This window comes from Pristiophorus japonicus, chromosome 1 (assembly GCF_044704955.1).
Source record: "Pristiophorus japonicus isolate sPriJap1 chromosome 1, sPriJap1.hap1, whole genome shotgun sequence".
Taxonomy (NCBI): Eukaryota; Metazoa; Chordata; class Chondrichthyes; family Pristiophoridae; genus Pristiophorus; species Pristiophorus japonicus.
Genome location: NC_091977.1, coordinates 125,394,074 through 125,538,252, shown reverse-complemented (window position 1 = coordinate 125,538,252; position 144,179 = coordinate 125,394,074). Strand labels below are relative to the sequence as shown.

At 47.5% G+C, this 144,179-nt stretch overlaps 1 protein-coding gene across 1 annotated transcript; it reads left to right on the top strand.

Annotated features, from left to right (window-relative positions):
- Nucleotides 1-40,007: 40,007 nt before the first annotated feature.
- On the top strand, nucleotides 40,008-130,511 carry cyp1d1 (cytochrome P450, family 1, subfamily D, polypeptide 1). Its single transcript, XM_070870135.1, has 7 exons — nucleotides 40,008-40,059; nucleotides 45,217-46,080; nucleotides 50,258-50,375; nucleotides 88,753-88,842; nucleotides 94,581-94,704; nucleotides 125,496-125,582; nucleotides 130,229-130,511. The coding sequence occupies exons 2-7, from the start codon at nucleotides 45,250-45,252 to the stop codon at nucleotides 130,509-130,511; spliced, it is 1,533 nt and encodes a 510-aa protein (XP_070726236.1). The 5' UTR covers nucleotides 40,008-40,059; nucleotides 45,217-45,249.
- The last annotated feature ends 13,668 nt before the right edge of the window (nucleotides 130,512-144,179 follow it).

Below are 144,179 nucleotides of genomic sequence, written 5' to 3'. Positions count from 1 at the left end.
CCACCAGCTTCTTCTGTATCTTGGCGACAAACGCAGGGGGAGGGGTCAAAGTGACCAGCCGGTACCACAACATTGCGGCCACCAGCTGGTTTATGACTAGCGCTCGACCCCTGTAGGACAGCACTCGGAGCAGTCCTGTCCAGCGCCCTAGGTGAGCGGCGACCTTGGCCTCCAGCTCCTGCCAGTTCGCCAGCCAGGCTCCCTCGTCGGGGCTAAGGTAGACTCCCAGATAGAGGAGATGGGTCGTGCTCCAGGCAAAAGGCCTGAGCTCCTCCGGCAGGGAGTCCACCCGCCACTGACCCACCAGGAGTCCGGAACATTTCTCCCAGTTGATCCTGGCAGAGGACGCGGCCGAGTAAATCTCCTGGCATTCACGCATCCTCCGCAGGTCAGCGGGAACCTCTACCGCGAGGAGCACGTCATCGGCGTAAGCCGAGAGGACGACCTCCACGCCCGGCCCTTGCAGAGCCAGTCCCGTCAACCTCATCCGCAAGAGGCGCAGGAAAGGCTCCACGCAAACGGCGTATAACTGGCCGGACATGGGGCATCCCTGGCGCACCCCTCTCCTAAATCGAAGAGGCGCCGTCAAGGACCCGTTAACCTTAATCAGACACTCCGCGGCGGCGTACAAAAGTCGGATCCGGGCGACGAAATGCGTCCCGAACCCGAAAGCGCACAGAGTTCCGAGCAGATAGTCGTGATCCACCCTGTCGAACGCCTTCTCTTGGTCGAGGGATAGGAAGGCGACCGACAGACCAGCCTCCTGGGAACAATGGATGAGGTCCCGGACCAGATGGATGTTATCGTGGATTGTCCGGGCCGGGACCGTGTAGGACTGGTCGGGGTGGATCATGTGGTTCAGCATGGCACCAAGGCGAGCAGACATCGCCCTGGCGAAGATTTTGTAGTCCGTGCTGAGGAGGGAGACCGGGCGCCAGTTCTTAAGGAGGCAGAGATCGCCCTTCTTAGGTAGCAGGACGATGACTGCCCTGCGCCAAGAGAGGGGCATCTCCCCGGTCGCCAGACTTTCCCCCAGGACCCGCGCGTAGTCGCTCCTCAGGACGTCCCAGAACGCCCTGTGGAACTCCACGGTCAGCCAGTCCAGTCCCGGGGATTTTCCCCTCGAGAGCCGGGCGAGGGCACCGGTCAGCTCCGCCAGGCTTAGCGGAGCTTCCAGATTTTCGGCGCCCTCCGGGCTGACCGTCGGCAGGTCCTCCCACAAAACTCTACACGCTTCCTCGCTGGACGGATCCGGAGAGAACAGAGCCCCGTAATATTCACGGGCCCTGTTGTTGACGCCCTCCGGATCCGAGACGAGAGAGCCGTCGTCGGCCAGCAGCGTCAAGAGCTGCTTACGGACACTCTGCCTTTTTTCCAGCGAGTAGAAGAAGGGGGAGCCGCGGTCCAGAATCCGCAGGAACCGGATCCGCGACCTCACGAACGCGCCTCGGGACCCGACGAGCTGCAGGTCCTTCAGCGCGGCCTTCTTCGCTTCGTACACCGTTCGCAGGGCCGGGTCCTGGACGACTTGACCGAGACGGGATTCCAGGTCGAGCACCTCTTTTTCTAGGCGCCCGACTCTGGCCGCCCGCCTCTTGGTCGACCCCCTCGCGTACTCTTGACAGAAGACGCGGACGTGAGCCTTGCCCACGTCCCACCATAGCCTCAAGGAGGGGAAGCCGCCCTGCTTCCTTCTCCAGTCGGACCAGAATCGACGGAACGAGTCCTGGAACCGCACGTCCTCTAGCAGCCGGTTGTTAAACTGCCAGTACGCGGACCCCGTCCTTGCGCGGAACGAAGGGAGCTCCTCCCACACCAGGTGGTGGTCCGAACACGGCACCGGCCGCATGGAGGCCGCCGGGACGCAGGAAACGTACGCCCGAGACACGTAAAGGCGGTCGACTCTGGACCATCCTACTCCAGGCCTCACCCAAGTAAAGGCGCTGGAGTCGGGGTGGAGATTTCGCCAGACGTCCACCAAGTCGAAGGACCCGACCAGGTCCCTCAACTTCTCCATCGCCGTCATGCACTGCGGGGCACCGGAGCGGTCCCTCGCCTCGAGGGTGCAGTTAAAATCCCCCCCGAGGACAATGCAGTCGCCGACGTCGACGGAGCCAAGAAGAGCGGACACCTCTTCAAAGAAGCGCGTTTGCTGCGGGCCGGGCTGAGGGGCGTACACGCTCACGAGGTGGAGCGGCACGTCCCCCAGGCGAACCGTTACGTGCAGCAAGCGGCCTGGCACTGGCTCCTCGACCCCCAAGATCTCCGGCTGAAAATGCGGGCCCAGCAAGATGGCCACCCCACTAGAAATGGCGGTGAGGTGGCTCATGCGGACCTCTCCTTGCCATTCCAGGAGCCACGTGGCTTCGTCTCCCGGAACGGTGTGGGTTTCTTGCAGGAAGCACACCGCATATTTCCCCTCCCGCAGGAGCGAAAAATTGTCAAATCTACGGCGTGCCCCTCTGCCGCCGTTGATGTTGAGGCTGGCTATGGTTATCTTCATGGCAAAAGCATAGTGCAACCTCTACCTTAACCTATTGTGGGGGAGGGAGCGGAGTCTTTTGTTGAACTCCGCTCCCTCCGCAGCCCAGCGAGGAGTCCCTCGAGCTCGCGCAGCTCAAGGTGTTGCTCCTTTGTCAAGGGCCCGCCCGCGGCCAAGGTTTTAGCGGCGGCGCGGACGGACCCCTTGATCAGCTCTGGCTCGGACCATTTTTCCAAGGCCAGTCGGGCTTGGTCGCAGCGACCCCGGCTCTGGGCCAAAAAGTCCCGGAGTTCCTTTGCAGGAATGAGGAGGGCCTCAGCGGCGGCCGCGAGCAGATCCACCGCCTCCCTGGCGGTGGTCTCTAGTTCTTCTCCCGCGTCCCCCACCGAGTCCCCGTCCTCCTCCGGGAGGTGGCCGCCAGCAGCCAGCCCATCGACCGCACAAGGTACGGCAAATGACCCGACCGCTCCAACCGGCCCTGGCTCTGCCCCGATCCCACCCCCAGGATCGTCGGCAGAGGAGTCCCCACTGGGCTCTTTTAAAAATGGTGCTGGGTCGGGAAACGACAGCGGAAGGGGTTCCCCCTCCGCCCCAGGAACCGGGGAACAAGGAGAGACCCGGCCATAGGAAATCCCCAGGCTCCCCAAGTGCTCCAGCTCCAAAGTAAGGGGCGAGGGTGGGTGTTCCTCCCCCTCCCCGCTGCCACCCCCCGGCCCAGCATGTACAGTTTCATTAAAATTGTTAATTTGTGTTTCTGCCGGGTCGAGCGACTCCCGGGGGAAGTTGGGTATTGGCTGGGCGGGCTCAGGTTCGGCCTTTTCGGCCCCGCCCGCCTCAGTCCCTGGGACGCCCGGCCCGGTGGCAATGCTTTCCTCCACGATCCCCACGCCCCCCACGACAGGCAGATCTTCCACGCCATCCCCGGGAGGCAGAGGCTGGGCAGCCTCAACTGTCTCACCCTCCCCGGGGACAGACTCCTCCCGCCTACGGCGCTGCTTGGGGGCGCTGGTGGGGGACGCGGGACACACGGCGGGCACCGACTCCTCCACGGAGGGATGTTGTTCCCTCTCCGCCTCAACGGAGCGGCGCCTCCTTTTGTTGCTGGGGGTGCGCTGAGGCAGGGAGACCTCCATGTCTGCCGAGGCCTCCCGCTCCGCCCCCAGCTTTTCCTTTTCTTACCCGCGCCCGGGCCCCTCTGCGGTGTTGTTCAAGGGCTCGGGCACGGGCTCAGGGCACCCCGCGCTCGCCGGTGGCTGGGTTGGGCCGAGCGCGGTGGTCAAACATTCTGGCACACCGAGGGGACCCGCCTCCAGATGTTTCGCATTGTTCCGCGCCTTCTTTCCGGTCGGACGCTCTCCCTCCCCCCCGCCGGAGGCCCTGAAAACAAAGGCCTCTGACGATGCCCGCGCACCTACGGCTCCCGGCACGCAGACGCAACTAGGGGGAGGGGTGGCGGCGGCGCCAGCCTTGGCCGCCTTCGGTGGTTTGGCGGCCTTGGAGGCGGGGCAGTTCTTACGAACATGCCCCACCTCCCTACAGGCATGGCACCGCACGCCGTCCGACGTCCAGAAGACGCGGTAGGCAGTCCCCTCGTACACCACATTAAAGTGCCCTTCCGTCGTGTCCTCCCGCGCCAGCCGGACAAAGAGCTGGCGGCGGAAGGAGAACATGTGGCGCAGGCTGTTCTCCCTGAGGCCGAGCGGTATGGGGTTGATCCCCGACCTTACCTCCCCCAGTTGGTGTAGGTGAGGGAGGAGGAGCTCAGCGGGAACAAAGGGCGGGACGTTTGACACGATGACCCTCTGCGCGGTGGCCTCGAGAGGGTCCACCGGCAGGAATGTCCCGCCCACCGTGAGCCCCTTTTCGATGGCCAGGGACACCGCCCGCTCCGACCCCAGGAAGAACACGGCCTTCTCAGACATCTTGGAGGCTGCGACAATGGCCGAGGGGCCGACTACCCCAGCCATCGCCCGTACGCACTCCTCGATGCTCATTGTGGGGTGAGTGTAGCTCTTGACCCCGTGTTTTTTCGTGATTAGTTGAAAAGGTGGCAGGGCAGCGGGTGTCGCAGGAGGTGCCGTGGATGTGGACACCGCCTGCATATGTCCTCGCTGGCCCCGCCACCGGCGTGGATGGGGTCGCCATCACGGGGTCCCTTTAAGGGCTACACCCACCCCAAAGTCACAGGCCTTAATGGTCATGATTGGCCTCGTATATAGACTGAGCAGAGGAGCTCTTAACGAGGCACACCTCTCCCCTAGTTGGCAATTGGGGAGGGGCCTTGCTCCCTCTGCTCAGTTGTTTTTTTGTTTGGTTTTTTTTTAAATTAGGAGGAAGGGGTCTCAGAGAGAGAGGGGAGAGACACAGAGAGAGAGATAGAGCAAGGGGGGTGCGGGAAAGAGGGAGGCTGCGAGGGCAGGTCTCCCCTCGCAGCTGTGGATGGGTGCAATCCCCAGATGGCAAAACACAAATAGTCTTTGGGGGTGGTCTTCGGGTGAGGGGAGAAGATGTCTTCACCTGGGGCAGCTAGAGCCACCAGGCACACACTCCTAACGAGGTTAAATAGGTGGTAAATTTTCTTGAGCCTGGTAGCTCCAGCTATCCCAGGCTAGGCAATGGTGGGGGGGTGTTCAATTGTGTGTGGGGCCTAGCTGTGGGCAAGACCCCCACACACACTTCCATACACACACACCCCCCGCGATGTTCCGGCCCTCAGTGGTCTTTTTTCCTCCCCCCACCGATATAACAAAGTCTATTGGGGACTGCACCAATACACCCACCTGTAGAATGGTAGAGTCTCCCTCCTTCCACACTGGATTTTGTTGTTGGTCTTTCCCCCTCTCTCCAACTCTTTGTAGAAAAGGTAAAGATGTTAAAAGTTTTCTGCTTCCCTCCTCTCCCTCTGGGTGAAAGTTGGTGGTGAAGCCCCTTCCTTCCTTCTCTTCCTGGGCTGTTCTCAGGGCTCTCCAGGCAAGAGCAAAAGTTGATAGCTGCTCCTCTCTCAGCAGCTCAGCTCCAACTGTGCAGGACACGCGTCCACTGCTCCACGATTGGTCCTTGTGCATGAAACTCTTTTCGAGTCTACCTGCAAAACATAAAACATTTATCCGTGCCACCCGACCTGGATGACACACCAGACATTTACAAGGCCCTTTTTTTTCTTTTTTGTTTTTTTTCTTTCTTTTTTTTTTTTTTTTTTGGGCACTAAAATCAAATTTTTTCCTTTTTCCAGTGCCCCCTATAAAAGGAGAGGGGGACACTAAAAGCACCGGCAATTAAAACAAATTAAACTTTAAAACGTGAAATCAAATTAAAATTTGGTTGCCGGGCGTGATGATGCACTCCAGTCCCTCCAGTGCCCACCTCTCGCGGAAGGCCGCAAGCGTACCGGTGGACACCGCGTGCTCCATCTCCAAGGACACCCTGGACCGGATGTAAGAGCGGAAGAGAGGCAGGCAGTCAGGTTGAACGACCCCCTCGACCGCCCGCTGCCTGGACCGGCTGATGGCACCCTTGGCCGTGCCCAGGAGCAGTCCTACGAGGAGGCCCTCAGACCTACCCGCTCCCCTCTGCACAGGGTGCCCAAAGATCAGGAGAGTGGGACTGAAGTGCAGCCAGAATTTCAGGAGCAGCCCCTTCAAATAATGGAACAGGGGCTGCAACCTCGTGCACTCAATAAAAACATGGAACACGGACTCCTCCAGACCGCAGAAATTGCAGGCGGCCTGGGAGTCCGTGAACCGGCTTAAAAATTTGTTGCACGGCACTGCTCCGTGCACCACCCTCCAGGCCAAGTCCCCGACGAATAGTGGGAGGACCCCTGCGTAGAGCGCCCTCCATCGGGGACCCCCGCCTCCTCCGGACGGCAAGATGGTACGCCATGGCGTGTCCGGACGGCAGGCGAGGATGGCAAAGTTGAGAGTGTGCAGGAGCAGCCCGTACAAGAAACCCCTCCGCGCGGAACTGAAAGGCACGGAGGGGATTTCCCCGAGGTGGCTCAAGTTGTGAGGCGCCGGCCCCCGAGGGAGGTTCCGGGGTTTGGCGCCGATGAGGAATTCCGTCCAGACGGGGGTCAGTTCGGACGGGATCTCCCCACGTGCTTGAGCCTCCTCGATGCACCTAACGGAGTCAGGGCCCAGAGCTGTTTTTAGCAACTCGATGGCATCGGCCGCGTGGCGGACGTTGGCAGAATTTAGGCGCCGCGCCAGCGTGTCTGGCGCTATCCAGCCCGCTCCTCCGCCATCGAGCAGGTCCCTGACCCTGGTCACCTCACCAGCCACAGCCCTCTCTTCCGACCGCCACATAAAACCTCGGTCGTGGAGGAACGGATTCCCGAGCAGCGGCTCCTGCAGGACGGCCGCCACTCCAACCGGCGGAGAGCTGCGCTTGGTGGAGACTTTGTTCCAGACCCTGATGAGTTCCTTGTAAAAGACAGGCAGCTCCCGGAGGGCGGTCCTGACACCCCCCAAGTTCACAAACAGGAGCTGCGTGTCGTAATTGAGGTCGCGCTGCTGGCGGAAGAAATACGTCGCCAGAGCACACCACCTAGGAGGGGGCTCGACGTAAAGGTATCTCTGCAGGGTCTGAAGACGGAAAGTCGCGAGCTGGGCGCTGACGCACACCAACGACTGACCGCCCTCCTCAAGCGGGAGACTCAAGACTGCAGCAGAGACCCAGTGCTTCCTGTTGTTCCAGAAGAAGTCAACCAGCTTCTTCTGTATCTTGGCGACAAACGCAGGGGGAGGGGTCAAAGTGACCAGCCGGTACCACAACATTGCGGCCACCAGCTGGTTTATGACTAGCGCTCGAATCCTTGTGCATGAATCCCAAAAAGTTAGTTTGCAGGTGCAGCAGGTAATCAGGAAAGCGAGTGGAATGTTGGCCTTCATTGCGAGAGGGACGGAATACAAAAGCAGGGAGGTCCTGCTGCAACTTTGTACAGGGTATTGGTGAGGCCGCACCTGGAGTACTGTGTGCAGTTTTGGTCACCGTACTTAAGGAAGGATATACTAGCTTTGAATGGGTACAGAGTCGATTCACTAGGCTGATTCCGGAGATGAGGGGGTTACCTTATGATGATAGGTTGAGTAGACTGGGTCTTTACTCGTTGGAGTTCAGAAGGATGAGGGGTGATCTTATAGAAACATTTAAAATAATGAAAGGGATAGATAAGATAGAGGCAGAGAGGTTGTTTCCACTGGTCGGGGAGACTAGAACTAGGGGGCACAGCTTCAAAATACGGGGGAGCCAATTTAAAACCGAGTTGAGAAGGAATTTCTTCTCCCAGAGGGTTGTGATCTGTGAAATTCTCTGCCCAAGGAAGCAGTTGAGGCTAGCTCATTGAATGTATTCAAGTCACAGATAGATAGATTTTTAACCAATAAGGGAATTAAGGGTTATGGGGAGCGGGCGGGTAAGTGGAGCTGAGTCCACGGCCAGATCAGCCATGATCTTGTTGAATGGCGGAGCAGGCTCGAGGGGCTAGATGGCCTACTCCTGTTCCTAATTCTTATGTTCTTATGTTGTTATGTGAAGGTTACACACATGACAACCACAAGGACTGAGGCACTTCAAGGAGGAAGCCCACCACCAGTTCTCAGGATAACTAGGGATGGGCAAAAAATTCAGCCAGACCAGTATCAGTCAAATCCTGAGAACAATTTTTTTTTAAACTAATTCCGTACAATTTATCTTTTCTCAAATTTCCAACTGTTTGCTGTTTCTCACAAGTCTTTCTCTCTCACAATGTATCATCTTCTTAGCAGAATCTCTTTCTCTCTTATGCCACAGTATTTCTATCAGTTCTTTTCAATTATTAAAATAATTGTAGACTGTCAGAATGTCACCTCAAAGACCTGGGGGCTGAAATTCCCCCATTCCGAAAGGCCCGTTAGGGCCTCTGGGAGGCGCTAATGGGGCGGTAATGAGTTTGCACGCGGCAGCCACGACCCCCGTGGAATTGCCCACTTGTTTTGTGGTGACGCAATGGGTTAGCGCCCCACTCCGGCGTCATTCGCTCTGCTTGTCTGCGCACAGCGATGATGACGCTTCACCGTGCGCATCGCCTCGTCATCGCCCCAAAACCTAAATTTCCCCGTGCCCCTCTACTTACTGCTTGCCACTGCCAACGACAGCTTATGCTGTCGATTTCAAGTCGGGAAGCTGATGGGCGAGCAATATTTAAAGACGCACTGTTTGACAATTTTTCTTGTTGGCCAAACTTTTTTACAGCTTGTAGCGCTTTTGGTTTTTGGATCTGAAACGGCCAATACTGATTGTTGGGCCTTAGTTGACTTAACCTGCCATCGTTCTCCTTGGTTTAGTCAGGTGCATTTGGACAATACAAAATTGTTTGCGACTCACGGACTCTATGTTGGCAGTGGACCGCCTCCTCCTCCCCCTCCTCCTCCTCCGACTTCACCATCAGAGATGGTTCGGAGAAAACAACAGCGCTGTCAATTAGTCATGGGAGGCATCGGGAGAGGGAAAGGAAAATGCTCATAATGGGAGAGTGAGGAGCACTGGGAGAGGCCAGTGGAGAGGCCCATGGACTAAGGATCAGGGAGAGGAACAGGGAGAGTGACAGGGACAGACAGGCATAGGGAAAGGCACAGCGAGAGGCAAAGGGAACAAAAGCAGCAGGCAGAGGCACACCAACAACAGGATGCAGAGGGACAGGAATAGCAGGAGGAACATGAAGAAGTAGTTCAGGATGTGGGCCGATGAAGACGCAGACACAGACCTCAGAGACCTGCCAGGGTCTTTCAACAATAGTTTTCATACATTGGCCCTGAAATTCTGACGTCCCGGGTCCGTACGAAGTTCCTACGGACCCAGGAAGGCATTGGAAAAGCTGGGTTTCAGCACGCAATGCGCATGCGCTGAAAACTAGCTTTTCCGATCTGTCAAGTTTCTAGCTTGACAGATCATCCGCAGATCGGGAGCGAAGACACTTGCAGGGCAAGATTTCTGATATTTATGATTATCTTGCCCTGCAAATGTCCTTTAAAATCTTGCGCCTGGCTCATGACTCCCTTCTACAACGCCACCATTCCTGCCCAGCACTCTTAAAATGACAGTCATGGTGCCACCAGGAGCATCATTGAGCAGACCATTAGAGTGCTGAAGGAATGGTTCCGCTGTCTTGATCGCTCAGGAGGAGTCCTGACCGGGTATCCCTATTCGTTATCGTCTGCTGCATGCTTCACAACCTGGCAATCAAGAGGGCATAGCCATTGCCTGAAGACATAGCCATTGCTCCTCAGGAGGAGGAGCAGGACTAGGAGGAGAGGAAATTGCAGGAGGAGGCACAGCTGCTACGTAGGATGCACCGACACTGTCCCGATCCTGCAAGGGAGACCCGAGACCATCTCATAAGATGTCGTTTCCAATAACGTCCTCGCCACTTCCCACTTCCTTTGTGCCTCCCTATAAACACATCAATGAGCTCTTCCTTCCACACCACATGCCCAAAATTGAAATGATGACAATCAACATTTATGTGGAAAAAAGTGCAACATTAACATAAGATTTATCATTCACCCTTGTGCATTTCCTTATATCCCCTTTTATATAATCCTAATCTACTACTAGGCTGCAGTGTCTCCCCTGTGGCTGCAGCATGGCTGGTGGTAGGCTGCTGTGTTTCCGGGTCAGAGACTACAGGTGGCCTTCTAGGACGCCCTTGACCAGCTCTGGGTCTGGAAGGCCTGGTTGCAGACTGAAGTACCTCAGGTGGTAGTCTGGGCTGGCTGGGTGACAGCCATGGACAGTTACAATGATGGACCGGCAGTGGTGGAATCAAGAATGCTGTCATCCTGAGAGAGGACAGCAGGTTCCAACTCCACTAATCTCTTGCCACTCCCCTGACCCAGCACCTCAGCCTCCACAGCAATCTGATAGAGCAAAGATTGCTGGGCTGCTATGGCACCATGTGATCCCTGGTTGACCGTGATGGACCCAGCGGCGATGGCAACAATCAGGGCTTGAGTCGCATGCAGCTAAGACTGCATGACATCAGCAAGACTTTACGTGGCATCAAGCTGAGACTGCAGGAGAGTAATCCAAGCATCCATGTGAGCAACCACTGACTCAATTGCAGCACTATGATGTTGCGTTGCTTCCATCTGTGCTGCAATGGAAACTGCCACATCGCCCATGACACGCCTCATGAGTTCTGGATCTGCATGGTCTGTCTGGGAATCCACCATCGTCTGCACACTGGCAATGATGGCCTCTATGGTGTGCGCAGAGCGGTCTGCAATGCGGAAGGTGGACTCCTGCTTGCTCCTCACCACTTTTGACAGACTCTTGGGCACCCTTGTCCTTGCTCCTATCATTTCTGAGTGCAAAGCCATCACCCTTTGTTCAAACACCTCCCCAACGAGGTCTTCATCTGAGTCCTGTGGAGCAGAACTCACCCATGGACTTGCCCTCCGGGGAGCTGGATCCCAAGTTTCCCTTTTCCCTTAACCATGCTGCAGCCCGCTCGGCCCCGGTGCATCACCCAGTGCAGATCTCTCTCCTAAGCTAAGCTGTAATAACTGTGTCCTTCTAGTATCTGAGCTGGTGCATGTGAGTGAGAGAAGCATTCAGATGGTGCTTGGATCCTCCTCCTGCTCCCCCATTTCTTCTCCCTGCAGACTGGGTTTGGGGGCTCAGGAGCAGGCTGGTCAGTGGCAGGGGAATTGTCTGAAAAGAGAAATGGCACAAGAGTCGCGTTAAGGTGAGGGAAGGGAGGCAGGCATGCAGGAAGAAAGGTGGTCAGAATATGGAGCGGCTCAATGATAATAGCCTTTTGCTTTAACGGGAAGGTGGGATGAAAGGAAGGATTTCACTGACCAATGCTGGTCCCAGCGTGCTCGGCGGTACCATTGCCATGGGGATGGCCACCTGTGGGCCCATAAGGCGAAGTACTTGCTCCTCCGGCTCTGTGAGCTGGCGCAGCTCGGGCTCCCCCCTTCTGTTTGCTGCTGCTGCAACCTGTTATGTGCCATCTTGGTCTGCACATGAAAGGAAGCTTGGTGAGCAATAGTGCAGTTATGTATGTGTTAGAAATGCATGGGCAGCTTAAGCAGTTGTGATTCTAAGCAAAGCATCAAATGAGGCAATAACTGTGAGTAGACACATCCTGAGTTAAATGACGATTTGCTGAGTCTGCACAGAAGCTGCCTTGTAAGAGTTGTGGGAACAGACAGAGGCTCACAGGTGCAAGGTAAGAGTTGGGGGAACATGTACTCACTTTGACCATGCGAGTGAGGTCGCTGAACTTCTTCCGACACTGTGTGGTGAAGGGTTGCAACATTCGTGGGAGAACCCCTGCAGTGTTTGGACTCATTGGAAAGGAAATTTAATGTGGAACTATCAACCAGAAAGTTTGAAATCCTAAAGTGCATATGGAAGAAACTACGAACTTTAATCGAATTTGGGATTTTACAAGGCAAATTGAGTCTGTGTGGGCAGGGCTAAAGAACTAAAGGATAACTGTCCTGCAAGGAAGCCAGTTTGAGTATTGAAGCTGTCTGGGTATTGAAACTGAAGTAAATTGTCTGGAGAATTATGGATACTCGAAAACCCTTCTCCCCAGGAGACACTAACATAGCAACAATTAACCCAGAGTTAGCTAACCATCATCCTGATCTGGAAAGCCAAAATTAAATAAAGAATCCGGCTGATTTGGTGCGCGAAGTTTAGAACAGCTCCAAAGGTATAACTGGGCCCTGCTTTAACAAAGAGTATGCTACTGCCTCAGAAGACACTGCTAGGGACGCTTAGCAGAAGGTATGCACACAACAGCCGAGCATCATAGAGCATCAAGAAGGGAGAGAGACCACCGCAGCAATTCTTTTAACTAACTTCTCTTGCCTCGATGTTGTGATATATTCACAGAGCACAGCGCACACAGCTCCCTAACATGGCAGGCAGCTCTCTCCGGAAATCTGCCTTGTTCTGTTTATTATTAACCCTGCACTTGCAGTACACAATACGTCCACATCCACAGTGTGGAGCTACAAACATTACAAGCTTACAGACATTACACTTCTCCCTCCTTAATGAAGAAGCCATCATAACAAACATCATACATGACTTTCATGTTTATACAGAACACAGGATATAAACTTTTTTTTCCATATTTACAAATTTAACTTTACCACTTGTTTTCTGTTTCGAAGAGGATACCTTCGCTCTCGAACAGAACCTTCCAAACATGGTCTTGAATCTAAATTCATTTGAGGCTCATCCTGAGGAACGTTTTCCTCCATGGAATTTCCTTGATTTTCATTTGAAGTCACTCTAACTTCAGGCTCTTTGTTTTCCTGACTCGGACTCAGACTTTCATTCTGATTCTCTCCTGGATTTGTTTCCAGTACATTAGATTTAGGATTTGCTACTGGTATATCAAAACTATCTGATGAGTCAGAAATAATTGAATCATTCCCACCTTCAACTCCTTCCATGTCTGTAGGTAAAATATGATCAATATGAACAAACCTAACCTGTCCATTATCAAACATCTTTACCAAATATGTGCGAGGACCACATATCTTCACCACTCTTCCTGGTAACCACTTTAACCATTTATGAGTGCACATGGTATGGAACGTGACTTGTAGTAAACCGATCTAGCGTCCTTCTGTACCCTGACACTCGCCTTGAAGCCTTGGATCAGACTGCCCGTTTCACAGAACACCTTCGGATACTTCTTGATAACCTCATCCGTTGATGAAAATCTCACTTCCACACAGAAAATCTTACTCCAATCCAGCTTCAGTGAGCTCAACCAATTTCTTCCTAGTAAGGCTGGCTTGTCTCATTTCACTATTAGAGGTAAGTTCTGAAATTGATCTTTATATTTCACCGGTATGGTGATACGACCCACCACAGGAATTTTCTCTTCCGAGTAGCCTCGCAACTCTATCGTGGATTTCTCCAGTTGGAAATCACGGAATTTTTCGCAGTATAGTGACTCCAGTACAACACTCACGGATACACCCGTGTCAATATCCATTGGTATCTTGAATCCCGCAACATCTATGTGGATTTTGATGCTTTCCGAATCGCTGCCCATTAACCTCGTGCTCCTGATGATGTGTAATTCTAACATCTCCTCGTCCTGTTGTTGTTCTTCCATGCTATGTAGTCTCTTGGGATTTCTACTCATAGCTTTGAACGCTCAACTCATAGCTTTAAAAGCTAATTTACCCTTCAGTCAGCATGCCTTCGCAAGATGCCCAGTCTTTCTGCAGAAGAAACACTCTGCCTTCACGTATGGAAAACTTTGAGCAGTGTGTTGTCCCAGGCACCTATAGCACAACTTTGACGCTGTTAGAATTTCCAGTTTCTGAGACTTTGGGCCATGCCCATCTTTTACTTTGAACCTGCAGGTGATTTACCTCGGTTGACTGACAACCGTAATCGTTGCTTAATTCTCGGGAATGTTGTTCGGCCATGCCCATCGACCTCGCTGTCTGACAAGCAATCTCAAAAGTCAAGTCATTCATCGTCAATAACTTTCTTCTGATCACATCATTTTTCACCCCACAAACAAAACAATCCTGTAATGGTCGGTTTTGAAAGTTTCCAAAATTACAGTGCATCGATAGCTTTTTTAACGCTACGATGTAATCACTGATACTTTCATCAGCCTTTTAATTCCGAATTCTGAAACGATAGCTTTCAGCAATTTCTAACAGTTTGGGGTTATAGTGCTGCTCCAACTTCATTAAAATCTCTTTAAGCGTTGTGTCCCTTGGCTCGTCAGGCACAAGCAGATTTACAAGGGTTTCGTATAATGTTGGACCTGCCTCCGATAAGAAGATCGATTTCTTACGTTCCAACACAGCCCGGTTCTGGACTGCATTGTCTGGAACTTCGATTATGTTATTTGCAATGAAATACAATTCTAGCCGATCCACATATACTTTAAAACATTCCTGGTTGTGTCTATATTCACCCAAATGTCCCAATACACCTGCCATTTTAATCTCTAGCTGTTCCCACCATGTGCTGTATTTTACCTCGGATTTTGTAGCTTTTTTTTCCAAAGACAGAAACTTCCAAAGTCTCTCTGTCGGCTGGCTGAATCCTTCACCAACAAAAATTAAGCTTTAAATCATCCGAAAAACCTCATCTTCTGTCGCCAAATGTGATATATTCACAGAGCACAGCACACACAGCTTCCTAACATGGCAGGCAGCTCTGTCGGAAGTTTCCGGAAATCTGCTGGTTCTGTTTATTATTAACCCTGCACTTGCAGTACACAATACGTCCACGTCCACAGTGTGGAGCTACAAACATTACAAGCTTACAGACATTACAGACGTCCTGCTATTGAAAAGGAGGAAGAGCATCACCATCGCGGCAGCAACCGATCACCGCCAACGTGATACCACCAAAACCACCGCGATCGACCAACTTCGAAACAAAACTCCACAAGAAAAATACCGAAGAATCAAAAGTTTCCACTCTGCAACCTAGGCCTGACTATGAACAGGTGAAAACATTATCTAAAAAGACATTGAAACCTATTTCTAATGAAAGAAAACGGGTACTTACCCCATAAGTCCAAAACGCGCCCTACCGCATCAGCGGATACCACCCAACTGAAGATTGCGCAGTGAGAAATCTTCTCCGACGTTCGGGGTACGGCAAGCAGAACCTACAAAATCCAGCGAACCCTGAAATCGCGAACCACCGCTAACTACCAGTAAAGGATTGGTAAGTATAGTCCCTGTTTGCCCTGGAGTCTAATCTAATCAGTGTTAGGTATTCGGAGGTGGGAGATGTATTATTCAATGTAACCCCTTTGCATGTGTGATGTACTGTTCTTTATTTGAGTAATTATAAGTTTGACATGGTATTTTCTTGTCTTTAATAAAACAAAAGTTCTTTTGCACCAAACCAGTTGTCTCTTGCATTTTATCACATCCCCCAAATAAATCCAGAGTCTAGAACCCAGGCAGTGGGAGCAATTCGAACCGCTCAGAAGGTCAGAGGTGAACCTGACCCCCACACCACTCCCTACAAAATGGAGACCGCGGCGGACTCTGGTATAAGGGATGTGATGCAGAGAGTGCTGTTTTGGAAGAAAGAATCGAGATGGAAGAGAGGATTTCCTCCTATGTGTATAAGAAAGTGAATGTCACTAAAGAATAGTTGCTTGGTCTATTGCGCGCTGAGCATCTGGGAGACGCTGCAGCCCAGTGGACAACAAGCAAGGATCATAAGGAATCAGTAGAAAAGGCAATTTGGTTGGTCTGGCTACAGCGACAAGTCCAACTCCAAGATAAAACCATCGAGTCACTACAGGCAGAACTATGGGAATATGAAGAGACATCACATGAAAGGGCTATGGCAGGAGAAAGGTTATGGGGAGAACTCCGTAAGCTAAAACATGGAAAGGCGCAGCTAATGGAGAGGTTTAAGAACAGTCAGGACTATTTTCAGTGTCAGGTTACCGAGGTTAGGAATAATGAAAAGATACTGCGGGAGGAAAATACTCGCCTCACCCTTCAAGTAAAAGAGCTGGAGGAGAAATTAAGAGATGTACAGGCAGCTTATAAAGTAACCAGCACTAATGGGTTTGAGTCAGGAGACCACGGTCCCTGCCAGCAACAAATCAAAAGTTTAACCCTTGCTCTGTCCAAGGCAAAAGGCATGGTATGCCTAATAAGCCCGGGTACGCCCCAGGTAAACCTGGAAGAGAAGGAGGAAACTGTTCAACCCCCACCTGTGGCACCGGTGACTATAGCAGTTCGGCAGCAGGAAGGGTGAACGAGTTGCGGGGTGGACAGGGATAATGGATCACTACCTGTGGCGCCAAGGTTCAGCTCGGTTTGGCAGCAAGGAGGGGTGGATGAGCCAGAGCCGGCGCCAATGTGCCCGGTCCGGTAACAGAAGTTTGGCCCGCCCACCGGTGCTGGGGGTCTGGGGCCCCTGGAAAGTCAATTTGTGGTTCCCTACACTACCCAACAGCTCAGGACTATGATAAGCCACCTGGGAAAGCTCACTCCAAAGGGAGACCCCTCGGTTCACTTTATGGAAGTAGAACAGGAAGGGGATATTAACGGGTGCGATGATGCCGAGATAGCAAAGATCCTCCTCTCACTGGACGGCAAGCTGTACCAGTCCCTCTCTGCCGAGAGCAAAAGGGGGCAGAGGACATGTGTCACCATTCAGGAAGACATTCTAGAAGCCATGGGCTGTAATGACGGGAGTCCCTTCTCCAGAGTAGAGAAAACAGTGCAGCTTACAGGGGAAACCCCACTGGCTTTCGCAGACAGACTGTGGCCTGTGTACCAGGGTGCCTGTGGAGGGGACCTTAACCGGAATCACCTAAGCCGGGACGAGAGAGCCCACTGGCTCCGAAGCCTGGTGGCAAAGAGTTCACCACGAATAAGAGCAAAGGCTGAGGCCTGGTTTGACCCGGGAGTGGTCAGGCAACTGACCCTAGCCTACCGGAACGGCAGGGGGATGGAAGAGCACCCACTCAAGGGGAGGGTCCATGAAATCAGACCTAGTCAGGATAAGAGGGAATGGCGCCACGAGGGGGGCAATACCTCCGATACAAAATGTGCCTGCTTCGGGTGCGGAAAGAGTGGGCACTGGAGAAAGGATTGTAGAAATCTGTCATGTATCTTACATTATTATATATAACTGAATCCTAACATGCTATACATGACTGCAATAAAATATGACCTGTAACCACCAGCATACCTTACCACCAGGGGTGTACTTGCAAGAGACAGGTATATAAGGACAGGTCTCAGGCAAGTGCAGCATTCCAGAGCTATGAAATAAAGGTGCAGGTCCAGAGTGACCTTGACTTCACTACATGCCTCGTGTGAATCTGTACTGAGGGAACAGGACTTTACAGTGGCGACGAGTTACGGGATTACAGAATCCACAGAACGGCAAACAAAGGATCAGATGAAAAGTACAATGCAGGAGACAATTGGGAGGACTTTATAGAAAGGGTCCTGCAAAGCTTTGTAACCAAAGACTGGTTAGACGACGATAAGGCAGACAAGAGAAGAGCCCATCTCTTGACCAGCTGTGGCTCGAAAACATCCGCTTTAATGAAGGATCTGTTGGCACCCAAGAAAGCAGCAAGCAAGTCTTTTGAAGAATTGAGCACACTGGTAAGAGACCACCTGAAGCCAGCGAGCAGCCTACACATGGCCAGACACAGGTTCTACAACTACAGACACAGTGTGGGCCAGAGTATACCAGACTTCGTGGCGGAACTTCGGAGGTTGGCTAGTTTGTGAGTTCTCCGATGAACCGAGGAGAAAAATGCTGAGAGACTTTTTCATTGAAGGAATAGGCCACTAAGGCATATTCCGAAAGCTCATAGAGACCAAGAACCTGACCTTAGAGGCAGCAGCACTGGTTGCACAGACATTCTTGGTAGGGGAAGAAGAAACGAGGTTGATTTACAATGCAGGTACGACAACTAATGAAATATCGGAAGAAGAAGTTCACAGCACTAAACAAGCTGCTACCCCCACACACAGACAAAACTGGGAGAACAGGCTCTCGACAGCAGGCAGAAGCCATCAAGGGCCACAGGAACGGCCGTTCACACCTCATCAACCCACAATGCGAGCAATCAACTACAAACGGAGAGAAGCTCAAAAGAGATCAGCCAGACGCAGCTCATTCTTTGGGAACACTTTGAACAATGGAACAGGTCTGTGCTGGAGGTGTGGGGTGGGCACTCGTCAAGGGGATGTCGATTTCAGCAGGCTGTTTGCAGAAATTGTGAATATACAGGGCATTTGGCCCGCATGTGCAAAAAAACGGGAGCTCGGCTGGTATATGAATCGGATGGGTCGGAAAGCGAACCAGAAGATGGTGGGGACACTACCCGGGACACTGATGTACAGCGGGTCAACATGATCAATGGCCGCTGCTCCTACAACAGGATGCCTCCTGTAATGATGAGGGTCCTACTCAACGGGATATCTGTCAACATGGAGCTGGATACGGGAGCGAGTCAGTCTCTCATGGGTGCTCAACAATTTGAACAACTGTGGCCGCATAAAAGAGACAGACCAAAACTCACAAGGGTCGACACCAAACTAAGGACCTATACCAAAGAAATTGTACCAGTCCTCGGCAGCGCCATGCTCTCTGTCACACACAAAGGGACAGTGAACCGACTTCTCCTGTAGATTGTCCCTGGAGACCCCCCAGCACTGTTGGGGAGAAGCTGGCTGGCAAAACTAAACTGGAAATGGGATGATGTCCATGCCATGTCATTAGAGGAATGGACCTCCTGCTCAACAGTTATAAAGCGATTTGAACATCTCTTTCAGTCAGGTGTGGGCACTTTCAAAGGGGTCAAAGTCAAAATATACATCACACAGGATGCTAGACCGGTCCATCACAAGGCCAGAGCTGTACTCTATGTGATGAGGGAAAAGATTGAACATGAACTAGACAGGCTTCTGCGGGAAGGCATTATATCACCTGTGGAATTTAGCGACTGGGCAAGTCTCATCGTCCCAGTCATGAAGCCTGATGGATCCGTACGAATCTGTGGGGACTACAAATCCACCATAAACAGAGTCTCCCTACAGGACCAGTACCCGCTGCCCAGAGTGGAGGACTTATTTACCACATTGGCTGGAGGTAAACTTTTCTCAAAATTAGACCTCACATCTGCGTATATGACGCAAGCATTGACCGAGGAATCCAAGCTACTCACCACCATCAACACACATCGAGGCCTTTTCATGTACAATCGATGCCCATTCGGCATCAGGTCGCAGCTGCCATATTCCAGCACAACATGGAGCGTCTGCTCAAGTCCATCCCGGGGACGATTGTATTTCAAGACGACATACTTATCACGGGCAGGGACACCGACTCCCATCTCCGTAATTTGGAGGAAGTACTAAAGCGGTTGGATCGGGTAGGCCTACGAGTCAAGAAATCCAAGTGTCTGTTTCTCGCACCCGAGGTTGAATTTTTGGGCAGAAGGATTGCCGCTGATGGAATCCGTCCAGCAGAGTCCAAAACAGAAGCAATTCGCCTGGCACCCAGGCCCCGGAATGTCTCAGAACTGCGCGCCTTTCTCGGGCTACTCAATTAATTTGGGAACTTTATGCAGAACTTAAACACGCTGCTGGAGCCTCTCCACATGCTACTCAGGAAGGGGTGTGATTGGTTTTGGGGGGACGCCCAGGAACGCGCCTTCAACAAGGCACGAAACGTTCTGTGTTCCAACAGTGTTTTGACTTTCTTTGATCCAGGTAAAAAGCTAGTTCTCACATGCGATGCGTCAGCGTACGGGGTCGGGTGCGTTTTGCAACATGTCAATAGTGCGGGCAAATTACAAACCATAGCTTATGCCTCCAGGTCACTTTCGCGAGCGGAGCGCGGGTACGGAATGGTAGAGAAGGAGACGCTCGCATGTGTGTACGGTGTCAAAAAGATGCACCAATACCTTTTCGGGGCCAAGTACGCGTTAGAAACCGACCATAAGCCCCTCACGTCCCTCCTATCCGAGAGCAAGACAATAAACGCCAACGCCTCGGTGGGAATTCAACAGTGGGCACTCATGCTGGCATCCTATGACTATACCATAACAGACAGACCAGGCACAGACAACTGTGCCGACGCGCTCAGCAGGTTACCCCTGGCGACCACGGAAGGGTCTGACGAACAGGACTGTGAGATAGTCATGGCAATCAATGCCTTTGAGTCCACAGGTTCGCCCATGACGGCTCGTCAAATCAGAGCCTGGACGGCCAGCGACCCCACGTTATCCTTAGTAAAAAGATGTGTCCTAACCGGTGACTGGGCAGAGGCTCGCGATGCCTGCCCCGAGGAATTAAAACCCTTTCACAGGCGCATGCATGAGCTATCACTACAAGTAGACTGCCTGATGTGGGGCAGCCGAGTAGTCATGCCTCTGCGAGGCAGAGAGGCATTTGTCCGGGAACTCCACCGCAAGCACCCAGGGATCGTTCTCATGAAGGCCATAGCCAGATCCCACGTCTGCTGGCCTGGTTTTGACGCGGACTTGGAGTTCTGTGTCCGAAGGTGCACCATTTGTGCCCAACTCAGCAATGCCCCCAGGGAGGCTCCCCTGAGCCCCTGGCCCTGGCCTACCAAACCGTGGTCGCGGGTGCACGTAGACTATGCGGGCCCATTCATGGGCAAAATGTTCCTTGTAGTTGTAGATGCATTTTCAAAGTGGATCGAATGCACCATTTTAAACTCGAGCACAACCTCCACCACTGTGGAGAGCCTCGCAACCATGTTTGCAACGCACGGAATCCCTGACATATTGGTCAATGACAATGGTCCGTGCTTCACCAGCGCAGAATTCCAAGACTTTATAATTGACCACGGCATAAATCACGTCAAGATGGCACCGTTCAAGCCGGCCTCCAACGGCCAAGCGGAGAGAGCAGTGCAAATCATTAAACAAACTATGCTTAAAATCCAAGGTCCCATGCTGCAGGGTCGCCTGTCGCGACTGCTGCTGGCATACAGATCTCGTCCGCACTCATTGACTGAGATCCCCCCCGCGCAACTGTTGATGAAAAGGACTTCAAAAACAAGGCTCTCATTAATCCTCCCAGACATACACAAAATCGTTGAGGCAAAGCGCCGTAAGCTGACTGAGTACCATGACAGAAATTCGAGGGGAGATAGAATGAGATAGGGGACAAAGTGTTTGTACTAAACTATGACAGGGGTCCCAAATGGCTTGCAGGGATAGTAACGGGCAAGGAAGGAAACAGGCTACTGGTAGAAACATAGAAACATAGAAACATAGAAACATAGAAAATAGGTGCAGGAGTAGGCCATTCGGCCCTTCTAGCCTGCACCGCCATTCAATGAGTTCATGGCTGAACATTCAACTTCAGTACCCCATTCCTGCTTTCTCGCCATACCCCTTGATCCCCCTAGCAGTAAGGACCTCATCTAACTCCTTTTTGAATATATTTAGTGAATTGGCCTCAACAACTTTCTGTGGTAGAGAATTCCACAGGTTCACCACTCTCTGGGTGAAGAAGTTCCTCCGCATCTCGGTCCTAAATGGCTTACCCCTTATCCTTAGACTGTGACCTCTGGTTCTGGACTTCCCCAACATTGGGAACATTCTTCCTGCATCTAACCTGTCTAACCCCGTCAGAATTTTATATGTTTCTATGAGGTCCCCTCTCATTCTTCTGAACTCCAGTGAATACAAGCCCAGTTGATCCAGTCTTTCTTGATAGGTCAGTCCCGCCATCCCGGGAATCAGTCTGGTGAACCTTCGCTGCACTCCCTCAATAGCAAGAATGTCCTTCCTCAGGTTAGGAGACCAAAACTGTACACAATACTCCAGGTGTGGCCTCACCAATGCCCTGTACAACTGTAGCAACACCTCCCTGCCCCTGTACTCAAATCCCCTTGCTATGAAGGCCAACATGCCATTTGCTTTCTTAACCGCCTGCTGCACCTGCATGCCAACCTTCAATGACTGATGTACCATGACACCCAGGTCTCTTTGCACCTCCCCTTTTCCTAATCTGTCACCATTCAGATAATAGTCTGTCTCTCTGTTTTTACCACCAAAGTGGATAACCTCACATTTATCCACATTATACTTCATCTGCCATGCATTTGCCCACTCACCTAACCTATCCAAGTCGCTCTGCAGCCTCACAGCATCCTCCTCGCAGCTCACACTGCCACCCAACTTAGTGTCATCCGCAAATTTGGAGACACTACATTTAATCCCCTCATCTAAATCATTAATGTACAGTGTAAACAGCTGGGGCCCCAGCACAGAACCTTGCGGTACCCCACTAGTCACTGCCTGCCATTCTGACAAGTACCCATTTACTCCTACTCTTTGCTTCCTGTCTGACAACCAGTTCTCAATCCATGTCAGTACACTACCCCCAATCCCATGTGCTCTAACTTTGCACATCAATCTCTTGTGTGGGACCTTGTCGAACGCCTTCTGAAAGTCCAAATATACCACATCAACTGGTTCTCCCTTATCCACTCTACTGGAAACATCCTCAAAAATTCCAGAAGATTTGTCAAGCATGATTTCCCTTTCACAAATCCATGCTGACTTGGACCTATCATGTCACCTCTTTCCAAATGCACTGCTATGACATCCTTAATAATTGATTCCATCATTTTACCCACTACCGATGTCAGGCTGACCGGTCTATAATTCCCCGTTTTCTCTCTCCCTCCTTTTTTAAAAAGTGGGGTTACATTGGCTACCCTCCACTCCATAGGAACTGATCCAGAGTCAATGGAATGTTGGAAAATGACTGTCAACGCATCCACTATTTCCAAGGCCACCTCCTTAAGTACTCTGGGATGCAGACCATCAGGCCCTGGGGATTTATCGGCCTTCAATCCCATCAATTTCCCCAACACAATTTCCCGGCTAATAAGGATTTCCCTCAGTTCCTCCTCCTTACTAGACCCCCCGACCCCTTTTATAACCGGAAGGTTGTTCGTGTCCTCCTTCGTGAATACCGAACCAAAGTACTTGTTCAATTGGTCCGCCATTTCCTTGTTCCCCGTTATGACTTCCCCTGATTCTGACTGCAGGGGACCTACATTTGTCTTTACTAACCTTTTTCTCTTTACATATCTATAGAAACTTTTGCAATCCGTCTTAATGTTCCCTGCAAGCTTCTTCTCATACTCCATTTTCCCTGCCCTAATCAAACCCTTTGTCCTCCTCTGCTGAGTTCTAAATTTCTCCCAGTCCCCAGGTTCGCTGCTATTTCTGGCCAATTTGTATGCCACTTCCTTGGCTTTAATACTATCCCTGATTTCCCTTGATAGCCACGGTTGAGCCACCTTCCCTTTTTTATTTCTATGCCAGACAGGAATGTACAATTGTTGTAGTTCATCCATGCGGTCTCTAAATGTCTGCCATTGCCCATCCACAGTCAACCCCTTAAGTATCATTCGCCAATCCATCTCAGCCAATTCACGCCTCATACCTTCAAAGTTAGCCTTCTTTAAGTTCTGGACCATGGTCTCTGAATTAACTGTTTCATTCTCCATCCTAATGCAGAATTCCACCATATTATGGTCACTCTTCCCCAAGGGGCCTCGCACAACGAGATTGCTAATTAATCCTTTCTCATTACATAACACCCAGTCTAAGATGGCCTCCCCCCTAGTTGGTTCCTCGACATATTGGTCTAAAAAACCATCCCTTATGCACTCCAGAAAATCCTCCTCCACCGTATTGCTTCCAGTTTGGTTAGCCCAATCTATGTGCATATTAAAGTCACCCATTATAACTGCTGCACCTTTATTGCACGCACCCCTAATTTCCTGTTTGATGCCCTCCCCAACATCACTACTACTGTTTGGAGGTCTGTGCACAACTCCCACTAACGTTTTTTGCCCTTTGGTGTTCTGCAGCTCTACCCATATAGATTCCACATCATCCAAGCTAATGTCCTTCCTAACTATTGCCTTAATCTCCTCCTTAACCAGCAATGCTACCCCACCTCCTTTTCCTTTTATTCTATCCTTCCTGAATGTTGAATACCCTTGGATGTTGAGTTCCCAGCCCTGCTCATCCTGGAGCCACGTCTCCGTAATCCCAATCACATCATATTTGTTAACATCTATTTGCACAGTTAATTCATCCACCTTATTGCGGATACTCCTTGCATTAAGACACAAAGCCTTTAGGCTTGTTTTTTTAACACCCTCTGTCCTTTTAGAATTTTGCTGTACAATGGCCCTTTTTGTTCTTTGCCTTGGGTTTCTCCGCCCTCCACTTTTCCTCATCTCCTTTCTGTCTTTTGTTTTTGCCTCCTTTTTGTTTCCCTCTATCTCCCTGCATTGGTTCCCATCCCCCTGCCATATTAGTTTAACTCCTCCCCAACAGCACTAGCAAACACTCCCCCGAGGACATTGGTTCCGATTCTGCCCAGGTGCAGACCGTCCGGATTGTACTGGTCCCACCTCCCCCAGAACCGGTTCCAATGCCCCAGGAATTTGAATCCCTCCCTGCTGCACCATTGCTCAAGCCACGTATTCATCTGAGCTATCCTGCGATTCCTACTCTGACTAGCACGTGGCACTGGTAGCAATCCCGAGATTACTACTTTTGAGGTCCTACTTTTTAATTTAGCTCCTAGCTCCTTAAATTCATTTCGTAGGAACTCATCCCTTTTTTTACCTATGTCATTGGTACCAACGTGCACCACGACAACTGGCTGTTCTCCCTCCCTTTTTAGAATGTCCTCCACCCGCTCCGAGACATCCTTGACCCTTGCACCAGGGAGGCAACATACCATCCTGGAGTCTCGGTTGCGGCCGCAGAAACGCCTATCTATTCCCCTTACAATTGAATCCCCTATCACTATCGCTCTTCCTCTCTTTTTCCTGCCCTCCTGTGCAACAGAGCCAGCCACGGTGCCATGAACTTGGCTGCTGCTGCCCTCCCCTGATGAGTCATCCCCCTCAACAGTACTCAAAGCGGTGTATCTGTTTTGCAGGGGGATGACCACAGGGGACCCCTGCACTACCTTCCTTGCACTACTCTTCCTGCTGGTCTTCCATTCCCTCGCTGGCTGTGGACCCTTCTCCTGCAGTAAGACCAACTCGCTACACGTGATACTCACGTCATTCTCAGCATAGTACAAATGGACAATGGCAAAACCTGCCGGAGGCATGTAGACCAAGTCAAAAGCAGATTTACCAACAACACTGCAGAACTAGAGGCAGACTACAATGTGCAACTCGCACCACACCTGGTGGACAGACAGAGGAAACAACCTGAGGAACGGGCAATCCCAACAGACAGCCCAGGCGAGTCAACAACAATCACACCAATCGAAACAGACAGCCCAGACGAGATACCAGCAACCACACCCAAAGAAAAACAGACACCAAGGCAAACAACTGAACCACAACTCGGACGCTCCACATGAGAGTGTAGAACACCGGAGAGACTGAACCTATAAAGACAATAAGACCTTGGGGGAGGGTGATGTCATGTATCTTACATTTTTATATATAACTGTAGCCTAACATGCTATACATTACTGTAATAAGATATGACCTGTAACCACCAGCATACCTTACCACCAGGGGTGCACTTGCAAGAGACAGGTATATAAGGACAGGTCTCAGGCAAATGCAGCATTCCAGAGCTGTGAAATAAAGGTGCAGGTCCAGAGTGACCTTGACTTCACTACATGCCTCGTGTGAATCTGTACTGAGGGGACATGACTTTACAGTGGAACGGCAGGGGGATGGAAGAGCACCCACCCAAGGGGAGGGTCCACGAAATCAGACCTAGTCAGGATAAGAGGGAATGGCGCCACGAGGGGGCAACCCCTCTGATACAAAACGTACCTGCTTCGGGTGCGGAAAGAGTGGGCACTGGAGAAAGGATTGTAGAAATCCATGGAAAGGTAGCGCAGGGAAGAATTCTCCAGCCCCTACCCAAACGACCGAGACCGAGAAGTCAATCCCTCCCCACACGTTCGACACATTCATGACTGCGTTCCGAACAATGCTAGATGGCCCTGGGAGGGTAGCCGCCGCCACCGATACCTAAATCCCATCTGTCCCATCCCAGTCAAAACAATGACTAGAACAGGCGCAGCCTGTTCACCTGTGTTTCCTCGAGTACGATGCATGGGGGAGACCGACTGTTCGGATGGAAGTGGAAAAGGTAAAGGGAACTTATCTGCTGGATACCAGTGCATCAAGCACCCTCGTCTATGCAGCTAACCCTGACGCCTCACCTCTGTCCTACAGCTTGGTGAGTTTCAAAGGTGGCGAGCAGGCTGGCTCATTCTCCGTTCCGCTCTCTATTCATTTGGGAACATTGAAACATTGAAAATAGGTGCAGGAGTAGGCCATTCGACCCTTTGAGCCTGCACCACCATTCAATGAGTTCATGGCTGAACATGCAACTTCAGTACCCCATTCCTGCTTTCTCGCCATACCCCTTGATCCCCCTAGTAGTAAGGACTACATCTAACTCCTTTTTGAATATATTTAGTGAACTGGCCTCAACAACTTTCTATGTTAGAGAATTTCACAGGTTCACCACTCTCTGGGTGAAGAAGTTTCTCCTCATCTCGGTCCGAAATGGCTTACCCCTTATCCTTAGACTGTGACCCCTGGTTCTGGACTTCCCCAACATTGGGAACATTCTTCCTGCATCTAACCTGTCTCAACCCATCAGAATTTTAAACGTTTCTATGAGATCCCCTCTCATTCTTCTGAACTCCAGTGAATACAAGCCCAGCTGATCCAGTCTTTCTTGATATGTCAGTCCCACCATCCCGGGAATCAGTCTGGTGAACCTTCGCTGCACTCCCTCAATAGCAAGAATGTCCTTCCTCAAGTTAGGAGACTAAAACTGTACACAGTACTCCAGGTGTGGCCTCATCAAGGCCCTGTACAACTGTAGTAACACCTCCCTGCCCCTATACTCAAATCCCCTCGCTATGAAGGCCAAAATGCCATTTGCTTTCTTAACCGCCTGCTGTCCCTGCATGCCAACCTTCAATGACTGATGTACCATGACACCCAGGTCTCGTTGCACCTCCCCTTTTCCTAATCTGTCACCATTCAGATAATAGTCTGTCTCTCTGCTTTTACCACCAAAAGTGGATAACTTCACATTTATCCACATTATACTTCATCTGCCATGCATTTGCCCACTCACCTAACCTATCCAAGTCACTCTGCAGCCTAATAGCATCCTCCTCGCAGCTCACACTGCCACCCAACTTAGTGCCATCCGCAAATTTGGAAATACTACATTTAATCCCCTTGTCTAAATCATTAATGTACAATGTAAACAGCTGGGGCACCAGCACAGAACCTTGCGGTACCCCACTAGTCACTGCCTGCCATTCTGAAAAGTACCCATTTACTCCTACTCTTTGCTTCCTGTCTGACAACCAGTTCTCAATCCACGTCAGTACACTACCCCCAATCCCATGTGCATTAACTTTGCACATTAATCTCTTGTGTGGGACCTTGTCGAAAGCCTTCTGAAAGTCCAAATATACCACATTAACTGGTTCTCCCTTGTCCACTCTACTGGAAACATCCTCAAAAAATTCCAGAAGATTTGTCAAGCAAGATTTCCCTTTCACAAATCTATGCTGACTTGGACCTATCATGTCACCTCTTTCCAAATGCGCTGATATGACATCCTTAATAATTGATTCCATCATTTTACCCACAACTGATGTCAGGCTGACCGGTCTATAATTCCCTGTTTTCTCTCTCCCTCCTTTTTTAAAAAGTGGGGTTACATTGGCTACTCTCCATTCTATAGGAACTGATCCAGAGTCTATGTAATGTTGGAAAATGACTGTCAATGCATCCGCTATTTCCAAGGCCACCTCCTTAAGTACTCTGGGATGCAGTCCACCAGGCCCTGGGGATTTATCGGCCTTCAATCCCATCAATTTCCCCAACACAATTTCCCGACTAATAAGGATTTCCCTCAGTTCCTCCTTCTTACTAGACCCTCTGACCCCTTTTATATCCGAAAGGTTGTTTGTGTCCTCCTTAGTGAATACCGAACCAAAGTACTTGTTCAATTGGTCTGCCATTTCTTTGTTCTCCATTATGACTTCCCCTGATTCTGACTGCAGGGGACCTACGTTTGTCTTTACTAACCTTTTTCTCTTTACATATCTATAGAAACTTTTGCAGTCCGTCTTAATGTTCCCTGCAAGCTTCCTCTCATACTCTATTTTCCCTGCCCTAATCAAACCCTTTGTCCTCCTCTGCTGAATTCTAAATTTCTCCCAGTCCCTGGGTTCATTGCTATTTCTGACCAATTTGTATGCCACTTTCTTGGCTTTAATACTATCCCTGGTTTCCTTGATAGCCACGGTTGAGCCACCTTTCCTTTTTTTATTTTTACGCCAGACAGGGATGTACAATTGTTGTAGTTTATCCATGTGGTCTCTAAATGTCTGCCATTGCCCATCCACAGTCAACCCCTTCAGTATCATTCGCCAATCTATCCTAGCCAATTAACGCCTCATACCTTCAAAGTTACCCTTCTTTAAGTTCTGGACCATGGTCTCTGAATTAACTATTTCATTCTCCATCGTAATGTAGAATTCCACCATATTATGGTCACTCTTACCCAAGGGGCCTCGCACAACAAGATTGCTAATTAATCCTCTCTCATTACACAACACCCAGTCTAAGATGGCCTCCCCCCGAGTTGGTTCCTCGACATATTGGTCTAGAAAACCATTCTTTATGCACTCCAGGAAATCCTCCTCCACCGTATTGCTTCCAGTTTGGTTAGCCCAATCTATATGCATATTAAAGTCACCCATGATAACTGCTGCACCTTTATTGCATGCACCCCTAATTTCCTGTTTGATGCCCTCCCCAACATTACTATTACTGTTTGGAGGTCTGTACACAACTCCCACTAACATTTGTTGCCCTTTGGTGTTCTTCAGCTCGACCCATATAGGCCCCACGTTTCGCCATGATTTGCTCCTGATTTTTAGGAGCAACTGGTGTAGAACGGAGTATCTTAGAAATCGGAATTCTCGCCATTTAGTTTGCTCCAGTTATTGTCAGTTAGAACAGTTTCACTTTGGAACAGAATTTTTTTTTCAAAAGGGGGCGTGTCCGGCCACTTACGCCGGGGGGGAAAGTGAGGGGGGAAGGAGAGGGGGAAAAGGAGAGGGAGGGAAAAGGAGAGGGGGGGAAAAGGAGAGGGGGGGAAAAGGAGAGGGGGGGAAAAGGAGAGGGGGGGGAAAGGAGAGGGGGGGGAAAGGAGAGGGGGGGGAAAGGAGAGGGGGGGGAAAGGAGAGGGGGGGAAAAGGAGAGGGGGGGAAAAGGAGAGGGGGGGAAAAGGAGAGGGGGGGAAAAGGAGAGGGGGGGAAAAGGAGAGGGGGGGAAAAGGAGAGGGGGGGAAAAGGAGAGGGGGAAAAGGAGAGGGGGGAAAAGGAGAGGGGGGGAAAAGGAGAGGGGGGGAAAAGGAGAGGGGGGGAAAAGGAGAGGGGGGGGAAAGGAGAGGGGGGGAAAAGGAGAGGGGGGGAAAAGGAGAGGGGGGGAAAAGGAGAGGGGGGGAAAAGGAGAGGGGGGAAAGGAGAGGGGGGAAAGTAGAGGGGGGGAAAGTAGAGGGGGGGGAAAGGAGACGGGGGGGAAAGGAGACGGGGGGGAAAGGAGACGGGGGGGAAAGGAGACGGGGGAAAGGAGAGGGGGGGAAAGGAGATGCGTGGGGGAGGAGATGGGGGGAGTGGAAGGAAATGGGGGGGGGAGGAGAAGGGGGAGGGAAGCTGAATGGGCCGGGCCCGTCCCCAGCACCAGATTTACAGGTAGGGGACGTTGGGTCGGGTCGGGATCGCGAGTCGGGTCGGGGGGGGTGGTGGGAGGGAGGTCGGGGGGAGGGAGGGAGAGGGGGGTCAGGTTGGGGGGAGGGAGGTCAGGTCGGGTCCAGTCGGGGGGGGGGGGGGGAAGCGGGAGTCAGGTCGGTGTCAGTGTCGGGTCCGGTCCGGAGGCGGGGGGCGGGGCGGGGGGGTGGGTAGCGGGAGTCGGGTCGGTGTCGGGTCCGGTCCGGAGGCGGGGGTCGGGCGGGGGTTGGAAGCGGGAGTTGGGTCGGGTCCAGTCCGGTCCGGGGGCGAGGAAGCGGGAGTCGGATCGGTGTCGGGTCCGGTCCAGGGGCAGGGGGGGGCCGGGGGGGGGGAAAGCGGGAGTTGGGTCGGTGTCGTGTCGGGTCCGGTCCGGAGGCAGGGGGCGGGAAGCGGGAGTCGAGTCGGGTCGGGAGGAAGCAGGAGCTGCCCGTGGGAGGAGCCTTATTCACGCAGCCCCAGTGAGGCCATTGGGCCAGGGCTAGGGGCTGCGTGCTTCAGGCCCCTCCCACACAGTTTCGGGTGCCTGGAGCTACTGCACATGCGCGGCCACTGTAGCGCGCATGTGCAGAGGTCCCGGCACTGTTTTCAGCGCAGGGACCTGGCTCCGCCCCCTACAGCTCGTGCTGCGCTGCGCTGAGCTGCAAACGACCTGCAGGGAGCTGGAGAATCTGGAAGTTTTTTTTAGGCGCACTTTGTGGCGCGAAAAACGGGCGTCCAGGTCGGGACTGCGCCGTTCTAGGCACGGCTCGAAACTTGGGCCCATAGATTCCACATCATCCAAGCTAATGTCCTTCCTAACTATTGCATTAATCTCCTCTTTAACCAGCAATGCTACCCCACCTCCTTTTCCTTTTATTCTATCCTTCCTGAATGTTGAATACCCAAGTGGACATCTGTCCTGATGAAGTGGGAACAGGAAGGGAGAGGGATCCCGGGGGCTTACTTCATTCTAGGCCATGGAATCTTAGTGGATTTAAGAAACCACTGTCTTTGAGGGGCAGTATGTATGGAACAGGAGAGTGAGGTGATGGTTATCCCAGAAAAATGGGAAAAAGGGACGGTGTGCACCATGAAGCAAAAGGAGGGTTACGACCTTGAATCATTAGTCAGTAACACTCCGATGGAGTACCAAGAGTATGTGAGGAAAAACCTTGCAGCCTTTGCCACTCACAAACACTACTGTGAAAGAATAAACGGAGTCGAGATTAGCATAGATGGGGACCCCATGACCCGACCACAGAAACAGTACAACTTTCCCAGGCTTGCAGCTAACATGATCTATCCAGGGACAGCCCACCGGTGTTTCGTAGAAGGGGTATGTGAAATTAACATAGGCTTTCGGGCCAGCTTACACCCCACAGGCCGAGAGATCTATGTGGACGGTTCAAGCACGGTTTCTGCGTGCAAACGACTCACAGGCTGCGGAGTGTATGACCCAAAGGCAGGCATTGCCCTGGTGATTAAACTCCCCAGTACTATGAGTGCCCAGCACGCTGAACCGTCAGCGATGGTGTACGTCGTCACACACCACGAAGAATTCACTACCCCATACACGATTTGATTGGACAGTATGTTTACATGCAATTCGTGTACGGAGTACCTGGCTATCTGGTCCCATCACGGATACACATCTGCAGGCGGAAGACCCCTGGCAATTAAGCCTTTACTGGAAAAGATCATGACAGCAGTGGGGGAGGGAGGAAAGGTCTATATACATAAAGTGAAGACACATTCCACCACTGAACCCCGTAGCAAGGGAAACCAGCAGGCTGACATGTTAGCCAAGCAAGGTGCCCGCACGGGCAAGCTCTCTGAGATCTGTACAACCCAGGCTCCATCACAGCACTCAGGGACAGGATTGGGACGACAGGGAGGGCATTGCCCCTGGACCTAAAAACGGTTCAGACCCAAGACCCCGTCCTCAAAACTGTCCTGAACACGCTAGCAAAAGGGGAAAGGATGGACGGCCTGTACGGCACTGCAACGAATGCCATTAAGGAAGGCATGCTGTTTATGGGGGAGCAATGGGTAGTGTCGCAACAACACCAGAGAGAATTCCTCCAACTGGTCCACGAGAGTCCAGGAGCAGGACACCCCGGACCTGAAACCACCTGGCAACGGGTGGAACAGGCAGGGTGGTTGCCGGGACTCAGGGAAGACGTCCGCGAGTTCTGTGCCAGCTGTCTGGTGTGCACTGCCAACAACCCTGACTCCCAGAAAAGAAAGGTGTCTATGGGACATATCATGAGGGTAGAGGGACTCTGGCAGTCGATCCAGGTCGATTACATCGGGCCCCTACCCACTGCCCAGGGAGGCTACAAGTACTACCAAGTGTTGGTGGACTTGTTCACCAAATGGGTGGAAGCCTTCCCATGCCGAACAGCCACTGCATTAGGAACAGCTAGGATCCTGGTAAGGGAGGTGTTCCCCTGATGTGGACTACCCCAGTACGTGGAGTCCGACCAGGGGAGCCACTTCACCGGGCTGGTGATGCAGGAGACCCTTAAGGTGCTCGGCATCAAAGGGAAATGACATGTCGCTCACAACCCGCAGTCATCCAGGCCTGTGGAGCGTTTAAACCGTACTATAAAGGAAAGGTTACGTAAGGAGATGGGGGACTCACCCAAGAATTGGGTAGAGGTCCTCCTAATCTGAGGAAGGACATTCTTGCTATTGAGGGAGTGCAGCGAAGGTTCACCAGATTGATTCCTGGGATGGCAGGACTGACATATGAGGAGAGACTGGATCAACTGGGCTTGTATCTACTGGAGTTTAGAAGAATGAGAGGGGATCTCATAGAAACATATAAAATTCTGATGGGATTGGACAGGTTAGAGGCAGGAAGAATGTTCCTGTTGCTGGGGAGTTCCAGAACCAGGCGTCACAGTCTAAGAATAAGGGATAAGCCATTTAGGACCGAGATGAGGAGAAACCTCTTCACTCAGAGAGTGGTTAACCTGTGGAATTCTCTACCGCAGAAAGTTGCTGAGGCCAGTTCATTAGATAAATTCAAAAGGGAGTTAGATATGGCCCTTATGGCCAAAGGGATCAAGTTGTATGGAGAGAAAGCAGGAAAGAGGTACTGAGGTTGAATGATCAGCCATGATCTTATTGAATGGCGGTGCAGGCTCGAAGGGCCGAATGGCCTGGTACTGTACCTAATTTCTATGTTTCTATGTCCTCATGGGGATCTGGGCCAGCCAGTCAAAGAGCACGGGATACTCCCCGTACGAGCTCATGACCGGCAGAGCCATGTGAACCTCCACCCATATATTAACCCTGGTACTCACGGAAGGTCAGCTCAGGGAAGCGAGCCGGGACAGCTTTGTCAGGAATCTGTTTGAACACTTTAAACAGATTCACTGGCAGGCCGCTAACAATGTGAAAAAACAGCATCGGATCAACTGAATGCTGCTGGAACCCCGCAAACACCATGAATGGGAGTTGGGGGACCAGGTCATGGTAAGGAACTACGCTGAAGTAGGGGTTTTTGAGACACTGTACATGGGATCGTATCACATTGTCGACAAGGCAAGCCCCATGGTCTATGCCGTGAAAATGCCCCGCCGTATAAAGTGCTTCCACATAAACCAGTGCAAACTTTTCCACCCCGGGATAGCAGCTAAGCGCAAGGGACAGCCAGAAAAAGTGAACTGTACTAAAGGCAGGGATCCCCATCCAGCAGCTCCCGACTGTGGAAATCCCACAGGGGACATGGCAGACCCACAGACTGCACCTCGAGGGGTGGTGGACTGTGTTACTGGCGGGGCTATCCCCCCAATCATTTGCTACTCAGATACACCCCCAGCAGTCAGAGCCTTGAGAAGAACTCTCCGCATGCCACGGCCTAAGGCACCATGGTCACCAGTGCCCCAATTTAAGTAGTTCAACACCGGGAGAGTGAACAGCTGCGAAGGGGTACCTAAGATCAGGGACCAGCCTGCAAGCAGGGATCCCCAGCCGGTAGCCTCAGGTGACGAGGGACCTACGGAAGAGCTAGGGGTGGACCAGCCACCAATTGGGAGTCCTCAGCCCGCAGCCCTCGACCAGGCAGAACCCCCAGGGGACGAAAGGAACTGTGCAGCCACCCCCAAAGGAGCGGTGTGCTGTAGCACTGGAGGGGACGTCATGGCACTCCGGGTCCTGTGGTACAGGCCGACTTACTACCAGCCACGCTGGAAACCCAGAGGCCAGAGAAGAAAGGAGAAAGACAGGAATTAACCTGGCCACCTGGAGACGGGTGGCAGATGTACAGAAATAGCATGATATGATTTAAAATATGTTTAGTTAGAATCTAGTGTAGTGTTTAATAAGAATGTTTAGATGAATATAGAATGTAAGAGTTTCAGCCGACAGCCGGTGACTAAATAGTGAAATATGTACTAGTTATTGGGGAAAGGAAAAGACCCCACCTTGTAGGCAGTAAAAGAAGCACTACAAGAATGATAAGAGTAAAATGGCTATGGGATTGAAGTTAAAAACAGACATCCGTTCCCACGGGAACTGGATAAGACAGCCAGTCGATTAAAGACTTAATTGTGTTCTCCGAGAAGAAATTAGCCCAAATTGGAACTCGATCACCTTTTGTCAAGCCGGAGAGTTTTTCTCAGGGCTGGACAATCTGTTTTATCTGCCCCTACAAGAAGGAGAACAACATGAGAAGGGTCCTGTTCCTGCTCGCCCTGATAAGGATGAGCAGCGGCGGCCAAGGAGACGTGGAAGAATCCCTCATTTATGGATGCTCGGGAGAAAGAGCAGCGATCGTGATTGCAGGGGGCGGAATACCGGATGTGGAAGAGCTCGCCGTTTATGCCTACAAGGGAAGGTGGCCAGGGTGGCTGGGGTCTAACTTCAGCCACTACTCCAGCCAGGAATGGTTTACCTATGGGGAGGCGTCCGTTCCATGCCCCAGGATATGGGTCGTTGCTGCGCAGTCAGTGTTACGGAGGGAAAACGTGTGTGTTTGACTTGTAAAGGAAAGATTCTCCTGGGTAGATGGTGGTGGCTCAGGAAGCTGAGCAAGGACACGGGGGACCAGGAATCTGACTGGGAAAGACTCGGTAATGACATGTACCGTACCATCATGGGGACACGGGGAGGAGTGAAGGTGTGTTGGAACAAGTGGTGGGAGTCTGAACAGGGAATTACATCTGCATGTGGGGGTCAGAGGAGATCTGTCCCGCAGGTATATCAATCGCCTTCGCCAGGCAATGGCAAGATGACGGGGAAGGGGTGGGGTGGGATTCTAGCCTACATGGGTGTGCGGTCCAACACTCCCCACTCCCAATTAATGCCACCGAACTTAGAGCACACATTAAGAAACCCCTGCCCATGATCCCGCCAGTGCGAACAATAACAGAATGGTGTGCTACCACCACCAAGGGACCAGGGAACGGATTAGTATTGGCAATGACCGAAAAGGTGTTATACCAGGGGGTACACTATGCAGTAGCTTCAGTTATTTTAAACCTTACCGAGGTGCACTTACCTGCATGGTGCCCGAAGGAAACAGAGCTGCTATATCAGTCCCTACTTAGAGAAATGTTCAAGAAATTTTACAAGTTAAACCTTGGGAACGTAGACAAAGCAGATCTATACACCCTACACGCTAGGGACACCATGGGCACGGGGCGACCAAGAAGGGGAACCTTGAACGACATTTTTACTGCATATAATACAGGATCCTCTGTGATAAATAGCTTAGATGATATCGAACTGCAAACGCAGATAAATGGTCTAAAGAACCAACTGAGAAAGATCCTGAAAGAGGAAAACACAGTAGTAGGCTCAGAGCTACACGAGGACCAGGCTATGACGGTCCATTTAAAAGAAATTGTGGCTGAGCTGGAAAAACATGCACAGAAAGTGAATGCACTCATACGGGAGGATAGGAATGCTTCCGACCAGGCTGCACAGAACGAGATGTGCGTGCTGTATGGGACATGGTTGTTGGGCGAGAGCCGCAACAACCTGGAGGATTTAAAACAAGGTTTAGTCCCCTCCTGGATCAGTAACAAGCACCTCGCAGCCTCCACCTGTACAGTAATTCATTAAGCCCGTGCCAGCTCCGCCTAGCCTCTGAAGCCTACCCTGTCCCAGTAGATTGCGGGCATTATAATCATACCATCATGGGGATAGTACTAAGGATGCTGGTCATGGGTGGGACAGCCCGACCCGCACCGGTATACAGGGTGGAGAACATTGGAGTCATTCAAGGAGGTGCACACGTTCGTTTCACAGCGATCCCACCCTATGTTATAAAGTGGGAGCACGCTATGATGGGTACTGACCTCTCTGGGTGCCGGAGCCGGAGTGCACATGTAATACTGTGTCCCCAGCACTTGAACAGCTATTCTAAACCACAGTGTGGGTTTAAAGCTGCTGGCGCACAGCCTATTAATTGTACCATGAAGGTAACGGCACAAGACCAGGTCCCTCCACAGGTAACATACACAGGGGGTGGGACATATTGTGTCACCACCAGTGCGCCCCACTACCAACATGGACACTTCTGGTGTCCGGTGAGTGACAGCAGTTTTTGCTTTAAACCTGAGGCATCAGATCAAGTGGCCCAGGAACAGATTGTCCCCATTCCTGAACCCTCCACTATTCACCTCACTGTGAGGGAAAACATTATAAACCTGCAGGATTATGTTACACATTTTGGCTATGAAATTCCCCCTCTACCCGAACATCTTACTGCTCTACTAGAAGCTGTGGTAATCTCACAAAAACATTTCTATACTCTCGAACAGAAAACAATTGAGATAGGGAGAAAGATTCTAGAGATCACAATTCCGCCTTGGTGGGACATTTTCAGAAATATAGAGGTTCCTGCCGGGATCAGAATAGCTTCCCACATTTTGGTTGTCTGTCAACTCGCGATTATTCTTTACTTATGGTGTCTCACTTGCTGAGTGAAACGCCGAGGCCGTCAGGTCAGGCACCAAAGGATGCTGCACGCTCCCTGGCCAAACTTGGGGATTGCGCAGGGAGGGGTGACACCATACTACCATATTTGACTTGTTTTAACTTTTACCTGCTGTAAAAATGCAGAAATCGAGTATTGTAAGAATGTTACTTAAAAATGTGTTTGACTATGTACCTTTATTTTACTGTAAAAGCAGAGTGATGGAGGGGTGTCGGACCCCCTCTATGATGTAACAGAATTGTAATGACTGTATTTGCCTGTAAACTGCATTGCATTTCAAAGGGGGATGCACGTTAAAGTCTTAGATAGGTAAATACAGGGAAGGTTGACTCTCGGGAGATCAGGAATTTTGCTCATCTAGCTTGACACTAAAGTATGTAGAGTGTCATGGGGGGAGTGAAGGGTTGACAAATTCGTGGGAGAACCCCCCAGTGTTTTGACTCATTGGAAAGGAAATTTAATTTGGAACTATCTACCAGAAAGTTTGAAATCCTAAAGTGCACATGGAAGAAACTACGAACTTTAATCGAATTTGGGATTTTACAAGGCAAATTGAGTCTGTGTGGGCAGGGCTAAAGAACTAAAGGATAACTGTCCTGCAAGGAAGCCAGTTTGAGTATTGAAGCTGTCTGGGGTACTGAAACTTAAGTAAATTGTCTGGAGAATTATGGATACTCAAAAACCCTTCTCCCCAGGAGACATTAACATAGCAACAATTAACCCAGAAATAGCTAACCATCATCCTGATCTGGAAAGCCGTTCCAGCACATGCATAATAACAATGGCACATCAGCCGCATGAAAAACCCAAGCACAGACAGACTCTGCAAATACCAAAGCTAATATTTCCATCAAGAAACAGATTTAAAAGATCGACACATCCGAGACAGGTTAACATTTAATGGGCCCGCCAAAATATGACAAAGAAATATCAAGCCCGCCAAGATTAAACAAAGAATCCGGGCTGATTTGGCACGAAGATTAGAACAGCTCCAAAGGTATAACTGGGCCCTGCTTTAACAAAGGGTATTCTACTGCCTCAGAAGACACTGCTAGGGACATAAGAACATAAGAACATAAGAATTAGGAACAGGAGTAGGCCATCTAGCCCCTCGAGCCTGCTCCGCCATTCAACAAGATCATAGCTGATCTGACTCAGCTCCACTTACCTGCCCACTCCCCGTAACCCTTAATTCCCTTATTGGTTAAAAATCTATCTATCTGTGATCTGAATACATTCAATGAGCTAGCCCCAACTGCTTCCTTGGGCAGAGAATTCCACAGATTCACAACACTCTGGGAGAAGAAATTCCTTCTCAACTCGGTTTTAAATTGGCTCCCCCGTATTTTGAGGCTGTGTCCCCTAGTTCTAGTCTCCCTGACCAGTGGAAACAACCTCTCTGCCTCTATCTTGTCTATCCCTTTCATTATTTTAAATGTTTAGCAGAAGGTAGGCACACAGCATCATAGAGCATCATAGAGCATCAAGGGAGAGAGACCAGCGCAGCAGTTCTTTTAACTGACTTCTCTAGCCTCGACGTCCTGCTATTGAAAAGGAAGGAAGAGCATCACCATCGCGGCAGCAACCGACCACAACTAACGTGGTACCACTAAAAACACCACGATCGACCAACTTCGAAACAAAATTCCACAAGAAAGAAACCGAAGAATTGAAAGTTTCCACTCTACAACCTAGCCCTGACTACCAATAGATGAAAACATTATCTAAAAAGACTTTGAAACCTATTTTAACAAAAGAAAACGGGTACTTATCCCATAAGTCCAAAATGTGCTCTACCGCATCAGCGAACACCACCCAACTGAAGATTGCACAGTGAGAAATCTTCTCCGACGTTCAGGGTACGGCAAGCAGAGCCTACAGAATCCAGCGAACCCCGAAATCGCGAACCACCGCTAATAACCAGTAAAGGATTGGTAAGCATATTCCCTGTTTGCCCTGGAGTCTAATCTAATCAGTGTTAGGTATTGGGAGGTGGGAGGTGTATTATTCACTGTAACCCCTTTGAATGTGTGATATACTGTTCTTTATTTAGTAATTATAAGTTTGACATGGTATTTTCTTGTCTTTAATTAAACCAAAGTTCTTTTGCACCAAACCAGTTGTCTCTTGCATTTTATCACATCCCCCAAATAAATCCGGAGTTTAGAACCCAGGGAGTGGGAGTGATTCGAACCTTAGAAGGTCAGAGGTGAACCTGACCCCCACACCACCCCCTACAGTGGATGTGTGGTCAATGATGGTGATGCCTGACACCTCGGCAGCCACCTCTGCCCAGATAGCTTTGAGAAGCTGTGGAGCAGACCTCCCAGATGCAGGGAAAAGGATGCGCCTCCTGTCATCCACTGACCCCACTGGTATCTTCAATTTGGCGTTGGAAAAGTGAGTCGTCCTTGTGTTGCCTTGTCCAGCTGCCATGATGGCCCTTCGTGAACAGCATCTGAACTTTTCAGATGAAGAGAATGAGCAGAACAAACCTGCAAGACATCCCCTTTAAGAAGATCAATGACCAGATCCCTCTTTATGAGTGAATGAAAGTGAGCTGAAATTGGGTCCACATTCCTTGCAGCGGCCCTGCAGCGCCCCGCGGAGGCCATTTGACGCTCCAATACCGCCCCACTCCGATTTCAGAGACAAAGTCCCTAATTTTCCAACTTTTTTCCAGCCATCTCACCAAGCGCCACTTTTTCAGATAATCCTAATTATACGCCCCAAACCAGGCGTGGGGCAATTTCACACCCCCCCCAGATCTCATATATTGCTTATTACAAGAGGACTCTTGCTCCAAATAACAATTGAAGAAAATTAGTGACTTGTAGCAGTAAGCTGGATTGAAGCATCAGCTTTATTGTCCCCTGTGTGATGGACACAGTTTACTTCCTTTAACCATGCTAATATTTTTGATGGTCAATACCTCTGGTATCCAGCATACTCACGTGTGCAGCTAACTAGCGACTGTACACCTCACTCTTTGGCAGTGGGAGGTGTCCATTGACAGTTTTGTTTTATGTCATGTCTTTCAGCCTTGACTTTCCAATGGCTCAGTTCAGTTTATTTCTTCCACTTTATTGAGAGCTTCCAAATTTGGCCAATCACCAGTCATTTGCACGTGAGCGGATTTTGAAATCCAATACTTTGAGAGCTGTGTTGACGTCTGCAATGCACCCGTTGGGGGCACGCCTGACAGTCCGTGCACAAGCGTAGAGCGCAGTGGAAGAGCTGAGGAAGTGAAGCCAGTCCTGTGAGCTGATAGAGCGCTAAGAGTAAGTGGCTGTTTCCGGAAAACTTTTTATATTTTTGTCGGGAAAACGTTGATTGCATGGTTATGGACGCTTACATGTGGCACAGTATAGTTAAGAATTATTTTTCCTTTTCACTTAACTGATTATAAATTCAACTTTAGAGACTTCCTACAGGTTACACATTTGGGTCGAAGTACATTATAACAAAGTTTATTTCAAGTCCAGTGAATTACACTGTTTGGGCTAAGTTTTATTTACCAAAATAAAAGACAGGTAGGTCCTGGGAGGGAGGAGAAAACACACAAAATAGCAAAAAACAAAAAATAAAAAATCACAAAATATTTACAAGATCCTTAACTAAGTAAATGCTGCAAAAAAAATTTAAAATAAAAACGTTAACTTACGTTTTTTGCAAGTCTTCATATGTACCACCGTTTTTGGGGCAGCAACGCAGGCTTTTCTCGGGCTTTTTTTTCACCCAGAATACAGGTGTGCCAAACGGCCAATTTAAAGCGATAGTGCTTTTTTTCGTCTTGCATGTCAGTGGTCTTCAAGTCTTTGGCCAATTTATCTGATACCTTTTTCCACCAAAACGGTGAAATATTGCCAAAAAAACAGACGCAAGGCTGGCCAATTTCTAGCCCTTGGTATTAAACTGTTCCAATTCTGCCTATATTTGCAATGTTCTCAAATAAATTGCGCATTAAATCAACTGTAGTCCTGTGCAGGATTAGGAGGACATTTTGGACAATTTAAAGAGGTGCTGTGAGTGGGGATAGGGATATATAGAAACATAGAAAATAGGTGCAGGTGTAGGCCATTCGGCCCTTCGAGTCTGCACTGCCATTCAATAAGATCATGGCTGATCATTCCTCAGTACCCCTTTCCTGCTTTCTCTCCATACCCCTTGGTCCCCTTAGCCATAAGGCCATATCTAACTCCCTCTTGAATATATCCAATGAACTGGCATCAACAACTCTCTGTAGCAGGGAATTCCATAGGTTAACAACTCTCTGAATGAAGAGGTTTCTCCTCATCTCAGTCCTAAATGGCCTTCCCCTTATCCTAAGACTATGTCCCCTGGTTCTGGACTTCCCCAACATCGAGAACATTCTTCCCGCACCTAACCTGTCCAGTCCTGTCAGAATCTTATATGTTTCTATGAGATCCCCTCTCATCCTTCTAAACTCCAGTGAATAAAGGCCCAGTTGATCCAGTCTTTCCTCATATGACAGTCCAGCCATCCCTGGAATCAGTCTGGTGAACCATCACTGCACTCCATCAATAGCAAGAACGTCCTTCCTCAGATTAGGAGACCAAATCTGAACACACTATTCCAGGTGAGGCCTCACCTAAGGCTCTGAACAACTGCAGTAAGACCTCCCTACTCCTCTACTCAAATTCCCAAGCTATGAAGGCCAACATACCATTTGCTGCCTTCACCGCCTGCTGTACCTGCATGCCCACTTTCAGTGACTGATGAACTGTGACACACAGGTCTCGTTGCACCTCCCCTTTTCCTAATGTGCAGCCATTCAGATAATATTCTGCCTTCGTGTTTTTGCCCCCAAAATGGATAATCTCACACTTATCCACATTATACTACATCTGCCATGCATTTGCCTACTCACCTAACCTGTCCAAGTCACCCTGCAGCCTCTTAGCGTCCTCCTTACAGCTCACACCGTCACTCAGTTTAGTGTCATCCGCAAACTTGGAGATATTACACTCAATTCCTTCATCTAAATCGTTACTGTATATGGTAAAGAGCTGGGATCCCAACACTGAGCCCTGCGGCACTCCACTAGTCACTGCCTGCCATTCTGAAAAAGACCTGTTTATCCCGACTCTCTGCTTCCTGTCTGCCAACCAGTTCTCTATCCACGTCAGTACATTACCCCCAATACCATACGCTTTGATTTTGCACACCAATCACTTGTGTGGGACCTTGTCAAAAACCTTTTGAAAGTCCAAATACACCACATCCACTGGTTCTCCCTTGTCCACTCTGCTAGTTACATACTCAAAAAATTCCAGATTCGTCAAGCATGATTTCCCTTTCATAAATTCATGCTGACTTGGTCTGATCCTGTCACTGATTTCTGAATGCACTGCTATTTCATCCTTAATGATTGATTCCAACATTTTCTCCACTACTTATGTCAGGCTAACCAGCTTATAATTACCTGTTTTCTCGCTCCCTCTTTTTTAAAAAAGTGGTGTTACATTAGCTACCCTCCAGTCCATAGGAACTGATCCAGAGTCGATAGACTGTTGGAAAATGATCACCAATGCATCCAGTATTTCTAGGGCCACTTTCTTAAGTAGTCTGGGATGCAGACTATCAGGCGCTGGGGTTTTATCGGCCTTCAATCCCATTAAATTACCCTAACACAATTTCCCGCCTAATAAGGATATCCTTCAGTTCCTCCTTCTCACTAGACCCTCGGTCCCCTAGTACTTCCGGAAGGTTTTTTGTGTCTTCCTTCGTGAAGACAGAACCAAAGTATTTGTTCAATTGGTCTGCCATTTCTTTGTTCCCCATTATAAATTCACCTGAATCCGACTGCAAGGGACCTACATTTGTCTTCACTAATCTTTTTCTCTTCACATATTTATAGAAGCTTTTGCAGTCAGTTTTTATGTTCCCTGCAAGCTTCCTCTCGTACTCTATTTTCCCCTTCTTAATTAAACTTTAGTCTTCCTCTGTTGAATTCTAAATTTCTCCCAGTCCTCAGGTTTGTTGCTTTTTCTCACCAAATTATATGCCTCTTCTTTGGCTTTAACACTATCCTTAATTTCCCTTGTTAGCCATGGTTGAGCCACCTTCCCCGTTTTATTTTTTACTCCAGACAGGGATGTACAATTGCTGAAGTTCATCCATGTAATCTTTAAATGTTTGCCATTGCTTATCTACTGTCAACTCTTTGTATCCTTTGCCAGTCTATTTAGCCAATTCACGCCTCATACCGTCGAAGTTACCTTTCCTAAGTTCAGGACCCTAGTTTCCGAATTAACTGTGTCACTCTCCATCTTAATAAAGAATTCTTCCATATTATGGTCACTCTTCCCCAAGGGGCCTCGCACAACAAGATTGCTAATTAGTCCCTTCTCATTACACATCACCCAGTCTAGGATGGCCAGCTCTCCAGTTGGTTCCTTGACATATTGGTCTAGAAAACCATCCCTGATACACTCCAGGAAATCCTTCTCCACCGCATTACTACCAGTTTTTTTTGGCCCAATCAATATGTAGATTAAAGTCGCCCATGATAACTGCTGTACTTTTATTGCACACATCCCTTATTTCTTGTTTGATGCTGTCCCCAACCTCACTACTACTGTTTGGTGGTCTGTACACAACTCCCACTAGCGTTTTCTGCCCTTTGGAATTCTGCAGCTCCACCCATACTGATTCCACATCATCCAGGCTAATGTCCCTCCTTACTATTGCATTAATTTCCTCTTTAACCAGCAACGCCTCCTTTTCCTTTCTGCCTATCCTTCCTAAATGTGGAATACCCCTGGATCTTGAGTTCCCAGCCTTGTTCACCCTGGAGCCATGTCTCCGTGATGCCAATCACATCATATCCATTAACTGCTATCTGCGCAGTTAATTCGTCCACCTTATTCTGAATACTCCTAGCATTGAGGCACAGAGCCTTCAGGCTTGTCTTTTTAACACACTTTGCTACTTTAGAATTTTTCTGTAATGTGGCCCTTTTTGTTTTTTGCCTAATTCATGCTAACAATTGGTAAGGGACCCATATCCTCCTCAATTTCCAATTGATTGGGCTAATGCTGGAAAGATCAGTTGCTAATGGAAAAAGGTGATTTATTGGGTGATCTGGTGGCCTCAAGGTTCTATCATGCACTTGTACCCAACCGCAGTATCACAGACCTGAGAAAATCAGTCACCTCCAGTGGCATCTGTGCGGCCTTGATTGCAGCAAAGTTGCTGGCCCCAAAAATGCATGGGCCATGATCCTGGCAGTTATCATGGGGTTACTCCCACTGCTGCTCTCCAGCAATGACACTGCCAGAGCTTGTGGGATCAGTAGAAGGGCACCTCTTTTGAATCAGGGAGGAGGGTGCTGGCACCTGGCACCACAATGAATGCCTGCCTACTTAACTGCCATCGAAGAGGAGTGCCCAAGCCCTTCTCCAGGGATAGCCTGGCCCCTATGTAATGGGGCAGAACCATATTTTATTTTGAAAACTCTTGACCTTTTTCAGAAGTCGAAGCTGCTTCTCTCCTGCAGGCTGTGCATTGCATCTCACTAAGCGTATCAGCCTCCAGTGATATGCCAAGTCTCTCATGGGAGAAATATTAGACAAGATAAATATAGTGAGAGAGGAAGTATTAAGGGGCTTAGCAGCTTTGAAAGTGGATAAATCCCCAGGCCTGGATGAAATGTATCCCAAGCTGTTAAGAGAAGCAAAAGAGGAAATAGTAGAGGCTCTGACTATCATTTTCCAATCCCCTCTGACTACAGGTGCAGTGCCAGAGGACTGCTAATGTTGTATCTTTGTTTAGAAAGGGATAGACCGAGTAACTACAGGCCAGTTAGCCTAACTTCGGTGGTGGGGAAATTATTGAAAAAAATCCTGAGGGGCAGGATAAATCTTCATTTGGAAAGACATGGAATAATCAAGGACAGTCAGCCTGGATTTGTCAAGAAAAAGTCATGTCTGACTAACTTGATTGAATTTGTCTCGTTCAGTTGTGGAGAGTGACCATCAAAGAAGGAAATAACAGGAGAAACTCCAGACTACGAACCTTACCCAGAGGATAAATGGATAAATTACCGCTTAAATACTAGAATATATTAAAACTCGATTGTGCTTAAAATAAAGGACTACTGTTAACCAAGTTTTTGTCACCTCTGAAATCCTTACATCAGTTCAGTGGAGGCTGGTAAGATCAAGGAAGGTGAGAACACACTACCTTCAGTGTGCACTTCTGTAGCTGTGGGCCAATGATTATTATAGTTGCAGCATTTTTGGCATGTTTTCTTGGGTTGTGGCATGTTTGTGGGTTAAAAATGCAATAAATTATTTGGGGGAGCTTTGAGCTGGAAGATCAGCTCATAATTGTCCTCTGTTTCATTATGGCTCTTTGAAAACAGATTTTGTGCTGATCTGAATTTTTATAACATATCCATTTTTATCCTGCAGGTTTGAAAAATTGGACAGATTTTCTCACTGAAAATGGCAGGAAGATTTTTTCAGGAAGAGCTTATGCTTTCACTCTCTGAGGTTACAATTGGTCTTGTTACATTTGCAATTGTTCTTATCATCATCATCATCAAAGGCAGAAGAAACAATATGAATGATGTTGGCTTCCCTCCAGGCCCCAGGTCATGGCCAATTATTGGAAATATGTTGCAGTTGGGAGAATACCCTCACTTAACACTTACTGAAATGCGTGAAAAATATGGAAACGTCTTTTGTATAAAGCTTGGAATGAAACCAGTGGTAGTGGTGAGTGGTATGGAAACAATTAAACAAGCATTGATCAAACAAGGAGAGGCGTTTGCTGGAAGACCAGATCTCTACAGTTTTTCAGTTATAGCCAAAGGGCCAAGTCTGACATTCACTGAGAAATATGGGGAAGGTTGGAAGTTACACAAAAAGATCGCTAAGAGTGCCCTGAGAACTTTTTCACTGACAGAAGCTCAGAACTCAACATACTCGTGTCTCCTTGAAGAACATGTATGTGCTGAGGTTACAGAGTTAATCAAAGTATTGTTGAATCTTGCAGAAAAGGAGGTTGGATTTGATCCAGTTGGACCTATCACCAATGCTGTGGCAAATGTCATCTGTGCTCTTTGTTTTGGCAAGAGGCATGACCATAATGACAAAGAATTTCTTAGTATTGTCCAAGCCAATCATGAGGTTATGAGAGCATTTGCTTCTGGAAATATTGCAGACTTCCTCCCATTTTGCCGTTACCTACCAAATCCAGGTCTTAAGTTCGTTGACCGGTTGAACACATTTATGATTAAATCAATAGAGGAACATTATGCAACATTTGACCAGGTAAAATAAACTCATATTAAACAAAGAACCAGGGTTTATATACCTAAAATTAGAAGTTTGTTAACATTAGTTGGGATCCAATTCTGGATGTACATGGCTCTGATATTCCTTACTTTATGTACACTTTCCAGACACCACTGAGAAGAAAAGGGGATGGACCACTATTGCACCATCCCAATTTTGGGGGCTTTTCAAACGGCTGGATCTAGTTCTGCGACCGCAATAGGCACAGCTTCAGCATTGTAATGTAAATGTTGAGGGAGGGCTACTCCTGGCCCTATTGCCTCATTTTCCTCATTCTTTGCTGAAGAAGCGTCCATTTACAGTGGCGCCACAAGAAGCTGGTGCTGGGCTTTGTAACAAGACCAAAGCATCCAAGGAGGCCCAGCAGCAAAGCAAAGAGGACTGAAAAGAAAGTTTTTACACTGACCCACTGCATCCTTGGTCCTTAGGCTTTCTAATGTTCTGCAACAGCAGCTAGAAGGCCCTAAGGTTGGCAAGACAGGACTGCAGTTACAATCCTGAGTGCTGAACATCCACACTGTTCTGGCAAACCTCCACAATAACTTCAGTTCAAGTCCATCTGAATGGCCAGAAACTAGGATGGGATTTAATTATTGTCCTGATCTTGTGCCCAAGTTTCCTGAATGGCTTTGTTGGGACAGAGCTTCCACATGCCTCTTACCAGGCAATCGATGTAAGGTGTAGGCCTTGATGTGGGGGATTCCAAATGTCGTAGTTCCCACGCCCCAATGTTAGGGACTCGACATATAGTCAGCATTGACTGGCTGGTGGTAATGACCCAAGCCAGATTTGAGACCTGGACTGTCAACGATCAATACATATTTTGATCCGGGGGCTGCAGGGGCATCAAAAAGTTTCTCCTGAAGGTAACTTAACACCCTCTTCCCCTGGGACCTGGCCATCTACACTGGACTTTCACCAGATCTTCAGTTGCAGCCCCAGCCTGCCAATGCCATGCACATCATGTTTAACTAATTTACTAGAATTCTTTGAGGATATAACGAGCATGGTGGATAGAGGTGTACCGATGGATGTGGTGTATTTAGATATCCAAAAGACATTCGATAAGGTGCCACACAAAAGGTTACTGCAGAAGATAGAGGTACGCGGAGTCAGAGGAAATGTATTAGCATGGATAGAGAATTGGCTGGCGAACAGAAAGCAGAGAGTCGGGATAAATGGGTCCTTTTCGGGTTGGAAATCAGTGGTTAGTGGTGTGCCACAGCGATCGGTGCTGGGACCACAACTGTTTACAATATACATAGATGACCTGGAAGAGGGGACAGAGTGTAGTGTAACAAAATTTGCAGATGACACAAAGATTAGTGGGAAAGCGGATTGTGGAGAGGACACAGAGGCTGCAAAGAGATTTGGATAGGTTAAGTGAATGGGCGAAGGTTTGGCAGATGGAATACAATGTTGGAAAGTGTGAGGTCATTCACCTTGGGGGGGGGAAACAGTCAAAGGGAATATTATTTGAATGGGGAGAAATTACAACATGCTGAGATGCAGAGGGACCTGGGGCTCCTTGTGCATGAATCCCAAAAAGTTAGTTTGCAGGTGTAGCAGGTAATCAGGAAGGCGAATGGAATGTTGGCCTTCATTGCGAGAGGGATGGAGTACAAAAGCAGGGAGGTCCTTCTGCAACTGTATAGGGTATTGGTAAGGCCGCACCTGGAGTACTGCGTGCAGTTTGGTCACCTTACTTAAGGAAGGATATATTGGCTTTGGAGGGGGTACAGAGACGATTCACTAGGCTGATTCCGGAGATGAGGGGGTTACCTTATGATGAGAGATTGAGTAGACTGGGTCTTTACTTGTTGGAGTTCAGAAGGATGAGGGGTGATCTTATAGAAACATTTAAAATAATGAAAGGGATAGACAAGATAGAGGCAGGGAGGTTGTTTCCACTGGTAGGGGAGGTTAGAACTAGGGGGCACAGCCTCAAAATACGGGGGAGCCAATTTAAAACCGAGTTGAGAAGGAATTTCTTCTCCCAGAGGGTTGTGAATCTGTGGAATTCTCTGCCCAAGGAAGCAGTTGAGGCTAGCTCATTGAATGTATTCAAGTCACAGATAGATAGATTTTTAACCAATAAGGGAATTAAGTGTTATGGGGAGACGGCGGGTAAGTGGAGCTGAGTCCACGGCCAGATCAGCCATGATCTTATTGAATGGCGGAGCAGGCTCGAGGGGCAATTCTTATGTTCTTATGTTTATCATGGGCCCTCCCCCAATCCTGCAAACTTTGGGATTCGCGGCAAAGGCCATGATCGGCAGATCTTCGCTCTTCTGCCAAGATGCATCTCCTTGTGGCTTTTTGGGGCCTTGATTCTGATTCCCAGCACAATGCCCTGCCAGGAATGTGATGCGCTGGGAGTGTGAGCAAGCCATCCTTGTACCCTGGAACACCAAATTCATAGAATCATATAATTCAGAGATGTGGCGAACTGAACAGGAGGGGTGGGGTTAGGCATGTCCCGGCTGATATCTTTTAATCTTGGCCGTTGATACTTCGAACATAAGAAATGGGAGCAGGAGTCGGCCATACGGTCTCTCGAGCCTGCTCCGCCATTTAATGCGGACATGGCTGATCCGATCATGGACTTCCCTGCCCGCTCCCCATAAACCCTTATTCCCTTATCGGTTAAGAAACTGTTTATCTCTGTCTTAAATATATTCAATGACCCAACTTCCATAGCTCTCTGAGGCAGTGTATTCCATAGATTTACGACTGTCTGAGAGAAGAAATTCCTCTTCATTTCAGTTTTAAATGGGCGGCCCCTTATTCTAAGATTACACCCCTCTAGTTCTAGTCTCCCCTATCAGTGGAAACATCCTCTCTGTATCCACCTTGTCAAGCCCCCTCATAATCTTATACTTTTCGACACGATCACCATTCATTCTTCTGAATTCCAATGAGTAGAGGCCCAACCTACTCAAGCTTTCCTTATGTCAACCCCCTTATCTCCGGAATCAACCTTGTGAATCTTCTCTGAACTGCCTCCAAAGCAAGTATATCCTTTTGTAAATATGGAAACTAAAACTGCATGCAGTATTCCAGGTGTGGCCTCACCAATACCCTGTATAACTGTAGTAAGACTTCCCTGCTTTTATACTACAACCCCTTTGCAATAAAGGCCAAGATTGCATTGGCCTTTCTGATCGCTTGCTGTACCTGCATACTAACCTTTTGTGTTTCATGCATCAGGACCCCCAGGTCCCGCTGTACTGCAGCACTTTGCAATTTTTCTCCATTTAAATAATAACTTGCTCTTCAATTTTTTTGGGCCAAAGTGCATAACCTCACACTTTCCAACATTATACTCCATCTGCCAAATTTTTGCCCACTCACTTAGCCTGTCTGTCCTTTTGCAGGTGAAATATTATTGTTATCTTGGTACTATACCTATGCAAGACATTTAAAAAAAAAATAGCACTAATTATGTAAAGTGTACCATTTTCTAACTTGTAATATAATTTTTGTGCATATTTTGGTAACATTTCAGGGGAAATCTGAATTGCTCAATAAATCTAAATGTTATGAAAGGAAGTTGTCTGTATACCCTGTACTTAAGTTGTTATTGCTACTTACTCAGTCTTTTTATTAAGTATTTTATTTAAAAAAGATCAAACTTCGTTAGAGGTAGCCTAGAAACAGACACTTTGCAAACAACTCAACTGATGTGAGATCATGAAATTCCATCAATAGAAATAGGGTTGTTGGTTGCAATCCCCAATTCATGCTTTTGTAATGTGTTAAAATATGTAACATTCACATTACTAAATATTTCAAAATAATAAATACTGAAGTAACTACATCACTGAGGTTTCTGGAGAATTCGATAGCTGTTAGTCATTTAAAAACTTTTTTTTCACAATGTAAGGTTGAAAATCATTTAATGTGGTGAGAGTGCTACTGAGATATAAGTATTTTTTCAGTCAATGAGCAGATGGAATTATGAAGTTTAACTTGAATATATTAAGAGAATGATAGTACAAACTTACTGAACTTTTTCAGCCAACATGACTGTAATATAGTTCCGCCTTATGGGCTACTGTTCTACCTAGTGGACTACTTTAGGGTCTTAGACCAATTCAGTGCCAATTTGTCATGCAAAATCTACATGTAATCAAATTATTTAATTTTATAGAATTGTGTTCGAGATATCACTGATGTTTTCATTGCGCTCTGTGAAAACAAGCAGCAACAAACAGCTCTATTAACTGATGAACAGATTATTGCCACTGTGAATGACATATTTGGAGCAGGTAAGCTTAACAGACTGTCACATAGATTCCATAAGCTAAATTTGTATGTACTTTTAAAGTAGGTGATATTGCAAAAGTAACTGGAAAATGATAAAGTGCCATAACATCCACAATGGTATATTTACTAAAATATGGAACAGAAAGTTGGGTGGCAGTGTGAGCTGCGAGGAGGATGCTATGAGGCTGCAGAGCGAATTGGATAGGTTAGGTGAGTGGGCAAATGCATGGCAGATGAAGTATAATGTGGATAAATGTGAGGTTATCCACTTTGGTGGTAAAAACAGAGAGACAGACTATTATCTGAATGGTGACAGATTAGGAAAAGGGGAGGTGCAACGAGACCTGGGTGTCATGGTACATCAGTCATTGAAGGTTGGCATGCAGGTACAGCAGGCAGTTAAGAAAGCAAATGGCATGTTGGCCTTCATAGCGAGGGGATTTGAGTACAGGGGCAGGGAGGTGTTGCTACAGTTGTACAGGGCCTTGGTGAGGCCACACCTGGAGTATTGTGTACAGTTTTGTTCTCCTAACCTGAGGAAGGACATTCTTGCTATTGAGGGAGCGCAGCGAAGGCTCACCAGACTGATTCCCAGGATGGCGGGGCTGACCTATCAAGAAAGACTGGATCAACTGGGCTTCTATTCACTGGAGTTCAGAAGAATGAGAGGGGACCTCACAGAAACGTTTAAAATTCTGACGGGGTTAGACAGGTTAGATGCAGGAAGAATGTTCCCAATGTTGGGGAAGTCCAGAACCAGGGGGCACAGTCTAAGGATAAGGGGTAAGCCATTTAGGACCGAGATGAGAAGGAACTTCTTCACCCAGAGAGTGGTGAACCTGTGGAATTCTCTACCACAGAAAGTTGTTGAGGCCAAGTCACTAAATATATTCAAAAAGGAGTTAGATGAAGTCCTTACTACTAGGGGGATCAAGGGGTATGGTGAGAAAGCAGGAATGGGGTACTGAAGTTGCATGTTCAGCCATGAACTCATTGAATGGCGGTGCAGGCTAGAAGGGCCGAATGGCCTACTCCTGCACCTATTTTCTATGTTTCTATGAAATTTCATAAAAGCTGATCACACAGAGCAAAGTTACTTATATTTCTAATAAAACCCTTTCGTCTCTCTCTAACTTCAATGATTTCTTCGAATTTCATGGAGACCATATGCAAAACTAATTTCTTAACCAGTTTCGCCGAAGTTTTATTGAAGGGTCTTTGGAGTTAAAATTCTGCTGAGCACAATTTTAGTGTGTTGGTTACCCACTTGTGTAAAATTCTCATCTGCAGTATCTTAATGATATTTAGCATTTGTTTGTGGAATATTCGATAATCATTTCATTTCAACACTATACTGAAGATCAAATCCAAAGTACTGCAGTCAATGAAATACTTTCATATACATTGACATGTACTAGGAACATAGATCAGGAATTTGGACACACATCAGCATTTATCAGACATCCATTAATTTTATTGAATGAAAAATCTAGTGATGTACACTGACCTTTACGTTCAAATTCCCGATATGTGTGACCACTCGGTCAGTTGTGCAGATTTATAAAATTTATCCTATACTTTACAGTAAATGTTCAAAAATTGTAGATTTATTTATATTCAATATATTTCCATTTTGCAATGAAAGCAAAATCACAGCTATAGGGCTAATCTCAGATAATTGTACTCCCAGCTTTGCCTGTTGAGATTATATATTGGGAATTGGAAGATTAGTGGGTTCCACAGGTTTTCAATCCTTTCAATTTAATGGATGAAAAATCCTGCTGATTTCCATGTTCAAATTCCCAATTTACTCTTCCGGCAGGCAAAGCTCTGTGCTGTGAACGCAAGTTTATAAAATATACCCTATGGTCTGAAGGTTCCGTTTTTTTCAGTGCAATTCGGCCAAACCAGCACACAAGATCAAGGAATTTCAAGGGCAAATTGAGTTGCTGCGATTTTTCACATTGGTTTACAAAAAAAAATCACGCTGAACCCACAATACTGGCTACGTCCCAGATCAAATTAATCACCATGGCAAATTATCGCTAATTGCACCCGTTTGTGGGCCTTCGAGGAGGCTCTTAAAGTTAAGCTTTTTATTTTAGGTGCAAGGACCCGATTGGGCACCTTTCAAAAGCTTTTTTTAAAGATCTTAAATTTGCAAAGAAACTGACTACTGTAAACCAATAAAACTAGTAAATGGTTCTGCATAATTTAAAAAAATGTTATTTTCAGTTTTTAAATTGGGTTATTCATGGGTGGTAGGCTGGACACTTGTTAAGAATGCTTTTTTTTTGTGATAAACCTATTTTCGGCTGTATTAATAAAACTGCACCTGGTTACCATTCTTAAATATATAAGGAATATTTTTTAATGCAAACCCGCCCCCCCAGAATTAATTACTTTCTAAAATGATGCCCGATTCAGCTGGTTCATGAAAATGTTTTACATTCGGTGATATGCAAATGAGTTTGAGCCAAAAAATTCAATTCAGAAAACTAGCACAATTTACACCCGGATTTCCGATTGCATCTAAAACAGAAACTCGACCAAAATATATGTTTATTGCGGAAACTTATTTATTAATTGTAGCAGAAACCATTAAACCTCCAGTCATCTATGTTGATAAAATATCCTGAGGTGTATCTTCGAACATTATTTATTGCTGTCAAAGTTTTATAATAGTACAAATTTCCAGGAAACTGCCGTACATAATAGACACATATTGTACAGAAGCTTGGCCATTTCTAGAACTGATTAACTGAAATATAAGAAAATTCAACAAAGAATCTTTAACCTAACTTTCCTATTCTAAAATATCTGTTCTCTGTTGTGGTGGATATACATGTAAACATGTAAAAGGGTGCAGTGATATTGGCAAACTAGCATTGTTGTGAAGCAGTTCAGTGAAGCTAAAGTGACAATGTAGCTGGGATTCTCCTCCTAATCCTGCCTGAATTGGGAGGGAATGTAGCAGAGAATGACAGAAAATTCAGGTCATAAGATCTGCTGCCACCTCACTACCTCCACCCACTGCCGGGACCAGTGTTGGCTATCCTTTCCTGCTCACTGCATGCAAATGTTGGCGGGGCAGGGCTTAGGACCCCTTCAGATTTCCAACCCATCCACCTTGCCTACCACTGATTCCCAGGGCTACTATGAGGATGAAAGTAGTCGGCTCTGGGAAGTGGCAGTGATGACCCTTTCCCCAATGGAAGAAGAAGGCCTTATTGCAGCTTCCTCTGCCCTCTATTCCAGCCCCCATTTACCTTCTTGCATAGGCCTTGGCAGCCTGACAATGCTGATCTTCCAATCTTTGAGGCTTCTGCAGCTTACCAGCCCAGCTGCAACTTCTGGTGGTGCTGCAGAGGCCCTGTTACAGCATGGCTGGGTTTTTGTGGCCGGGCAATGATGTTACTTTTTGGCAGCAGGAATCCCTTTGGGTGCCTGTCATGCATGAGTAATGAACCTTGACCTAGTTTTCTGAATCGTGTTCCAGTGGTTATAGAGTGGTGGGCAGAAGTGTTACCCTGGTGGAAACCTGCTGCTGGCTTGATAATCTTGGCCTATAACTCTGAAGACCAGTTCCGATTAGACCACCTGTTCTCCCAAAACTTTTAAGATCAAAAGCCTAGAGCATCCATGCATTGTGCTTTCTTGGTTATGCAAATTTGATTTTACGTAATATAGCAGGGCTGGAACCAATTCTGCGCTACCAATCTCGGATAATAGCTATAGGGGCTGAAATTGCGTATCACACCGCGGAATCTCGCCCTGGAAGCGAAATTGGGCTTACCACCCCTGACAGGAAGTGGAGCACAATGTTGTGTGCTCCATTTCCCCTCGGGATGGGATCGGGGGTGTTACCTGGATGAATGTTGAAGTACTACACGGACTCTCGGTGTAGCATTGATGCATTCCAAGGGCCTTCCCCTTTAATTGAAGGGGAGGGACGATGTGAGCCTTTCGATGGGCCTCCACTTGACCACCGGAGATGCGGGGTGCCGTGGCCACAGGCCGGCACCAAAATGGAGTACCGGGCTACACGATCACGGCATGCACCCCGTGAAACCGGAAGAGAAAGGGGCGACAGGTAAGTCGGCAAAAAAAAATGATGCTGCGAACATACTCTAAGTTTCGCCCGCGATTGGTGTGTAGCCCAGTTCGCAACCCACGAGGCTGGCACTGACATAGCCCACGGCAGCCTCACGGGCGCTGCCCAATGTTTGCTGCAGGCCAAAAAGGGGTCACCACACACACCGATGATGTCATCGCCGGAGGCGCAGTGGTCCTGGTCACTATCAACGGGGACGGAGTGCTACTGCTTTCGGGCCTCCTCTAATTCCCGTGCAATTTTGCAGGAGCCAGTTGGGCGCCTCCCTCCCCAGACAAAAACATTTTTGTGCCCCATTCGCACCCCCTCGGAGGCACTAATGTTAGGCGCACAACAGGGGAATTTTGCCCCCATAATATATACCACCACAGTCCTACATATGATGCAATAGAATGATCAACTTTTCTATGGTGTGTCGGAGAATTGTCTTTTGTTTTGCTAGACCTTTAATGGCATTCAGGAAAATACATGTGGATTGGATTTTCCTTTAAGCTAACCACAGCACAATGGCATCTGGAAGTAGTTACCGAAAGATAAGGCAACAACTGTGAAGTGGATCATTAACTTTCTGCTGCTGTTTTCCAAACTTTTGTGCACTTTTGCCCTAGTCCAAATTGTTTTGCTTGAAGTGCTTTGTCTAGTTCTTTTCTAATTTACATAAATAAATATTTTTAGATTTTGAAAGCTTTTTTAATTATTGTTTTCATAGTTATGATGCATAAATGAGAGAAACTATTTTAATCCATAAGAATACTTATCAGTACTTGCTGCTCATGGGCTCAATTTTGCCAAGCCTGTTTTCTGGCATATTGCCAGAGTTGCGCCCGTTTTTCTAAGCCAGAAATGCGGCAGAAATATTTTGCCAAAGTTTCCTCGTTATATAATTCAAATTTGGCGCTGCGCAGCATGTCCAGTTGCCTGGGGGTGGAGCCTGCTGTCTGCGCTGAAAAAACGATGCTGCACCTTCTGCGCACGCACGACAAAAAAAGTGACATGTTTTACATTATTTCAATAGACGCGCATGCGCAGTACAGCTCCGGGTTAGCAATCGGCCATTTTTAAAGAGCCAGTTGTGTGTGTGAGAAGGAGTGCTGTGTGAGAGCATTGGAAAAATCAGATCTGCAGCAATACAAGATGCAATGCGGTGCAAGGACCAAGAATTTCTTACAGGATGAAGTGGAGGCACTAGTTACTGTGATTGAGGCCAGATGGCAGGAGCTGGACACCAGCAGAGGTCACACAAAAGTTCCACCCAAAGAAATCAAGAAACACTGGAACCAAGTTGCAGAAGATTACTGTGCAATGGTGACCACCACAAGATCTGAAGGCCAGTGTAAAAAGAAATGGCAGGATCTTGGTCAAGTAGTTAGTGTAAGTAATATTTTCACTTAATCAATGGAATTGCAATTGTAAATGTGATCAGCTGTATATGTTCCACCCAGCAGAAAGATACCCTCTCTAAAAGGTTGCATTTTAATCTTTGCAGAGGAAGGTGGCACGTAATAAAAGGGAAAGAACTCGAACAAGAGGAGGCCCGGCAAATCTGCAGCCACTGACACCTTTGGAAGAGGGGGGTCGCTGCTTTGGTGGGTCCTTCCTGAAGAAAAGCAACCACCACTGCACAAGATGGGCCCACACTCGGGAGAGGTTAAGTCCTGCAAATTCCACAGTCTGGCTTTGCTAAATGTTAAGTGCTGCGCAGGCTAACCATGCTTCGGTTCCTGGGGATCTCTCCGTCAGCTACGCTTTGGTTGATGCAGTGTGCTCTCATTCATCGTGGTCCTTCAAATCAGCCTGCTGCCTGCGCTGTGTGAGCCTACTCATGCCACCACCCTGCCTCTCCCCTGCTGCTAATCATTTGTCTGTGTTCTGTTATATTTTGCAGAAATTTGAGGTCAACCTTGACTATGCAGAAGAAAATTCAGATGAGGACGAGCCTGAAGAGGAGAACATCTTCCAATCCCACCCTCCAGACCAAGAGCATGGGGGTGAAGTGGAGGGGATGGAGATGGATGAAGCCCCCACTGTTTTACTGACTTTGGAGGAGGTGCAGGTGCCGCTGATTGAGGTGCCAGCCCCTTCCGTGACAAGTGGCTTGAGTGTTGGTGGGACATTCCATGGTTTCCTACCGTTCGAGGCTGCATGTCCCGGAGGTATAGTGCAGTGAGGCACACCCAGGGCCCCACCATCCAAGGCTGCAGGTCCCAGTGGGATGCAGCGAGGCACTCCCAGGGTGAGGAGGGGAAGGAGAGCTCTGCAATGCTCTCCTGAAGTGCAGGATCTAACAGATGTGGTTCGCATGATGGCGATGAGTATGGAGAGTATTGACCTTACGCGATCACCCCTGGACACCATTAATGGGGTGGGTGATGAGATAGCATGACTGTCGGGAGAAGTAACAGCAATCTCATGAGAAATGGGAATGATGTCCGGGACCATGAGGGAGGGAATATCTCCGTTAGCTGAAACTATGTCCGTGACCATGAGGGAGGGAATGTTGCAGGTCGTTGAGACACTGTCAGTGCGCATCAGGGACGGCATGCTGGAGTTAGCTGCTGCAATAAGGCAACACATCCAAACCCCGCGCCCATTGACAGAATCAAATGCCACTACCACTCCTATCCCCACACCAGCCTCCTGAAGAGCCCCAACTGGGCCCTTTGCATTGCCAGCTGGGCCCTCCACATTGCCGTCTGCCATGCCCCCCTCTTTTCCCCCCCCCCCCCCCCCCCACCCCTCAACAAGTGCGCACTACCCGAGATCTTAGAATAAGCTTGGTGCCAACCCCAGAAATGCTGCGCCACTGCCTGCGGGCAGGGGTGGTGGAGTTACCAAGAAAAAGCGCGGCGGGCAGTCTTCAAATAAGGTGGAGGAGCGATGGGTGCAGCCTTTCTTTGCTGTTGTTATTGTTCTTACTGTTGTTACTGCAGGTATAGCAGTTATCATGGGCGACTTTAATCTACATATTGATTGGGCTAACCAAACTGGTAGCAATGCGGTGGAGGATTTCCTGGAGTGTATTAGGGATGGTTTTCTAGACCTATATGTCGAGGAACCAACTAGAGGGCTGGCCATCCTAGACTGGGTGATGTGTAATGATAAAGGGCAAATTAACAATCTTGTTGTGTGAAGCCCCTTGGGGAAGAGTGACCATAATGTGGTAGAATTCTTTATTAAGATGGAGAGTGACACAGTTAATTCAGAGACGAGGGTCCTGAACTTAAGGAAAAGTAACTTCGATCATATGAGACCTGAATTGGCTAGAATAGATTGGCGAGTGATACTTAAAGGGTTGACGGTGGATAGACATTTAACGATCACATGGATGAACTTCAACAATTGTACATCCCTGTCTGGAGTAAAAATAAAATGGGGAAGGTGGCTCAACCATGGCTAACATGGGAAATGAAGGATTGTGTTAAATCCAAGGAAGAGGCATATAAATTGGCCAGAAAAAGCAGCAAACCTGAGGACTGGGAGAATTTTATAATACAGCAGAGGAGGACAAGGGGTTTAATTAGGAGGGGTAAAATAGAGTATGAGAGGCAGCTTGCTGGGAATATAAAAACTGACTGCAAAAGCTTCTATAGATATGTGAAGAGAAAAAGATTAGTGAAAACAAACGTAGGTCCCTTGCAGTCAGATTCAAGTGAATTTATAATGGGGAACAAAGAAATGGCAGACCAATTGAACAAATACTTTGGTTCTGTCTTTACGAAGGAAGACACAAATAACCTTCTGGAAATACTAGGGGACTGAGGGTCTAGTGAGAAGGAGGAACTGAAGGATATCCTTATTAGGTGGGAAATTGTGTTAGGGAAATTGATGGGATTGAAGGCTGATAAATCCCCGGGGCCTGATGGCCTGCATCCCAGAGTACTTAAGGAAGTAGCCCTAGAAATAGTGGATGCATTGGTGATCATCTTCCAACAGTTTATCGACTCTGGATCAGTTCCTATGGAGTGGAGGGTAGGTAATGTAATGCCACTGTTTTTAAAAAAAAAAAGGAGGGAGAGAGAAAATGGGTAATTATAGACCAGGTATCGTGCATCGACTGACATGATGTGATGCATATCGTCACACATGAGCTGCACATTCATGGAGTGGAAGCCTTTTCTATTCCTGTACATCACAAAATCCTTCAAAGGTGCTCGCAAGGTGGGTACAATCAATGCAGCCCTGTACTGTTTGGTTAGCCAGAAATCCTGGAGAAGCCCACAGCCCTGTCGAGCTTTGCTTGGGCGGTCATGAAGAACTTTATGTAGTCATTCCTCTGTGCATATACTGCAGCTGTCACCTGCCGAATGCAGACATGTGTTGCATGTTGAGAGATGGTGCACGCATCCCCAGTTGTAGCTTGAAACGATCCGGAGGCATTGACTGAAAGTGCAGCTGTGACCTTCACTTCAACTGACAACGCAGTCCTCCTGAAGCTTCTAGGTTGCAAGTCTGCTTTCACCAACTCTCAGATCTCAGTTACAACTTCTTTGCGGAAACACAGCCTTCTGACACAGTTTGCATCACTCGGGTGCAGGTACGAACGCCTGTCTACATATACCTGAGGTGGGTAAGGCCTCCTGCCCAGCACCCTACGGGTTCTGATGTTCCTTATGCGATGTCAAATCAATTGTCTCCTATGTAGCGCCATCATGCAGAAGGCTCGCATAAGGCATTGTCAGTATTACCCCATATTTAAATTTTGCCTTTGCAAGAAGCTCAAAACGGCAGGAAGGCAGGCAGGACAGGTTCTCTGTTCTCTTACCCCAATGTCAGTATGGATGGACCACACCCAGGTCTTGTGACTCCTCCCCCTCCCCTCCCCCCACTCCTCCCCTCTCTCCCCTCCCCTCCCCTCCTCCCCCCCCTCCCAGTAGCCTTCCAATCGCCACCCCCACCTCACCCCATCCACGGGCTTGTTTTCCAACACGAGGACGAGGACGAGGACGAGGACGAGGACGAGGACGAGGACGAGGACGCGCACAGCGGCTATGCCGTCCGGGTGTGGCAGGACCGCCGTGTTCCTCGAACCACCAGGCGTACATGGCAAGCCCCTCCACCCTGTTCTATCCTACACGATACGGACCTGTAGTCAGGGCTGTGGCCCTGCTGTTGCAACAACTACCTGGGCCCATTATCCCACATTTCACTGCTACTGTAACATGCAATGCCCATGCCCACTCCCTCTCACCTCTACTGTTGCAGCAGCCCCTGCAGAAATTTAGGGACTATGGGCCCAAATTTGGCCCACCCGTTTTTTCTGCGCATTCAAAACGGCGCCAAAAAGATGTCCCTGGATTCTGGCCACTCTGTTTACTCTCCCCGGGCTTGGCCACAGCGTGGCGATTCTATTGGGGGGCGGAGCTAGAGCCCTGCGGGTGAAAGAGTGCCGGCAGCACTGCGCATGCACATTGGAGTGTTCGCGCATGCGCAGTAGCGAATAACATTGGTAATCGGCCAGTTTCCTGTGCTCTCCCGTCCACACCTATCGCTGGCCGAGTGGCCTCCTGCACCAGCCAGCTGTCCTGCAGCCAGCAGCCTGTGTCTTCTGGGAGCCCAGCCCAGTCTGCCTGTGTCTTCTGGGAGCCCAGCCAAGCCTGCCTGTGTGTTCTTTGAGCCTGTGACCAGTTCCCTGTACTCTCCCGCCCGGTCATCCCAACTGCACCTATTCCCGGCCGAGTGGCCTCTCGCACCGGCCGGCCTGCTGATTTCCAGGCCCGAGTTAGGAAGGTAGGACTTCAGTTTTATTTTTTATTTCTTCTTGATAGCTTTTATGCTTCTTGAATGTTGTTGTGCTTTGTTTAGTGCCTTGTAAGGTCCTCTCCACTTCTCTTCCCGTCCCTATCTCTGGCTACCTGCGCTGATTTCTTAACTCTCTGCAAGGATTTTCTGTGCGGCCACAAGTGGCCACATACGCTAGCCTAAGTTAGTTTGGAGCAACAATTAGCTATCCAAAATGGCTTAAATGGCCAAAACTGGTGTAGGTGGCTGGTAACGCTCCCTTTGAAAAATACTAAACTAAACTAAAAAAATCCTAACTAACTCTCTTACACTGGCACAAATTGAATGTGAAAAATGGGAATTTTTAAGATACTCCAGAAAAATCAAGTTGTTCCAAAAAAAAAACTGAGCAACTCCTGGGCAATTTTGGGCCCATAATTTTTATAATACTTATATTTGTATTATTTTAAAAGCTATGAAACATTTAAGTGTTGCAGGAAATATCTTTCTTCGGAACAGGAGTAGGCCATGCAACCCCTTGGTCCTGTTCTGCATTTCAAATGAGATCATGGCTGATCTGTATCCTAATTCTATTCATCTGCTTTGACTCCATAACCCTTAATACCCTTGCAATGGTTAGCAATTATCTATCAATCTCTGATTTAATTGAGGTAGCATCTACGGTTTTTTTTGTGGGAGGGAGTTCCACAGTTCTACCAATCTTTGAATGAAGAAGTGCTTCTGAACTTCTCTCTTGAATGGCCTGGTGCTGATTTTAATGCTATGTCTCCTTGTCCTATTCTCCCTCACCAGTTTCTCTCTATCTACCCTATCAATTCCTTTCAAAATCCTAAAAAGCTCACTCAAATCATCCTTAACCTATATTTCAGGGTATACAACCTTAGTTTATGTAATTAATCTCTCATAATTTAATCCTTGGTAATATTCTGATGAATCTGCACTGCACTTCTTCCAAGGCCAATATATCCTTTCTACGATGTCATGTCCAAAACTGTGCCCAGATGTTATCTTTGCTCAATCTATGCAGGATTAAATATTGATATAGGATCTAAAAAACAACTAGTTGCAAAATGATTTACTTCTGGTAAAAGCAGTGTTACCCTCCAGGACTGTGAACCATGCTTTTATAAATCATTGTTGTGCAACCCACTATTGGTTTTGGATTAAACGCAAGGCTCTGCAGAAAGAGAATTATAGGTTGCAGGAGGCCATGTAAGGTGCGACTTGTTAGTTGTCAGCATGTGAATATTCCCAATGTGCCATAAATAAAAAATATTATTTCAGTTCTGTTTCAAATAAGTAGAAAATATTCATTCAATTTTTATTTTTCTTGCGGTCTTTGATGTAGAAGGAAATTTGGATCTTCCTAAGGGAATTGGAAGGGAGGAAAAGGCTTTTGCAAGATATCCCAAAGTCCTGTAACATGACCTGACCGTTAAGTCCAGATTTTCTGCTTCTTGTAGCATGATTTTATATGGTGATCAGCCGTATGGTTGCCAGAAATCAGGGGAAGTTCTGCACCACCAAAAATGTGGCATGCTTGCATATGGATGTTTTGTGAAACAAATGCAGACTGCATTTCACTCTTCATTTGGGGGAGTATGTTAGCCAACATGCTAATTTGTCAGTTCTAAATAAGACCAGTGTAAAATGGACATAGAGTTGCTGGATGATGAAAAGGTGGAAATTCATTTAAAAGGGTTAGCAGGTACTTCAGAATAATCTTAAACTTAATTTTAAATTGTTTTTCTTTCAGTTCCTTTTGAAGGTGGCTTAGTGAGTCACAGTGAATGGTGAGACATAACGGTACCCCCTGCAATGGTGATGAATGTGAAAGGAATGGCTTGGGCATTGTGGGGATGCTTTATGGTATTGGTGTGGGGTGCTGCCTGTTATGTATGTAAACACTATCAAAGTGTAAGACTTGCCATCAGGGGGCACACCTGTGGGAGACCCAAGTGTCACCTGCACAACCTGGGCAAGCGCCTACCATGCTGCCTCCTCACTCTGGAGTCACAATAAAGAGACCAAGATCAGAACAGTTTGAGCTGAAGATGTACAGTCTTGTGGAGTTATTCCCCTTGGAGAAGAGTGACCATAATATGGTAGAATTCTTTATTAAGACACAGATAATTCAGAGACTAGGGTCCTGAACTTAAGGAAAGGTAACTTCAATGGTATGAGACGTGAATTGGCTAGAATAGAATGGCGCGTGATACTTAAAGGGTTGACGGTGGATAGGCAATGGCAAACATTTAAAGATTACATGGATGAGCTTCAACAATTGTACATCCCTGTCTGGAGTAAAAATAAAATGGGGAAGGTGGCTCAACCATGGCTAACAAGGGAAATGAAGGGTAGTGTTAAATCCAAGGAAGAGGCATATAAATTGGCCAGAAAAAGCAGCAAACCTGAGGACTGGGAGAATTTTATCATACAGCAGAGGAGGACAAAGGGTTCAATTAGGAGCGGGAAAATAGAGTATGAGAGGCAGCTTGCTGGGAACATAAAAACTGACTGCAAAAGCCTCTATAGATATGTGAAGAGAAAAAGATTAGTGAAAACAAATGTAGGTCCCTTGCAGTCAGATTCAGGTGAATTTATAATGGGGAACAAAGAAATGGCGGACCAGTTAAACAAATACTTTGGTTCTGTCTTAATGAAGGAAGACACACATAACCTTCCGGAAATACTAGGGGACTGAGGGTCCAGTGAGAAGGAAGAACTGAGGGATATCCTAATTAGGCGGGAAATTGTGTTAGGGAAATTGATAGGATTGAAGGCCGATAAATCCCTGGGGCCTGATGGCCTGCATCCCAGGGTACTTAAGGAAGTAGCCCTAGAAATAGTGGATGCATTGGTGATCATCTTCCAACAGTCTATCGACTCTGGATCAGTTCCTATGGACTGGAGGGTAGGTAATGTAACACCACTGTTTTTTTAAAAAAAAAGGAGGGAGAGAGAAAACAGGTAATTATAGACTGGGTATCCTGCATCGACTGACATGATGCGATGCATGTCGTCACACACGAGCTGTACATTCACGGAGTGGAAGCCTTTTCTATTCCTGCACATCACGAAATCCTTCAAAGGTGCTCGCAAGGTGATGTGGGTACAATCAATGCAGCCCTGTACCTTTTGGGAAGCCAGAAATCCTGGAGAAGCCCACAGCCCTGTCAAGCATTGCTTGGGCGGTCATGAAGAACTTTATGTAGTCATTCCTCCGTGCATATACTGCAGCTGTCACCTGCCGAATGCAGACATGTGTTGCATGTTGAGAGATGGTGCACGCATCTCCAGTTGTAGCTTGAAATGATTTGGAAGCATAGACTGAAAGTGTGTGATCATTTTCCAACAATCTATCGACTCTGGATCAGTTCCTATGGACTGGAGGGTAGCTAATGTAACACCACTTTTTAAGAAAGGAGAGAGAGAGAGAGAAAACGGGTAATTAGCCTGACATCAGTGGGGAAAATGTTGGAATCAATTATTAAAGATGAAATAGCAACACATTTGGAAAGCAGTGACAGGATCGGCCCAAGTCAGCATGGATTTATGAAAAGGAAATCCTGCTTGACAAATCTTCTAGAATATTTTGAGGATGTAATTGGTAGAGTGGACAAGGGAGAACCAGTGAATGTTGTGTATTTGGACTTTCAAAAGGCTTTTGACAAGGTCCCACATAAGAGATCGGTGTGCAAAATTAAAGCACATGGTATTGGGGGTAATTTATTGACTTTGATAGAGAACTAGTTGGCAGACAGGAAGCAGAGAGTCAGGATAAACGGATCCTTTTCAGAATGGCAGGCAGTGACTAGTGGGGTACTGCAGGGCTCAGTGCTGGGACCCCAGCTATTAACAATATAAGTTAATGATTTGGATGAGAGAATTGAGTGTAATATCTCCAAGTTTGCAGATGACACTAAGCTGGGTGGCAGTGTGAGCTGTGAGGAGGACACTAAAAGGCTGCAGGGTGGCTTGGATAGGTTAGGTGAGTGGGCAAACGTGTGGCAGATGCAGTATAATGTGGATAAATGTGAGGTTATCCACTTTGGTGGCAGAAACACAAAGGCAGAATATTATCTGAATGGCAGCAGATTAGGAAAAGGGGAGGTGCAGCGAGACCTGGGTGTCATGGTACATCAGTCATTGAAAGTTGGCATGCAGGTTCAGTAGGTGGTGAAGAAGGCAAATGGTATGTTGGCCTTCATAGCTAGGGGATTTGAGTATATGAGCAGGGAGGTCTTACTGCAGTTGTACAGAGCCTTAGTGAGGCCTCACCTGGAATATTGTGTTCAGTTTTGGTCTCCTAATCTGAGGAAGGACATTCTTGCTATTGAGGGAGTGCAGCGAAGGTTCACCAGACTGATTCGCGGGATGGCAGGACTGACATATGAGGAGACTGGATCGGCTGGGCCTGTATTCATTGGAGTTTAGAAGGATGAGAGGGGATCTCATAGAAACAAATAAAATTCTGACAGGACTGGACAGGTTAGATGCAGGAAGAATGTTCCCGATGTTGGGGAAGTCCAGAACCAGGGGACATAGTCTAAGAATAAGGGGTAAGCCATTTTTGACTGAGATGAGGAGAAACTTCTTCACTCAGAGTTGTTAACCTGTGGAATTCCCTACCGTAGAGAGTTGTTGGTGCCAGTTCATTGGATATATTCAAGGGGAGTTAGATATGGCCCTTACGGCTAAAGGGATCAAGGAGTATGGAGAGAAAGCAGGAAAGAGGTACTGAGGTGAATGATTAGCCATGATCTTATTGAATAGTGGTGCAGGCTCGAAGGTCCGAATGGACTACTCCTGCACCTATTTTCTACATTTCTATGTTTCTATTCTAAACATAACAATTGGCGACGAGTAACAGATCACGAACTTTCACACAATCATGGCTGCCATTGTTTTTAAGAGATTTGTTGAGGGTGAGGATTGGTAAGCCTTGGTTGAGCGTCTTGACCAGTACTTCGTGGCCAACGAGCTGGAAAAGGAAGAAACTGCGGTCAAGCGCAGGGCGATTCTCCTCACCGTTTGCGGGTCCTCGATATATGGCCTCATCAAAAATCTGCTAGCACCGATGAAACCAATGGAGAAGACATATGAAGAGCTGTGCACACTGGTTTGGGAACACCTCAAGCCGAAGGAGAGCATCTTAATGGCCAGGTATCGCTTTTATATGCACCACTGCTCCAAAGGCCAGGATGGTGGCGAGCTATGTTGCCGACCTAAGACCCCTTGTGGGATCGTGCATATTTGCTGGAATTTTGAGGGAAGTGTTGCGGGACTTTGTCATGCTCGGAATCGGCCACGAGTTCATTCTTCACAAACTGCTGTCTGTCGAATCCCTAGATCTGAGCAAGGCCGTCACGATAGCCTAGGCTTTTATGTCCACGAGCGATAACACTAAACACATATCATTGCAGCAGCGGAACTCACCGGCAAGTACTGTGCATAAAATAACGCCTTCAGCAGGCAGAACTGTACATGGCAGGGCCTACACGCCCGCCGAGGCTAGACCTAGAAAGACTTCCACCATGTTGGCGCCGTCATCGAGCCTATCAGTGTCGATTCATGCACTACGTGTGCAAAGGCTGTGGAACAATGGGGCACCTCCAGCGACTGCAGATATGCTGCGAGTCACCACGTGGCAGAGTCGGCAGAAGATGACCGATCCGGCGCGGATCACGCTGAACGAGTAAGAGAGGCAACTCAACCCGAGGCTGAAGAGGAAGTGTATGGGGTACACACCTTCACCACCAAAAGCCCTCCGATAATGTTAAGTCAAATTAAACGGCATTCCAGTTTCCATGGAATTGGACACGGGGGCGAGTCAGTCAATTGAGCCAGAAGGCTTTTGAGAAGCTGTGGGGCAACAAGGCACAAAGGCCAAAACTAAGCCCGATCCACACCAAGCTGTGCACTTACACTAAAGAGCTCATACCAGTCATTGGCAGTGCAGCAGTGAAGGTATCGTATGATGGAGCTGTGCATGATTTATCACTGGATTGTACCAGGCGATGGCCCAACGCTGTTCGGCAGAAGCTGGCTCGGAAAGATCCGATGGAACTGGGATGACATCAAAACACTGTCTTCGGAGGATGATTCCTCGTGCGCCCAAGTGCTAAACAAATTCCCGTCGTCATTGGAGCCAAGCATCGGCAACTTCACAGGGGCCAAAGTGCAGATCCATCTAGTCCCTGATGCACGACCCGTTCATCACAAGACCCGAGCGGTTCCATACATGGTGTTATATATGCAGACTATAGATATACTCGCTGTGTAGTCAATGTATAGTTGCATAAGATGGAGACTTGTTTACCTAATGTACTATCAATAAGGTTTACACTGTGTATATATTATGCGGGCACCACTAGAGGGTGCAACTGGTGGAGACCGGGATTTCCTGCCCTGGTGGCAGGGGCTGTATAACAGGGTAGCCAGCAAGCGGCTGCCTCACTCTGGAGTTATGAATAAAGGACCAAGGTCACTACAGTTTGAGTACAACACATTGCCTCATGGACTCGTTCATAAGTACATTACAGACATAACTGGCAATAAGAATATGGACTTTCACGTGATAATGGCTACCTTTTGGCACATGAAAAGATTTTGCAGAGGGTGATGAAGCGCAAGGCTATACTGCTGACCAGTTGTGGGCCCGAGGTCTACCACCTCGTCAGGGACTTGCTGGCACCCACGACAGCCAAGGATAAGACATACGATGAGCTGACTGAACTAATTCGCGACCAACTAAAACCAAAAGAGAACATCATCATGGCCAGGCACAGATTCTACACTCACCGCAGACCCAAGGGCCAGGAGATTGTAAAATATGTTGCCGACCTCAGGAGACTTGCGGCACCGTGTGATTTTGGCACGCACCTCAACGAAGCATTGCGAGATGTCTTCATTATAGGAATTGGTCACGAGGGTCTCCTTCACAAGCTATTATCTGCCGACACCACAGTCAACTTGCAGAAGGCCATCAGCATCAGAAAGGTGTTCATGACCTCGACCTGCAGCAGCAAGCAAATTATTCATCCTGTGAACTCCAACCCGGCAAGTACTGTACACAGAATGGTGCCTTTCATAGGCAAGACTGTAGAACGTGGCTGTGCCCAGGGCAGAGAGCACAGACCTCCGGGTTCCAGAACTCAGATTCCACCGAGAGGTGCTAATCGAGTAGCACCATGCTGGCATTGCGGAGGAAACCATAGGGCTCACCAGTTTCACTTTGCTGAGTACTGCAAAGCCTGTAACACGAAGGGCCACCTCCAGCGTATGTGTAAAAGAAATACGACTCACCATCTAGCAGAGGAATCGGTAGATGACTGAATCCAGCAGGGAATATGAAGATTTGGCCAGAGAGGCAGCTCAGCCACAAGTGGTGGTGTATGGAATGTATACCTGCACCACCGATTGTCCTCCAGTGAAGATGGAAGTTGAGATAAATGGCATTCCAGTCTTCATGGAATTGGACACGGGAGCAAGCCAGTCAGTGATGAGCCAGAATGCCTTTTGAGAAGCTAGGGAACAAAAAACGACCCGATCTGGTTCCAGTACAGGAAAAGTTGCGCACTTACACCAAGAAGCTGATCCCAGTTCTTGGTAGTACGGATGTAAGTGTAATCCATAATGGTATGGTGCACAAGTTACCTCCTGTGGATTGTTGCAGGTGATGGTCCAATGCTACTCAAGAAGGTGGATGGGAAAGATCCAGTGGAAATGGGAAGACCTCTTCACTCCAGCAATCGATGTCCCCCATGTTCTGAGGCAGAGCAAAACCTCACCTTCGCTTGGGCCAGGCACGAGAGAACAGACCAGCGCAGCACCTGAGGCACAGACCATCCATCAAGACTGTGTGGCAATGATCCGACCGGAATGACCCAAAAGTACATTCCCAGCTCCAGTGGCGGTACTCCTGGGGAGGAAGATCGAATTCACAGGCACTCTTCCATCTTTTGTGGCAGAATCGTGGGAGAGAAGGATCAAGGCAGACGCCCATGTGAACCGAGGCAAGATGGCGTCCCTGCTGCAGCGAGCTGCAGCTTGGCTGAAAAAAAAATGGCCGCAGCCAGACCATGAGGTGCAACGCTGAGGGACCAATACATGGTGTCTAAAACAAAGGATTTGATTGGGGTAAAGCCAGCAGGGTTCTCTTAAAGGAGACCTGCAACCTACTGAACTTAGAGACATTGTATGCATGACAATCAAAGTAACGAACCGATTAAGATTGTGAACAAAATGTTGCGAGATGTTGGGAATAGAGTGTCCCCAAAAGTAGCAAGCGAGCAAATTCGGGAGGGTAAAGGCGCTGATCCTGATGCCCTGCCCCAGGTGTCCCCACAAGTCATAGGCCAGCAACCTCAGGAGGGTGAAGGCACAGATCCTCATACCCTGCCCCAGGTCTATCGCATGCTGCAGGCACCCAATGGCACTATTCACCATGGACCTTGAAATGAAAATGGCGTCAATATGCGCAGTCGGCTGCCGTTAACCACCACCCGGCTGGAGGCGGCACAGCCGCCAGACCCAGTCGCTACCTCGGCCATGTCTAGGAGCAAAAAGTCAGAACCAACGACTGGAATAGTCAGGTTCCCAACACCGTTAGAGAGCAGGCAGAAGATTCTGCAGCCCTCAAAGGAGGACAGGGAGGCCACACACACCTGTGGCTCAGCCCACCACGAGGCAAAGGCTCTGAGTCCTGGCAAGGTGAGTGAACCAAGCCCACCCCGCTAGCAGGGGGCGCAGCGCCGCTATCAGCCAACTAGGACCCTGTCTGGTTGCTCTGGAACTAGCGTCCTCGCACACCTGTACTGCTACCTCAGTACTGACCATGACTGAACTAATTATGCAATCTACCCAATCATGGCGCACGGCCGTAAAATGTAACGAATGTAAGTCACTGAACCAAGGTGTCACGATACAAACTGCAAAAAAAAATGTTTCTTCCTTTGTAATTGCACTGTGTGTGATCCTGTATTTTAATGTAACGGGCCTGCTGCATGATCTCACTGGGGGTGGCGGGGGGGGGGGTGGAAATGGATGTAGCCATGGACACACACATGGATCACACCCAGAATCCACTGCATCATCGAACCATCCAAACTCATAACCACTACCCAACGTTGTGGCAAAAGGACTTTGGGGTTAACGGAGAGAGCCAAGCCAAAGCACAGCCAAGGTGCAAGGGCTATTGACACTTGAGTCTGGGGAGAACTAAGCCAGAGCACATAGTGCAAAAATAATTGGCATAAAGGACTTGGAGGAGAGTGATATATATGCAGACTATAGATATACTCTGTAGTCACTGTCGTTGCATAAGATGGAGACTTGTTTACCTGATGTACTATCAATAAGGTTTACACTGGGTATATACTATGCTAACACCACTACGGGGTTTCCTGTCCTGGTGTCAGGGGCTGTATGAAAGGGTAGCCACCATGCGGCTGCCTCACTCTGGAGTTGATAATAAAGGACCAAGGTCACTACAGTTTGAGTACAACACATTGTCTCGTGGAGTCATTCATAAGTACATTACAGACATAACACATGATGTGAGAGAAAGTCGAGATCAAGCTGGACAGACTTCAACGAGAGGGGATCATATCGCCAGTCAAGTCCAATGAGTGGGCCAGTCCAATTGTACTGGTGTTGAAGAGCGATGGGCGGTCAGAATCTGCAGGGATTACAAGGTAACGATCAACCGAGTCTCGTTACAGGACCAGTACCCACTACCCAAAGCAGATGACCTGTTTGCAACACTAGCAGAGGGGAAGTCGTTCACCAAGCTGGATCTAACCTCTGCCTACATGACACAGGAGCTGGCTGAACCTTCAAAAAAATTGACATGCATCAACTGGCACAGAGGACTATTCATATACCACAGATACCCCTTTGGGATTCGCTCGGTGTCGGCCATCTTCCAGAGGAACATGGAGAATCTGCTGAAATCGGTTCCGTGCACTGTGGTGTTTCAAGACGACATCTTGATCACTGGCCGCAACACCACCGAACACTTGCACAACCTGGAAGAGGTTCTCAAGCGACTGGACAGAGTTGGACTCTGGTTGAAACGCTCAATGTGTTATCCTGGTGCCAGAGGTCGAGTTTCTGGGGAGAAACATTGCGGCGGACGGCATCAGACCCACGGAGGCCATCAAAAATGCACCCAGACCACAGAATGGAGCTGCGTTCGTTCCTGGAACTCCAACTATTTTGGTAACTTTTTACCAGGGTTGAGCACTTTGCTGGAACCATTGCATTTATTGCTACGCAAGGGTGACGACTGGATGGCAAGAGACAGCCTTTAACAAGGCCAGAAACCTGCTATGTTCTAACAAGTTACTTGTATTGTATGACCCACGTAAACGTTTAGTACTAGCTTGTGATGCATCTTCGTATGGGGTTGGGTGTGTGTTACAGCAAGCCAGTGTGTCAGGGGAACTGCGACCAGTTGCATGTGTGTCCAGAAGCTTATCTAAGGCTGAAAGAGTGAACAGTATGGTTGAGAAAGAAGCATTCGCAAGCGTATACGGGGTTAAGAAAATGCACCAATACCTATTTGGGCTCCGGTTCGAGCTCGCAAATGACCACAAGCCGCTTATTTCTTTGTTCTCAGAAAGCAAAACACCAATGCTTCGTCCTGCATCCAAAGATGGGCACTAACTATCTGCATATGATTATGTAATCCGCCACAGACCAGGCACTGAGAACTGGGCAGATGTTCTCAGTCGGCTACCATTGCCCACCACCGGGGTGGAAGTGGCACAACCCACAGATTTGCATCTTGTAATGTATGCTTTTGAGAGCGAGGGATCACCCGTCACGGCTCGCCAGATCAGGACCTGGACTAGCCAGGACCCGGTGCTATCACTAGTAGAAAGCTGCATCCTCAATGGGAGCTGGTTGGCGGTCCCAGGGGAAATGCAAGATGAAATTAAGTCGTTCCACCGACGCAAAGATGAAATGTCCATCCATTCGGACTGCCTCCTATGGGGGAATCGTGTCATTTTGCCAAAAAAAGGCAGGGAAACGTTTATATATCCTTCACAATACCCACCCAGGCATAGTTATGATGAAGGCTATCGCCAGGTCGCACGTTTGGTGGCCCGGCATTGACTCGGAATTGGAGTCATGCGTACACCAATGTAACACTTCCTCACAGTTGAGCAACGCACCAAGGGAGGCTCCACTGAGTCTGTGGTCATGTCCCTCCAAACCGTGGTCCAGGGTCCACGTAGATTTCGCTGGCCCCTTTCTAGGAAAGATGTTCCTAGTAGCAGTGGACGCTTACTCTAAATGGATCGAATGTATAATAATGTCATCGTGTACATCCACTGCCACCATTGAAAGCCTCCGGGCTATGTTCACCACCCATGGTTTACCCGATATCCTTGTTTGTGACTGGACCATACTTCACCAGCTCTGAATTCAACGAGTTCATGACCGGCAACGGCATCAAGCATGTCAGGTCTGTGCCGTTTAAGCCCGCATCCAATGGTCAAGCGGAACGGGCAACCAAAGCATCAAGCAGAGCTTGAAATGCGTGACGGACGGTTCCCTGCAGACCCAGTTATCTCGGATTCTGCTCAGCTACTGCACATGACCCCACTCGCTTACCAGGGTTCACCCTGCAGAATTGCGAATGAAGAGAGCATTCAAAACCAGGCTCTCCTTAGTCCACCTGGATCTCAAAGATCATGTAAAAACCCGGCGTCACCGGCATAAAGTGTATCATGGTTGCGCGGCTGTATCACGTGACATTGAGGTCAATGATCCTGTGTTTGTTCTTCATTACGGTCATGGTCCCAAATGGGTTGCTGGCACTGTTAGCCAAGGAGGGGAATAGAGTGTTAGTTGTCAAACTTTTGAATGGACAAACGTGCAGAAAGCACTTGGATCAGACCAAACTGCGGTTCACTGACAACCAAGAACAGTTTGAAGAGGACATTACCATCATTGATCCACCCACACACACCCAACCAGCAATCGACCTCGGGGTCAACCACGAGGATGAACCCACCATGCCCAACAGTTGATCAGACCAGCCGTGCTGCAGTGCAGCAATGATCTGACCGACTCACCCATGCCAGAACTTCAACGCAGGCGATCAACCCGGGAACGCAGAGCCCTGGATCGCAATAACTTGTACATAAGACTTTGGGGGGGGAATGATGTTAAGTATGTAAACATTACCAAAGTGTAAGACTTGCCATCAAGGGGCGCACCTGTGGGAGAGGCAAGGGTCACCTGCAAACCCTGGGCAAGCAGGTATAAAAGGCAGACTACCATGCTGCTTCCTCACTCTGGAGTTACATTAAAGAGACCAAGATCACAACAGTTTGAGCTGAAGATATACAGTCTAAATGTAACAATGCCAGCCTGGCGCATCATGTGGCTGCCAGGGTGTACAGCGTCAAGTGAAGTAAATCTGGCCATGGTGCAGCCTCAGATGATTGCGGAGGCAGTTGGTGGTGGTGGTGATGCAGGTGTGTTTAGTGATGTTGGGGCTGATCGTAGTGGGATTCTGAGGACCAAGGTGAGACTTTTTTCAAGGGCGCTGATGAAATAGCTGGCAGGTGAAGTTGAGATACCAGAAGCGATCTGTCAATGGTGAGAGCGGCTCTACCAAGGAGATAAGAGTACATGGAGAGAGTGGATACAGTGTATGCTCCAAACACTTCCAAACTGCATAAAACTCAAAAGTGTATTCCAAATCCTGAAGACTCCAGCTTCTGACATTGGAAAGTGAACAGCTGTGAAATGTTAGCTTTTATACCACTTTTGTAGCTGTCACCTATACAAAGCAATGGAGTGTCATTGAGAACCCGACACATTTAACTGATATGATCACTGATCGACGGGAACCTAGTGAAAAAGTTGGAAACATGGTTAGTAGTTGGTAAAAGGCTGCTTTAAATACCTTTTAAACACCCTCTTGAGTTCTTGAATTGGCTCACCCACCGCTTCAAGCCAGGTTTGCAAAGCGCAGACAACGCCAGCACTTGGGGAAACTTACATGGAGGCGGGTTCAGAGTGGGATACCGTCCCGCTGTCAATCTTTTAGATTTTGACAGCAGACCTGCCTCCGAACCCGCCCTCTGAGTGCCAGCAAAATCCAGCCCTGAGACAGCTTTTTCTGTAGTCAGCTAGTGAGACTGAGAGATTTGAGACCTAACTTTAATGAAGGAAAGCAGTGCCAGTTACCTTGGGGAGAGCTAACTTGTAATATGGTTTAGCCTACAATAGTGGGAAAGTATTGTTGTTTTATAGTATGAAGAATAGTAGCAATCCATTGTATCTAATTGGAAACCTGTACTTTGTTAATTCATGTATTCGATGTAAAATAATCTAGTGTGCTGGTTTATAATCATGTTTTGTCTCACCAGCAGGCGTTTCAGTGTACCTTGTATAAAGGCAGTGGAACAAAAGAGCTTGCATTTATATAGTCCCTTTCACATCCTTAGGACATCAGAGTATATTATAGCCAATGAATTATTAGAGTGCAGGCACTGTTGTGGTGCAAGAAAACACAGCTGCCAATTTGCACAAGTCAAGGCCTCAAACAGCAAAATATTGAAATTAATGGAAATGAAAATTAATTGATTTTCTATAATGGGTTAATGATTCACAACTCCAGTTTTATGTTTGGACAGCAAGTTGAAAATCTAACCCCAAGCCTCCAATCTTTCCTTTTAACTCCACTCACTGACACTAGGAATGTGCCCATGGCTCCACTGCCACAGAAGGTTCTGCACAAAAATCTAGGCTGACACTCCAGTGCAGTACTGAGGGAGTCTTTTGAATAAGATGTTAAACCAGGGCCCCTATGTCTCCTCCACAAGCAGCATTGCAGCTCTTTCATAGTGCGCAACAAAAATATATTCCAGTGAAAAAGAAGGGCGGCAAGAGAAGGGATAACCAGCCGTGGATAACCAAGGAAATAAAGGAAAGTATCAAATCAAAGACCAATGCGTATAAGGTGGCCAAGGTTAGTGGGAAACTACAGGATTAGGAAAATTTTAAGCAACAGCAAAGAATGACTAAAAAAGCAATAAAGAAAGGGAAGATAGATTACGAAGGTAAACTTGCGCAAAACATAAAAACAGATAGTAAAAGCTTTTACAGATATATAAAACGGAAAAGAGTGACTAAAGTAAATGTTGGTCCCTTAGAAGATCAGAAGGGGGATTTAATAATGGGAAATGTGGAAATGGCTGAGACCTTAAACAATTATTTTGCTTCCGTCTTCACAGTGGAAGACACAAAAACCATGCCAAAATTTGCAGGCCACAGGAATGTGGGAAGGGAGGACCTTGAGACAATCACTATCACTAGGGGGGTAGTGCTGGACAGGCTAATGGGACTCAAGGTAGACAAGTCCCCTGATCCTGATGAAATGCATCCCAGGGTATTAAAAGAGATGGCGGAAGTTATAGCAGATGCATTCGTTATAATCTACCAAAATTCTCTGGACTCTGGGGAGGTACCAGCGGATTGGAAAGCAGCTAATGTAACGCCTCTGTTTAAAAGGGGGCAGACAAAAGGCAGGTAACTAGGCTGGTTAGTTTAACATCTGTAGTGGGGAAAATGCTTGAAACTATCATTAAGGAAGAAATAGTGGGACATCTAGATAGGAATAGTGCAATCAAGCAGACGCAGCATGGATTCATGAAAGGGAAATCATGTTTAACTAACTTACTGGAATTCTTTGAGGATATAACGAGCATGGTGGATAGAGGTGTACCGATGGATGTGGTGTATTTAGATTTCCAAAAGGCATTCGATAAGGTGCCACACAAAAGGTTACTGCAGAAGATAAAGGTACGCGGAGTCAGAGGGAATGTATTAGCATGGATAGAGAATTGGCTGGCGAACAGAAAGCAGAGAATCGGGATAAATGGGTCCTTTTCCGGTTGGAAATCAGTGGTTAGTGGTGTGCCACAGGGATCAGTGCTGGGACCACAACTGTTTACAATATACATAGATGACCTAGAAGAGGGGACAGAGTGTAGTGCAACAAAATTTGCAGATTACACAAAGATTAGTGGGAAAGCGGGTTGTGTAGAGGACTCAGAGGCTGCAAGGAGATTTGGATAGGTTAAGCGAATGGGCTAAGGTTTGGCAGATGGAATACAATGTCGGAAAGTGTGAGGTCATCCACCTTGGGGGAAAAAAAACAGTAAAAGGGAATATTATTTGAATGGGGAGAAATTACAACATGCAGTGCAGAGGGACCTGGGGGTCCTTGTGCATGAAACTCTTTTGAGCATGAATCCCAAAAGGTTAGTTTGCAGGTGCAGCAGGTAATCAGGAAGGCAAATGGAATGTTGGCCTTCATTGCGAGAGGGATGGAATACAAAAGCAGGGAGGTCTTGCTGCAACTGTATAAGGTATTGGTAAGGCCGCACCTGGAGTACTGCGTGCAGTTTTGGTCACCTTACTTAAGGAAGGATATACTAGCTTTGGAAGGGGTACAGAGACGATTCACTAGGCTGATTCGAGAAATGAGGGGGTTACCTTATGATGATAGATTGAGTAGACTGGGTCTTTACTCCTTGGAGTTCAGAAGGATGAGGGGTGATCTTATAGAAACATTTAAAATAATGAAAGGGATAGACAAGATAGAGGCAGAGAGGTTGTTTCCATTGGTAGGGGAGACTAGAACTAGGGGGCACAGCCTCAAAATATGGAGGAGCCAATTTAAAACAGAGTTGAGAAAGAATTTCTTCTCCCAGAGGGTTGTGAATCTGTGGAATTCTCTGCCCAAGGAAGCAGTTGAGGCTAGCTCATTGAATGTTTTCAAGTCAAAGATAGATTTTTAACCAATAAGGGAATTAAGGGTTATGGAGAGAGGGTGGGTAAGTGGAGCTGAGTCCACGACCAGATCAGCCATGATCTTATTGAATGGCGGAGCAGGCTCGAGGGGCTAGATGGCCTACTCCTGTTCCTAATTCTTATGTTCTTATGTTCTTTGAATAGCCTCTGAAAGCAAGGCTGATTTTGCACAGCATTGTGGGATCTTAAAAGGGTAATGCATTGCTATTTTCTTAAAAGGGCAATGTCTTTTGAAATGATAAAAATAAATATGTAGTTTTTAGCCCTTGCAGCTCAACTGCCTTATGAAAAAAAATTAACATTAAAAAGAATTTCAACATGGGAGTCTTCAGCACTTAAAGCTGAATTTCCTTCCACACCTTAAAAAAAAAATGGGAAAAGTGCTTCAGCACTAACACAAATGGCTTCGCAAGTCAGGGAAAGGGCACCCAAAGTCTCACACGCAGCATTCCAGCTTTATGCAGGGGGTCAACACTGCAACACAGGTCCTCTACCCACAGGCGCCAGGAGGCCCCACCACCTGGCTCCAATACCCAATGAAGTTTCATGACCTCAGACCAGTGGTCAAGTCAAAGAATGTATCTTCAAAAGCCACCTTCTACCAACTGCATCACTAGCCTCACACACTTCTCAATGCACGACTCCCCCCACCTCCCTACCCCCAATCACTCACCGATCAACAATCTGCGCCAATGATGAGGCACATCTCCAATTCTTAGCTTCACCTCACCCCCCTGGAAGAGGCAAAGCTGGCCATTATTGGCAGGGGCACAGATGAGCCCTTGGTCAGTGGTGGGACTGAAAGGATACAAGGTGCTGGTATCCTCATACGCTATCCTATTTCTCACATGCAACTCTTGCTTTCCCGCACTCCCCTCACCACAACTCCATCCTTGTGCCTTCCTCATTTCACACACCTGAGAAATGCAGCCTGCCCAGCCAGTGGTTGACCAAGTAGTAGGTGGGGTGAGAGGAGGAGAAGAAACAATACTGTTACTTGATTTCACACTTCCAGCCACCAGCTCCTCAAGATCGTCCTGCAAGGCTATTTACAGTGTTCTGACTGAAAGTCAACAGCCTTCCACCAGCCATGCTGCAGCCACTGGGATAACATTGCGTGACATCAATAGGATAGGCAAAGGCTGTGTGACATCAGTAGGTTAGGCAAAGGCACAAAACTGTCACTAAAGGATGCACAAATGTGATGACTTGATTTTTTGTTATATTGGACGGCTAATGTAAAAAGTTGGATTGGAATGTTTACTTTTGTAGTAGCTTTATTTCAGTATTATGGCCGAGAGGACACTGTGATGGTCAGTAAAAGAGGGAAGGTAAGGTGTGGGACAAATGTTGAAAGGGGAATTGGGGTTGTGGTCATTGGTATTGCAGGCAGAAGATTCCATCTTGGATTACTGGCCAGAAAGGGGCTGTCCGGGTTGCATCTTCCTCTTCTGCGTCGTCCTCTTCCTGAAGGGAAAAAGATTTGCAGGGCTACGGCGAAAGTGCGGGGGAGTTTGACTAATTGAAGTGCTCTTGCAGAGAGCCTGCATAGGCTCGACAGGCCGAATGGCTTACTTCTGTGCTGTAACCATTCTACAATTCTTCTGCGTCTTCCTCTTCCGCTTCGTATTAACATGGATAGAGAACTGGTTAGCAGACAGAAAGCAAAGAATGAGAATAAACGGGTCCTTTTCAGAAAGGCAGTGACTAGTGGGGTACCGCAAGGTTCAGTGCTGGGACTCCAACTATTTACAATATATATTAATAATTTAGACGAAGGAATTGAATGTAATATTTCCAAGTTTGCAGATGACACTAAGCTGGGTGGCAGTGTGAGTTGTGTGGAGGATGCTAAGAGGCTGCAGGGTGACTTGGACAGGTTAGGTGAGTGGGCAAATGCATGGCAGATGCAGTATAATGTAGATAAATGTGAGGTTATCCACTTTGGTGGCAAAAACAGGAAGGCAGCTTATTATCTGAATGGTGACAGATTAGTAAAAGGGGAAGTGCAACGAGACCTGGGTGTCATGGTACGTCAGTCATTGAAGGTTGTCATGCAGGTACAGCAGGCAGTAAAGAAAGCAAATGGCATTTTGGCCTTCATAGCGAGAGGATTTGAGTATAGGAGCAGGGAGGTCTTGCTGCAGTTGTACAGGGCCTTGGTGGGACCACACCTTGAGTATTCTGTGCAGTTTTGGTCTCCTAATCTGAGGAAGGACATTCTCGCTATTGAGGGAGTGCAGCGAAGGATCACTAGATTGATTCCCGGGATGGTGGGACTGACCTATCAAGAAAGACTGGATCAACTGGGCTTCTATACACTGGAATTTAGAAGAATGAGAGGGGATCTCATAGAAGCATATAAAATTCTGACTGGATTTGACAGGTTAGATGCAGGAAGAATGTTCCCGATGTTGGGAAAGTCCAGAACAAGGGATCACAGCCGAAGGATAAGGGGTAAGCCATATCGGACGGAGATGAGAAGAAACTTTTCCACCCAGAGAATTGTGAACCTGTGGAATTCTCTACCACAGAAAGTTGTTGGGGCCAGTTCGTTGGATATATTTAAAAGGGAGTTAGATGTGGCCCTTATGGCTAAAGGGATCAGGGGGTATGGAGAGAAGGCAGGAGTGGGGTACTGAAGTTGCATGATCAGCCATGATCATATTAAATGGTGGTGCAAGCTTGAAGGGCCGAATGGCCTGCTCCTGAAACTAGTTTCTATGTTTCTACCTCTTCTACTTCTTCCTTGCACCAAGCCACTATTTCAATAAAAGTTTTTAAAAATCAATCCAAAAGCTTAAATGCAAACTTACCAGAAGGTTGTGTGTGTCCCTTTTAAGTGGTGCTGAGAGCACCTCTGTCAGTGTGCTGAACACTGGGGTGTCATGGCGAGCTGAGGACCCAGTGTTGAACTCAGCGCTAAGGTCCGAGTTCGCTGAGGAGACGTTCAGTGACGTCGCCCTCTTAATTTCCATATCCAGGACCAGTGCTGCTATTGGCAGCACTAAGGCCCTCACCAAAATGGCAGCTGCTGAATCCTGTGCAATAGAAGGGTGCTAGAATGGCTGCCGCCATTTTTAGACTGGATTGTGGCGATAAGTGGGCCAATTTCCACGTATCTGTGGTTCACATATCTGTGGTTCACGTTATGAGGAATGCCTTTGAGAAAGAGATCAGCCACTCATAACCACTTGGGGCATGTCTGGAACCACTTATAAGCAATTTATTTTTAAAAAATTGTTTTAAAGATGTGGGCAATAATGGCAAGGTGACATTTATTTCCCATTTCTAATATTCCTCTGCCACTTCCCCACTAACTCTGGCAAGGTATCTTGCTTGCACTGCACCAGTCCAAAAGGCACCCAGTTGGGACAAAGTAGTCACTGAGTCAGAAGGATTGTTATTGGGTGCAGCATTGGACACTGGTGAGAATGTGGACTTCAGAATGGAAGAGAGGGAATGTGCTATTCTTCCATGAAAGATGGAGAAATGATTGGCTGTGGTCGAGGAATCTCAGGAACAACATCTTAAGGGCCCAATCTTGGAAAGAGATATAATTGTGGAATACTATTTCATGTGTAAGTAGTGGAGACTATTTCTCAGAGCTCAACTCGATATATTCAGGCATCTAAAATGAGATTTTCAATTTCCTACAATCTGCTCTATGACCCTTCTTGTCGTGGCAAAGGCTTCATTATATCTGTTGTCCTCCTCTGTCTGCGGAAGCCTTACTGGAGTCTGTCATATATGTATACTCTGTGTCTATACTATGCTGGTACCACTAGAGGATGCAACTGTGGGAGGCCCAGGCTGGAGTTGTATAAAAGGCTGGTCACCACGTGGTGAAGGCACTCTGCAGTTACAATAAAGAGACTAAGGTCACAGCAGTTCAAGCACAGCACTAGGCCTCGTGGAGTTATTCTACAGACAAGTGGAGACATATTAACTGGCAACGAGTACAGATCACGGACTTACACGCAGAGATGGCTGCCGTTAGTAGTTTAGAGGGTGAAGCCTTTATTTGAGTTTCGTTGGCCAGGTATTGCTTCTACACACACCGCCGCACCGAGGGCCAGGATATAGCGGAATATGTCGCAGACCTATGAAGGCTCGTGGAACCATGCAAATTTGGCGAACTCCTCAACAATGTGTTGCGGGACGTTTTCGCGACGGGACGGGACGTGAAGCGGACCATCACCTTAAGCCAGGCGTTCACGGCCTCAACGTTGAGATTCTCCCGGAATCAAAACTCACTGGCAAATACTGTGCAGAAAATAACTGTTGATCAAAAAATTAGTCCGACTCAGAGTCCGCCAAGGGGTGTAAATGTGAATCATTTAACATGCTGACATTGCGGGGGTAACCATCAGGCCGCCTGTGTCGATTCAGACACTGTGTGCAAAGGCTGCAGCCAAAAGGGCCACCCACAGCGAATGTGCAGAAGAACTGCGACTCAAAATGTGACAGAGGAGCCAGCAGGAGGTTTCCGATCCAGCAAGGATCATAAAGTACAAGCTAGAGAGGCGACTCAGCCCGAGGAAGCAGTGCACGGGGTGCACACCTTCACTACCAAAAGTCCCCCCATGATGATGAAAGTCAAGATAAATGGCATTCCTGTTTCCATGGAGTTGGACATGGTGAGTCAGTCACTTATGAGCCAGAAGGCATTTGAGAGGCTGTGGGGCAACAAAGAACCAAACTGAGCCCGATTCAGACAAAGCTGCGCACTTACACCAAGGTACTGATACCAGTTATCGGCAGTGCGAACGTAAAAGTATCCTATGATGGAGAGATACATGAATTGCCACTGTGGGTTGTACCAGGCGACGGGCCAACGCTGCTTGGCAGAAGCTGGATGGGGATGATTCGGTGGAACTGGGAAGGCGTCAAAGCACTATCTTCAGTGGACGATGCTTTCTGTGCTCAAGTGCTGAGCAAGTTCCCATCCTTATTTGAACCAGGCATCGGCAACTTCACAGGCGCCAAAGTGCAGATCCACTTGGTCCCCGAGACACAGCCTGTTCATCACAAGGCTCGAGTGGTCCCTTACATGATGAGGGAGAAAGTGGAGATCGAATTGGACAGACTTCATATCACCAGTCGAATTCAATAAGTGGGCCAGCCAATTGTTCCGGTACTAAAGAGAGATGGCATGGTCAGAATCTGCAGCGACTACAAGGTAACGATCAACTGAGTTTCATTACAGGACCAGTACCCACTACCCAAAGCCGATGATCTTTTTGCGACATTAGCAGAGGGAAAGGCGTTCACCAAGCTGGATCTAACCTCCGCTTACATGACCCAGGAGCTGGCTGAATCATCGAAAAAAATAACATGCATTAACACACACAAAAGACTGTTTTTGTATCAAAGGTGCCCGTTCGGGATCCACTCGGCTGCAACTATCTTCCAAAGGAGCATGGAGAGTCTGTTGAAATCGGTTCCATGCACCGTTGTTTTTCAGGATGACATCCTAATCACTGGTCGCGACACCACCGAACACCTGCACAACCTGCAAGAGGTTTTAAATCGACTAAACAGAGTCGGACTCCAGCTGAAACGATCCTGGCGCCAGAGGTAGAATTTCTGGGGAGGAAGATTGCGGCAGAAGGCATCAGGCTCACGGACTCGAAGACAGGCCATCAAGAATGCACCCAGACTACGAAATGTAACGGAGCTGCGCTCATTTCTGGGACTCTTCAACTATTTCGGTAACTTTCTTCCAGGGTTGAGCACCTTGCTCGAACCATTGCACAAGTTGCTACGCAAGGGAGACGACTGGGTTTGGGGTCAAAATCAAGAGGCCACCTTCAAAAAGGCCAGAAACTTGCTGTGTTCGAACAAGTTGCTTGTCTTGTATGACCCAGGTAAATGTCTAGTTTTAGCATGTGACGCGTCATCGTACGGTGTCGGTTGTGTTTTACAGCAAGCAAATATAGCGGGCAAACTCCAACCGGTTGCATATGCATCTAGAAGTCTATCCAAGGCCGAAAGAGCCTACAGTATGGTGGAGAAGGAGGCTTTGGCCTGTGTCTATGGGGTAAAAAAAATGCACCAGTATTTGTTCGGACTCAGGTTCGAGTTAGAAACTGACCACAAGCTCCTAATCCCACTGTTTTCGGAAAGCAAAGGCATAAACACCAATGCTTCATCGCGAATCCAAAGATGGGCACTAACACGGTCAGCCTACGATTATACAATCTGCCACAGGCCAGGCACTGAGAACTGCGCCGATGCCCTCAGCCGGCTACCGTTGCTCACCACCGGGGTGGAAAAGGCGCAGCCCGCAAATCGGTGCCTGATCATGGACGTCTTCAAAAGCAAAGGGTCACCGTAACGGCCTGCCAGATCCCTGTGTTATCTCTTGTAAAAAGTTGCATCCTCAATGGGGGCTGGTCAGCAGTCCCAAGAGATATGCAAGACGAGATAAAGCTGTTTTACATAAGAACACAAGAATTAGGAACAGGAGTAGGCCAGCTAGCCCCTCGAGCCTGCTCCGCCATTCAACAAGAACATAGCTGATCTGGCCGTGGACTCAGCTACAATTACCCGCCCGCTCCCCGTAACCCTTAATTCCCTTATTGGTAAAAAATCTACCTATCTGTGATTTGAATACATTTAATGAGCTAGCCTCAACTGCTTCCTTGGGCAGAGAATGCCACAGATTCACAACCCTCTAGGAGAAGAAATTCCCTCAACTCGGTTTTAAATTGGCTCCCCCGTATTTTGAGGCTGTGCCCCCTAGTTCTAGTCTCCCCGACCAGTGGAAACAACCTCTCTGCCTCTATCTTGTCTATCCCTTTCATTATCTTAAATGTTTCTATAAGATCACCCCTCATCCTTCTGAACTCCAACGAATAAAGACCCAGTCTACTCAATCTATCATCATAAGGTAACCCCCTCAACTCCGGAATCAGCCTAGTGAATCATCTCTGTACCCCTTCCAAAGCTAGTATACCCTTCCTTAAGTAAGGTGACCAAAACTGCACGCAGTACTCCAGGTGCGGCCTCACCAATACCTGTACAGTTGCAGCAGGACCTCCCTGCTTTTGTACTCCATCCCTCTCGCAATGAAAGCCAACATCCCATTCGCCTTCCTGATTACCTGCTGCACCTGCAAACTAACTTTTTGGTTTCATGCACAAGGACCCCCAGGTCCCTCTGCCCCGCAGCATGTTGTAATTTCTCCCCATTCAAATAATATTCCCTTTTATTGTTTTTTTTTCCCCAAGGTGGATGACCTCACACTTTCCGACATTGTATTCCATCTGCCAAACCTTAGCCCATTCGCTTAACCTATCCAAATCTCTTTGCAGCCTCTCTCTGTCCTCTACACAACCCGCTTTCCCACTAATCTTTGTGTCATCTGCAAATTTTGTTATACTACACTCTGTCCCCTCTTTCAGGTCATCTATGTATATTGTAAACAGTTGTCGTCCCAGCACCGATCCCTGTGGCACACCACTAACCACCGATTTACAACCCAAAAAGGACCTCGACTCTCTGCTTTCTGTTAGCCAGCCAATTCTCGATCCATGCTAATACATTTCCTCTGACTCTGCGTACCTTTATCTTCTGCAGTAACCTTTTGTGTGGCACCTTATCGAATGTCTTTTGGAAATCTAAATACACCACATCCATCGGTACACCTCTATCCACCATGCTCGTTATATCCTCAGAATTCCATTAAATTAGTTAAACATGATTTCCCTTTCATGAATCCATGTTGCGTCTGCTTGATTGCACTATTCCTATCTAGATGTCTCGCTATTTCTTCCTTAATGATAGCTTCAAGCATTTTCCCCACTAGAGATGTTAAACTAACCGGCCTATAGTTACCTGCCTTTTGTCTGCCCCCTTTTTTAAACAGAGGCGTTACATTAGCTGCTTTCCAATCCGCTGGTACCTCCCCCAGAGTCCAGAGAATTTTGGTAGATTATAATGAATGCATCTGCTATAACTTCCGCCATCTCTTTTAATACCCTGGGATGCATTTCATCAGGACCAGGGGACTTGTCTACCTGAGTCCCATTAGCCTGTCCAGCACTACCCCCCTAATGATAGTGATTGTCTCGAGGTCCTCCCTTCCCCACATTCCTGTGACCAGTAATTTTTGGCATGGTTTTTGTGTCTTCCACTGTGAAGACCAAAGCAAAATAATTGTTTAAGGTCTCAGCCATTTCCACATTTCCCATTATTAAATCCCCCTTCTCATCTTCTAAGGGACCAACATTTACTTAAGTCACTCTTTTCCATTTTATATATCTGTAAAAGCTTTTATGTTTTGCGCAAGTTTACTTTCGTAATCTATCTTTCCTTTATTGTTTTCTTAGTCATTCTTTGCTGTCGTTTAAAATTTTCCCAATCTTCTAGTTTCCCACTAACCTTGGCCACCTTATACGCATTGGTTTTTAATTTGATACTCTCCTTTATTTCCTTGGTTATCCACGGCTGGTTATCCCTTCTCTTACCGCCCTTCTTTTTCACTGGAATATATTTTTGTTGCGCACTATGAAAGAGCTCCTTAAAAGTCCTCCACTGTTCCTCAATTGTGCCAGTGTTTAGTCTGTGTTTCCAGTCTACTTTAGCCAACTTTGCCCTCATCCCACTGTAGTCCCCTTTGTTTAAGCATAGTACGCTCGTTTGAGACACTACTTCCTCACCCTCAATCTGTATTACAAATTCAACCATACTGTGATCACTCATTCCGAGAGGATCTTTTACTAGGAGATCGTTTATTATTCCAGTCTCATTACACAGGACCAGATCTAAGATAGCTTGCTCCCTTGTAGGTTCTGTAACATACTGTTCTAAGAAACTATCTCGTGTGCATTCTATGAATTCCTCCTCCAGGCTACCCCATGCAATTTGATTTGACCAATCGATATGTAGGTTAAAATCCCCCATGATTACTGCCATTCCTTTTTCACATGTCTCCATTATTCCCTTGATTATTGCACGCCCCACTGTGAAGTTATTATTTGGGGGACTATAAACACGCCCACCAGTGACTTTTTCCCCTTACTATCTCTAATCTCCACCCACAATGATTCAACATTTTGTTCATTAGAGCCAATATCGTCTCTCACAACTGCCCTGATATATTCCTTTATTAACAGAGCTACCCCACCTCCTTTCCCTTCTTGTCTATCTTTCCGAATTGTCAGATACCCCTGTATGTTTAATTCCCAGTCTTGGCCACCCTGCAACCACATTTCTGTAATGACCACCAAATCATACCCATGTGTAATGATTTGTGCCGTCAACTCATTTACTTTATTTCGAATGCTGCGTGCGTTTAGATAGTGTTTTAATACTAGTTTTTAAACCATGATTTTTAGTTTTGACCCCTCCTGCAGCCCCTTTATATTCATACATATTGTCCCTTCCTATCACCTTGTGGTTTACACTTACCCCAGTGCTACTCTGCTCTGTTGCCTCCTGCCTGTTGCATTCTTTCTTGGGATCCTGTTCATCTGAGCTCTCACCCATTCTAACTAGCTCAGAGCCTTCTCCTGTGTTCTGAATACTCCTTGCATTGAGGCACAGAGCTTTCATGCTTGCCTTTTTATTACACTCTGACCCTTTAGAATTTTGCTGTACAGTGGCCCTTTTTGTTTTTTGCCTTGGGTTTCTCTGCCCTCCACTTTTACTCATCTCCTTTCTGTCTTTTGCTTTTGTCTCCTTTTTGTTTCCCTCTGTCTCCCTGCATTGGTTCCCATCCCCCTGCCATATTAGTTTAACTCCTCCCCAACAGCGCTAGCAAACACTTCCCCTAGGACATTGGTTCCTGTCCTGCCTAGGTGCAGACCGTCCGGTTTGTACTGGTCCCACCTCCCCCAGAACCGGTTCCAATGCCCCAGTAATTTGAATCCCTCCCTACTGCACCACTGCTCAAGCCATGTATTCATCTGAGTTATCCTGCGATTCCTAATCTGACTAGCATGTGGCACTGGTAGCACTCCCGAGATTACTACTTTTGCGGTCCTATGTTTTAATTTAGCACCTAGCTCCTTAAATTGGTCTCGTAGGACCTCATCCCTTTTTTTACCTATATCGTTGGTACCAATGTGCACCATGACAACTGGCTGTTCACCCTCCCTTTTCAGAATGTCCTGCACCTGCTCCGAGACATCCTTGACCCTTGCACCAGGGAGGCAACATACCATCCTGGAGTCTCGGTTGCGGCCGCAGAAACGCCTATCTATTCCCTTCATAAAGACGAAATGTCCATCCAATCAGATTGCCTCTTATGGGGCAACCGCGTTGTTCTGCCAAAAAAAGGCAGGGCAACCTTCATACGCTACCTACACAGTGCCCACCCAGGCATAGTCATGATGAAGGCTATCGCCAGGTCCCACGTCTGGTGGTCCGGCATTGACACAGACTTGGAGTCATGCGAGCACCAGTGTAACACTTGCTCACAATTGAGCAATGCCCCCAGATAAACTCCACTTGGTCTGTGATCCTGGACCTCCAAAACATGGTCCAGGATCCACGTAGATTATGTGGGCCCATTTCTAGGAAAAATGTTCTTCGTTGTAGTGAGACGCCTGCTCTAAGTGGATCGAATGTGTAATGATGGCATACAGCATGTCCACCACCACCATTGAAAGCCTCAGGGCCATGTTCGCCACCCATGGCTTGCCCGATATTCTGGTCAGTAGCAATGATCCGTGTTTCACCAGCTCAGAATTCAATGAATTCATGACCCGCAATGGCATCAAGCATGTCAGGTCTGCCCAGTTCAAGCCCGCATCCAACGGCCAAGCGGAGCGGGCAGTCCAAACCATAAAGCAGAGCTTGAAACACGTCACGGAAGGCTCCTTACAAACCCGTCTATCCCGGGTGCTGATCAATTACAGGACACGACCCCACTCGCATACCGGGGTCCCCCCTGTGGAGTTACTAAGGAAGCGTGCACTCAAAACAGGCTTTCCTTAGTCTACCCTGACCTCAACGATCAGGTTGGAAACCAGGCGTTATCGGTAAAACATGTACTATGATCGCGCAGCTGTATCACGCGACATCACTGTAAACGATTCGGTGTTTGTGCTGAATCACGGTCATGGCTCCAAATGGGTCGCTGGCACTGTTTTAGCGAAGGAGGGGAATAGTATTTTTTGTCAAACTGCTTAACGGACAAACATGCAGAAAGCATTTGAACCAGACCAAATTGCGATTTACAGGTAACCAGGAACTATTGGGAGAGGACCTTGCCTTCAGCGATCCGCCTACACACACCCAATCAGCAACAGACCTAGCTGCCAACCACGAGGATGATCCCACCATCTCCAACAGTCCAGTCAGACCAACAGCTCTGCAAGATAGCAGTGGCCCGACCAACTCACCCATGCCAGAAGTGACACTCAGACAATCAACCAGAGAGCACAGAGTTCCGGATCGCCTCAACCTGCAACTAATTCGCATCAAAGACTTTGGGGGGGGAATGTTGTCATATATGTATACTCTGTGTATATACTATGCTGGTACCACTAGAGGGTGCAACTGTGGGTGGCCGAGGCAGGAGCTGCATAAAACACTGGTCACCATGTGGTGCAGGCACTTTGGAGTTACAATAAAGAGACTAAGGTCACAGCAGTTCAAGCACAGCACTAGGCCTTGTGGAGTTATTCTACAGACAAGTGGAGACATATTAGAGTCATCAGCCACGATGACAGGATAGCCCTGATCACCGACCAAGCCTTGAATATATGGCTCCAAGTCATGAGGGCTGGTATGGTAGAATGTTACATGATGAAAGCATCATGGCAGCTTCCTGGTTATTTGTCATTGCACACTAGCTGCAGATTTAAAAACAAACTTTTTTTGATAAAAATGTTGTAGGTACAATATCTCAAATCCGGCTGTCCGAAAATCGGAATTGTCCGAAAACCGGACATTTTTGAGAGAATCCCATTTGATATTCAGTAAAATAAAATCCGAATTATTGTCCAAAAACCGGCGGGCCGGACGAGTTATCGGCTTTGCCGCTATGTTTTAAATGGCATGCAATTGGACCGAATGACCCTCGACCCGGCCCGACCTGACCTGACCCACGCCACCATTTATACTTTGTCTCGGTAGCATATGTACGCTCTCGATTTTCTTGTCCAAAATCTGGAAAAACCCAAAAATCAGCATGGTGTTGGTCCCGAGGTTGCCGGATTTGAGACGTTGTACTTGTATAAACAGCATTTTCAAAAAAATAGTGAATTGTAGTGTGCTCATGCATTAATGTATGTTTTGGTCTTTTTACAGATGGTAGCTTAAGTGCCAGTGGTTTGCAGTGGTTAACTGCAAATTTGCAAATCGGCACAGCACACCAGAGTACTCAGTTCAATCACTTAATAAGTCAGTTGGGACTAGTTGTTGAGCGACTAATCAGCGGTCCTTGAAGGTGGAACATGAATAGCCCCACAAAAATCTTCCAGTCCATCTGTTACCTGCCCCCAACCCCCAGATTTCCGGTGGGTACCTTGCCCATATATTGGAAAATCGTGGGCTTGTTGCTTGCAGTTTTCTGATGTGCGCTGGTGGGGGTGGGAGTGGGTGGGGGTGCGGCCAAGATTTCCCTGCCAGCATACATTGACAATTTAGGCCGATTCCTCCATATTTTTAGTGTGATTTAAAATATGCTTGTGGTACAGATATATAATTTACATTGTTTTCTATTGCAGGTTTTGATACAATATCAACTGGTTTGCAGTGGTGTTTTCTGTACCTTATACGCTATCCAGAAATCCAAACAAGGTTGCAAGAGGAAATTGGTGATGTATAAATTTCAATACAATTAAAAAAAATGCAAGGATACATGCTGCTGCAGTGAGTTAGATAACTGTAATTTTACCTTTGAAACTGGGGATTAAATCCACCCTCACCTGATTTGGGTGGGGGGCGGGGGCGGCAGGAAATGTCTCCTATGTTTGCTGTCCATGCAGGTTCAACATAAACTGTTTTGAAAATATCAACCTGGCTGAGTGGGATCACTGCACAAAACTCTCCATAATATAACACAAACTGACAGAGACACAATAAGGATGCCTGGTTTGGGGATTAAAAAGAACACACTGGGGTGAATTATAACACCCAAAAATGGGTGAGTTGGAGTCAGGTCAGCAATATTCCCCCTAAGGTGTGCAAGGCCACATGGCCCGTATCAATCCTGAGGTCCTGTGCAGGCTGCTCACAAGCTGTTGCAGCTGGGAGAGATACCGCGCTTCCGTGAACCACGCAATATATTTAAAGTGACTGCGCACGGAGAAAAAAAATGAAGGGAACATTGCGGGTCAGAGGTTAAAAATTTGAAATCCCAAACCCACCCTAACCCGCCCACTTCCGGCTTTAACACAGTTGGGACAGGGGCCGGCAGCCAACCCACTCCCAGGAGGCAGGATGGCAATTTAAATATTTTAATGAGGCTGGCAGCCTCTGATTTAATCTACTTTTACAGGCTGGACTGTATCCGGTCAGGTCTCCCAGGGCTCGGAAAACTTGGCAGCTGGAGGGAGATGAAGACAGTTTCAAGGGGAAGGCAAGTGTTTTTACAGCACTGCTTGTGGGCCAGGAGGAGCAGGAGTGCTCCCCCCACACCCCCACGATCGATCTCCCCCCCCTCCGACCACCCCCCCATAGAGCTACCTGCTCTCAGCCCAGCTTGGCTGCTGCCTTACGCTGCAGAATTTCCCACCCGACAAGCATCCTGTCTGTCAATCTGGCTGCGAGTGGCAAACGGACAGAAAAAAATTTAAAGGCATTCTGCTGTAACTGCAGAAGGTTTGGGAAACCCATACCAGCCGCATAAAAGTTAAGAGCCACGGTCACCTTGACAACCACTTGCCCTTCTTTGAGGTTGCAGTTGTGGCTGCAGCAGTTCATAGAATCATAGAAATTTAGAATCATAGACATTTACAACACAGAAGGAGGCAATTTCGGCCCATCGTGTCTGCGTCAGCCTACCAAGAGCGGCAGAGGAACGGCGAGAGATCATGGCGGAGGTGCGGCGAATGAGGGTATGGGACCCAGAAGAGCCGAGGACCCAGGGGCAGCACAGGTCTGCCCACACTGTGATATTTGTGAGCACTAGGTCCATGCAGCAGAGCTGGTCTCCAGTTGTCCTGGTTAACCCTTGCCACTGGATAAAGGCCAAGCTCTGTCGAGCTCGTGAGGTGGCTGATATGCAACGATCACCACACGTTAAAAAAATCCACGCAACGGCATCTTCCACCCAATTCAATTCGAATTCAGGACTGGAATGTCGAGTCCTCCATTGAAACATCTGTGAACCCATGTGGAAGCAAGTCATCCTCATTCGAGGGACGGCCTATGATGATCCAGCCTAATCCCACTTTTCATCTCTTGGTCCGTAGCTCTGTAAGTTACGGCACCTCAAGTGCACATCCAAGTGCCTTTTTTAAATGTGGTGAGGGTTCCTGCCTCTACCACCCTTTCAGGCAGTGAATTTCAGACCCCCATCACCCTCTGGTTGAAGAAACTTCCCCTCATATCTGATAGAAACATAGAAAATAGGTGCAGGAGTAGGCCATTCGGCCCTTTGAGCCTGCACCACCATTCGATAAGATCATGGCTGATCATTCCCTCAATACCCCTTTCCTGCTTTCTCTCTATACCCCTTGATCCCTTTAGCCTTAAGGGCCATATCTAACTCCCTCTTGAATATATCCAATGAACTGGCATCAACAACTCTCTGCGGCAAGGAATTCCACAGGTTAACAACTCTCTGAGTGAAGAAGTTTCTCCTCATCTCAGTCCTAAATGGCCTGCCCCTTATCCTAAGACTGTGTCCCCTGGTTCTGGACTTCCCCAACATCGGGAATATTCTACCCGCATTTAACTTGTCCCGTCCTGTCAGAATCTTATATGTTTCTATGAGATCCTCTCTCATCCTTCTAAACTCCAATGTATAAAGGCCCAGTTGATCCAGTCTCTCCTCACATGTCAGTCCTGCCGTCCCGGGAATCGGTCTGGTGAACCTTCGCTGCACTCCCTCAATAGCAAGAATGTCCTTCCTCAGGTTAGGAGACCAAAACTGAACACAATATTCCAGGTGAGGCCTCACCAAGGCTCTGTACAATTGCAGTCAGACCTCCCTGCTCCTATACTCAAATCCCCTAGCTATGAAGGCCAACATACCATTTGCCTTCCTTACCGCCTGCTGTACCTGTATGCCAACTTTCAATGACTGATGAACCATGACACCCAGGTCTCGTTGCACCTCCCCTTTTCCTAATCTGCCACCATTCAGATAATATTCTGTCTTCGTGTTTTTGCCCCCAAAGTGGATAACCTCACATTTATCCACGTTATACTGCATCTGCCATGCATTTGCCCACTCACCTAACCTGTCCAAGTCACCCTGCAGCCTCTTAGCGTCCCCCTCACAGCTCACACTGCCACTCAGTTTAGTGTCATCTGCAAACTTGGAGATCTTACACTCAATTCCTTCATCCAAATCATTGATGTATATTGTAAAGAGCTGGGGTCCCAGCACTGAGCCCTGCGGCACTCCACTAGTCACTGCCTGCCATTCTGAAAAGGACCCGTTTATCCCGGTTCTCTGCTTCCTGTCTGCCAACCAGTTCTTTATCCACATCAGTATATTACCCCCAATACCATGTGCTTTGATTTTGCACACCAATTACTTGTGTGGGACCTTGTCAAAAGCCTTTTGAAAGTCCAAATACACCACATCCACTGGTTCTCCCTTGTCCACTCTACTAGTTACATCCTCAAAAAATTCCAGAAGATTTGTCAAGCATGATTTCCCTTTCATAAATCCCTGCTGACTTGGACTGACCCTGTCACTGCTTTCCAAATGCGCTGCTATTTCATCCTTGATAATTGATTCCATCATTTTCCCCACCACTGATGTCAGGCTAACCGGTCTATAATTATCCGCTTTCTCTCTCCCTCCCTTTTTAAAAAGTGGTGTTACATTAGCTACCCTCCAGTCCATCGGAACTGATCCCGAGTCGATAGACTGTTGGAAAATGGTCACCAATGCATCCACTATTTCTAAATCTCTAAACCTCCTCCCAATTACCTTAAATCTATGCCCCCTGGTTGTTGACTCCTCTGCCAAAGGAAACAGGTCCTTCCTATCCACTCTATCCAGGCCCCTCATAATTTTATACACATCAGTCAGGTCTCCCCTCAACCTCATCTGTTCCAAAGAAAACAGACCCAACATCTCCAATCTTTCCTCATAGCCAAAATTCTCCAGTCCATGCAACATTCTTGTAAATCTCCTCTGCACCCTTTCCAGTGCAATCACATCTTTCCTATAATGTGGTGACCAGAACTGCACATAATACTCCAGCTGCGATCAAACCAGTGTTTTATAAAGTTCAAGCATAACTTCCTTGCTCTTGTATTCCATACCTCGACTTTTAAAGGCAAATATTCCATATGCCTTCTTAACCACCTTATCTACGTGGCCTGCTACCTTCAGAGATCTGTGGACCTGCACTTCAAGGTCCCTTTGTTTCACTACACATTTCAGTGTCATACTATTTAATGTGTATTCCCTTGCCTTGTTCGACCTCCCCAAATGCATTACCTCACATTTATCTGGATTGAATTCCATTTGCCACTGTTCTGCCCACCTGACCAGTTCATTGATATCTTCCTGCAGTCTGCAGCTTTCTTCTTCATTATCAACAACACAGCCTATTTTAGTGTCATCTGCAAACTTCATAATCATACCCCCAACATTCAAGTCAAGTCATTGATATATACCACAAAACATTGGCAGATTTCAGTCATGACTATTTTAGTAAAACGACAATGTCTCCAGCATTGGTCCTCTCCACAGCCTTTTTCTTTCTTCCAGTCATGCTCGATTCCAAGAGGATGCTCTACGAAGCCACCCATGTCTGGAAGCAACTTGTTTCAGCACGAGCTTGTTTCAACAAAAAATACTTCAGCACCAGCAGACCACTCGCTGTAGACTGCAGAAACTTTAGACAAGTATAAGAATTCTCCAAAAACACATTCAATTGCACGAGCAGCCAGAAAAATAATCCAGCAACTAACCAGTAAATAGTTCATGATCCCTTAAAATAGCACTGGTGGGATGGTCCTTCATTTAATTTGATTTCATTTACAGCTGTGCGATGTTCAGGCAGGAGCATGGAGTTTGAAAATGGCAGCCCCGGCAGCATTGCATACTGATTGACCTCATAATCTGCCTAGTCTACATGCTGCCGGCGTTTGTTAGGTGCAAGCACACAAACCCCTTTACCAAGATGGTATCCGGCGCACTTCCCATCAGAATTGAGTGCGCGTATCTCGGATCCCATTTTTGAGCATTGAGCGGCCATGTAGTGCCTAAAAGATGGGTGCTACACAGCCCAATTTCTCCCCCAGTATTCTATAAGTTTTCTTTTGAATTAGCCACTTGAGATGCTGATTTTAATATCTTGTGGACCTGAACCCTTAAATCTCTGTGCTCTTTCATGTCACCCAGCCTTCGCCCATTCAAAGTATAGTAATTAAATTTTTAAATCAAAATGTATCACCTTACATTGAATTCTGTTTGCCTTTTTTTGCCAGTTCCACCAATTTACAAATATTCCAATGGAGCTTCCTTTGGTTCTCAGAATTATTTACTATGCCTGTTATTTAGTATCTGCAAATGTTGACACCACTCCCTCTAGCCCTACATCAAAATCATTGATGTACACAGTTATGGACAAGAAGCATCACTCAATTGATATATAGTGATGATCTCAATGAGATGTTTTCAATTTGGCTGCTTCTGGCATGGAGAGCACTTAGTCGAAATGTATGTCGGGAAACTATGCAACCCATTTTGCTGTTCTTTCTATTTAATAAAAGGATGGGAAATTGTGGACCAAGTGTCCACAATTTCTCAATGTGTATCCCTGCTGGACATGGTTTTGTGCCAAGAGCACCCAAGCAGAAAATCTCCCTTTTTATATTTGTGACTACAGCAAGTATTTATCAGAATTTATATTTCTTAATTGTTCTTGGGATGTAGACGACACTAGCCAGACAGTATTGCTCATTCCTTGTTGTCCCAAGGGCCAAAGGCAAAAAGAGTCACTATGTAGTCGTGAATTGCAGGTCACACCTGAAGAACATCTGTGAAACAGTTGGATTTTGATAACAATCCATTCATTTTCATTGTCAATTTTTGGTGTTTGCTCACTTTACCAGATTTATTGTATTCAATTTCACAACTTGCAATGTGGAGAATTGAACTCAACCTCTGGATTGCTCATCCATTTCCATTTCCTCTACTGTGATTATGGGGGAATAATAGTGCAAAGCAAATTTTTGATATTGATGGGAGTTTTTAGGCAGAGAAATCAAAGCGTCTTCTTATGACTGCCCGTTTGTTATTGTTGATATGAAAATTGGATTATTTCAATCGCTGTGATTGCATGATGATAACAACATCAGATATAATGCCCAACATTTATTATAATTCAGGGTTTAATATGATTACAATTTTTATTTCTAGATAAAAATCTGGGACAAGATAGATCACCAAGGTTTGAAGACCGGATATTGCTGCCTTACATGGAAGCTTTCATTAATGAGGTGTTTAGGATAACAAGTTTTGTGCCATTTACAATCCCTCATAGGTAAGTACATTACCGGCACGTCATTGTGTTTATTTATTAAGAAACTTGCTAAAACAATTCTTGGAATGAAGCTAGCAAAGAAAAAGATGTGATTTATTTTGTGATGATACTAATTTGGGGCTTCAGTTCATAATTATATTGGATTGAAGTGGGGTGAATTTCACCATCTCCAACTGGCACTAATCTCCTTGCTTGCTTCTGCAATATTGATAAAGTCTGGAGCTGTGAGGCAGTGAATTAGAGGATTGGAAGGCTGGGTCATTGAGTATATTTAAGGTGGAGATAGATAGATTTTTGAATGAAAAGGGAGTCGAGGGTTATGGGGAACGGGGAGGGAAGTGGAGTTGAGGCCAGGATCAGATCAGCCATGATCTTATTGAATGGCGGAGCAGGCTCGAGGGGACAAATGACCTACTCCTGCTCCTATTTCTTATGTTCTAAGGTGGTGACGGTGTCAAGCTGGGCTGGGGGCCTAGAATGTATCTCAACATCTCTTCCTGCAGTCTTAATTTCTCAATTTTAAGAAATTACTCTCTGTTTAAAAAATGATACATGTTGGAGATTAGAAAATTACAGTATATAAAAATCATATTCCAGATGTCATGCAAAACTACCTTAAAAAGACAGAGGGCTAGATTTTACACTTGTGCAGATCGCCCAAAAATGGGCGGTATTTCTGGCGTGGGCAGTAAAAATGGGTTTACAGATCGCTGGCTTATCTCCCATTCTCAAAGCCCCTAGTCTCCATTTTTGAAATTGGGCGAGTGATAAGAACTGGGCGGTAACGTTAAATCTCTCTGACCTTCTGCCGTAAAGTATCGGCGTCCTTAGCAACAGCATGACAACACTCCAATCCCGTAACTCAGGAGGTCAAGGGTCATCATGACATGCGCAGAAGAGGCAGAGAGGGAGGGAGCTGAGAGGGACTGAAGGTGGGTGTAGTGTGGCTGCTTTGGGAGTAAGGAGGGAGAGTTTAGAGCTTTAGAGCAAATAGGGAAAAACAAATTAGCTGTTACCAGCCAGATATTTGCCCGAATTTGGCCTATAATGGAGGGAGAGAAGGAGGCGTTACAGCATGCTGTGGAGACTGATGCTGGTGAGAGCAGTGAGCAGTGAGCTGGGAGAGGAACACATTGGAGGGCACAAAAGAGCAAGGAGGTTTTCGGACGAGGCAAAAGCCACCCTCCTGCAGGAGGTCGAGTCACGCTGGAGTGATTTGACCCAGGGAGGGCATGGGATGCCCACCCCAAAGGCCTACCAGAAGATATGGACCGAGATAGCAGAGATGGTCTCATTGGCGACCACCGAGGTGCGTGAGGGTAACCAATGCCGCAAGCGATGGAACGACCTTGTCGGATCCGCAAGAGTAAGTATTACATTTATTTACATGTACTTATGTATTTATGTTATTTAATTTGTAAGAGTCATGAGCGACTATAATCAGATGTGAGGTCTTTCACTTTTACTGGGAATGTTGTACTCAAAGCCTGCGGTCACGGTGCATGTCTTTAGGTAAAGAATGATAATTATCATAATAATTGTCATGTATGTACTTTGGAGACCACTAGGCACTAGATGGCATCACTGTTGTGAGGCCATTGGGCTGCACGCACGTGTGTGCAGCCCAAGTATAAAAGGCCAGCCATTTTGTATATTAGTCACTTTGGGCCTTAATGCAGAGACAAGGTCATACCTCCTTGCAGTTAAACAGTCTAACAGTTATTGCATACACCACATTTGGCGACGAGGCAACAAGAACCTTTGCATGCAAAAATGAGCACAATTGGATTGTTGGAGGGATTTTTGGAAGGAGAAGATTGGGCAGACTTTGTGAGCCATTTGAGCCAGTTCTTCGTGGCCAACAAAATGGAGGAGGTCGGCGACGCAAATCATCGCCGGACGGTGTTCCTCACAGTTTGCGGTCCAAAAATCTATGATCTGATAAAGAATCTACTCCTGCCTGTGAGTCCAACAGAGAAGAATTGTGTACACTGGTACAGGACCACCTTAAGCCAAACGAAGGCATCATCATCTCAAGATACAGATTTTACATGCACGTTTGCTCAGAGGGCCAGAATGCGGCGGAATTCGTTGCTAACCCGAGACGTCCAGCGGGACCGTGTAAGTTCGGGGCTGTGTTGGCAGACATGCTGCGGGACATCTTTAGAATCGGCATCAGCCACAAGGTGATCCTATGTTAACTACTGGCGATGGAGATGTTGGACTTGAACAGGGCCATCACGATTGCTCAGTCATGCATGATGATTGATAGAAGTCTAAAGCAGATATCAGTGAAAAATCGAAACTCTGCAAGTACTGTAAATATGATTGATTCGGCGTTCAGCAGAGCGGCACATGGCAGGGCCTACCCGACTGCATACGCGAAACCTGTGGCTGCCCAGTTGGAATGCACCCAATTTCTCCGTGTTGGCATTGTGGGGGAAATCACTGGCACCAGCACTGCCAATTTAAGCAATATAGTTGCAACGGCTGTCTGAGAGTGGGGCATCTCCATCGCAAGTGTCTGCAGATGAGCAAGCGTGCTGCGACACACCACGTGGAGGATGATGGTCAGACTAGCGCGGATCTGGATATGCAATCCGAGATACCAGAGGAGAAAGTGTATGGACTGTGCTCGTTCCTAACTAAGAGCAAACCAATAATGATCAACTTGAAATTTAATGGGGTGCCGTTATCGATGGAACTGGACACGGGGGCTAGTCAATCGATAATGAGGCAGAGGGCATTCGATAAGCTGTGGGATACTAAGGCTGTGAGGCCCAGGTTGAGTCCAGTCAATGCCAAGTTGTGCACGTACACCAAAGAACTCATAACTGTGATTGGCAGTGCCACAATTAAAGTGTCATATGACGGTGCGGTTCATGAGTTACTGCGATGGATAGTCCCAGGCAATGGCCCAACGCTGTTCAGCAGGAACTGGCTTGAAAAAATCAGATGTGATTGGAACGACATCAAGGCGGTTATCGTCGGAGAAAGATACATGTGCCCAAGTAGTAAGCAAGTTCCCCTCGCTGTTCGAACCAGGCATCGGCAACTTCACGGGAGCCAAGGTGCAGATCCATGTGGACTTGGATGCAAGAGCTGTCCATCATAAAGCTCGGGCAGTTCCGTATATGAAGAGGGAGAAGATTGAAATCGAACTGGACAGACTCCAGTGTGAAAGGATCATATCACCGGTTGCATTTAATGAATGGACCAGCCCCATTTTTCGTGTACTGAAAAGTGATGGCACAGTTAGAATCTGTGGCGACTACAAGACTACAACAGGGTTTCGAAACAGGATCAGTTCCCGTTACTGAAGTCTGATGACTTGTTTGCAACATTAGCTGGGGGGAAGTCATTCACCAAACTGGACTTGACGTCGGTCTACGTGACACACGAGCTGGTCGAGATGTCAAAAAGACTTACGTGCATTAACATGCATAAAGGACTGTTTATTTATCACAGGTGCCCTTTTGGAATTTGCTCGGCTGCAACAATATTTCAGAGGAACATGGAGAGTCTACTGAAGTCCGTTCCCAAAACCGCAGTGTTCCAAGATCACATCCTGATCACCGGTCGTGACTCCGAGAATCTGAATAACCTGGAAAGAGGTTCTACATCGTCTGAACAAAGTGGGACTCAGACTGAAACGCTCGAAGTGCATCTTCATGGCACTAGAGGTCGAATTCCCGGGGAGGAAAATTGCTGCTGACAGCATCAGGCCCATGGACATGAAACCAAGGCCATCAAGAATGCACCCAAGCTGCAGAATGTGACGGAGCTGCGTTCGTTCCTCGGTCTACTCAACTACTTCGGTAGCTTTCTACCTAAATTGGGAACCTTATTAGAACCACTGCACAAGCTGCTAAGAAAAGGTGACAACTGGGTGTGGGGTATGTCTCAAGACAGCGCTTTTGAGAAAGCCACTAATCTGCTTTGCTCTAACAAGCTGGTGGTACATTATGACCCATGTAAACGTTTAGTATTGGCCTATGTTGCTTCGTCTGATGGAATTGGTTACGTACTCCAACAAGCTACTGAGTTGGGTAAACTTCAACCAGTCGTGTATGCTTCAAAAAGTTTGTCTAAAGCAGAAAGAGCCTACAGCATGGTAGAGAAAGAAGCACTAGCCTGTGTGTATGGGGTTAAAAAGATGCATCAGTTCCTGTTTGGTCTTTGGTTTGAACTAGAGATGGATCACAAGCTGCTCATTTCACTGTTCTCTTTAAACAAAGGTATCAATACCAATGCTTCATCCCACATCCAGAGGTGGGCACTGACATTATCCGCTTATGATTATCTCATTCGCCATAGACCTGGCACCGAGAATTGTGCCGATGCTTTGCTTTGAGCCATCTGCTGTTGTCCACACCAGAGGTGGAAACGCCACAACCGGCGGACCTATTGTTAGTTATGGATGCTTTTGAGAATGAAGGAACCCCTGTCACGGCTCAACAAGTTAAGACCTGGACCAGTCAGGACCCGATTTTATCAGTGGTGAAGAGTTGCATCCTCAAAGGTGATTGGTCTGCCATACCCAAGCAAATGTGTGAGGAGACCAAATCTTACATTCGTCGCAAAGACGAACTGTCTATTAAGTCGGATTGTATACTGTGAGGCAATCATATTGTTATGCCCAAGAAAGGGAAAGAGAAATTTGTACGTGAGCTACATAGCACACATCCCGGCATTGTAATGATGACAGCTGTAAGGGGTTCTCGGGGAATGTTGTTGTGCCTTGGGTGTCTCTCTCTGGGCTTCTGCCCTCACAGTTTATGCCTGGCCTGTGAGGTATCCGGAGTGCTGCAAGAGCACCCCTGGAAAGACTGTGTCCACAGCTTATGAAGGGGATTTTGAGACTCATGCGTCCCCACAGCTTATGCCTAGCCTATGAGGCACCTGTGAGTGTCAAACACTCCTAACCCCTTCTTCCCTAGCCTGTGACACACAGTTGAGCGTTTTCAAGGCACTCCTAACTTCCCTTACACTGTTCTGACATAAGACTCCGATCAGGAGATGTAATACAATAGAACTGAGACAAGGTGATTCCAAGAGGAACTTAGGCTTCCAATTTATTTGACAAGGTGTATCTCAACAAACATCAATACACCAACAAAACAATCCCCCTAAATCCCACTAAACGGACACAACAAAAGTTTTTACACAAGTTTAGCAGTACAATGCGCAACCTCCCACCTTTCCTGGCCTAACTGAGTTGGGAGTTCTGGGGACCAGAGGTTATACTCACTACTGTGCCTTTTGCAGTCTGGTGGTTTGTTTCTTCTATCTTCGGTGTCTTCGGACACTGGTTTTCCTTCAGTGTCGAGAGGCTTGCTGGTTGTTGGATCACGAGAACAGAACACACACACACTGGGTCAGAAACCCCTTTTTATAGCCAGATATCCAGTCTGCCTCTCTTGCTGAAATCGATCTTTCCCATTGGTGGGCTTTGTAATTTTGAAAAATGCAGCAGTTTTAGATTATTATGGGTTTTTTTTCCACTGATGTTAACCTACTCAAGGTTTGAGTAGGTGTTAATTGGGTTGGCCTCCTGTAGCCATTGTGTAGGCCCTTGATTTGTTTTGGGTTCCCTAGTTTTCTGAAGGTCTGCATAATTTCCCTCCATAGTGTAAACATGGGGAAGACAATAGCCCGATAATGGCGATGAGTCAGTCCCACAGTTTTCAAGCAAGTGCTCTCCCATTGGCTTGAAAGCCCCATGCTTCGGGCTGACTCTGTCCCACCATTGGCCCTCCGGTGTCCTCCTCCGTCCAATCACTGCTCTGCTAATGTCAAACCGTCTCGGTTTCAATTCACATTGCAGCACAGACAGATCCCACAGCTCTTTTCCTTCTGGGTAAAAAGAGGGGGTTTTCGTCCTCCCCTACATAATCACCCTCTGACACAGTCAGACACCACTCGTGTGTGTCAAAGTTCAGGGTGCTGAGAAAACCCGAGGTCTCCCAAATTGCCCAACTTTCCCCAGTTTAACTCTAAACTGATCCCGTCGATATATATCGTAATTCCTTTTAACGCGGTACAAAACACAGAATCCAACAGGTTACAATATACGACCGCAATATACATATATGTACTTAAGGTTACAGCAGTAATTGTACATTGAGTCTCATTTCAGTCTTAACCGTAAAACAAAGAAACCTGCCCTGCAAACTCCCCAGGGGCCATGTATGAAAACGCATTCATTCCTGGGAATAACAAAACCGCCTAAGTATCGCGGTCAAGCTTTGTTTACACGCCTTGAGTGTTTAGCAACAGCTCTCCTGTCTGTGTAGTAGCCTGAGGAACTGCTTTCTTTTTCTTTTACTCCTGAGCTTACAGCTTGTAACAAGCAGATATGCTACAATCAGGAGTTGGCCGATTACTAAGGCATGCGATCCCACCCGGATCCACGCAGGTATGTCTGCCCGTATCCCCAAATCCCACCACCTGCGGGTTTAATCTGGGCAATCTCCCCTGCTAGAATTTCAGTTTTCTGCTCCATGGTGTAAAAGTGTTTTTGAGACAAATCCACTGCCTGGAGGAGGGCTGTAAGTTTCTCGGGTAGTGGGGCAATGGGATAGCTAAAATATGCGACATATTGTTGTCGGTGGCTGAGGTTGTTTTGTACCATGAGGTGAATTGTGGAAGGTTCAGGGATGGGTGTGATTCTGGTGTGTGCCACTTGAACCTCTGCCCTGGGTTTAAAGCAAAAGCTGCTGTACGGTATTGGACACCACCTTCCTGGTCTGTGTTCATACCGTTGGGCATTTTGGTGACACAATATGTCCCACCGCCTACATATGCTACCTGTGGAGGCATGTGGTTAGGGGCCATTACCTCCATTGTGCAATTGATAGGCTCTGCCCCAGCAGTGCTGAACCCTCATTATGGCCTTGCAAAAGCGTTCAAGTGCTGGGGGCACAGGATTATCTGTGCTCCCCTGCTCCGACAACCCGAGAGGTCTGTACCTGTCACAGTATGCTCCCACATTGTGACATAAGGTGGGACCTCTTGGAATCGAACATGCACCCCTCCACGAATGACTCCCACATTCTCCATTCGGTACAGAGGTGCTGGTCGTGGGGACGCCCCCATCACGGGCATCCTGACCATCACACCCATGATGGTATGATTTGACATTCCACAGTCCACCGGTACCGGGTAGGCTTCCGACGCTCCACGAAGTTGGCAAGGACTCAAAACATTATCATAAGGGTGCAGTGCTGCTAAGTGCTGGTTGCTGATCCAGGAGGGGACCTGTCCCTGTCTCAGATCCTCGAGGGTACTCCGTCCCTCTTCCAGCAACCAGGCCCCACCAGATGACCTCATGATGGTTCAGTAGGTATCATTATCCAGACGTTCCCAGTCCGAGTGACGATCTCCCACATCACTCTTGAGCTTTCTGAGCCACCGCCACCGTCCCAGAAGTATGTCCTCTTGGCAAGTTAGGCATACCTTCCTGCCTTCTTCACTCTTACTCTGGAAGTGGCCACAGTGATCTCCGGGCAGAGGATGGAGGTCTCTCCGTAGGTAAAGTCCTTATGGTTGGGGTACTTGGTGGAGTTCGATCCCAACCACCCAGGCCATCTCCCCTCGTGGGAGTAGGTGACCCGGCCATCCGCCGCCGGAGTCCCTTCTCCTGTGGTCACTGTCGGCGCTCTGCTCCCGGAGCATCCAAAAACCACGGAGTCCTCGGTGTCCCCTCGGTGCCCGGTGCAGATCCTTAGCGATACCAACATCACTAACGTCCAGTAGGGAGGTGTTGACATCTGAAAGACAGAAGAACATGGCTTTGCCTTGACAGACCTCTCCAGGCTCGGCCCGCGTAACATGTTCCAAACACAAAAATGCTGTAGCCAATCATCACTGCCTTACCTAAACACATATGCACACAACACAAAGTAACAAAACAGGAAGGGAAAATATATACACCGCCACCCGTCCCCGGGTGGCCAGGCTACATCCTGTCACTGTACAGGCGTCGTCGACCACTCAGCTGACCGTACCCTGGGAAGCAGGATGACCTCCGCTGAGGGGCTCGTATAGTCCCCCTTAATGAGTCTTGTGCTGCCCTCCAAGGCCCTCCCGAGCCCCGGATAATCGGTGGGAGACCCTTGCTAGCGCAACAGAGCACCCTCCCTGTTGTCTTTCGCCTTCACGGTCTGGGGCAGGGAGTTAAGTAAACAGGGGACCACAGCGCCCTGGGCCGTGGCACTCTAGCACTCCTTCTTACAGTCGGTGCAGAGTCCCATGTTATGGGCTGCAATGCTATCTCCTCCACCTCTTGGGCTAGCCCCAGCTGATCCACCATGGGAGGTTCAGCTTCTCCTTGCACCTTGCTAATGGTAGAGCCTTTCTCTCTACTTCTGTTAGTGGGCTGGGAACCTCTACCCAGTTGTCAGATAGCCTTACTGGAGCAGTGAACCATCCCCGGCTGTAGAGCTTCGGGGCCCGCTGCCTCCTCCGGAGCCTCCAAATCCACCGGGGCCTGTTCTTCCCCCAGTGCCTGATTCCCTTCCCTTGCTCGTCCCCTCTGTTTTTTACCTCTTTTGGGGTCAAACAGTGATACCATTTCACCCGGCGAAGCAATTGAACTGCATAGACCATAGGGCTAGCCTTGTCGACGATGCTGTATGGTCCCATATACAGTGGTTTAAATACCCCGACCCGGGCGAGGCTTCTCACCATCACCTGGTCGCCCACCTCCCAATCATGGTGACTGCGGGGTTCCAGCAGCAGCCGATTGGCACGGTGATGTTTTCCTATGTTGTTGGCTGCCTGCCAGTGAATCTGTTGAAGCTGTTCAAACAGATTCCTGACGAAGCGGTCCCAGTTCACCTCTCGGAGCTGCCCTTCGGTGAGAACTGGCGCCAACACATGCACTGGGGTTCTCATGATCCGGCCCGTCATCAGCTCATGGGGTGAGTACCCTGTGCTCTTTGACTGACTGGCCCAGATTCCCATGAGGACCAACGGTAAGACCTCCACCCACTTGTTCAATGAGTCTCCCGTCTCCTTGCGCAGCCTTTCCTTTAGGGTCCGGTTCAGGCATTCTACGGGGCCTGAGGACTGAGGGTTGTAGGCGACATGCCATTTGGCTCTTATCCCCTGCACCTTTAGGGTGGCCTGCATCACCTGGCCGGTGAAGTGGCTTCCCCGGTCGGACTCCACGATTTGAGGTAGACCCCACCGAGAGAACACCTTCCTCACCAGGATTTTTGCAGTCCCTACCGCGGTAGCTGTTCGGCAAAGGAAGGCTTCCACCCACTTGGAAAACTCATCCACCAGGATGAGGCAGTATTTATAACCTCCCTGGGCGGCCGGTAGGGGTCCGATGTAGTCGATCTGGATCGACTGTCATGGTCCCTCTACCCGCCTGACATGTCCCATAGACACCTTCCTTTTCTGAGGGTCTGGGCTGTTTGCAGCGCAAACCAGACAGCCCGCACAGAAGTCGCGGATGTCTTCCCGGAGGCCTGGCCACCACCCTGCCTTTTCTACCCATTGCCAGGTAGATTCCAGCCCGGGGTGTCCCGCACCTGAACCCTCATGGGCCAGCTGAAGGAATTCCCTCCAGTGTTGTGGCAGCACTACCCATTTGTCCCCTTTAAACAACATGCCTTCCCGCACAGCAATATCTGCAGCACTGTACGGGCCTTCAGCCTTTTTCCCCTTTTTGATAGCAAAGCAGCCTTCAGGACCGGATCCTGCAACTGGACTACTTTACTTTAAGGTCCGGGGCCGCAGCCGCCCCTACGCTCCCTTGTGTCCCTGGTTTGCTTCTTGCTGCTGCTATCCTGCCTGCCTCGTAAGGGTCCCATGGGCGACCTGTACGAGCACCTTCCCTTGCCAGCAGGTCTGCCTGCTGGTTACCTTCCCGCCGTGGCTCAGTTTTGGAGTGGGCCTTTACCTTATGGATATATACATCCCCGGTTTCTCCCACTGCAGCCACGATCTTTTCTACCAGGGGTTTGGTCAAAAGGGGCTTCCCATCCGCAGAGGTGTACCCCCGGCATGACCAAATCACCAGATACTCTGTACACAAATTGCAAGTGAACATGCTGTCCGAGCAAATCGTGTATGGGGTAGGGAATTCCTCGGGGTGTGTGACCACATACATCACCGCCGAGAGTTCCACCTGCTGGGCGCTCAGGGTGCATGGGAGTTTAAGAGCCAAGGCAATCCCTGCCTTGGGATCCCAAACTCTGCAGCCCGTGAGTCTTGTACCCGCGAACATTGAACTGGAGCCATCAACGTAGATCTCGCGGCCTGTGGGGTGTATCCCTGCCCGAAATCCAAAGTTAATGTCCGATACTCCCTCCACAGAGCATCGATGCGGCTGCCCTGGATAGATAAAATTTGCTGCGAGCCTGGGCTTGCAGAGGCCCTTGACCTTTAAAGTCATTTGGGAGAGGAGGAGGGTCCAGCGAGTGATTCTAACACTGCTCACTGTCCTGTCCTTAATCCTCCCGTCCAACAGCATCTGCGTCGGGGTATGATTGGTGAGGAGTGTAATGGAGGATACTCTGGTAAAGATCTGAGCTCTCTTTACTGCCCAGTGGGTGGCAAGCAAGTGCCTCTCACAATTGAAGTATCCCTTTTCAACCTCCGTGAGGACCCTGGAGGAGTACAACACTGGTCTCAGCTGACCGTTTTGCTCCTGGAGCAACACTGCACTTAAGCTATTGCCACTGGCTGCCACCTCCAGGAAGAATTCCTCCCCCCCATCAATTGCCCCTAGGGCTGGTGCTACCTGCAGGTCTCTCTTAGGACGGACAAATGCTGCCTCACAGCCCTGGACCCACTCCCACTCGACCCCCTTATGTAGGAGTCTGAGCAGAGGGGCGGCAGTGGCTGCATAGTCCTCGATGAAGTCCCTACAGTAGCCAGTGATTCCGAGGAAAGACCTTACCCCCGACACATCCCTAGGGACAGGGAGTTCCTGCACTGCCTTTCTTCTAGCCTCATCAATGGCCCTTTTCCTGCCTTTATCGTCAGGTCCAGGAATTTTGCTTCTCCTAGACCTATCTGGGCTTTCTTCGGGTTAACTTTAAAACCCCCTTCCTTCAGTAAGACCAGCAGTTCGGCCAGCAGTGGACTGTGTTCCTCACTGTTGTCTGTGAACAACAACAGGTCGTCCACATACTGGACCAGCTGGTGTGGTTGGCTGAAGCCTTTTAAGCAGTTCGCCATGCATTGGTGAAAGATGCTGGGACTATTATGAAAGCCCTGTGGGAGGCAGCTCCATGTATACTGCTGTTCCTGGAAGGTGAAGGCAAACTTGTACTGGTCTTCCCTCCGTACAGGGATAGAACAGAACCCGTTGGATATGTCCAACACTCTGAACGTGGTTGCGGATGCAGGGATTTCCCCTATCAGATCCGCAACCGACGCTACTGTGGGGGTACAAGCTGGGATGTTTTTATTGAGCACCCTAGAATCCACCGTAGCCCTCCAAGAATTGTCCGGTTTCCTAACCGGCCAAAGCGGGGAGTTGACATGGGTGGCTATGGGTCTCAAAACACCCTACTCGACAAGCGAGCTTAAAGCTGTCTCCAAGTCTGCTTCTGCCTCTCGGGGAAAGCCATACTGCTTTTGTGGGTGGGACATGGGATCCCCATCTATTCTAACCTCCACTCCTGTGACTCTCCCACAATCGTGTTTATGGGTGGCAAATGCTGCAAGATTTGTTTGCACATAGGCCCGGTACTCGGCCGGGGTGTTACCAACCAGAACCTCCAGGTCGTAACCCCCTTTTGGCTTCATTGTACACAAAGTCCCTTTTCTCTGTTTCTTATCAATAACCATGACTTCTCCCTCTGCTCCCGTGCCCACTGTGCCCCATAGACAGTGATTCCTCAAGTCTACTAGGATCTGGTGAGCGATGATGAAATCAGCCCCCAAGATCCCTTTTCCCACCTGCTCCCAGTTCATCAGGACGCACTTCCATTGTGTTTGGAGTGCTCCTAAACGAACTGCGAGCAGGACTGAGAAAAACCCAGCCTTCTCATTTCCTGTGAACCCAACTAATTGATACGGTACCCCGTTTGATGGAGGTGAGGTTGCGGGGTCCTCCGAATGGACTATCGTGCTGGAAGCACCGGTGTCCAGAAGGTAAGTACCCAGTACACCCTCAATCTCCATCTTGACCCAGGGTCGTCACAAGGGGTCGTATTCTAGTGGGCACAGGTATGCAGGCTGGGTCTGGGCTAGTCACGGCCTCTGTACTGGCAGGGTTGCTGGTGCTTCCCTGCCTGTTGCCGTGGCTACCTTCCCAGTCCCCTTCAGCGCTGTCCTCACTGCAGCTACTATCTCATCCAAGGGATGGTGAGGAGCTCCCTCCACTTCCCCCACTCTGGGCGGCTCCTGAAGGACTTCTCCCCCCCCCCCCCCCCCCCGGTCTCTTTACTGAGCTCCTGCAATCCCTTTTAAAATGCCCAGCTTTCCCGCACCCGTAGCACACTCCCTCCTTATCAGACGAGCGGCCACCCTCCTGGTGCCATTCCCTTTTGGGAATCGAGTTGGGTTTTACTTCATTTACCCGACCTTTGGAGGTTTTCTCCTCCTCCCCTCCTCCATTCCGTTGGACCAGTGCCAGTTGCCTGACCACTGCTTCCTCGGTGAGGTTGGGGTCCCGGGAATCGAACCACATTTCTGCCCTGGCCTTGAGCCGGGGCAAGCAGTTTGCCACCAGCATCCTCAGCCAGCGGCCAGTCTGTACCGTGGAATGATTCACCCGGTCGAGGAGCTCTCCACAGGCTGCGTGGTATACCACCCACAGCCTGTCTGCAAATTCCTGCAGGGTTTCCCCTGCGAGCTGCCTTGTCCTTTCGACCCGTTCGAAAGGACTGCTGTCATCGAAGCCCATAGCCTCAATGACGGCCCTCTGGACCTCAGCAAATGTGCGCTGCCCCCTCCGGCATTTTGCCGGTAGGGCCTGGTACAATTTGCTGTCCAGAGAGAAGAGCAGCAGCTTGGCTGTCTCTTCGTCGTCGCACCCATTAATTTCCCCTGCCTGCACCACCTCCATGCAGTGCATAGATGGGTCCCCGCTGCGAGTGAGTTTGGCCAAATGGGCCACTGTGGCCCTGAGTGATTGAACTCCATGGGGAATAATAAAGTCGCTCTCCAGCGTTTCCTGACCTTGGCCACCTCCCTGTGGAGGGCCGTACTTGCGCTGCCTGACCGGGCACATCCGCCCTGGTTCAGGATCCTTCTGCGCTGGTCCCTCTACCTCCGGCTGTCCCACCATACCCGGTGCAGCAGACTGTGCCTGGTCGCCTGATCCAGCCCTTAACTGACCCTCGGCGGGAGCCTCATATCCCTACTGTCGAGCGGGACACATTGATCCTGCCCCCAGCCCTGGGAATGCCTCAGGAGGTGGTCGGGCGTCTCTTGCCTTTGGATTCTCCTCTACCCCACAATACTCTCTTGTCCCCTGTGGACCCTCCAGGTCCTATCAGGGCGACCATCCCTTTGCCTGGGATAGAGCGTGGGTGAGAGTTTTAATCCTCTCCTGGTAGGGACCGTGATCTGCCTTTTGAAACTCACTGCTACTGACCACTTTATAAGCTGCCTATACGTCTTTTAATTTATTCTCTAGTTCCCAAATTTTCTGGGTGTACCGAGACTTCTGTTCCTGGAGGAACCCCTCACGACCCTTGGCCTCAGTTACCTGACACTGAAGATAGTCCCGGCTATTTCGGAAGGTCTCCTCCAACTGCCTCTTCGCTTGCTGCTCCTCAGCTAATTCGGCCAGCAGGTTGTCCCCAACCGCAGCCCGGATAGCAGAGAGCTCCTCTGATTTCTGAAGACTCTGTTCCAAGTCCTTCACCCGCTGGTCGAGCTTTCGGACTTGGCGGGTGAAGCAGATAAGCCAAATGGCCTTTTCCACCCTGCAGTTGTGGTCCTTCCCTGCTGTCCACTAGGCAGCAGCATCCACTGGGCGCTCTGCCCGTGTGAGGGCTTGCACCCAAGGTTTGGTGAGATTTACCTTGCCAAAAATGTATGAGGAAATTCTCTGCTCCATTTTAGTTTCCTTTCTTATCACCTCATCTGTTATATTAACATCTCCTGTTTACTTATGTCCTGCCGCGGTCACCATGTTCTGTAAGGTGTTCTCGGGGAGTGTTGTTGTGCCTTGGGTGTCTCTCTCTGGGCTTCTGCCCTCACAGCTTATGCCTGGCCTGTGAGGTGCCCTGAGTGCTGCAAGAGCACCCCTGGAGAGACTGTGTCCACAGCTTATGAAGGGGGTTTTGAGACTCTTGCATCCCCACAGTTTATGCCTAGCCTGTGAGGCACCTGTGAGTGTCAAACACTCCTAAGCCCTTCTTCCCTAGCCTGTGACACACAGTTGAGCATTTTCGAGGCGCTCCTAGCTTCCCTTACACTTTTCTGACATAAGACTCACGATCAGGAGATGTAATGCAATAGAACTGAGACAAGGTGATTCCAAAAGGAACTTAGGCTTCCAATTTATTTGACAAGGTGTATCTCAACAAACATCAATACACCAACAAAACAATCCCCCTAAATCCCACTAAACGGACACAACAAAAGTTTTTACACAAGTTTAGCAGTACAATGCGCAACCTCCCACCTTTCCTGGCCTAACTGAGTTGGGAGTTCTGGGGACCAGAGGTTATACTCACTACTGTGCCTTTTGCAGTCTGGTGGTTTGTTTCTTCTATCTTCGGTGTCTTCGGACACTGGTTTTACTTCAGTGTCGAGAGGCTTGCTGGTTGTTGGATCACGAGAGCAGAACACGCACACACTGGGTCAGAAACCCCTTTTTATAGCCAGATATCCAGTCCGCCTCTCGTGCTGAAATCGATCCTTCCTATTGGTAGGCTTTGTGATTTTGAAAAATGCAGCAATTTTAGTTTATTGTGGGGTTTTTTTCCACTGATAACCTATTGAGTAGGTGTTGATTGGGCTGGCCTCCTGTAGCCATTGTGTAGGCCCTTCGGTTGTTTTGTGTTCCCTAGTTTTCTGAAGGTCTGCATAATTTCCCTCCATAGTGTAAACATGGGAAGACAATAGCCCGATAATGGCGATGAGTCAGTCCCACAGTTTTCGAGCAAGTGCTCTCCCATTGGCTTGAAAGCCCCATGCTTCAGGCTGACTCTGTCCCACCATTGGCCCTCCGGGTCCTCCCCCGTCCAATCACTGCTCTGCCAAGGTCAAACCGTCTCGGTTTCAATTCACATTGCAGCACAGACAGATCTCACAGCTCTTTTCCTTCTGGGTAAAAAGAGGGGGTTTTCGTCCTTCCCTACAAAGCCATCACCAGGTCTCATGTATGGTGGCCGGGAATTGACTCTGAACTGGAATCATGTGTGCATCAGTGCAACACTTGCATGTAGCTCAGCAAAGCACCAGCAGAATTGCCGCTGAGTCTGTGGTCATGGCCGTCCAAACCATGGTCCAGGATCCAAATAGACTTTGCAGGTCCCTTCCTGGGGAAGATGTTTTTAGTTGTGGTGGATGCATATTTGAAGTGGATAGAGTGTATAATCATGTCATCCAGCACATCCACAGCGACCATTTGAGAATCTCAGTGTTATGTTCGCAACACATGGTATGCCTGACATCGTTGTTAGCGACAACGGATCGTGCTTCACCAGTCAGGAGTTTCAAGAGTTCATGAAACTCAATGGTGTCAAACATGTAAGGTCAGCACTGTTCAAATCTGCATCCAATGGGCAAGCAGAATGTGCTGTCCAAATCATAAAGCGGAGTATGAAGTGAGTAACCCAGGGGTCACTGCCGACCCACGTGTCAGGCGTACTGCTTAGTTACTGGGGTCTCCCCTGCTGAAATAATGATGAAGAGAGGTCTTAAGACCAAGCTATCTCTTGTACACCCTGACTTGAATAATCATGTTGAATATAGAGGACAAAGTCAGCAAGGGTATCACAATCACGCAGCTGTGTCACGCGATATTTCTGTAAATGATCCTATATATGCTCTGAATTATGGTCAGGGTCTCAAGTGGATCGCTAGTGCTATCATGGCCAAGGAGGGCAACAGAGTATTTATTGTCAAGCTCAAAAATGGGCAAACATGCAGGAAACATATGGATCAGACAAAGCTGCGGCACACGAACCGGAACAGTCAGAGGAAGAGACAATTGACGACCAGCCAACCTACCCCCAGTCATCAGAGGACTCAGTGGTCATCAGTGAATCCAGACTTTCAATCACTGACATGTTCAATGAAAATGGACTTTCAATTACTGACATGGCCATTGCCACTCCCACCAGGTCAGCCACACAACCACCAGTCACGACAGCCTCTGAACACTCAGCCAAGGCAGGAGTTGAACTGAGACGGTCAACCCGGGAACTTGAAACACCAGACCGTCTCAATTTGTAAAAGACTGTTAATATCTCAGAGGGGCGTATTGTCATGTATGTATTTTTGGGATCACTAGCCACTAGATGGCGTCACTGTTGGAGGCCATTGGGCTGCACGCACGTGTGTGCAGCCCAAGTATAAAAGGCCAGCCATTTTGTATATTAGCCTTAATAAAGCAGAGCCAAGTTCATACCTCTTGGAGTTAAACAGTACTCAGTCTAACAGTTATTGCATACACAACAATAATCATGATTACATCTGTCGGTTGTATCAGCTTCTGTGACAGTACCGAGTAATGATATCATGCAATGATCACATGCCATGTCGTTCTATTACCTTTTACAGAAGAAGCTATCGATGAATAGGTCTGAGCAGAGGCGAACGGGTGGGGGGGCCACCAGTCATCAGCGACATCACTGAACTTGAGGAACGGGTGCTCGCACTCGTGGGGAGCAACTCTCGGACGGCCACACAGGAAGCTGCAGAACCTGATGTGATGCCACGTGAGTAAAGTATACACCATTGATTGATGTAAAGTCAATAGATACAACACCCACTCATATCCGAACAATAATATATGATAGATGATTTCTAAAAGTGTCCTATAAATAATGCTGGCCTCATGAGAATCATTGCAATGCAGATTGTGTTGATGGTCATGAAATGTGATGTCTCTGATGATTTTGATAGCAGTGGTGCTTTTGTCGTGCATATACTGTGTGTAGCGCTGGACTCACCTTGTGACCCTAGCACCCCCTTCTCCTCTAATAACCTCATTTGTGTTTTGCAGCTCAGCCAGCAGTCCGTCCCAAGGCAAGACCACAGAGGCCAGAAGGTGGGGGCGCGGGGCCGGACTCGCCGGACAATCCTACATCTGGTGCTGAGGAGGTCTGATTCTCGCCCGTCAATCCGCTGGGTCTGTTCTTCACGGATGAGAGCGCCGACTTTGAGGAGCCTGCATCGCCAGGCTCTAGAAGGCATTCCACCTCAAGGCCATCTAGTGCTCCTCCGGCCATTCCAGCCTCCACTCTGGAGGTACCGGGCCCAAGCACCTCGCCACAGGGCACCCCATTTGTCCCCAGGACGGCGCTGACCCCGCGGAGGTTTCGTGGAAGCGGCAGATCTGGTCCATGAGCGCGACATGAGAGCGGAGAGATGGTACAGTTGTCCAGGAGGACTGTAGACATTGGTGACCAGCTCCTCGATGCATTGGGGGGCATATCCCGACATCTGGCCACCATGGCGGAGTATGTTCCACAGCTGGCGGAGGCTCTGGAGGCGATAGCCAGGAACACTGCTGGCACAGGTCTCCCAGTGGTCCTGGAGCACGGAACTCCACCCTTAGGCTCCGCACCACCACTGCGAACGACAGATGAGGGGCAGGACCAAGATCCTGCTTCTGTATCAGAGAATGTTCCCCCCTTGGCACCCCCCCGCTCCCGTACCCATCCAACCTCTGCTTTCATCGCCCCCCCCCCCCGCAATGAGGCACCGTCTGAGAAGCTCTTCGGCCAGGTGGCGTAGAGGTGGGGGGAAGAAGGGAAGGAAAGTGAGGCGCAGGTGATGGCTGTGTTATAGCTCCATCTCGGTGTATGCAATTTGTTGTAATGAATGGGGGAGGGGACCACCCTCTTGCTTTGCATTTGTATTCTGTTGTTGGACATGTTGACCATTTGATTGATGTTAATCGCGGAAAAACTGGGTGTGAACGGGGGCTGGATGTTATTACCTGTGATACTTATGATTTCAGATCAATGTTGGTATAACATTTTTTTTATTGAACATAACCTTGTTGCGCATTGTCTCAGACAGCTGGACCGTTACACACTGCTGATTCCTTAACATGAAAGGGTTAAATAAAACTTAACTTCAAGCAATGTAAACTTTAACTGGCACCAAGATGGACACCATTGACGTCTGAGCTGCAAACACACAACAGTGTGTCAGCGTTATCACTCACAGCAGCGTTTTTTCAGGCAAATCGTTCAAATATCAGCTCCTCGCTTAAGAGCCTTATAGTTATGCAGCCACCATGGGCCCTTTCCTATGATCTGGAGGGGGGCGTGGGCATGGTTGCATAGTCAGCCTGATTGTCTGGCTTTGGGTCAGCATCCAGCCTCTCGTCCTCCTCTTCCTCTCTCTCCTGAGGTGGACCATCAGTCCCTTCTGGCAATTCTTGTCCCCTCCTGATAGCCAGGTTGTGCAGCATAGAACACACGACCACGAATTTAGCTACTTGTTCAGGGTTGTATTGTAGCTCCCCTCCTGAGTGGTCCAGGCATCTTAAGCGCTGCTTAAGTTATTGTTTTCTGGACCACATTGCGTGTGTCTCTGTGGCTCGTGTTGTATCGCTTCTCGGCCTCGGTGTGGGTGTCACGCAGTGGGGTCATCAACCAGGTGGCTAGGCCATATCGGTTGTCACAAGCATCTAGCATTGTCCTTGTGGCTGACTCTTTAAACATGTCAGAGACAGCGCTCTCACACAGGTTGTGAGCCTCATCAAAGCTGCCCGGACATTTAGCATTCACTGCCATTATGATCTGGTTGTGGTCGACAACTAGTTGGACTTTCAGGGAATGAAATCCTTTCTTGTTACAAAGAAGCTCTGGATCCTGAGAAGGTGCTCGCATGGCGATGTGAGTGCACTGTATAGCTCCCTGTACCCTGGGGAACTTAGCAATGCTGTAGAATGCTCCAGCCCTGTCAGTCTGAGCTTCCATGGTTATGGGGAAGCTGATAGTCCATCCTTCGCACGCGTGTCCTGTCTAATACAGCGATGGGTGACATGGTGAGACAGAGGGGAAATCTTGACCGTGGAGGCCCGAAAGGAACCGGACTTGTAGAGAGACAATGCCGACATGACCTTGACCTCGACTGACACTGATGTTCCGATGGCAGGCTGCATATCTGGCCTGATGAGCTCACATATTTCATTGATTTCCACCTTGTGGAAGTGCAGTCTCCAAAGGCAGGTGTGCTCGGATACGTCGAGGTAAGACCTCTTTTCCCTGTACGTGTGCGGGGTGTGTATGGCCTGGACCTCCTCCTCATTCTTGCACTTCTTAAATTGGGCACAAAATGATGTGCATCACACATTGAGCCATCTGCACTCTGCAGCATCTGCGTATTAATCGATGCAGGCTGAGAAATGGCTGTCCCCATTGCAATGAAAGTATACTAGCGATTGATCAGAAACAATAATTTCCTCACTAAAATACATCTACAGTAAACCCCCAATAGTCCAGAGTCTGAAAAGATGTCTGTTGAGATGGTCACTTCACCTGAGAAGAACTCCAGAGTCAATCCAAACTCCCCCGAAGTTGAAGCAGTCTTTTGAATGAAGTGAACTGTGATTTTCAAAATGCCGCCCACACCGCTGTGATTAGTTCGGAACAGTTCTGCTTTCTGAGCGCTGTTTTGCGCGAGCAATATTGTGGCCGAGATGTGTGCGAGGTGGTGAAAGTGACGCTGGGCGATCTCCTGGGCGGTTCGTTTCGGCAAATGTGATCTTCACGACAAAAAAAAGTGGGCGGCGATATTATTGAATCTCAGCGTTAATTACGTGCAGAAACTAACGCTGGCCGATATTATGGCCGTTGATTGCACCCATTCTGATGATTCCGCCCAAAATAAGTGGGCGGGCGGTATTACTTTTTCCCGGTGTTGCGCACATGGGGAAAGCAACACTTGGCGATAAGTGTCTGAAAAATGGGCATCAGTTTCCATTTTGTGGCTAAATGGGCGATATCTGGGCATTAAATGTCATTTCAGTGGTAAAATGGACGTTAAGTGAGCATTATGCATGCAAAAAAAGTGGAAAATCTAGCCAGAGACATTTTATCCTGTGTTCTTCTGATTTGAAACTTGAAATTGAAATGGAATTTACTGACCTCTAATTCAGCTCAGGAATTTGCAAGCAACGATAATTACCTGAATTCCCATGGGGTATATTTTAGCAGTGATCTTGGAAAGACGAAAATATCTAGAGCCAATTACACGCTACCTGCAGGGAGCTGTCCCATTAGTCATGCATTTTGGGTATTCATGGGTCGTGAACTAGTGATTTCCCGATATGCCTGGCTGGGAGAACAAAATTATATTTTGTCACAGATGGAAAGCACTCTTAAGTTGCTGTGTGCTTCTGAGCTTGAGCCTGAAACTGACTAACATGTTTCCATTTGCAACATTCCATGACCAAACAGCTTTTAAACTCTGCATGACCTGTTTACTTAATTAGACTTTATGATCTCAAAAAGACACAGGTCTAGAAATTCCCCATTCTAGCACCGGCTGTTAAGGCTGGTTTTGTTGAAAAAATGGCAGCCGCCTCCCTTCCATGCTTCTGGCATGGGACATGGCGGCTGCCATTTTGTTGAGGGCCATAGTGCTGCTGTTAGCAGCGCTGGCCCCTCAAATTTAAATTAGCAGATCGTGACGTTAATCGGCATGCAATGCCTAACTTGATACCACGGCTGTTATTTTGGATGTCGCTGCATGCCATAATGCCCTGTCCTAACTGTGCACAGCAAAACGGGTGTGTAGTGGCCCTTCAGAGATGCTGTCAGTGTTTTTCAAAGGGACACACACATCTTTCAAGTACATTTAGATTTCAGCTTTGAACTTTAAAAAAATATTTTATTGAAGTAGTGGCTTGGTGCAATACATTTAAAACATTATAAAAGTGTGAAGTGCTTCTGGACACATGCAATGCCTCGGATGGTAAAGGAAGACCTCTGAAGACAGAAAATGCTGGAAATACTCAGCAGGTCAGGAAGCATCTGCTGAGCATTTCCAGCATTTCTGCTTTTATTTCAAATTTCGAGCATCCGCAGTATTTTGCCTGCGAGAAGACGGCTTGCTCACAGTACTGGGGGGCACATGGAGATGAAGCAAAGGCAGCAAAGGGGACAAGCTGCTCAGAGGGAAGAGGAAGACGCAGAAGAGGAGGAAGTAGAAATAAGGATGCAACCCAGACTGCCCCTTTCTGGCTAAGATATCTGGGATGGAATAATTCACCTCTGGTTCCAGTGACCATAATCCCATTTCCCCTTTCAACATTTGTCTCACACCTTACCTTTCCTCTGTTGCAGATCATCACAGCGTTCTCTTGGCCACAATGCTCAAATAAAAGGCACCACAAAGCAAACTTTCTGATCCAACTTTATACATCTGTCCATCCAATATGACATCAAGAAATCAACTAATCACCCTTATGCTTTCCATTAGTGACTGAGTGACTGTTTTGTGTGTGCCTTTATCCTAGTGATGTCACACAGTGCTATCGCAGTTGCTGCAGCTTGGCTGGTACAAGGCTGCTGACTTTCTGTGGGAGACACTGCAGATGGCCTTGCAGGTGACCTAAAGGAGCTGATGGCTGGGAGTGTGAAATGGAGTGATGGTGTTTCGCCGCCTCTGCTCCCCGCCTTCTTCACTCTCCCTCTTCTTGGTCAACCACTGCCGAGGCAGGCTGGATTTCGTGGGTGTCTGAAGTGAAGAAGGCACAAGCGTAGGGTTTTGTTGAGGGGAGGGTGGGAAATCAAGAGTTGCATGCTTACACCATGTGCAGCTTGTCCATCAGAAGAGTTTGTGGGATGAAGGGGAGGTGGGATGTGAGAAAGGGGGATGATGTATGAGGATAATGGCATCTAATATTCTTTCAGTCCAGTCGCTGACCAAAGCCTCAGCCATGCCCCGGCCAAGAATAGCCAGCACTATCTCCTCCAAAGGGGTGAGGTGAATCTAGGGATGTGAAGTGTGTCCCGTGTTTGGTAGAGATTGTTGGTAGGTGAATCATGGTGTGGGGTGGTGGGTCATGCATTGAGCAGTGTGTGAGGCTAGTGATGCAGTCGGTCGGAGACAGCTTTTGAAGATGCATTCACTGACCTTGACCACTGGTCTCTGGTCATGAAACTTCATTGGGTACTGGAATCGGGTCCTGGGGGGCGACACTGCTGCCACATCCTTCTTTCTGGAGGGCCTCCTGGCCTCCTGTGGGCCGAGGACACCTCTTCCAGTGTTGACCCCCTGCACAAAGCTGGAGTGCTGTGTGTGAGACCCTGGGTGCCCTTTCCCTGGCTTGTTGAGCCATTTGTGTTTGTGCTGAAGCGCTTTTACAATTTTTTATGTGCAGAAGGTAGTTCAGCTTTAAGAGCTGAAAACTGCCAGTTAGGAATTATTTTTAATTCTTTTTCAGCAGGCAGTTGAGCTCTAAGTGCTAAAGACAGTCCATTTTTAAATGATTTTAAAATTTTATTTTAGGAGGGCTTGAGACTGCTTTCTAAAATGACAGCCTAGCTTTAAAAAAACGCCTCGCTCAGGGATGCAACGGCCGCGTTACGTTGGACCTCCTGATGAGCACACGGCCTGCAACTGCGCGTTGCACGGTAGGTTCGGGGCTGCAATAATTTAATTCAGCAGGTACCACGAAAGTAGCCTCACCCCACGGTGGCACCACCTGTTTTCGCATGTTTTTCGATTTCTAGGCCAGTTCTTCTTGGCAGGAGAATATATTGTGCATTATATGGTTTGACATCCTTGAGCCATAGAAGTTAATGGAGAAGAAAATCAGGCAAGGTGTAAAATAGGCTGCTGATTTGCTATCACTTATTTTCCACGCAGCGTAAAAGTTAATCGGGGAGAAATAGGCTGACCCCCGAAAATGTGCGTGTGGATCACGGTACGAGATTAAACTGGGCCCATTCATTGTATTGCAGGCAGCACAATAAATTACTGCTGCCTGCTCTTTTAAATAATTTCTGCGTGCAGCCAATGCTTCCCGCACTGTTCATTGGCTGCATGCATCATCAGGGGGCTCGATATCAAAAATTGCTAGTGCTACTTAAAGGTAGCCTGCATCTCTTAAAGTGGAGGTACATTGTGGCTGCAGCAAGTGGTGGGAGTTGTTTCAAAACTCAATCTGTGCTGTGATACTTGGAGCAATGGCTGAACAAGCGATAGAGCGAGCACCAATGCACTGGAGGTCTTGTTGGAAGAGGTGGGAAGGAGAGACATCTTGTATCTGCAGGGGGGCAGGAGACAGTGGGAACAACTAGCGGCAGAAGTCAGTGCTAGGAGTGTTGCTCCAAGAACATGGATAGTGCAACAACAACACTTATGTTTATATAGCGCCTTTAATAGAGTAAAATGTCACAAGGTGCTTTAAAGGAATGTTATCATAAACAAATTTTGACACCGAACCATATAAGACGTTCGGTCAGATGAGACTAACATCTTTATCACAAAGGTAGCTATTAAGGAACGTCTTAAAGGAAGAAAGAGAAGTAGAGAGGTGGAGAAATTTAGGGAGGGAATTCCAGAGCTTGGGAATTAGGCAGCTAAAGGCATAGCCGTCAATGCTGGCATGATTTAAAATCATGGCGTGCAGGAAGAAGTTTAACGATCTGGCATGAGTTGTCAATCTAAATGCGTTCTTCTTGAAATGGCATATCCTACCAATTGCACCACGAGCCTCATCCAACTTCTACACCCCCCATCACCCACCTACCAACAATCTCGATCAATCAGTACTTAACCCTTCAATTCATATGTTTTTCCTCACCATCACACACTTAGCACTGTACCATTCCTTGCTCTGATAATTCACAGTTTGCACACACTGGCAGTTATTCAAACCTGACAGCCACATTACCCGAACATATTGCAGGACACTCACTGACACACTTCCCTCTTGCTTGCAGAAGATGGAACATAACAGCAGGCAGCAGGGAAGAAACTGGAGGAGGACAAGCATGTCTTCATGTTTTAACGCCCATGGAGGAGAGAGTGCTGGCCATCATGATCAGGGGTATGACTGAGGCTGTGACTATTGGCAGGGCTGGAGGGATCGATGATGAGGATATCTGCAAAGATAATCAATCTTCTCTCATCACAGTTCTCCCTCGTCCCACAAGCTCTTCTGGCTCTCAAGCTACAGATGGTATACACTCGCACTTGTTACTTTCTCCTTTGCCCTCACCAGAGCTCAAACCTTGACCTTCTTTAATTTCCAGATGCCCAATAAATGGAACTTTCCCAATCAGGAAGAGGAAGAAGACAGTGAAGATCAAGAGACATCATCACTTGATCTTACACTCACAGTCACTACCTCAGAGACTGACCCTGCGTTTATCTTAGAGGCTAGAATGGATGAGATAAAGGACTGCAGGGAGAATGGGAAAACTGACCATGGCACCATGATACAGGAGGCCATTCAAATGGGGGGAGTAAAAAGGAATTATGATAATGGTAAGGAACAGTATAGTCAGGTGGATAGATACTGTTCTCTGCAGCCGCGACAGGGAGTTCCGGAGATTGTGTTGCCTGCCTGGTGCCAAGGTTAAGGATATCTCCTTGTGACTGGAAAAGATCTTGGAGTGGGAAGGGGAAGATCCAGTAGTCGTGGTCCATGTAGGAATGAATAACAGGTAGAACTAAGAATGAGGTTCTGCTGAAGGAGTTTAGGAGCTAGGGTTTAAATTAATAAGCAGAACTTCAAGGGTAATAATCTCTGGATTACTACCTGAGCCATGCGCAGATTGACATAGGGTCAAGCAGATCAGAGTGGTGTGGGAAGAAGGGGTTTCAATTTATGGGGCACCGGCACCAGTACTGGGGAAAGAGGGAGCTGTTCCATTGGGACGGGCTCCAGCATCCTGGCGAATCGAATAACTAGGGCTGAAGGGGAAATTTAGAAACAGGTGAGGAGAAATTTAGAAAGTTAAAGAGGAAGGACAAGGCAATAGTGCAGGGTCGCGATAGGGTTAATGATAACCAGAGTGTGTCAGGAAGGGACAGATCATTTAAACATAAAAGTGCATCAGCAAATAGGATCAGGGTAGGGAAAAATGGTAATGGTAAAAAGACAAAATTAAAGGCTCTTTATCTGAATGTACACAGCATTCGCAACAAGATAGATGAATTGATGGCACAAATGTAAATAAGTGGGTATGATCTGATAGCCATTACAGAGATGTAGTTGCAAGTTGACCAAGGCTGGGAACTGAATATTCAGGGGTACTTGACATTTTGGAATGATAGGCAGAAAGGAAAGGGAGGTGGGGTAGCTCTGTTGATAAAGGGTGAGATCAGTACAGTAGTGAGAAATTATCTTGGTTTGGAAGATCAAGATGTGTAGAATCAGTTTGAGTGGAGATAAGAAATAGCAAAGGAAATAAGTCACTGGTGGGAGTAGTCTATAGATCCCCTAACAGTAGCTATACTGTAGGATAGAGTATAAATCAAGAAATAATGGGGGCTTGTAAGAGAGATACTGCAATAATTGTGGGCGACATTAATCTTCATGCACGGGTGGTCACCTCCATCAGCACATTGTGGAACCCACCATGACACAGCATCTGATGGCCAATGACAATGCTTCCATTGCTGCACAAACAGCTTCCATCAAAGGACTGAGTGCTGCAGTGGAAGCTCAGACTGCTGCTATCATGGCTCTGGATATCACTGTTCTAAGTGGCTTCAAGTGCATCACAGCAGTCCAGCAATCTGTTCTTAAAAAGATTACTATGATTGATGAGCAGCCATCCTGAGAGAGTGGCAGTGGCTCCATGGAGCATGAACCTGCTATCCTCTCTCAGCATGCCAGCATTCCTGCTCCCAGCCCTGCCACTCCTCCAGTGTCCTTGCTGTTGCTTGTTAGCCAGCCAGCCCAGACTGCTGCACCTCTTGCAGAGATGGTGCAGTCTGAAGAAGGATCTTCTAGGTCGGGAGCTGCGCAAGGTCACCCTCCAATTGAGGAGACTGCAGATGGCCTTGAAGTTCAGCAGCCTTCCACCACCCATGCTGCAGCCACTGGGGAAGCACCTAGTAGGAGCACTAGGATAGGCAAAGGCATATGGAGGACAGGCACTAAGGGAACGGACAAGGTTAATTAGTTTATTTTTGTTGCATTATTTCATGATTGAATTTATAAAATTGGATTTGAATGTGCATTTTCTGTTTTTTTTTAATTTTTGTCTTGTCGTAAAGAGGACAGACAGAAGGAAGGTAAGGAATATGGGATTGTTGGTGAATGGGGAGTTGTGGTTGGTTTTGGTGTCTGTCATGAATTAATTGATCGCATAGAGCCCAAGGAGAAAGGACTGTCTACATTGTAGTCTCCCTTCTCCTTCATGTTCCTCCTCCTCCTCCTCCTCTTCCTTGAGTCCCTCAGCTTCTCGCCTGATAGATAATGGCAAGGGTTGCTCCCTCATAATGGCCAGGTTGTGCAGCATCCAGCATTCTACCATAAATGTTGATACCTGCTCTACTGAGTACTTCCAGGATCCAGGCAGTGGAAACATTGCTTGAGAACACCGATGGTGTGCTCTATAATGTTCTTTGTGGCACCATGGCTCTCATTGTCGGCCTGCTTTTCACATGTGCATGAGTTTCAGACTGGAGCCATAAGTAATGTCATGAGTGGATAACCCTGGTCATCCAGTAGCGAGCCTTTGACTTGTGGTGGATGGTCAAATACAGGTGGCACAGAGGATTGATGGAATCATGACTGCTGCCAGGATAACAGGCATTGACCTGCATGATGCACTTCAGCATACCAGCTGCACATTGAGGAATGGAATCCCTTTCGGTTCATGAAAATGACCTGAGTTTACATGAAGCAGGAGCTGACGACTGCTGGACAGACCACCGCCTAATCCGATCCATCATCAACATTAAATTTGCCCCAAAGCAGAGGGAACAGCAGAAGCAGTCCGCAAAAAAGTTAATGCCGGGGCACTTAGAGATCCAGCTAAGAGAGCCCTATACAGCCAGTGCCTCATAGCCAATCTGGCCTGCCTTGATGACCCTGAGATGCTGAATCCCCATAGCGCTTGGTCTGTCCTCCAGGCCTCTATAACCAGTGCCTGTGAAGAGACACTTGGTTACTCAACCAGAAAACATCAGGAATGGTTTGATGAAAATGATCAAGAGATCGAAGAACTAATAGATCGCAAGCGCAAAGCATTTCTGAGCCTCAAGCAACAGTCCAACTCGGGAGCTGCAAAACAACATTACAGATGGCTCAAGGCTCAGGTCCAACAAAAAGCTCAGGACCTAAAGAACAGGTGGTGGATTGAGAAAGCACAGGAGATACAACAACTAGCCAACAGCCACGATATGCTAGGATTCTTCACTGCGGTCAAGGCCACCTATGGTTCAAACTCCCAAGGCCCCACCCCACTCCTGGCCAAGAACGGGGAAACACTCATCAAGAACACCGAGGCTGTCAGGGCCCAATGGAAGGAGCACTTTGAAGATCTCCTCAATCAAGACTCTGCCTTTGACTCGAGTGTTCTCGATTCCATCCCGCAGCATGCCACCTGCCATCAACTCATTGAAACTCCAACGTTGCACGAGGTAGGCAAAGCCATAAAACAGCTTAAAAATAACAAGGCTACGGGTGCGGATGGAATCTCTGCTGAGGCGCTAAAATATGGCGGAGAGGTGCTGTTGGCGCGGATACATGACCTCATCTCTCTCATCTGGAGGGAGGAGAGCATGCCGGGAGATCTCAGAGATGCAGTGATTGTGACTTTTTAAAAAGGGGGACAAGTCCGACTGCGGCAACTACAGGGGAATCTACCTGCTTTCAGCCACTGGGAAAGTTGTCGCTCGAGTTCTCCTCAATCGACTTCTCCCTGTGGCCGAGGAGCTCCTCCCGGAATCACAATGTGGATTTCGTCCCCTATGGGGCACAACAGACATGATCTTTGCAGCGCGCCAGTTGCAGGAAAAACGCAGGGAGCAGCGCCAGCCCTTATACATGGCCTTTCTCGATCTTACCAAGGTCTTTGACACTGTCAACCATGAGGGTCTATGAAGCATCGTCCTCCGTTTCGGATGCCCCCAAAAGTTTGTCAACATCCTTCGCCTGCTTCACGATAGCATGCAGGCCGTAATCCTTACCAACGGATCCATTACAGACCCAATTCACATCCAGACCGGGGTCAAACAAGGCTGCGTTTTCGCTCCAACCCTCTTAATCTTCCTCACCGCCATGCTCCACCTCACAATCAACAAGCTCCCTGATGGCATGGAATTCATCTACAGAACCAGTGGGAAGCTGTTTAACCGACGCCGCCTCCAGGCCAGGTCCAAGATCACCCCAACCTCTGTCATTGAGCTGCAGTATGCGGACGACGCCTGCGTCTGTGCACATTCAGAGGCTGAACTCCAGGATATAGCCAATGTATTCACTGAGTTATATGAAAGCATGGGCCTTACGCTTAACATCCGTAAGACAAATGTCCTTCATCATTCTATCATCGCACAGCACTGCCCTCCAATCATCAAGATCCACGGTGCGGCCCTGGGCAACGTGGACCATTTCCCATCTCTCGGGAGCCTCTTTATCAACAAAGGCAGACATTTATGCAGAGATTCAGCATCGCCTCCACTGCGCCAGTGCAGCCTTTGGCCGCCTGCGGAAAAGAGTGTTTGAAGACCAGGCCCTCAAATCTACCACCAACCTCATAGTCTACAGGGCTGTAGTAATACCTGCCCTCCTGTATGGGTCTGAGGCATGGACGATGTACAGAAGGCACCTCAAGTCGCTGGAGAAATATCAACAATGATGTCTCCGCAAGATCTTGCAAATCTCCTGAGAGGACAGGTGCACCAACATCAGTGTCCTCGACCAGGCTAACATCCCCAGTATTGAAGCACTGATCACACTTGATCAGCTTCGCTGGGCAGACCACATGGTTCGCATGCCAGATACAAGACTCCCTAAGCAAATGATTTATGCGGAGCTGGAGCTCCTTCATGCTAAACGAGCCAAAGGAGGACAGTGGAAATGTTATAAGGACACCCTCAAAGCCTCGCTGGTAAAGTGCGACATCACTATTGACACCTGGGAGACCCTGGCCGCAGACCATCCGAGGTGGAGAAAGTCCATCCAGGAGGGTGTTGAGCTCTTTGAGTCTCGACGCAAGGAGCATGAAGAGGCCAGGCGCAGGCAGCGGAAGGAGCGTGTGGCAAACCAGCCCTACCGACCCCTTCCCCCGACGAATGTCTGTTCCACATGTAACAGGGTCTGTGGCTCTCGTATCAGACTGTTCAGCCATCAAAGAACTCACTTTGGGAGTGGAAGCAAGTCCTCCTCGATTCCAAGGGACTGCCTATGATGATGACATGAGGCACATGAAAGGCTATGTGTGTGTGGTCAATGGCACCCTCCACGATGGGGAAGCTTGCAATCCATGCAAACCCTTGTGCTCGCATCGCCTGCTTGTCTCTGGCAAGAGGGAATGAGATGAAGCTTTCTCTCTATGTACAGAGCCTTAATGACCTCCCTTGTGTAGCAATGTGCTGCAAACTGTGAGGTGTTGCTTGTATCTCCAGCAGCAGCCTGGAAGGAGCAAGACGCATAAAAGTTAAGAGCATCACTCACAGCCATAGGCAATCTTGCCATTGTACTACTTTGAGGTGGCAGTTGTGGCTGCAGCAGTTGATAGATTTCAGTGGTGACCTCGATTGTGAAGCAAAGACATCTCATTCATTGGTCCTCTCTGAAGTTGAGGCTAGAGAATTGCTCCCTAAAGATCTCAGCGGATATGGCCTCCTGCAGAGAGTCATTCTCTCCCTCCTCCTCCCACTTCTTGCAACTTATCCTGCTCTGCGTGTCCCCTCTTAATTCTCCCAGTCATGCTCAATTCCCAGAGGAAGCCCTACTAGGCTACCCATGTCTGGAAGCAACTTGTTTCAGCACAAGCTTTTAAATACACAAAAATGTACTTCCGTACCAGCCAGACTGTAGACTGTTCAAACTTTTGGCAAGTATAGGAAAGCTCCAGAAATGTGTACAATTGCACCAGCAGCCAGAAGAAATAATCCAGCAGCTAAGCTGCAAATAATTCATGATCACTTTAGATAGCAGTGGTGGGGGGAGGGGTCCTTCATCATTTATTTTTATTTTGTGGTCAGCTGTGTGTAGGCTGCAGTGTGGAATTTGAAAATGGTAGCGCTGGTGTTAAATCCGCATTACAAATTAATTGGTGTCATCATCTGCCTGCTCTGCATGCTGCCGGCAGTCGTTAGGTGCGTGCGCACAAATCTCTTTACCAAGATGTCCTGTGCACTTCCCATCATGCGCAGTGTGCATGCGCATCTCTGACCACATTTTTGAGCATTTAAGGAGGCCGCATTGCACCAAGTAAATAAATAAATACAAAGAAAAAAAATGGGTGCTACACAGCCCAATTTCTTTCCCAATTGCTCACAATTAGTGTGGAGCACAATTGTGATGTTTAGCTGCTAATCTGTTCTGTCTTTTTAAGACCCTCCCACATCATCTGAGCAGTACCATAGGCACTCCACGATGTAATGGGTTATCTTTTGTCTGTTTAGTTCCAGTTTGCAAATCTGAAAATATTATTCTGTTTCTAACTAATTCTTGGTTATTCGTAAAACTGTATTTATTTGCCTTACAGCACAACTGCCAATGCCGTCCTTAATGGCTATTCTATTCCCAAAGATACATGTGTCTTCATAAATCAATATCAAGTCAATCATGATGAGTAAGTGTTCAGTTTCTTATTATTATGGATTGCACTGAAAATCTGTGGTCTTTCTAATGCATTTCTGCTGGAACTCCAACAAGATCATGGCAGAAGGCTCAGAAATTAGACTAGAAACCTATATGCCAGTTAATGGCCTAATGCTGAAGTTCCCACAGTGGGGATGTTGCACTTTTTTAAGGGGGCTTTGAGGGTGTCCTTGAAGCGTTTCCTCTGCCCACCTGGGACTCGCTTGCCATGTCGGAGTTCTGAGTAGAACGCTTCTTTTGGGATTCTAGTATTGGGCATGCAGACGATGTGGCCCATTGATCGGAGCTGATCGAGCGTGGTCAATGCTTTGATGCTGGGGATGTTGGCCTGAGCGAGAACACTGACGTTGGGTGCGCCTATCCTGCCAATGGATTTGCAGGGTCTTGCGGAGGCAGCGTTGGTGGTACTTCTCCAGTGCTTTGAGGTGACTGCTGTACATAGTCCATGGGCTCTATTTTCCTCTTTGCCGATTTTTGGCATTTTGGATGTACGGTCGATTTTTTTTTTGTGTCCGTTTGCGCCAGAAAAAAAACAAACAATTTTCACCAGAGTAAAATTTAATTTTAGCGCTGCGGTACCCGAAGTTAAATCTGGGGGTGGAGCTTCAAGTGTGCGCTGAAAAGTCAGTGCGCATTCGCCGGGAAAAAAAGTTTTCAATGTGACAGGTATGCCCGCGCATCCACAGTGAACTTCCTGGTCTGGATCAAGAGCTTGTGAGAACACATTCAGATTGGAGCTGGATCTGGACATTTAAATTTTAGCTGCAAAAGATGGATCCAAGGGAAGGACAAGGGCCAAGAGATTTCTAGCAGAAGAAATTGAGCCCCTGGTAGACATCTTGGAGAGGAGATGGGATGTGCTTAAGAACAAAAGAAGAATGGGACAAAAGAAACTGAAACCCTCTCTACTAGCAAAACTTTAGGAACAAGTTGCAGAAGAGTTCAGTGCAGTGGCCATGACCCCGAGAAGTGGCGTGCAGGTCAACAAGAAGTGGCAGGACCTTAGCCAAGCAGTTACTGTAAGTATTTATGCACTGCAAGTACATTTGTAAATGTGACTAATGCGTGTGTGTGTGGTCACCACAGCAGAAGGACCGCCTCTTTTAAAAAGTTCTATTTTCATCTTTGCAGAGGAAGGTGTCACAGATCAACTGAGAAAGGTCAAAAACTGGAGGAGGTGTGCCAAGTAGGTTGCAACTAACAGCCGTGGAACAGAGGGTTGCTGATATGATTAAATCTCACGAGAAGATCAACCACCAATGTGGACACTGGGCCCAGGTTACCGCGAGAGGGTAAGCCCTGCTACATACTCATGTCACCCTGCCCCCTCTGCCCCCTCCCCTGCTGCTAACTAAACATCTGCTCTGTTATGTTTTGCAGATGTTGGGCATCAGGAAAAGACAGAAGCTGAAGCAGAAGATCAGGAAGCTGTCAGTCCAGATATTATTCATCCACTTCAGGACGAGGATGAGCTGGACAATGAAGGGCAGCAGGAAGACCCCAATGATGACATGGTCACATTGCAACTGGAGCCGTTGTCCTGCGGGTTGAGGTGGTGGAATGGGTTCATCATCCTCCTTCTCCTGCTGCTGCTTCTCCTCCTCCTCGACCTCGTTGTCAGCCTCCTCGTCCTCCTGTTCTTCCCCCCCCCCCACACCACCCTTCTCTCAGAGGGATCTTCAATGTTCAGGGTCTGGCCCCTCATGATGGCCAAGTTATGCAGCATGCAGCACACGACAGCGAACTGACCGTGATAAGGGGTGTATTGCAAGTAGCCTCCAGAGTGGTCCAGGCATTGGAAACGCTGCTTCAGTATGCCAATTGTCCACTCTATGCTTCTCTGTTTCGTTATGTGCGACATGTTGTACTGACACTCTGGCTCAGTATAGGGATTACGTAGGGGGATCATAAGCTGGTTGCTCGGGGACAAGCCCATACCCTTTGTCCTTGAGCAACCAGCTGTGCCCTTCTGGCAGCTCCTGAAACATCGCAGATATAACGCTCTCGCGTAGCATGAAAGCATCATGGATGCTACCTGGGTATTTGGACGAGCTGCACATTTAGGGAATGGAATCCTTTCCTGTTCCGATAAACCTCGGAGTCATCCAAAGGTGCTCTCAAGGCAATGTGGGTACAGTCGATCGCACCCTGTACCTTTGGGAAGCCAGCAATTCTGGAGAACTCCACAGCCCTGTCTCGCATTGCCTGTGTGGTCACAGGGAATATGAGGAACTGCTCCCTTTGGTGCAGCAGTCACCTGTCGATTTCAGCAATGTGCAGCATGCTGCAAGATGCAGCACATGTCCCCAGGTGCTGCTTGAAATGAGCTAGAAGCAAAGAAAGCAAGTGCTACAGTGACCTTCACTTCCACAGGTAAGCCAGTCCTCCTGTCACTTCTTGGCTGTGTGGCTGACCTGACTAGCTGGCAGATCTCTGTGATGACCTTTTTTCTAAATCGCAGCCTGCGAATGCAATCTGCCTCACTCAGGTGTAGGTATGAGTGCCTGTACCTGTAGATTCAATCAGGGAATGGCCTCCTCCCCATTAATGCCTGAGCAATCTGGTTTGTGCGACGATGGTGTCGTCATATGATCAGTTGCCTCCACATGTCATACATGTAAACCAACCTTACTACATGAGGCATAGTAAAATGTGCACCAAATTATTATTCTTAACTTTGTTATTCTTGTTATTGTGCGACTTACTGAAGCACAGCACGCACACCTTTGCTGGGTGACCCCCTAGCAGAACGGACTACACCCTGGTCTGTGTGCAACACTAAGCTCTGTCTCTATGGAGACACGATGCACAGAGATTTATGGCATTTTAATTATAGCTTGTGCCAAAATGCAGAGTTTGGAGTGCATGTCAGCAGGATTGCTCCCTCGGCTAGAAAGAAATACAGGTGCTTGGTGCTTGGATTCCAAGCTGAGCCCAGGGGTGGGGGTGGAATCCAAGCGTCGAGCTCCTGCGCTTGTGTCTGGCCGACGAAGCGATCTTTCGGCCGGCCGTCACTCCTCAAACCCATGCTTGGAACCCTGTCAGCAGAGATTCAGTGGTGTGGTGGGGTGGAATCGCAATTTGCCCATTCTCAAAATCATTCTGTGGGAAAAATGAACTTTCCGAGTTCCCTCTGCAAAAATCATCATGAATTTGTGTTTTAAATTGTCTTCTTCTCTCACTCCAAAAACTTAAATATATTCGGCGCTGATTTCCATCATTTACTGTAGGGTTTTTCTGATCAGTTCTTAAGGCCACTGTGCGCCACCCTGAAAAAAATCATTGTTGCCGAAAATCGGTTAAAGGGCCAAAAACAGCGCAGAAATCAGTTTTCAACCAGACCTGCGCCGAAAAGTATCGTGTACAAAAAACCGGTGCTGACAGCCGCGCCGGCGTACAAACTATGAGGAAAATTGCAAAATCATGATTGCTCAAAAAAAATCAGTGGACGCCAAAAGAGCGGCGCCCAGTGGTGATGAAAATAGAGCCCTTAGTCTGAAGCATATAGGAGGGCGGGTATCACTACTGCTCTGTAGACTATGAGCTTGGTGCCAGGTTTGAGGTCCTGGTCTTCAAGCACTCTCTCCCTCAGGCGACCGTAGGCTGCACTGGCACATTGAAGGCGGCATTGGACCGCATCATCAACGTCTGCCCTTGTTGACAATAGGCTCCCGAGATATGGAAAATAGTTCACATTGCCCAAGGCCTCGTCATGGATCTTGAACTCACTGGGTCTAAGACCCCTCAGGTTCTCACCAGGATATCTCCACTCGTATCCTCCCTCAGCCTCTGCACTGAGTAGCTCCTTGGTGATTTCAATTGTCATCTCAACTCAGCTTGGCCACTCTTCTCTGATTTCACTACCCCTCTGTCCTCCCTTAACCTCTCCCTCCATCTAACCTTTCCTACCCATATTCACTCTTGACCTTGCCATCTCGTGTTGCCCCTATACTCTCGTTGCCTCAATCACAGAAAAGGCCATCTCTGAACCCTTCCTTCTGCATTCAAATCTGGAACAAAATCTCCTCAAAATCACTTATAACTGCACTATAACTCCTAAATCCTTAGCCTTTGGCTCTCCATTTGCTGTACTACTCTTGTAGCTGTTAATTTGCTCAATCACTTCCTCACTTCCTCCTTTCATGACATTTGGATCTGAGAAAGACAAATGTTTATTCCCTGGGTGTTATTAACAGGAGGTTGTGACAGAGACTTGTGATGCTGTGTGTCTGCTTCCTAAACATTGCTTTGGGATTTCTGGGGTTTCCCCAAAGTGTTGGATCTGGTCCTTGTCCTGTCTGGCATATATGCGACATCGGTCCCACACCAATGTGATTTATTCTCAACTGCCCTCTGAAGTGGCCTAGCAAGTCACTAAATTCTATCAAAACCATTACCAGCAGATCAAGAAGGTGGTTCACCACTACCTTCTCGGGATATGTCGGGATGGGCTTTGCCAATGATGCCCACATGCTGAGAACATGTTAGCTTTAAATCATAAAATATTTGATAAATTCTGATTAGCAACTATGTCAGCAAATATTGTCCTTCCTGAAATTTCAACTGACAGAAGAACAATGTATAACTAATTTTGAAAGTGATCTTCCCCTTTCTCAGGACACTGTGGAAGAATGCTGAATCATTCATTCCCGAACGGTTTCTGGATGACAGTGGGCAACTAAAAAAGGATTCGATTGATAAAGTCATGATATTTGGGATGGGTAAGAGAAGATGTCTTGGCGATAGCCTTGCTCGGGTTGAGATATTCATCTTTTTAACTACCTTGCTGCATCAGCTGAAGATTGAGAAATTGCCAGACGAGATACTGGATCTTTCTCCAAACTATGGACTAACAATGAAACCCTCATGTTACAAGATCAATGTGTCTCCTCGCAAATAATGCATTCATGTCATCTCTATCTTTAACATGATGGTTACTGTTTGAAAATAATACCAAAGTGTATATCAAGAAAGACTCGAGAACAGTGCCACCCAGATAATTTAAATACAAATGGGCTATTTTAATAAAACAAACCGGTTAAGGCCTCATTAAAATGTTGGGCAAAGGTATTTCATACATTACATCCATATGCGAACACTGCACCCTCTATTTCACCCCATTAATCTTTTCTAATTATATGCTGGCATTTTCCTGCAGTGTCCCAGATTGACATAAATAGAATGTGATATTTTATTTGCAGTATATGATAACGCGAGACACGTTTTTGTGAATGTTGTTTATTCCCATCATGTTCTTTTGGGGGAGGAGTTCTGGAGAGAGGAATGAAGGTGATAGAGATAAAACAGTTTTACACTCAGTATCACCATTAAACACTATCAAGTAATATAGTCAGACTTCTAGGGGCCGAAATTGCCACTCTCACAAAGGCCGTTTAGCGCCTCTGGGATGTGCTAACTGGGTGCTAAAGGGTTTTCACTCAAGCGCGGCGACCAGACCGCACCCCCCCACCCCACCCCGCGGAATTGCTCCCGGGACTCCACCACTGAATAGTGGTTTGCGCAGCGCCCCATAATTAGCACCTAATGGCGCACGCAGGCCGATGACCCCTTATCGCCCCGCGGCGGAAATTGCCCCGCGGGATGCGAGGTTGGCATGGGGCAATGCCACTGACAGCTTCTTAGGGGAGATGGTAGTGCGGCGGCAGCCATCTTTTTTTCTGTCGGTCAACCTTACAGTCGGCCTGACAATGGTGGCTGCCAGTGCAGCCGGGTCGCTAATTTGCAGCCCGGTACCCCCTCCTGGTACCAGGCCACTGGCCCGGCCGAAACCCTCTCTGGTGGCTCAGTGAGCACCATTAAAGTGGCTGCAGAGCTCGCAGCGGCCCTCCACTTTAAAAGAAGGGGAGGGATGTTGTGATACGTCAGTGTGATGTGGCTTGTCTATGTTGCACTGACGTCATCCGTGCTGTGCTGATGTACTGAGCTGAGAGTCTCGCCCCTCAAGTGCCGCGTGAACACAAGAACACAAGAACTAGGAGCAGGAGTAGTCCATTTGACCCCTCAAGCTTGCTCTGCCATTTAATAAGATCATAGCTGAGCTGATCATGGACTCAGTTCCACTTCCCTGCCCACTCCCCATAACCCTTTGTTACCTTATCGTTCAAAAATCTGTCCTCATCTCAGTTTTAAATGGGCGCCTCCTCATTCTGAGACTATGCCCCCTAGTTTTAGTTTCTCCTATGAGTGGAAACATACTCTCTGCATCCAACTTGTCCAGCCGTCTCATTATCTTATATGTTTCGATAAGATCACCCCTCATTCTTCTGTACTCCAATGAGTATAGACTCAAACTACTCAGCCTAACTTCATAAGACAACCCCCTCATCTCCGGAATCAACCTAGTGAACCTTCTCTGAACAGCCTCCAATGCAAGTACATCCTTCCTTAAATACGGAGACCAAAACTGCACGCAATACTCCAGGTGTGGCCCTGTACATTTGTAACAGGACTTCTCTGCTTTTATACTCTATCCCCCTTGCAATAAAGGCCAACATTCCATTTGCCTTCCTGATTACTTGCTGTACCTGCATACTAACTTTTTGTGTTTCATGCACAAGTACCCCCAGGTCCCTCTGTACTGAAGCATTTTGCAATTTTTCTCCATTTAAATTATAATCTGCTTCTCTTTTTTATGTCAAAGTGGATAACCTCACATTTTCTTACATTATACTCCATCTACCAAATGTTTGCCCACTCACTTAGTCTGTCTATATCTCTTTGCAGATTGTTTGCATCCTCCTCACAATTTGCTTTCCCACCCATCTTTGTATCATCAGCAAACTTGGCTACATTACACTCTGTCCCTTCATCCAAATCATTAATATAGATTGTAAATAGTTGACGACCCAGCACCGATCCCTGTTGCACCCGACTAGTTACTGTTTGCCAACCGAAAAATGACCCGTTTATCCTGACTCTCTGTTTTCTGTTAGTTAGCCAATCCTCTATCCATGCTAATATATTATCCCCAACCCCGTGAACTTTTATCTTGTGCAGTAACCTCTTATTGGCACGAAATCCAAATGCACCACATCTACTGGTTTCCCCTTATCCACCCTGCTCGTTACATCCTCAAAGAATTCCAGCAAATTTGTCAAACATAGTTTTCCTTTGATAAAACCATGCTGACTCTGCTTGATTGAATTATGCTTTTCCAAATGTCCTGCTATTGTTTCCTTAATAATGGACTCCAGCATTTTTCCAATGACAGATGTTAGGCTAACCAGTCTATAGTTTCCTGCTTTCTGTCTGCCTCCTTTTTTAAATAGGGGCGTTACATTTGCAGTTTTCCAATCGGCTGGAACCTCCTCAGAATTCAGGGAATTTTGGTAGATTACAACCAATGCATCCACTATCTCTGCAGCCACTTCTTTTAGGACCCTATGATGCAAGCCATCAGATCCAGGGGACTTATCCGCATTTAGTCCCATTATTTTACCTAGTACTACTTCTTTAGTGATTGTATTAAGTTCCTCCCTCCCTATAGCACGTTGATTATCCCCTATTGGAATGTTTTTAGTGTCTTCTACCATGAAGACAGGTTCAAAGTCTCTGCCTTTTCCCTGTACCCCATTATTAATTTCCCAGTTTCATCCTCTAGGGGACCAACATTTACTTTAGCCACTCTTTTCTTTTTATGTACCTGTCGAAACTCTTACTATCTGTTTTTATATTTCGTGCTAGTTTACTTTCATAATCTATCTTTCCTCTCTTTATTATTTTTTTAGTCTTTCTTTGCTTACTTTTAAAAGTTTCCCAATCCTCTGGCCTCCCAGTAGTCTTGTCCACATTGTATGCCCTTGTTTCCAATTAGATACAATCCCTTATTTCCTTCATTAGCCATGGATGGTTATCATAAGAACATAAGAACATAAGAAATAGGAGCAGGAGAAGGCCATACGGCCCCTCGAGCCTGCTCCGCCATTTAATATGATCATGCCTGATCCGATCATGGACTCGGGTCCACTTCTCTGCTCCTCTTCATAACCCCTTATTGCCTTATTGTTTAAAAAACTGTCTATTTCTGTCTTAACTTTATTCAATGTCCCAGCTTCCACAGCTCTCTGAGGCAGCGAATTCCACAGATCCACAACCCTCAGAGAAGAAATTTCTCCTCAACTCACATTTAACTGGGCGGCCCCTTATTCTAAGATTATGCCCTCTAGTTAATTGGATATATTCAAGAGGGAGTTAGATATGGCCCTTACGGCTAAAGGGATCAAGAGCTATGGAGAGAAAGCAGGAAAGGGGTACTGAGGTGAATGATCAGCCATGATCTTATTGAATGGTGGTGCAGGCTCGAAGGGCCAAATGGCCTACTCCTGCACCTATTTTCTATGTTTCTATGTTTCTAGTCTCCCCTATCAGCTGAAACATCAGCATCCACCTTGTCAAACCCCCTCATAATCTTCTACATTTTAATAAGATCACCTCTCATTTTTCTGAATTCCAATGAGCAGAGGCCCAACCTACTCAACCTTTTCTCATTAGTCAACACCCTCATCTATGGAATCAACCTTGTGAACTTCCTCTGAACTGCCTCCAAAGCAAATATATCCTTTCGTAAAAATGGAAACCAAAACTGCACGCAATATTCCAGGTGTGGTCTCACCAATACCCTGTACAACTGTAGCAAGACTTCTCTGCTTTTATACTCCATCCCCTTTGCAATAAAGGCCAAGATTCCATTGGCCTTCCTGATCACATGCTGTACCTGCATACTAAACTTTTGTGTTTCATGCACAAGTAACCCCAGGTCCCACTGTACTGCAGCACTTTGCAATCTTTCTTCATTTAAATAATAACTTGCTCTCTGATTTTTTTTCAGCCAAAGTGCATGACCTCACACTTTCCAACATTATACTCCATCTGCCACATTTTTGCCTTCTCTTCTCTTATAGCCTTTCCTTCTCATTGAACGCCCAGTTACCGCAACCAACATCTTTTTAAATCAAAGAAGCCAATTTTGCGCTGGGAATTGACCGCCTCAAACCAAGCGAGAGGCATTTTATGCCCCCTAGTCTGCAAGGTGTACAATTCCCAACATTGGAGCATCCCCTACTTCTTCTGCTTCTTAGGCAGTACCTCGGAGTCGAAGATGACTTGCTTCCTCACTAAAAATGAGTTGTCAGGTAACTGAAGAGTCCACAGGTGGGGCAGATGGTGGTTGAAGGTACGAACGGGTTTGAGGTGATGTAGTATCATCACTATTTCCTGCATCTACCATTCTGTGGACAGTCTAAGCAACTCTACTCAGTTATAGTTGGTGCCTATTATTTGCATATTATGGAGTCTTGTTCACTAAGAATGCCATTGGGATTCTTACAGCTGTCAAAGATCACAGCAGTATGGACACTTCTCTACAGTTGTATGCTGGCTCTGTAAGTATTTTTTGTTTGCCACAATGGACAGAAATTCCCCAGTGCACTATTGTTAATGAATCTCTTAATTTGTTCAAGATAACATAATTGAAAAAATCAAATAGAAGCATTTTACCAGAACTTGTTAACCAATTCATTATGATAGCACACACAGGAATTACTACCCCCAGTATGCAGACTGAAAAAATGAATCCTATGGGATAAATTTCCAAGTGCGTGCAGCCAACAAGATAACACACCCACTGCCGGCACATATTGGAAAATTGTGGGATTGAGTTCGGATTTGAAGGAATACAGCATGATAAGGGCCTCCTGTGAGGTAGTTTTGAATATTTACCTGAAAAAGACAGCCTGTGTTCAATTTTAAAAACATGTTACTTATAGGGTTAACATTATTTTAACATTTTACATGAGGTGATTGGCCTCCTATCAAAGTTAGCATCTTTACCAATTTCCTTTGGATAGGTGCTGAACTATAAGCAACCTTCACGCATCCTCGGTTTGCATAACTCTGTGTTCCACCAATCAGGGCTTTGAGGAATGACAACCTTAATACGGTTGCCAGACACCACGTTGTAAACTGAATATTTTTTTAAAAAATCAAATATTTCTTTGTCATACAGTCTAATTTTTAAAAACTTTTTGCAGATTAGTAAAGTACCAAATACAATTACGGTAAAGGGAATTTCAATTGAAAAATGAATCATTAATTTGTAAAATATTTCTTCACAACTTTCCTTCTGAAAACAGATTTTAAGTCATTAGACCAAAATGAAGTCACTTATGATTAAATTTGTCTATTTTTAAGAGAGATTTTGAAGTAGACCATGGGCTAAAGGGAACTTTTTGGGGAAGGAAAAACTAATATCGGAGTCGAAGACAAAAATTGCAAGGCTCTGTTGCTAGTGTAGAGTCTCACTTGTTACAAGCAGGGACCAGAAATAGAGCTACAATATTGTAGCCCAAATTCGCACCCTGCACTCGGGTCTAGTGAGGCTCCATGTCAGTAGTAGAGGCTTGCAATTTTGGCCCTGAGGAGTACATTTAGAAAAAATGAAATTGGCCACCAATTGGCCTGAGAACTGATCTTTTCAGTTTATATCTTTGGTAAAATGTTGTGCTGATTAAGATGAAGTCACCCAGCTCCATGCCAAATACAAAAGAAAGCTACTTTGCCTCAACAACGTTTGAACCCCCAATCCAGAAGAGCACACTCGTGGGAGTAATGGGGGAAATTTTAACCTAAAAAAGTGAGTGGGTTTCAGAGCAGGAAGATGGTTAAACGGGATGAAACTGACCGGGTCGGGAAGCCAGCTCGAACACACCGACATCTGCTTTTAACTGCGACGCTTTCCGCTGCGTGTGAGAAACCCCCATGGGAGAGACGGGTTAGCAACTGAAAGATGTTAAGAGACAATTAGGAGATTAGGAGATGTTCTAACTGCAGATTTGAGCTATAACTCTGAGTGCACAGGTTTCCTGGGCTTCCTGGATCTCGCCAGTGAAAGCAAGTTGAGATGACTGTAAATTGAGGGGGCCGACCAAATGACAGGCAAACATTCCTATAAGTACTCAGACTTCATGCCTGCTTCCTTGCCTAAGTGAAAGGCTTTTGGAGAGTGTGCTTTCACTATTTTGCAACTGATTTCCACTACTTTGGAGGTGATTTCTGCTACCTTGGATTTTTGAGAGTCTGATCTACACTTTCCATCTGTTGAGCATCAGTTCAACATGGGTGCCACTTATGTAGCTTTCTCCTGGACCTCAGATGAGGACCAATATGAGCATCAACAGCAGCAGCAGCCTTCTCATCGACCTGCTGCTCCACTGGAGATAGGGGTTAAGTACAGAGATGTAGCTCGCAGGAGGCGATCCCTCCAACACAGGGAAAATAGGCAGAGGATCAGCTTCCTGGAAATGTTGGAACACCAGTGCCTCAGGAGGCTTGGGGTATCTCATCAAGTGGTCACAGGCATTTTCAGCCTCCTGGAAGAAGACTTCCTGTCAAGTGGACCTAATGAGCACATATTGCCAGTGACTGTCAAAGTCACCAACACCCTCAATTTCTTCACCTTTGGCTCCTTTTAAGGATTTGCAGGAGATATCTGCAGAATCTCACTATCTGCTGCCCACAAATGCATTACTCATATGACCGATGCCATGTTTGCCATTATGTGCACTTTGCAACCGATGAGACCAGTCATAATGAACGGGCACTCGGCTTTGTGGCTCTGGTGGCTGCCCAGCTCCAGGGAGTCAATGATTGCACACGTGTGGCAATCAAGGTGTCCCCAGATCACTCTGGAGTCTTCATCAACCACAAGGGCTTCCACTCCATCAATGTTCAGCTCATATGCAACCACAAAAAGATCATCATGCAGATGTGTGCAAGATTCCCAGGCAGCTGCCATGATGCTTTCATCCTGCACTAGTTCTCCCTCCCAGAGCACTTCGGACCTCGAAGCAAAGTTAGCAGCTGGCTCCTTGGAGACAAAGGCTGATGTCACCCATGAGGAGCCAAAAAAAATGAGGCCCAGGAGAGAAACGTACAATCAAAGCCACATCATCACAATAATTGTCAGTGAGCAAAAAATCTGAATGCTGAAGATGCGCGTTAGGTGCCTGGACAGATAGGAATGGGTGCACTTGCAAGGTAAGCACTGATGAGGAGTGATGTACGGGAATCAGCTTGGGAAGAGAATCTCCCTTACAGATTGCAACATCAGCTCCAGGGAGGTGCAGCCTTGTCACGTTGGGACTCTATTAACGCAGTGTCTTCCTCTGTTTCCCCCAACTGGACAATTCTTCAACTTTCATTTTTGCAGGGTCCCTTTAAATATTTCAGCTAAAATATGCCCATGTGTGTTGTCATCACGCATGCTTGTGTTAATTGGTCGGGAAATCTGAAAAGTCAGATACTAATGCAGTGGCTGGGTTAAAAAGCCACTGACCGATGCACAGCTGAAACTTCTGGGTTCCCCACACGCTACCGGGCTCCCCTGCTGCCAACATATAGCACAGTAAATATTCCGGCCAATGTTTCTGTTTCCTGCACCAGTCACCATTAAGACCTGAGTCAATGCCTAATTGGAATATAGGAAGTGCTAGGCAAAAAAAGGTCAAAGTTTGTCTTCTCCCATCCAAGTAGTTGCATGATTTGGGCAAAGTTATGGGCAGTTTTGTACTGTAGACCTGTACCTACAAGAATTGTGTTGATAATTCACAAACTATTTTCAAGCTCTTGAAGAATTAAGGGAACCATATTGAGATTTGCTAATGGCAGCAAATAATGATCAGGATTATAAAAAAAGCTGAAGGGTTGTGTAGCTAGACTGGTTTGATGGGCAGGTGGGGGCACAGTACAGTATGGTTGTGCAGTCTTTATTACTGGACTAGTAATAAACCAGAGCACATGATTCAAATCCCACCATGGCAGTTTGAGAAATTTAATTCAGTTTTAAAAGTCTGGAGATTTTGGGCCCAAGTTTCCACACGATAAAAAACGAGCAATTCTGGAGCGTTCTGCAGCTCCTTGTCTGCTTGGCGCGGCGCCCAGGGGGGCGGAGCCTACACTTGCGCCGATTTTGTACGTGGGAGGGGGCGGGTACTATTTAAATTAGTTTTTTTCCTGCCGGCAACGCTGCGCGTTCGCGCATGCTCAGTGTGAAGGAAACATTGGCACGCGGCCATTTTTGTAGTTCTTTGTAGCTGTTTAGTTTTTGAACATTTTTTAATAAAAGTACATTGCCATCAACACTGAGGCTTCTTGTAGCAGTGAGAAGGCTGCAGGAAGCCTCAAAGTTGAGGCAGCCGTTTCCCGACGACCTCCCCCTTTTGCCGTCGGGAAATGGCTCCTCAATTTCTGAGGCTTCCTGCAGCCTTCTCTCTTTTCCGCCAGCCGTCTGAAACGGCTCCCTTCCCCCCCCCCCCCCCCCCCGCGTTCGGTCGGCTCCCTCCCTCCCGCCCGCCCGCCCGCGTTCGGTCGGCTCCCTTCCCTCCCCCCCCCCCCCCCCCCGCATTCAGTCGGCTCCCTCCCTCCCTCCCGCGTTCGGTCGGCTCCCTCCCTCCCTCCCGCGTTCGGTCGGCTCCCTCCCTCCCTCCCGCGTTCGGTCGGCTCCCTCCCTCCCGCGTTCGGTCGGCTCCTTCCCTCTCGCGTTCGGTCGGCTCCCTCCCTCCCTCCCGCGTTCGGTCGGCTCCCTCCCTCCCTCCCGCGTTCGGTCGGCTCCCTCCCTCCCGCGTTCGGTCGGCTCCTTCCCTCTCGCGTTCGGTCGGCTCCCTCCCTCCCTCCCGCGTTCGGTCGGCTCCCTCCCTCCCCCGCGTTCGGTCGGCTCCCTCCCTCCCCCGCGTTCGGTAACGGCTGCCTCGTTTTGTGAGGCTTGCTGCACCATTTTTCCTGGCTGAAGCAATTTCACACAGGTAGGAAGATGGTTTATTTAATCTTTTCTTTAAGGATTTATTGTAGAATTTAATGACTTCCCTTCCCCCCCCCCCTCCCCCCCACCTCGTTCCCTACGCCTGATTTGTAACCTGCGCCTGATTTTTTAATGTGTAGAACAGGTTTTTTCAGTTCTACAAAAATCTTCACTTGCTCCATTCTACTTTAGTTTGGAGTACATTTTCACTGTGGAAACTTTGAAATCAGGCGTCAGTGGCCGGACACGCCCCCTTTTGAAGAAAAAATTCTGTTCCAAAGTAGAACTGTTCTACCTGACTAGAACTACAGAAAAAAAAAATTGGAGAATTGTGATTTCTAATATATCCGTTCTCCACCAGTTGCTTCTAAAAAATCAGGCGCAAATCATGTGGAAACTTGGGCCCAGTAAATGGCCTGGATTTTGTGGCTGGGGAATAAAGTTGAGGCTAACAGTGCTCACCATTATTATTGAGTAAATCGGACAGCAATTTCTGGCAGCAAAATGCAAAAATCAGGATGTTGCTATCCAATTTGCCCTGCTCCTCTACAAGCTTCACTATATCTTGCCGATAGATTTGGCATTGAAATACATGTAAAGGAATGAATTTGCAGTAATTAACCACTAGATACTCACTAAACACGCCAGGAAAAGCTAGGGCTTGTCCATTAAAGCATAAGTGAATTTTTGGTGACATGACAAACAATGTTCCGTGTAAGCTTCACTTTGTAAGCTACATGGTCTGTACCTTTTTGCACGTCCCCTTAAATTTCAGATCATGCACGGTATTTACAATGTAAAAGTCAGTGAGTGGCCTATGTGGGACCTTTCCCATTTGCGGTCATACACCTTATTGGTAATATTGGTAATAAGTCTTAATTACTGCCAAACAACCTCCCTGACACTGAAAAGTAGCTTTTACAAGTGTGGAGTCTCCTTCCTTCAGATTTTAATTATTGTTGGAGATATTATAAAAATTATTATTTTAACTTTTTTCTTTCTCTGTTATCTCTCCCAATCCCTTCTTTCTTTACCTCTTTATTTCACTTTCTGTGCCTGATTTTATATTGAATTAAATATTCAAACTTACGCTTCTTGGTTTAGATTTTGCGTGTCTTAGTAACAATTGTTCAATCTGTGGTTGAGGAGACACACTGTTCGTTGCCCTGTTCACACAGATCACAGATCCTCTGAAGAGGGTGCCACACTGTTTCAGATACCCGATGACCCTAAATTGCCGCTCAAAAGCTCACAGAAAGTCTGTTGGCAGCTGTAAGCGTAAGGAACGGTGAGCACCGTTTGTTCGACGCTAATTACAAAATCCAGGCCGTTGTGACCATGAAGCCGTCAGATTGTCATTAAAAACGCAACTGGTTCACTAATGCCCTTTAGGGAATGAAACCTGCTGGGCTATATGTAACTCCAGTACCAATATAGTTGACTCTAAACTGCCCTCTGAAGCAGCCTAAGAAGCCATTCGGTTATATTAAACTGCTACCAGAAGTTCAAGGAAAAGGCCCATTTAAAACTGAGATGAGAAATTTCTTCTCTTAAAGGGTTGTAAATCTATGGAATTCTCTGCCCCAGAGAGCTGTGGAGGCTGGGTCATTGAATATATTTAAGGCGGAGATAGACAGATTTTTGAGCGATAAGGGAGTAAAGGGTTATGGGGACGGACAGGGAAGTGGAGCTGAGTCCATGATCAGATCAGCCGTGATCTTATTGAATGGCGGAGCAGGCTCGAGGGGCCAAATGGCCTACTCCTGCTCCTATTTCTTATGTTCTTATGTCTACCACTGCCTTCTTGAGCAACAAAGGATGGACACTAAATGAAGCCAGTGATGCCCAAATTATGAGAATTAATTTTAAACAAAGATGCAATTCAATGTAGAAAATGTGAATTTATACATTTTAGAAATATACTCACAAGGTAGATATTGAATAAAACTGGTACATATAAATTTACATGGATATATTATTATCGTCGCCCCTTGAAGTCAACTGGAAAGAAGAACAAAATTATCTGCAATCATTTAATTTGGTGGCACTGTTGATTAGATTTGTCTTCTTTCATTAAGTTTCCATTGAATACTACAACTAATATTATCTGATCTATAGAGTTGCATGGTTGAGTTTCATATGGAGTGATAAATGAATGATGATTCATTAAATTAGCAGTACTGAGCATAATTGATATAAAAATGGTTAAATTAGGAGCTAACTTGATAATGTTCCATGTAAAGGAAAATAAAAATATACTTTGGAATGCAAACCACAAATGTAACAAATATATCTCAGATATATCTACAAATTTCAAATCATTTGTCTTTGAATATATTTAAATGTTTTCTGTGTTTGTTGTAGGAGGTAGGCACCTTTAGAATATACCAGAATACTAGGCATTAGGCACCTGCTAGATATATCTAAACGCATATAAGTTTAAAGTGGCCACACATAAAATGGCTGCCCAGGCATGATGGGAAATCAGGTAGTCAAGCTGTGAACTGTTGAATGTTCAATGACCGAGCAATAACCCTGTGAGGCCCACTATAGGAATGCCTTGGATGCAGGATAAGAATAATGAGGAGAGAACCCATCTCCCGTATTCAAGGCCATAAACCAATTAATTCCCCAGGAAGAAAGAGATAAGAGAACCCATCTCCTGTAAACAAGGTTATAAACCAATATCAATCAGCCCAAGCTGACAAGAGATGAACACATGGTTCGTGAGACATAAGGGGAATTCTATTGGGTTAAAAGAACCTATATGTAATCTATAATCGTTGTGATTGGCTTGTGTCCAGCCGTGATGGGCTGTGTAACTGTAGTAAACTGTTTGTAACTGTTGTGAAACATATAAAAGTGAATGTAACCCTTTGTTCTGTGGAGAGAAACCTGGATACGGTCCTGAGTTTTCCTCCCCGCTGAGCGTAATAAAGGCCGCCAGGCGTTGGAACCGACTCTGAGTGTTGAGTGATTCTTCTGAGAAAACACTAACGCTAACAGTGTTTGTTATTTATTAGACAACTGCATTTTTAATCATTGTCTACCAAAACTTAGAAATCTTTTATCTTCTGCTTTAAGATATATCTGTCTGGAATTTCCACAAGGGTTTTCTAGCAGGAGTTCATGCGGACCTGGGAGAAATGAAGTAAATGGTTTAAAAACAGCCACTTATGCATTCCTGTGGTGAGGTGGGGGTATTCACCGATCTCCTGCTGAAATTAGGCCAAGAGATTGGGAGAAACTTATGGAAATTCAAGGCCATTGCATATAAATTCTCAGTAATGAAATCCTGGATTTGCGCACTGGTGTCTCTTAGTCAACTGTTCTCGCTATATTTTATGCTCGGGACTACTAGTAACGATGTAGCATCTAAGAGGAGGTGCAGTATAATGTCTACTCCCAGAATGCCCTCAACCAGCAGTTCCAAAGTCCAAAACACTAACAAGGGACAAGATACAGACACCAGTAATGGTATATATAGCTCTTTTTCTGGAATATTGGATTATGGGACAATTCAGTGGTGTAAAACATTACTAATTTCTATCTAGATTAAACCACAAAATGTATTTGGAAAAAATTGCATGCCAGCCCTGTCAGTAACAATCTTTAGGCTGGCTCTGTAATTGACTGAAAAAATGTGACAAGATGAAGACCAGTTATGCTTTCTTGCTGTTTGTAAATAGAGGTGCAAAGCTTTGGCATGCAGTGAGAAAAAATTAATAACTGCATTTTAATTAGTGAATAACTGATATTTAGAAGTGCTTTATCAGCTTGTATCAGAGGCGTAAGGTATGGAAGACACTATTTTGAGGGGTTTATGACACTAAACTAATAGAAAAGCTTGGGCCTTGAACATTCTTGGGAATTTTTTTTTCTTTGTAATATATGCAGGTCCAGCTGCAGCTCTACTGCACCATGACAGTCATGTACCCATTATAAATATTGAGAATACTATGTAAATACGAAAACAATATTTTTGTGCTCTTCGAGACAATGATTTGTGCTGAGATCTGCTTCTGTGGACAATAGCAGCTTTTTGCTACCTTGCACCATTAATCTTTATTCATGTGTGAGCATGGCAGTAGATATGCGCAGATTATTTGATATTTTACAGTGGGGTATGACACAGCCACGCTAAATTCTGTACTTGCATGTCTGATTCCAGGGTCACTGGATAGCTATTAGGCACAAAATTGTGGCTGATTTTATTTTTACCCCTTAATCACAAAGTGCTAATGCCAAATATACCACAACTCTGTGAGAGATCTCTACAAAGACCAGAGTTTGAACCTGGGACATTTCTGTTTCAGTCACTCACCAGATTAATCAGTCAACTTACCCATTGAGCTACGGAGAGAGCATCTTCACAGCTTTATAAAACATTTTAAACTTGAAGAAAATGTTAAAAACAAAAATGCATCTGAAAAGGATATTGCACTTGTGAATACAGAATGCACCAGGTTATTCACCTGGATAGACAGTAATCTAGCATTCTTTGGCTGTTTTGTATATTGTCATGATATATTGCTGATGATAAAACAGTGAAACGTTTGTAATAAAGTACATTACAACACAGGCTCACAGCTAGGTTTTCTCCATTTATTACAAAATAATCTTTTCCTGATAAAGAAATTGAATATGTATATGTAATCCAACATTGATTGTGGTCATCCAGGCTTAATATTAGATGCACAGCAGTGCAGATATTCTGAGGCCATAGAAAATCCACAAGATCTGTTAACAAACAAT

Excerpts from the sequence above, each read along its gene's own strand:
- cyp1d1 (XM_070870135.1), top strand. The coding sequence starts at position 45,250 with ATGGCAGGAAGATTTTTTCAGGAAGAGCTTATGCTTTCACTCTCTGAG. Across the intron at positions 46,081-50,257 it reads ATTATGCAACATTTGACCAG|AATTGTGTTCGAGATATCAC; the intron begins GTAAAATAAACT and ends TTAATTTTATAG. Across the intron at positions 94,705-125,495 it reads CCATTTACAATCCCTCATAG|CACAACTGCCAATGCCGTCC; the intron begins GTAAGTACATTA and ends TTTGCCTTACAG.